The 144,179-nt window shown below is 34.0% G+C and overlaps 7 protein-coding genes across 14 annotated transcripts in view; 3 read left to right on the top strand and 4 right to left on the bottom strand.

Annotated features, from left to right (window-relative positions):
- The window catches only part of LOC123680555 (RNA polymerase I-specific transcription initiation factor RRN3), a 13,151-nt gene extending 9,184 nt beyond the window's left edge, over positions 1-3,967 (bottom strand). The window contains exons 1-3 of the mRNA XM_045618508.1: positions 3,360-3,967; positions 3,166-3,271; positions 2,955-3,107 (exon numbers count right to left, since the gene is read on the bottom strand). Coding sequence (XP_045474464.1) covers positions 2,955-3,107; positions 3,166-3,271; positions 3,360-3,798 — 698 coding nt within the window. The 5' untranslated portion in view covers positions 3,799-3,967. The remainder of the gene's footprint in view (positions 1-2,954; positions 3,108-3,165; positions 3,272-3,359) is intronic.
- A 15,832-nt stretch (positions 3,968-19,799) lies between these two features.
- On the bottom strand, positions 19,800-48,036 carry LOC123680551 (protein phosphatase 1 regulatory subunit 14B). Of its 2 annotated transcripts, none has more exons than XM_045618503.1 (5): positions 47,814-48,036; positions 32,417-32,698; positions 26,508-26,600; positions 24,171-24,212; positions 19,800-20,663 (listed from the first exon to the last, which is right to left on the bottom strand). In XM_045618503.1, the coding sequence occupies exons 2-5, from the start codon at positions 32,675-32,677 to the stop codon at positions 20,622-20,624; spliced, it is 438 nt and encodes a 145-aa protein (XP_045474459.1). In that variant the 5' UTR covers positions 32,678-32,698; positions 47,814-48,036; the 3' UTR covers positions 19,800-20,621. The 2 variants fall into 2 exon arrangements, with proteins under 2 accessions (XP_045474459.1, XP_045474458.1); XM_045618502.1 differs by having other exon boundaries at positions 26,508-26,603; positions 47,814-48,033.
- Positions 48,037-59,494: 11,458 nt separating this feature from the next.
- Positions 59,495-114,983, top strand: LOC123680547. 4 transcript variants are annotated; one of them, XM_045618498.1, is made up of 10 exons: positions 59,495-59,836; positions 62,206-62,375; positions 68,266-68,390; positions 74,766-74,977; positions 101,996-102,260; positions 102,319-102,382; positions 105,967-106,067; positions 106,125-106,202; positions 111,758-111,973; positions 113,444-114,983. In XM_045618498.1, the coding sequence occupies exons 1-10, from the start codon at positions 59,528-59,530 to the stop codon at positions 113,572-113,574; spliced, it is 1,671 nt and encodes a 556-aa protein (XP_045474454.1). In that variant the 5' UTR covers positions 59,495-59,527; the 3' UTR covers positions 113,575-114,983. The 4 variants fall into 4 exon arrangements, with proteins under 4 accessions (XP_045474454.1, XP_045474452.1, XP_045474453.1 ...); XM_045618496.1 differs by having other exon boundaries at positions 102,319-102,457; XM_045618497.1 differs by having other exon boundaries at positions 101,996-102,269.
- Positions 79,458-86,538, bottom strand: LOC123680549 (neuroglian-like). Its single transcript, XM_045618499.1, has 4 exons — positions 86,215-86,538; positions 83,449-83,745; positions 81,215-81,485; positions 79,458-79,941 (listed from the first exon to the last, which is right to left on the bottom strand). Exons 1-4 carry the CDS (start codon positions 86,282-86,284, stop codon positions 79,473-79,475), a joined length of 1,107 nt encoding a protein of 368 aa, XP_045474455.1. The 5' UTR covers positions 86,285-86,538; the 3' UTR covers positions 79,458-79,472.
- Positions 91,185-91,888, top strand: LOC123680550. The gene is made up of 2 exons (XM_045618501.1): positions 91,185-91,357; positions 91,453-91,888. The coding sequence occupies exons 1-2, from the start codon at positions 91,336-91,338 to the stop codon at positions 91,803-91,805; spliced, it is 375 nt and encodes a 124-aa protein (XP_045474457.1). The 5' UTR covers positions 91,185-91,335; the 3' UTR covers positions 91,806-91,888.
- Positions 114,984-119,155: 4,172 nt separating the features above from the next.
- On the top strand, positions 119,156-142,224 carry LOC123680544 (ninein). Its single transcript, XM_045618489.1, has 5 exons — positions 119,156-119,368; positions 119,645-121,545; positions 126,105-126,340; positions 139,558-140,764; positions 140,988-142,224. The coding sequence occupies exons 2-5, from the start codon at positions 119,655-119,657 to the stop codon at positions 141,209-141,211; spliced, it is 3,558 nt and encodes a 1,185-aa protein (XP_045474445.1). The 5' UTR covers positions 119,156-119,368; positions 119,645-119,654; the 3' UTR covers positions 141,212-142,224.
- Positions 142,225-143,336: 1,112 nt separating this feature from the next.
- The window catches only part of LOC123680545 (general transcription factor 3C polypeptide 5), a 2,101-nt gene continuing 1,258 nt past the window's right edge, over positions 143,337-144,179 (bottom strand). For all 4 annotated transcript variants that reach the window (XM_045618493.1, XM_045618492.1, XM_045618490.1 and 1 more), the window contains one exon: positions 143,337-144,179. This exon is cut by the window's right edge. In XM_045618493.1, coding sequence (XP_045474449.1) covers positions 143,358-144,179 — 822 coding nt within the window. In that variant the 3' untranslated portion in view covers positions 143,337-143,357.

Raw genomic sequence — 144,179 nt, 5'->3', positions numbered from 1 at the left:
ACAGAACTGGACTACTGATTTTAAATGTGGAAAGCTGTAATTTTCAATAATACTGAATAATAAATAAAATGTTTCAAAACATAATTTTTGAGAAAGAAATATTTTCATCAATTAGTTTTACCTACTAAGTCCTTGCCTTTAAACCCAAGACTATTTTTCTGAAGAACCTCCCTTAATGTCATTAAATGCTTTCTTTATTTTAGTTCATATTCAACATGGTCATCATTTGATTAATTTTCATTCGATACAATGATACTGGAAAAATCATCTTCACCTGAAATCTCAAAGTTTGTGCATTTTGAAGTGAAATAAAATATGCAGCACACTTTTTAAGACGTTACTATGAGATCATTTAAGTGTTGTGCATATAGATCAACGCATTATTCAGAGATTAATTACAATTAAATTAAGTATATTCGATAACTAATGTGACATAAAATGTGGCATTGTCAATAATTAATTGAGTACTTAATGCAGTAGGTAAGAGTAAAATTGTTTTTGAAAAAATTAATGTACAGTGCATCCCATTTTGGGTGAGACACCCAGGTTTCTCGCTTGTTATTTAAGTTAGAGCCTTGCGGTTTTCACGTTCCTGTCCTACTTTTTTGTGAAACTCAAGTTGGTCTAATCAGATTTTGCATAACTGTTTCCGTTCAAGAGATACAGGGCGATTTAGTTAATTGATACTTTTGTGACCCCTCCTTTATCTCCGAAGTTATTAGAAATAATGCTGAGCTGAAAATTACGTCTGAATCAGAATTCTGCGTAGAATCCAGTGGCGTACTCAATTTTCTTTTCGGGGTATGGTATTGAAGTTTCAACACAAACTTATATTTTTTTCAATGGAACACCCTATATATCATTACTTCGTTGAATTCGTTATTTTTTCCCTTCAAAATGATGTATGATACTATGTAGGTAGGATGTTCAGAAATGTTAAAATATCACTAAAACATCAAATAATGATGATTTTTTGTCAATTATGTATTAGGGAAAATGGACAGCAATTTGAACAGTTTAATCTGTAAGATATTATGCAATGTTTAAGAATTTTCTTATTATATATTTGTTGTTATTAGATAGGTACCTACGTTTTGTTTTTCATGTTAGTGATGAGTGTTTCTTGTGTTCTTTGTTTGCTTACTCTACTATAAATAAAAATCACATATGAAAATTATCCAATTGATTCTCTTTATATATGGGAAATGCATTGTCCATTAACAAAAAATCATCATTATTTGATGTTTTAGTGTTTTTTCAACATTTCTGAACGTCCTACCTACATAGTATCATACAACATTTTGAAGGAAAAAAAATAACGAATTCAATGAAGAATGATATATAGGGTGTTCCATTAAAAAAAATATAGGTTTGTGTTGAAACTTCAAAACCATACCCCGAAAAAAAAAATGAGTACGCCACTGGATTCTACGCAGAATTCTGATTCAGACGTAGTTTTCAACTCAGCATTATTTCTAATAACTTCGGAGATAAAGGAGGGGTCCGAAAAGTATCAATTTCCAAAATCGCCCTGTATCTCTTGAACGGAAACAGTTATGCAAAATCTGATCAGACCAACTTGAGTTTCACGAAAAAGTAGGACAGGAACGTGAAAACCGCAAGGCTCTAACTTAAATAACAAGCGAGAAACCTGGGTGTCTCACCCAAAATGGGATGCACTGTACAGGGTAGTTTATCTGATATAACATAAAAATATAATGAATATTAACTAGAACTGAATACTGTTCATTTTTTCAATTCTTAAAAAATATATGAATGCATTCAAGAATTAAAATACATAAAACATCGAGTATCTCATAACCTAATTTATTTTGGGACATGTTTCAATCTGGTTAGACAATCCAAACTGCCCTGCGTTTGCAATGAAAGCATATACAACAATTCATGAAACACCATGTATATTTTGTTTGAAAATCAATTTCAACATCCCTATTGGAATCCATAAAACAAATAAGGTCTTTCAACACCCTCCACCAAATACTGAATTTACGCACAAAACAAAATAATGTCAAGAACCAATGAAACTACAAGGATATCCAATACAAAAGAAACAAAGTTAAGTACATGTTAATCCACAGAACATTTAGAATAGTCAACAAAATGACCCAAAAAAAGAAGATTGCAGGAATAAATGAAGATAAAACATTTTTTCTATACAGGGACACATTTTCAGAACTACATATCTAATTCTGAAGAGACTGTGAAACTTTCTGTGACAGATGTTTTTTTACATTTTAATTGTAATTTTATGTTATTCCTGTACTTCACTATCTTTCTCTAGAGCTTTGATTCCGATTGAAATTACACTTCTGATTTCGATTCAGACACTTTTGAATTGGTGGTCAAGAATGTCAAGATACTGAATTTAGATCGACTGGCAAAGCACGAGAGTCCTTGGCCTAGCTACATCCTTTTGAAGAGATTATCCGGAATCTGATCAGCAGTACCTGCATTTCATCAGTAATTCCGTTAATATAAACACTGAAGTTAACATTGCAAATACAAAAAAAAACCAAACCAGACACAAATGAAAGATTTGAACTCTAATGACAAGTTCCCATGACCAACTGAATTAAAGATTTGGAGACATCACTTTAAACATGTTATTTGCAATAGCAGATGATCTATCTATCTGGAACTTCAGTATAAAACAAAATTTTTCACAGAAGATATTGGATATGTTAAAAACAAATTGATCACTGTACTTAAATAATTCTGCAAATCAGGCTGACAATATTCACGCTCCTACAGCAAAACAGCCAAGGTGGCTTCACCAGTAGGTGGTCAGTCTAACAATATCAATAACAGTGTCCAAACAATTTTATCAGATATATTGTTGAATAGCGACAATGAAGATGATAATACCACATCAGAGGAACATCCGATTCATACAAAGTTCTCATATTAAAAGGAATATTAGATGAAATACTTACTTTGAAAATATAAAATCTAAAATGTCATATTTGAGATTTGGTGCATATTTTACTACCTCAAGTAAATTATATAAATAACAATCATTCATATGAACTCCTCTCTTGAAGTAAGGGTAATAACGGTATAATGCCTCTATAAAAATATCCTTGCTCCTAAAGAAATATTTCAAATGTTATACTCAAATATAGTTACAGTAAAGCATCTACTCACAATGGTAGTCTTTCTAATATAGTTTCCAATACTTGATGTACATTAGAGAACCTCTTGCTGTCTTCTTCAGTAGGATTTCCATTCTCCCATATTAGATCAGTAGGATCTAAAAAAAATCAATGCTAGAATAAAACTATTACTTACGGAGAGAGAGTTAAGAATATTATGTAGATAGGGTAAGTTATTACACTTACAAGGAAGAAACAGAGTAACCAAATTATTTATCACTACACTGGCATGAAAACTATGCCCTGCCAATAAGTTAAGCAAAAACATCTGGTATTCCTTAACTAAATCCTTATTTCGATTGGCCCATTGTATTTTGAGTAGCACTTCAGTAAAAAGTCTTAAATCATTGTTCAACAGAGAAATACAATTATTGGCTTCTTTCAATAAGGAACACAAATCATCATCTGTTAGTTCCGAATCACGAATTAAGCATATTAAGTGTTGATAGTCCTTAGTGTTGTTGTGTTTCACAAAATCTTGCAATATTTTACGAACATTTTGTGAATGAGGTAAAGAAAATCGAACTTTACTAGCACTTTTAGGAGTTGCTTTTATTCTTTCCTGAATAGTAGAAGACGTCTTCAGTATCGATGGGGTATATGAACGTCCACTGTACAAAGACATTGTTCTAGATTTTTCTGAATGATAATTTCGTTTTTGTTCACTATTATGGATTCACAATTCAAAATAAATTCCACCGATCGAACCCGCCACTCAGATATCACTACACTCTACACAGATATGTCTACACTCTACATCGAAACGTATTTAAAAAGCATGTGGTGTTACGAGTAAAAAAATTTATAGGTTAAATCCACAGATTTGTTATCCGTAATCTGTAGTTAAATCTAGGGATGGGAATACCGGTTACTCACCAGTCGCGTTACATTCGCGACCGCTCCAGAAAAATACCGCTCCAAAATACCCCGATTTTGTAACTGTGGTTACAGGTAACAAAACCGTAGGCGATTGCAACAAAGTTGCGTACCAGCAACGGAGGAACGAAGGAAACGAGACCGTTGGGATACCTAGACTATTTGTGGACTGTCCTGTTGAATGATAATTCAATATTCATTGAGTTTCTACGTAATTCTAGAAGAACGTATGCAAGCATAACAAAATCATAAAACCTTAAAAAATGTTTTGTGGCTCAGAATAACAACAAGGGTTAGACTCTTCGAAGGGCACCTCATTAAAAACAGATGGTGTAAACTCCAGTGGAAATATACCATCATCGGGTAATATAGATATTACGTGAAAGGAATTATATCTATGTATGTGTATTTGGAATTTCATTGGCAAATTGACTGAATATTACAAATTGTTAGATACTCATTTCACATAGGTAATATCTAGAATCGATTTTTTGTTTACCGTTATTTTACAGAGAATTTTTAAATATATTTGCATTTCTGATTGATTCAATTGAGAATAAGGTTCAATTGTTGAAAGTAATCTCGGACTAACTAATTTAAATTTGCTGCAGCCAATTTTTATCGAAGAAATAATCAAAAAAGATTAAAAAAAAAAATATTTAAAATCATGAATCGAATTGTTTAGTTCTAATTCTGAAAGATACTATAGAAATCAAATATATTCCATTAGGCACTAAAAACACAATGGCAGAAACGATTTTTACGAAGTAACAGGTAAAGGAATTTCTCCTCATTGAACATGGTGCAAATGAATGTAAAAAAATATAAAAGCACTGACAGCAGGAGTTTTTGAGCGATCATAAATGAATTTGGTTTTGTAAAAGGCACTGGCGTTCTATTTTTTTTTTCACAAATATGAAAGTCAATGCCAGTACGCACAACACTGTAGTTGCTGAAGACGTAGTATTCAACGTGAAACCTTAATGTGATATACATATTTACCAAACCTCGTTCAAATATCCCAAACCGTTTCGATGTTATTATTCGAAGTCCGGTGCCGGTACGCCGTAACTATCGTTACTTTGGAACCGGTTACTTTACGTTTGTGGAACGCGCGACTTCGTTACTCAAAAATACCGCTCCAAAATCGCGGTATTGAAATACCGTCCCATCCCTAGTTAAATCTGTGAAGGTGAGAATAAGCGCGTTCAACAATAGCATCCGAGAGCGGACGGATTTTTTAGTCACGTGACCACAGATGTGTCGGATTTTTCAGATTTATCTGTAATAAACGAACGGTACAGAGCTTCCTGACTTAGAACATTAATAAGAGGAATGGAAATCGCCTTGTAACTGAAGCATTTGTTTTGATGCCAACATTCTTAGCTCCTTGTCTGACCGGCGTCTATGGCAGTGGCGTCACATATTTTAATTTATTTCGAAATAATCAATTGGTGCTCAAAAATAGTTTAGAGTGTGATTTATTTATGAAAATACTTTCGTAATTAGAAAAGGTCAATGTTTTTCTCAGTTTTATGATTTAGCCATTGTGAAGTTAGGAAAAAAATATTTCTGATAATTATTAAACATAAATAAGGATAAAATCTTTTTAGCTGTAAGAATTTCAATTTAACACTCAAATTATTATTTCCCATTTCTTAAGATGTGAAGGGCAGTCGGAATTCGCAGGAAATCTTTTTTTCTGTTGCATTTTCTCATATAAAATATTTTCTGTAAATTTCTCAAGAATCTGATTTCACGATTTATTCAACAATGAATGGCAGAATAGGCTGGTAGATTTTAATTGAATTTATTCAACTTTTTCAAAACATAATAAACTAGTGAAAACTATTTTTCATGAACAATGATTTACTGAAAATTTGAGTTGAATTGTCTTAAGCCCCATTTTGTATTTTCAGAAAAAAATATTCGATTAAGCACTAGATTTACTACTGAAATAATAAAAGAAAAATAATAAGGGCAGCCCCTCACAGAGAAGGGAAATAATATTTTAACTGTTGAGAATTTGTGGAACAGGGGCCAACGCATTTATGTGTAGCGATAACTTTATATGATTAATATATTTTATTTGGTTGCATGAAACATGACAAAATTATATAGTACTGCTACTTTCATAAAATAAATAAAATTACTGACAAAATCCAATCTTTCTTTAAAACATAAAAATAATTATTTGCAATTTCATATCTTCTTTTCTGCTTTTATGGGTACAATAATATTCTCAGCAAATATATATATAATATATACTGAAATTACTAATGCGTCCAGAAGACTTCCTAGATTTGATATAAGGAAAATAATACTGTAAGACATTAGAAAAAACAACAGAATATATTTATCACAGAAATACAGAATATAAATATAAAATATTGGTTTACAAATATTATTAGAAAAATCTATTGGTTCAATAAAACAACAGGATATATTTATCACAGAAATGCAGTGTAAATAAAATTATTGGTTTTAAATATTATTAGAAAAATCTATTGATTTTCAAATATAGTTTTTGTGAATCTACTTCTCTCTCTTGTAATATAATACATTCCAAATGTCATTCAAAATTCAAGCTGTATTCTTCCATAAATTATTCATAAAGGCATAAAGATTTCATTAGGATCAATCCAGAAATTGAATGGATGTTTTTCTAGATTTGGCTGCTGCAAATTCTTTTATATTATCAATCAATCAATTTTATCGAGTATCTCTTGCTCTATATCTAAGATTGCCAATCCAGAAAATCTTTCTTATGACAAGGTAGCCTTCAAATAGTTTTTAATTATTTTTAATTTAGTGAATGATCTCTCACTAGAAGCAACAGACACAGGTAAAGTGAGAAAGATTCTTGAGGCAATACTAAGATTCGGTAGAGAAGAAGTTAGATTATTTTCAAAAATATATTGTAGAATTTCAAAAGGATTTTCGCTTCAGATAATGAAATAAATCTTAGGGCTTTTATCTCGTTGAATAAATCATTTTCTTTCACGTCAGCCTCTTTTTTTTCCTGATCAGTTAGCTTTTGTTGAAAAGCATGACAGCATTTTAATAGATATTTGTCATTTAATTTAAGAATATCACAAATAAAACAAAAAACGTTATCGTAATCAGATATCATATCAAACCTACTATTTAAGGAACTTAGTGTTTGATCAATTTTTTTCAAAAAGAAATTTATTTTTAAAGCGATTTTTGGATCTTGAGGTGCCTCATCCGTCTGTTCATAATCGAACAATTTTGGTTTATACTTTCGTGTTACAGCATATAATGGAGAAAACCTTGATCTATCTCAAGCGCAGCCGCTAGTTTTCCAGCTTCCGCAAGTTTTTCCTCGAGAACATTATCATCCCTGTAATTTTTGAAATGATCAACTAAATTCTTCAAATAGTTTTGGCACACTTTGATGTCAATCGCTACACTTCGCATCATTTTGCTAACAATATTAATCTGGAATGAAACATCATAAGAAATTATTATACTTCAAATAAATTTAAAAGAATAAATATTTAATAAAAGAGAACTTGCTTTATGTCTAGTTTCCATGTTGAAAGTATCATTTTCTGCTATTTCTAAAAGGCTATCACATATTTGAATAAAATGAAACTTTAGCATCAATTCTACTTGACCCAGGCGCGGATCCAGGGGGGGGGGGAACTGGGGGAACGTTCCCCCCCCAAATGGCCCGGGGACCTCTTAAATTTTGCCGGCCCTCCTAGAATTTGACATACTAAGGCTCAAATAATTACAAGATCAGCAAAAATTTTACCTTCAATACATTTTGTGGAAACCCATATTAATGAACGGCAAAAAAATGACAACCCAAAATGGCGTAAGTGTCTGGCTTCCACATTTTCAGTATTTTGAGAATCTAAAAGTTCCCCCCCCCAAAAGTGGGGCCTGGATCCGCGCCTGACTTGACCATCTAGTATCACTTAGGGGTTTTAGATGTAACTGAGTATCATGCTTTTTTATAACATTCCAATCTCCTTGTGGATGGAGAGAAATATATATAAAATTCTTGTACAATATCAAAAGAGTCCACTGTTTCATTTGAAACCTTAGCAGCATCATTTTCAGTTAAATTCAAGCTGTGCGCAGCACATGGCGCAAAAAATGCCAAAGGATTAGCATCGAGTACCTATGCGTTTTTGTAAATCTGGCTATTTCGTACCTAATGCGACGTTCGGAAACTTGTATAAATTGCAAGAAAGAAGTTTGGAAAAAAAATTGTTGATAAAATTTGAAAGAATATTTTTCGAAACCCTTTGGTCTATAAGAGATTTTGGCGCCCGCGTGCGGTGCACGCGTTGCACGCGCGGTTGCGGGGGCCCTGCACACGATTGTTATTCGTCATTTTTCGAAGTCTTCCATCCTTGCATAACTTTCAATATCACTAGACTGAACTGAAACAAATGATGATACCTACCGCCTTTATCTAAAATGAAAATATTATATATACAGTTACACACTTGTTCACTATAGAAGTCTGAAAAGTTTTTATATTTATTGTAAGATCAAATTTAAATAGCAAATGCACACACAACTAATACAACAAAACACTCCAATGTCAACATTTATAGTTCTACGTCTGCTAACCTTGGCGCTGCATTCTTATTTTCAGATGCCTATAGCATATTGTCTTGGAACTTCTTTCTCTTTTGCAGTTGACTATTAGCCTTTTAGTGCTCCATCTATTTTGATCTGCTCCAGCAGGTGGCAATATGCTACTCAGAAAGTTTGTCTAATTATTACACAAACTCTGTGCCAGTAGAAGTTTGGCTTTAACACACACTCTTCACGCTCAGGTCTTTTAGATGGTCGTCTAGGAATGGTATTTGCAGGTCTTCAAGTATCCGTATGTTGCTGAAAAACCATGGTCCATTTACGGCTCGTCTCAGGATCGTATTCTGCACGACTTGAAGTCTCTACAGATGGATCTTTGCGGCATATCCCCAAGCCGGGCATTCGTGAGACATGATCGTTCGAATGGTGGACTTGTGGCGGCTTCTCATAAAGCTCCACATAGCAACAATATATACACAGCATTCGGTAGCCTAGACGTTAAGAGGTAGACTCACGCACCGAGATACGACAAAGGTCCCGGGTTCGAATCCCGGCGGCTCCCGTTAATAATAAATTCCCCAAGCGTCTGTGACACGGCACACACAATTATACCAAAGTCACACTGATGAGTCCGGTGTGTGTGCCAGGGACGAAACGCATAAGTAGGTATACGTGAAATCCTACATTGGTGACCCCGACGTGATGGCGGAAAACTGCGGCGTTGGAGCGCAGAGGCGACTCACTGCCCCGCTCAACGTTACGGCTACTGGGGTGTCCATCGGACACTAGAGCCGATGGCACGCCGAGCCTCGTGTTTCCGTCGTCACAGCATGCGAGCTCGACGTGATGGGAATGGCCATCTTAACGATGTGTCCTGGAAAGCAGAAGGTCGATGCATAGCTCCCATTTATCTGCAATTTCCAACGAAACTCTAGACGCCCATTCCCATGACGTGCAATACGTGCTCCTTGGTCTGCCGCGGTATGCCGGACGTGAATAGGCGGCATTCCCCGTCCGTACGATGCCGCGAGGTGCAGCTCTGATTAGGCGGCAATCACCCGGCTGCACCGATGACCTCGTAACACGCATAAGTTTCGTTCCTCCGTCACTGGGGAGGGAGTCATGTGGCGGCTTCTCATAAAGCTCCACATAGCAACAATATATACACAGCATTCGGTAGCCTAGACGTTAAGAGGTAGACTCACGCACCGAGATACGACAAAGGTCCCGGGTTCGAATCCCGGCGGCTCCCGTTAATAATAAATTCCCCAAGCGTCTGTGACACGGCACACACAATTATACCAAAGTCACACTGATGAGTCCGGTGTGTGTGCCAGGGACGAAACGCATAAGTAGGTATACGTGAAATCCTACAGACTTATATAGAAGAAGCTTATTGGAAAGAGACATTTTGCTGCTTTTGCAAAAATCGGTTCCAATGCTGCCGCTGCTGTCTTTCCCTTCGTCAAGTATCACTTCCAGATACTTGGCCTCGTTTTCCATTCGATCCTCCTATTGAACATTACGACGTGTCCTAGGGAATCTTTTTTCTTTCGGCTGAAAAGAACCGCTTCGCTCTTCTCAGGGTTAACTTCAATTTTCAATCTAGCAAACCAAGATTGAAGTCTGTAGATGGCTTCTTGTAGGTACTTCGTTGCCATTTTGGGACACCACAAACTGGCAAGAATGGCGGTATCGTCAGCGTACAGTGCCATGTAGGTTTTTTCCGTTTTTGGCAAGAAGAGATCCTTTCGGAACTCCATCTGAAAAAGACCTCTCTGAAGACAATACTCTGTCAACTCTGACTCTAAAATTGCGAGTGTGCAGGTAAGAAGCTGAAAGTTGGACCATGGAGAGTGGGAAACCGGCCGCAAGCAGTTTGTATAGCAATCTTTTGTGCCATACTTTATCCAAAGATTTGGACACATCCAAGAACACAGACCCTGTGACTTGTTATATCCATCCGTGATGTGTTCCATTACTCGGAGCACTTGTTGCACAGTGGAGTGTTGGCTTTGAAAACCAAACTGTTCCAACCGTATCTTTTCTTCCGTTATTGTCCTCAATCTGTTCAGCTTCCGCTTCCGTAATCCTATGCACGAAAGAAGACTGATCGGACGGTAGTTCTGCGGAAATTTAGCATATTTTTCGGCCTTGTAAATTGAAACCAAGTTGACTTTCTTCCATTCCTTCGGAAAGTACTTTAGTTGTAGTGTAGCATTGACTATATTCGTCAGTGCTTTTCGAGGGAGGTTTCGCAACGTCAAGTTAGTGATGCCATACGTTCCTGGTGCTGTTTTCACATTACTCGACATAATAGTGTTCTGTATTTCCTGAACGATTGCGAAACCAATAGCTTCCATTGATTCCTTTTTCGAGTCTCTTCTCACTTTGCGCTTGACGTCCTCGATTTGGTCCAAATCTACGTAGTTGTAATTAGGGCTGCATTGGCTTTCGAGGTTATCTGCGTTTTGGCTTCTCACCACACTCTTGTGCGGGCCCGATGGGTTTATGAGGGCCAACGCGTTGCAGCAGAGTTACTCATCCACGATGGAGTGGGAAGGTGTCTTAGGCAGATATTGCTAGATTGCCTAACTGAAGAGTCCACTAGCGATCTCGGGGCGAAACACTACCATCCCTAGAGAGAGGGCACACATACGCGAGTCTTTCTAGAGAGAAAGACTCGCTTAAGTGTTGATCCCGACGTGAGGCGAAAGCCTGCGACGTTGGAGCGGCGCTGAGGACAACATCACTGAATACTAAATATATAAGAATTGCTAAGTAAGTAAGTAAGTAATTTATTTCGTGCCTTTTATACTTTACAGGTATATTACACACGTCAAAATAAAATAGGGAAATAACATATGACAAAAAGTGATTGAAAACTACAACAACATAATTATACGACAAACATACAAAAAATATATATATATACATATGTCATGTGTTAGATAAAAGTTCAAATTCATAGCTCAATAGTGGCAGAAAGAAATGATGCAACGCTATAAAAGGCTTTCTCAATCAAGAATTCTCTGATAGTTCTCAGAAACATCTTTTCAGGTAGATTTCGAGTTGACGACGATAATTTATTGAAGAGTTTATGGCCTAAGAAAGCTGGGCTGACGTGCGACTTCTTCAGTCTCACATAATCGGATCTTATATCATTAGCTCTTCTAGTATTGTGATCATGAAAATCTATATTGCAGTTGAAGGTCTTTTTGTTTACATGAACATACTTAAGGCACTCATAAATGAAAAGTGAAGGAAATGTCAGAATCCTCAAACTCCTAAAGGCTGCCTCACAATCATCCCTGTATCCAAGATTCGCCATCAGCCTCACAGCTTTTCTTTGTAGCCTGAAAATGCGTTCCCTACCTGAACTGTGTCCCCATAATATTACACAGTATCTCATGTGGGATTCACACAGGGCACTGGATGCACCTCTGAGCACAGGCAATGATACACTTCCCACTAGTCTCCTCAGCACGAATATATTTTTACTAATCTTCGTGCTTATATTCTCAATATGCACGTTCCACGTCAGTTTAGAATCCATATGAACTCCCAGGAACCTCGATGATCCCATCAGCGACTCATCAGCGATCCTTCTCAAAGTAAAAAGCAGGTACTCTGTCTTGTCATCATTACAACATAAACCATTGGTGTTAAACCATTTCTTGGCTCTCAGTTCAGCAATCTGAACGTCCTCACAGACAGCAGACATATCACGTCCTCCCACCATAATACTCGAATCATCCGCCCATAGAAGATGATCAAAATCAGACATATAGTCAGAAAAATCATTGACAAATATAAGAAACATCAATGGTCCCAAAATGGAGTCCTGAGGAACTCCCACATTCACCGACTCCCACTGTGACCACATACCTTGACTGAACACCCGCTGACGTCTGTTGGCGAAGTATGACCTCATAAGGTCCAAGCTTTCTAATTCAAAACCATACCGTTTCATTTTCTCCAATAGTACTGACTGTCCAACACAATCAAAGGCCTTACTCAGGTCTAAGAATAGGGACAGTGAGTGATAACCTTTCTCGAAACATTCCAGTGTAACAGTCAGAAACTGATAAACTGCATCCAAAGTTTTTTTTATGTTTCCTGAATCCGAATTGTTTATTTGAGAATAACATATTTGATTCGAAATATTCCATTATTTGGAAATATAAAACTTTTTCTACAACCTTGGAAAATACAGGCAATATGGATATCGGGCGATAGTTTTCTACAATATTTTTTCCTCCTCTTTTGTAGACTGGAATTATCTTGGCAAGTTTTAGACAGTCGGGAAATATTCTTTCATTTATGCACTTGTTGATTAATTTTGTAAGTGGAGAAACTAGCGTGTTAATGTTCTTCTTGATTAGGGCCACTGATAATCCAGAATAGTCCGTGGTTTTGCTATATTTGAGACCATCTATTATATCTCGTACTTCTATCAGACTTACTTCTCTGAATTTAAATTTCAAGTTCATATTAATTTTGTTAGGCATTAAATGTAGGGGATTAGAGTTGGTGGGTGGCAGAGACTCGAGTATTTTTCTCGGTATTGAGGAAAAAAAGTTACTGTAGCTATTGGCAGAAATACTATTTGACTCTTTACACTTATTTTCTCTCTTCGCGTTAATCAATTTCCACATATTACGAACCGGATTATCTGATTTGAAAATGAACTTATCATTAGCTTTAGTCTTAGCCTGTCTTAATGAGGATTTATATTCTTTTGATAGTAAACTTCTAGCCCGCTTTAGATCTTCGGTTTTGAACTTCAGGTACATTTCATTTATTAATCTTAGTTTTTCTCGCATCAGTCTTAAACCTCCGTTGAACCACTTAACTCCAGCATCATTACTTTTTCCCTTCATAGTTCTCTCAGGAAAAGACATCTCAAAAATATTGACAAATATCGAACTGAAAATCTTGAAGCACATATTCGCATTCAATGAGTCATCCGACAGAAATGACACATCAATTCCTCCAAGGTTAGTGTGAAACACTGAAAACCCCTCCATTGTAAGGGGCCTACATTTAAGAGATGTAAAAGATCTTTTTAGGTTCGGGTTTACAACATGAAATTTACATTGAGTAGCCTTATGGTCAGAAAATTCTACCGGGTTCACACCAATCTCAACTTGATTCTCAGAAAAGTTAGTGAAAGTGTTATCTATACAATTGCTCGCTCTGGTTCCTGAAAAAACATTCTGCACAAATCCATGAGTACTGAGCAACTCAACGAGGGACAAAGCATTCGCATCAGCACTTGATTCATCAGTTTGAAAAAGACAATTAAAATCACCAGTTACTACTACATCAGATTTCACAAGGCACAAAGCTCTGTCAATAATGGTTAAAAAATCATCAAAATTACCCTTTGGAGGTCGATACACATTGAGCACAGTTATGTTCCCTCTCTTCAAAGCGGATATCTCGCAAATGCACTCGGTAGAGAGATCATTCACCTCCTGAACAACCTCATACTCCTGGTCCTTGCATAAAATCAGGGAACCACCACGAATTTTATTGGACCGAGCAAAAAACGACGCCACATGCCATGCGTTGTGCCGAAATGATTCACACTCATCAGCCGACAGCCAATGTTCTGACAGACATAACAGATCATAGGATAAATGTTCATCCAAAAACAGCTCAAAATCCAGGAATTTTCTCCGCGTGAGTCCCTGAACATTAAGCTGCATAAGCTGGAAAACATTACTCGTATCATTCAGATTCATTTTGTGACCCCCTTCTGAGAAAAAACCTCCGCACACATACTCCTCTGGGCCATATAGTTGGGGACATTAGTTTATTTCTATCTTCCTCATAAATAGTCATCTTGTAGGAGGAATAAAAATCGCTATTTCTTGATTTTAATTTTTCACATTTAAGTACATTCGCCCACTGTTTTAGATGGTCAATAATATCTTGTGCTTCAGTTGATGGATCGAGTCTATATACATGAAGGTAATACAACTTGGGAGCGGATTTTATTTTATCATCTTCTGAAGAGTCTACTCGCCCAACAGAAACAACATTTTTTACTGATCTACGTTTCGAGAATCCAGAATCTGATTGACCCAACTTTCCATCTTCACTCTGCTGTATAGATTGTTTAGTATTCCTCCGGTTGTTACCATGCATAAACTTTTTGAGAACCTCTGGTCTGTCGGAGATAACCGGATTATCAATTGGGGATTCCGTCATATTATGCGTGTTTATATTTCTTTCATTTTCATATGTAGTGATAGTGGGATTTTCACCCACATGACATCTCACTCCATCACATTGTGGTATCAATGAATTCAACTCACCTTCCAAATTCGCGGTTGTATCGATTTTTGATTCTTTTCCAGGTCGTTTATTGTCCTTAATTATTTTTATGATTCTAATAATTTCATTTAGATCCAAAATTCTTGATTCCAAGTGGCTATTAAGCTTCTGTAGATGCTTAATTTCATTTTTCGTGGAACTAATAATTATTTCGTGCATTTTGCAATCCATCTTATCTTCCGTTTTCACATCTTCTGATACGGAATTTTTGCGATCGATTCCGAGAAGATCCACAAGAAAGCCCGTCACTACTTCACTCGTTATATCTTTAGGAATCACTTTCGAAACTAAAATGTCAATTAGACACTTTTTATTTACTTTATTTAGCTCACTTACTAGGAGCTCGCGTGTGTACGTGTGTTCGCTTCCTGCCATATCAATCTAAAACACGGCTAACGGCTAACGCCGTGTTAAATCAAGGCAACAATATGGCCGATATTTTGTCCGCCATCACTAAGTGTTTTACATGGCGGGAAAATTTGAATATGAAGGCATGGCAATTCATTGAAATTGTTGGAATATTTTTTGAATTTATTTTAGGTTATGCTGTTATAATCTCGAATTAAAACAAAAAACATAATTTAAAAGTTTTATTTATCAAAGTCAATTTACATATTTGCTTAATAGAGTAATTATTTATAAAAATCAATACAAAATATACATTATATTGGGAGATTTACACTATACCTGACTGAAAAAAATACCTATTTATACCTACTTTATAAAATTATATCTGATGAACAACTGAATTGCTACATTTCTGAAGCAATATTCAAATTTCTACACATACATGAAAGATAAAAATCTTCAGTTGGTTTAATCTATCTTCCTGCGTTACAGTGCTCATTTCGTAATTCACTTTAATTATCACAGGTCTTCTTTGGTACTTCATTTTCAGCTCATTTGGAGGTTGTAGGTGGATATGAAAAAAAAAAGATTATAAATAGCGATCAATTAGTAGGTAATTCATTTTAATTTGATATGATAATTCTGGATCATGTAGATGGTTATTGTAAGAATCATTAATATTTTCCATACAAGAAACATTTGGGGAAGTTCTACAATCATAGAGCTGATGATTATAAATTTGATACTTCAGTAAATGCCGTGGAACAGAATTTAACTTTAATATAGTTGGTTTTGAAGGATTATTATAATCACAAGTAAGGATCTCAGATATATTAGAACATTGAAATACAATCTGAGGAAAAACCCGGTCTTATTTTGTTCTAAATTTATTTTCTCATAGATTACCTGACCTTACCTCACCTGAAACCTAAAACGGAACTTGTAATAAATAAGTGACAATAAAAACTACTTTATCTGTTCATTGCTACCATACAAGAATTACAAATACAAACACAATTTATTGTTGGTTAATAAATCATATTGAAAAACTCGAACGCTGATTGGCTTATTATGAGAATAAAATTTTTACACCGTGATATGTATGCATGATGTATACCGTGTATGCTGAGTGTTTGTGAGGTCACATCTGTTGCCAATTCTAGCACTAGCGGTTTCACCCATCCCCCTGCTCAACATCACGGGTCCATCGGACACAAGCGCCGATAGCACACTGAACCTTACTTTTTCGCCCTCACAGCTCGCTTGCGCTCTCTCTCTCTCTCTCTCTCCCCCCGAGTATACATTCGCACCTCCTCCTCAAGTGTGTCATCGGTACTGGCCGGGAAGCGTGTTGTGACTCTGCATGTCCGAGAGGTGGCGTTACTGGCTTAACGTCGTACTCTAGCACGGCACCGATGGATTCATAAGACTCACTGCACTAGGTCAGCAGAGTTTATTAAATATAGAAAACAAAAAACTGATTTATACTGCACTGATCCGCCCAATTATTACATACGCAGCACCTACTTGGTGTCATTCAAAAGCTACACCATTAAGCCCACTATAAAAATTCCAAAATCAAATACTGAGAATGGTTTTGAAGAAAAATAGGTATACAGGGTGACAACACTCCATGACGCCTCAGGAATTGAAACTCTGAAGGAACACATAGATGGCATAGCCTCCAAATTTTATGAAAAAGCCTGTTATGTGAGCGATTCGGTTAGTTTGATAACAAAAGTCCCATTCTGTGATAAGAATCGAAATCTTCTTCCCAATGAACACCTACCAATTTTCTACGAAGAATATAAACAGTATTCTAAAAAATAGTTATAAAACCCTGGTAAAACTTAAAACCCCACATCAATAATATATATTGAACAAACTAAAGCAGGTTTTTTCTTTTATTTCCCTGTAAAAACAACGAAAACTTAGATTTATAAAAGAATACTCGATTTGAATAAAATTTCAATTATTGTAAGGTAATATAATAACCACAAAAAAAAAAATAGGTAAACATCTTATGTAGAAACTATTATTGTATAATAAAATATGAAAACAATTATGTATATTGTATATATTTTAATGTTTGATAAATCTTTTCTGATTCTGTGGCAATATATCAGACCTTTTCGAAGATTTTTTATTCATCCATTATATGTATTTTGTTGTTGTATTTTTTGTTTATAATTTGAGTAATATATTTGCGTTAGAGTTTTAAAATAATAGACAATATTATACAGGGTATATATGAATAGTTGCGAAAATAATTCAGGAAGCGATTCCTTGTCAAAATATTGGTTTATTATTATTTTTTTGAGCCTCCTAATGGCGCCCGCAAAGTACTTTTTAATTTGTGAAAAGTTTATAATTGTTTTTTTTAGATTTATTTTATATTTGTACCAGTTCTCAATATAAATATTGTGTTGACATCTTCCTATTGAATGAATTTTAGGTAGAAAATAATTCCAACCTCCCCAATCTGTTGATTTTTTCTTTCAAAAACCGTGAATTTTAGCAAAAAATTACAATAGACATTATTCATTAAGAATGGATCAGTCTATCCAAAATTAATATTGCAAAATATGAATAAAGAAAAAGTCATTGCGAAACAAGTTTGGCTTTTTCTACTCCTTGGAATCATAGAGGAACACTACCAACAATTTCTTTAAATGTCATTTGTTTTCAAGAAAAAAATTAAAAACTTCTTTTTGTGCGACATCTTTGGGGAGTTATAATTAGCGGAAAGGGGCTGAAAAAAATGTATATGAAAGACCTACCCTTTTTGCACCACAAGCACGTCTATGTCCGAGGTTTATTATTTTGCTTTATTTATCCACTTTGTCGGCGTCGCTCCTATCTGTCATCTGTGATTTTTGCATTCGTCCTCGTTTTACACTTACCCGTTGTTTTCGGTTCTGTATCACCTGATGCTCCAATATTTTTTTCTTTTTATACGGATACGGAACTGTAGGTCCGAGTGACCCCTTCACGATGGAGTGGTAAGGTGTTTTGGGCAGGAATCGCTGGATTGTCCAACATATGAAACCACCAGCGATCTCTGGATGAAACACCGCAACCACCAGAGAGTATCTACCTAATTTAGCTCCAGAAATACTCGCTAAAGAATGTAGGTAATAGAAGGATGTGTTCACTTAAATTTATGAATAATCATCCATTATAAAAAAACAAATATTTTAGGAGAAGCGGTTTTGAATGCCGGTCATATTATTATGTGTGGGAATTTGTGAAAAAGTAAGCGCTGATTACAAGTGGGGCACTGCCTCATCTACCTCATAGAACAAGCCGCCACTGATCACGACACAATTACGAAACGTCCAAAACCTTTACACCTGACAAAGTATCTGAAAAAGTATCTTCAGATAGTTATTTGAATTTTTTTTTTTAACTATCTTAAGATAACTTTGCAAAAAAGTATCTTATTTTGTATCTAGATACTCTTACAATGTAAGTTTGACGGCATTGTCAACTTTATTTTAAAATATATTTTATTTATTATTTATAAAATTTGAAATAATCAAGTTATTAAACTCAAAAAAATCACGGTGAATGTAAATGTGGATGTCGAAGAGAAATCCTAAAGTTTAACTATTCCAAGTTTTCATCAAATTGTCAAGTATTGAAAATATGGATTTCACTGCCTATTTCATATTTCAGGTTTTTCCATATTCAATCGCATGTTGGATGGTCTTGAGTCTAGTTTACCGTACGACGATTCAACCGTACATATTTCCCAGTACAGAAAAAAAAATGAATGAAAAATGAAACATTATAAAGCTTACTTTCTTTTATCTAATTTGAAGTCCTTATATCCAAAGGCAAATCGAAAAATTCAGAATATGAGAATACCGACTTTGATCATAAAACACGATCAAAAAATATTATAATATAATGGATTGAGGTATGAAATAAAAAAACTTGTTATATTTCTTAAGATGGATAAGTGTGGAAATGGTGAAACGGAATCGTTTCTCGGATATTTTGCATTCTATTCTGAGCAACCAACATTCTGATTGGAGAATTGAAAAGAAAAATAATCCAGAAATCGCCCCAAATAGGCAATAAAACTCGGCAACGTTTAGCAAAGCGGACATCGACAAGGATCATGAGTGCATCTGTTTTTTTTAGCGTCTACAACTTGTAAGAGCAGTATGAGGGAATTACGCGAAATCTGGATATTTATGAGTATAATGCATACTGCGGCAGCCTCGATGTTAATTAAATTTGTTTGTATTCCTCTTCCTGTTGACCGAATTAAATTTCATTCGGTACTTTGAATTTCTACACACGTGATTTTTGTTGATCAACCTTGAAATGCCGCCCTTGACTTTTGGCGCTGTACCCTACTTCCCCTCCAACAATGGGATCTATGAACCTAACAGTCCGAACTACCGGGGTCAATGGCCTAATCTTCATTACCAACAATTCTATATAGATATGATGAGAAATAATCTAGGATAAATTTTCTACTATTTATTTTTAAAATGGACAACTTATTGCTATTTCTATACAATCTATGATAGACATGTCAAAAATAAGAAGGCTGAGATCACAACAGGGTCGCTTAATTATTTCTGATTAACATTTCAAATTATATATTCGGTGTAGAATACATGATATTTGTTCTTTTTTGTTGAGAATAGCTTCCATAATAGCTTCAACATTCTTTGAGTGTAAATATTTTTTTTATAAAATAGCACAAAACAAGGGACTACATTTGGTATTTCTACTTCAATTACAAAAGAATTTATCATAGTATTTTGATATGGAATACTTCAAATCACAAAATTCAATTATCAAAATCTTTCTTGAAAAATCACTAGCAGAAATTTTTTTATTACATAGACTAGTACTAGTAATATTGATATTGTAGCAAATATTTAGGACTGCATATAAAAATTAGAAAATCGTCATGAACATTGTCATTGACCACATTCACGAAAAAAGCGCCGAGAAGAAAAACACCTTCATCACAGAGAAATTTCGTAAATTCAATTGGAATCAATAAATTCTACCATATCGTTCACTGTTTGACACCTTTGGTAATTCTGAAAAGTCTGAGGATTCAATCCTAAGCTATCATAGCTATTGGTTCGAATCAACTGTGATGTTTTGTCTCATCGAAACTGCTATTCTTCTTCTTTGTTACAGCGTCGACAGGGACGAACTTCGATTTTGTCCAATGGTAAAAGAACATTGATGCAGTACTTATAACGGTAGTTTGTGCTGGCTCCGTGGGGCCAAAGTTGTTGAACCCTTTTAGCACATTCAACTTGGAATTTACAGCGTCTTCGCTTTATCTAATAAATCGTTGATGAATTTCTGGAAAAAAAAATTGGTTTGAAGTTGCATAAAGATAAATACATATTTATAGATTTAAAATAGGAGATCGACAGAAAAATAACCCTGACTGATATGCTCACACTGTATGTACATATAGCAGGATAGTTTCGATAATATAACTCTAATAAATTTCCAAGAATCAATGAGATAATTTTATACAAATGGCCTCCCGGAACCAGAGGCGTTTATGGTCTTACATACGAAAATTTATGTTTAATCTTTTCATAGATACCCCACCCTCGAAGTCTCGATGACACATCAAATGTAATATTACTAGATTGTAAATATTCATTATCTGAAAAATTAGTTTATCATTAAATAAGTATTCAAGAGGGAACACCACCACGTGATATTCTCAATGAGCGCTTTCAGTAAAAAGATCGGTAGCGTAAGTAGCTCCGTTACTGATAGGTATCAGTTTGGTAATGTTAGTATTCTCTGACGGGTTGCTCCTTGGCAGTCTCTGCTGGACGGGTTGCTCCTTTCCTCAACAGTATATGTGGGTCCTTCTTGCAGGTTAAGTTATGATGAGAGACAATTCTATACTATCGATTTTAATTTCCAAGTTTCCGGTATTATTATTGCTTTATTTCAACTGAACTCTCACCTAATTTGGATTTTGGATCAAATAGAGCAGTTATTCCAAGAAATGAAAATTTTTATGAATATACAATTCCTTAGTACATGAGAATTTTACAAAGTAACATTTTAGAATGTTATTAAACGTATATGTTTCAGTTTCCACTTTCCATCATTGCTATATTTGAAATTTAAATTGCGTCCGAAAACCACTGTCACTTGTCAGTTAATAAACTCAACATATTACCAAAAAGTAGCATTAGATTAATTTGCTATCAAAGGTGACCGCTTCGTAGCGGAAACCAATAGAATAGAGTTCAGCAAAAAGTTTGTAGAATATTAACAATCTTCAACTGTTTAATGAACTGTTGTGTCCGCTGAACGCAGCCAATAAATCCAACTTTTTTTCGTCGAAAGGAAGTACTCTTCAAATCTTTTCATAAAAAATCCCAAATAATAAATATAAAAAAAATAATGTGAAGAATTTAACATAATAATGCAATTAAAATTATTCCGAATTTGATTCACTCTCCTCTTCGGTGTCAGTTTCATAAACACATTCTCAAAAAAAAAAAATCGTAAATTTACAGAGGTAGCGATCTCAATAAGTGAAGCCATAGATAACTTTCTTACTCCTCTGTGAAATGGATGAACAAATCAATCATTGATATTCACATTCCGTTGAGAGTACGATCCTGTCTGTTCGGGACGAACAGCGATCCATGCCATTTGCTTAGTTTATATTGCTCCGTCTTATATTTGAACGGACTATAGAGGTTCAGTGATACACCTAGCGAAAGCGCACGTGTCAAGTTGAGGTCATATAGATAACACTTTTTTTGACATCCGATGCTTTAAGCAACATCGATTTATCCAATTCGTTTTAAATTTGTTGATTCATTCTACGTTCAGATGTATAGAGAAAGGTTGTCTTCAACCGTTTTCAGGTGATTTAGTAGACGCGCAGCGGTTATTATAAACGATTTGGAGTCATGTCATATTATTTGTTTGACGCTGGGTTTGAATACTGTAGAGCGGATTATTATTATTATTGCTCCCGAGTTGACTGAAGATAGAGTTTTGTGATTACATCTGAGATGGAAAAATCTTTGGATTCCGATCTCAAAATTTTCGGTTGCAGAATGAATCTCTTTTACAATTCTATTTTTATTTAGATAAAATTTCATATTCGAATACATAAATCAGTTTTTTTTTTATAGTTAATCTGTAACGTTCCTCTTCAACATCAAAATACAAATATCTAATGAAAAACTTTGGTGGTAACAAAAACTTCGTATTTTATCAGTTCAAAGTGAACTTATCAATTAACAGGTATTACCACCACGTGGCTTTCCGCGTATCAGTCAAACATTAGGCATCCATTCATTTACCCTCTGGAGATCCTACGATGACCAAACTTTGTACGGTCTACGAATTTGTATATTATCTCCTTTCTCTTTACAAAGGATATAAGTAGAGGGCAGCACTGTACGACGGTCCATTATTCTTTCACCAAATTAAAGTTTAACAATTTTTGAAATGGTATTTTGTAGTTTTTTTCTCACGAATATTTCAAAAATATATCAGTACTTTGTATGTTTAAGTTATTATCAATCCTTTCGCGAAAAATGAAAAGTTACCAACATTTTTCTCTTCATTTGTAAATTAAAAATATTGTCATTCTAATGTAGAATATTATTGAACGAAACTATGTGAATACCCCATTAAAATCAGAGATTTGTAAGAAGAAATATCTCTGATTTCGTTTTGAACTAAGCAGTCACGTGGTGGTATTACTATTCCCTTTTAAGTTAAGAGCTCTGTTAGAAGGTTGAATTGAAAGCAAAAGATCAGAATGTTAACGTAATAAAACCTTGGATCCAGTCAGTTATGAAATATGATATAATCATAAAATAGCCTTTAAGTGAAAAACACAAGTGGTTAGACACAAGGGATATATAAATGCAAGCTTTCAAAAAGAGCAATACATGGATTGAATCTACATATATGTTTCGAAGAAATAATGAAGATGAAAGTTTGGTCATCGCAGGATGGCCAGAGGGGAAATGAATGGTATCAAAGTTTGACTGATACGCGAAAAACACGTGGTGGTAATCCCTCTCAAGAAAAAATTGTTTTTACCATTTGTTTACATTCGCGTTTGAGAGTTAATACTTAGGATCATTCTTATAGATATATCAATTTTCTGTAAACTACAGAGTAAAAAACTGGAAAATATGAAAAAATATAAATTGTCTTCATGTTCCAACATATTTTCCATGAATAGAATGAATAACAGTTTCAACATTAAATTTCAATTATGGATTTAGCCATGAGGAAATGTGCTGTTCAACTACTTCCTTGCCGTTCGACGTAAATAATAATACTACAGCCAGGACTGAGATCTATTAATAGGCTAAGGGGCTAAGCGGACAACTTGCCAAGTAGCGTACGAATAAAAAGAGAGCATTGAATTGAAGAGGAACGATTTTCACATTATTCATAATTTATCAATGAAAGTTTTCTTGAGTGTTACATCTTGAAAGCCAATTATTTTCAATTCAAAGTACATTTTTTAAACGTAGCCCGTAGAGGAGAATGAGGAAATACCACATCATAATCTTAACATTTTTTAGTTCTATATCTCTACCATGTGCCCTATTTTACACTATAACATCATTCGCACTCGTCCCAACATATTTCATAACCCAAAACAAATACTACTTCCACATTTATATTATATCACAATCTCTGATGTTTTTTATTTGAAATTCCTTTAAAAACTCTATATCATATTTGTAATCAATTCTTATAGGATTTTACATCCTTTAAATTTATTGTATCTACTAATTCAACGACTACCTTATAAGAAGTTCTATCTATGAAGATGAAGAATTCAATACTTACTTTAACATCGTTTTGTGAGCCTTTTGCATTTATAAGAAGGGCCTGCAAAAAACAAGTGTTCATAAGTTCCTTATATTGAAAACATTATGTCATAGAAACAGCAAACAATATGAAATTAATGAAAATCCGGCAAGAATTGACTGGCTTTCGTTCAAAGTAATCGAAAACAATAGATATCATCATGTTGGAATAGGTGAAACATGAGGACTTCATAATTTCTACATACAGGATGTCTCAACGGAAATTTAACCCCTCCAGAACTCAGAAACGAAGAATTTTCGTAAATTTCAGAAAACAGATCAACTTCTGTTTTCAGGGGTGCGAATTTCCATCATGAGCTTGTTCCGAAAAAACCTCTCCCATGAAGGTGGGATCAACCCCCAACATTTTTGAATGATTGAGTGTTTGTTAGTTTGAAAGTTATTTATGTTCAGTAGACAACCCAGTTAAAATTCTCAAAATCGGTTCATTATTCACGAAATGAGGTACTTTTGAACTTACCGTCAAAAGGTGATGTTGAATCGACAGTTGAACCGCCCGAACTCAAGCCCTAAGGCCGGTATTATGAAGGATAACCGGCGGTTCAACCGTTGCCCCAATTACCAGATTCCTTACTAGAAATACGTAATTTGGTAGTTGACGCACGGTTCAACCGACGGTTATCCTTATGGATGGTATTATAATACCAGCCCTAAGAAAATCTAAGAATAATTTTCAAGTTTTGAATTAGGAAAGAATAGGAAGAATTCCTATGACGACATTGTTCCGAAAAAACCTGAGGGTGGTACGAACCCTTCTGCTAATGTTCAATAACAAATTGCTTAAAAAAATCACCGAATTTGAACATTTCAACTAGGATCTTTATGGAACAGAAAAAGCTTTTTAACTAAAACAACACATCCGCCTTCTCTTTTTCAAAAAAAAACCACCCTCATGTGGTTTTTTCGGAACAATGTCGTCATAGGAATTCTTTCAAAACTTGAAAATTATTTTTGGATTCCTCAAAACTCTCAGGTTTTTGAGTTTGGGCGGTTTAATTGTCTGTTCAACCGTAGTATCTTCTTTATACTAAAAATGTTGATGTTTGATGCCACCTTTATTGGAGTTTTTTTCGGAACAAACTCATGATTGAAATTCGCATCCACCAAAACAGAAGTTGACATGTTTTTTTTAATTTTCTAAAATTCTTCGTTTCTGAGTTCTGGGGAAGGGCGTCAAATTTTCGTAGGAATGAATGATATGATTAAGGACGGAGCTGTTATGACCCTAGTTATTATCCGACTGACTTCATCTTATCACCGTGACCGTAAGGGATATGGATGTGAAACTGGCAACATAACGCTTTTAACGAGCTACGGCGTGCACCATAACTCGAAATCTCAGTGTGAAAAAGTCTGATTGAAGTATTCGGTTCTGAATAGAATAAAAACCAGCACTAGATCTGCTTCTTTGATGTTAACATGATGTTTGACATTTCGACCGAAATAATAGAAAGATTGAAGTGAAGTCAGGTGCTTCTGTTCATTCATGCACAAATTGCACTCATAGAAACAACATACATAAAGTAAGTAGCGTATATAGAGGAGAAACTGAGGTACTCTTAAAACGTAATTAAGTGGCGGCATCTAGGGGGCTCTCGAATCGCTGATTTTCTGTTTGCTTGTAGGGATATTTTCTTAACCTCGTTATTTTGTGTGTACCTCGATTCGGTCCGAAATGTAATATTTCGCAACCTATTTTAAAATCCAACAGTTATTGTGTTTCTAAATGTGAAGAGAGATATAGTAAACGCCATCGTTTTCCGATAGCAGAGAAGCAGCTAACCATTGTCAAACTTTGGCTCGAAAATGTGAACAATCTATCGTTCAGAGGTGAAACTCCTGAACAAAATTTCAAAATCTGTTATTGAAATATTTTAAATATGAAGCATTTCAAATTTACGCCCTTATTAATAGTTCCGAAACGCCCGTAGGAGGTCGCTGGAAGCATTGATCATTAAATTTTATCATGAGAGTTTCCTTACATACATATACCACAAAATAGTTCTGTGGTATTGTTCAAATGGTGCTGAAAAGCTCCTGACTTCACGTAAAACCTTTCTTGATTTTTCTTTGTCAATATTTTGCTTGAATGCCCAACGTAGAGCTGCTGGTTAACTTGTTCAATATGTTGACATGAGAAACTTAGCAGTAGGGATCTCAAGAAGTCTTGGATGATGAATGATATGTCTAAAAATATACATCCATATACAACTTTCTGTATTATACGTTATTTCATTTCAATCATAAAATACATATTTTTCATTATCATGTCAAAATAATTAGAATTAATCATCACCTGTAAATGCCTCCTTCTAAGTTCTTCAGATTCCAAATCTAGAAGTTCATCTATGTCCACTTCTACTTCATCGTTACTTAAATCATCCACTTTCTTCTGAAACAATATAAGAATCGTGAAAATTTTAGGAAATACTAAAGATTTTTTGTTTTGGAATCTATTTTTCAATTCAAAATCCCTAGCACTAGGCAATGATTAAATTCGAAATTCATCTAATGGTTCATCTTATAAGTTACAAAGCTACTCACTCCCATTAAAAAAAAAACGAAAAAGCGCTGTGATAGGTCAGCATATGCTTTTGCGTATCAAATATTTATCAAGTAGGTATGTGGAGGGTTTTTCCATAAGAGGTTTAATTTTGATATAAAGGGTGCAATATAAGTGGTTTGCCATAGGCCATAGCCTTGTGGTGAATGCAGGTCATCCAGGCCTTTCAGAAAAGTAGCTTGTTGTGTAGCCTAAGAATGTTAGTTTCGGAGATATAGGGTGATTCATGAACATTAGCCTAAATTTATGATATCCATAACTTGGATTTTGTGGGTTTATCCAGCTCATACAACCCTTCAAAACGTTCAATGTAATCAGGACAGTTCTTACGATTAATGTAGGTAGCAGAATAGTTATTTATAATACAAGTGCAGAAGGCATTGATATTCTTCCACGAGTTCAAAATTCAAAAACGAGCCACGAAGTGGCGAGTTTTGGAATGAACGAGTGGTAGAATGAGCCTTCTGTACGAGTATTATACATTATTTTCTCTAATTCATTGCATTTCTATTGAAATTAATGAAATATTTCCCTAAATATCATTTAGTGATTTTTGCATTGAAAAATGTTGGTTGGCAGAACTGATTTCTTTAAGGCAAATTGATGAATTGACAGATAAAGCCGTGGCGGAAAGTTCGGAGTACCAACATATAATAATGAAATATAACTATGAAAACTGTGCGTTTCTGATATATTCTCGCACGATTTTGTTCTACAAGATGTGGAAGAATGAACGGAATAACCACAGAATTAGAGAAAATCCATACTGAATAATAAAGTGTATTTCAAACCATAAGATTGTGTTTTTTTCTTTCATCGAACCGCAAAACTTATTTAACAACCTAGAACATTGTGAGTTTATTCAATCTATGATGGTATAAAAATGTATTTTTTCTCCTTACAAGTGAATAAACGTTATTATTATTATTATTATATTGAAATAGAAATTTGATCGATATTCTTAGGTGCATCACTAGACTCCGCCTATTCTCACATTTTCGAGGTTATTTTTTTCCTTTGTAAAATTATTTGTATTGATCTTGTATTGTGGGAATAAAGTCAATTATTATTATTATTATGAAAGTGTGTTTTATTTAAATTTAATTTCGAATCCACAAAATGGATAACCCTTTAAACCATTTTATTACAGTAACTTCATCATTTAAGAGGGATTACCACAACGTGGTTTTTCGCTTATCAGTCAAACTTTGGTACCCGTTCATATCCCCTCTGGCGCTCCTGCGATGACCAAACTTTCTAGGGTGTACATTCACTTCATCTTCTTTCTTTTTTCGAAGCAAATAAGTAGAGGGCAGTAGTAGTTCTGTACGAACATATAGTTTCACCTCTCTGTAATGATTTATTTCAACGGATATTTTAAAAAAATACTAGTGTTTTGTTCAAAGTACCGGGATTTTCACCATAATTGGACCCCCCCTTCAAATTTGTTACTAAAAGAGGTACAAAAAATTTTTTTCATAAAAGTTTCACGAAATCGACTAATGTTTTTTAAAATGATTTCACAAAACGAAATATATACAGAGTGAGCAAAATATTGATTGCAACTTCATTTTTTCAAATGGAAAACCCTGTATATTTTTCTATATTTGACTAGCTCTTTTTCCCCTGATTTCGAATATATAACATATGTTTGGTCTATCTCTCATATTCATGGTACCACAGAGTTTCAAATTTTAAGAACCACCTGGCATGCCTAGTAATCAGTTTTCAAGTGGTAGGCTGCGATAACTCAAAATGCCCTTTTTTGAGTTATCTCATTGGCAACTATATATGATATACGTTTGTCATTGAATGGAACTATTCATCGCATATGCACTACACAGAAGCGGAAAAATTTGAAATATTTTCACTTTATGTGGAGAACAATAAAAATAAGAAAGCTACAAGGAGAGAATATATGGAGTTGCATCCAATCCCAATTTATAGTGAAAAACGTATGTCATATCGTTGTCAACTCAAGAAAGGGCATTTTGAGTTATCGCAGCCTACCAATTGACAACAGATTACTGAGCATGCCAGGTGATTCTTGAAATTTGAAACTCTGTGGTACTCAGAATAAGAGAGATAGAGCGAACATATGTTATATTTTCCAAATCAGGGAAAAAAGAGCTAGTCAAATATAGAAAAATATACAGAGTGTTCCATTTGAAAAAATTGAGTTGCAATCGATATGTTGCCCACTCTGTATATATTTCATTTTGTGAAATCATTTTGAAAAACACTAGTCGATTTCGTAAAACTAAACTTTTGTAGAAAACGTTTTTTTTGTACCTCTTTCAGTAATAAAGTTGAAGGGGGGGGTCAAATTATGGTGAAAAACCCGGTACATATCAATTTTTTGCGAAAAACGAAAAGTTAGCAAATTTTTTTCATTCGCAAATTAAAAATATTCACTTTCTTCCATGTAGATTATTGTTCAAGGAAATTATCTGAAAGCCCCATAAAACTCGGTGATTTGTAAGAAGAAATATCTCTAATTTCGTTTTGAACTGAACAGCCACGTAGTGGTATTCCCGCTTAATGTATGAAGACACATTTTTTTTGCTTTATTTAACCCTTTCGATACTGGTGTCCATAATTATGGATAATTTTTTTTCAGAAATGAAATAGGTCTGGTAGCTGAAGGGTTAATGTATAGATCATTATTTTGCTGGATGCGATCCTGGCATACGCCCAGCTCATTTTTCTCGGCATTAAGCATCGTGTAATCTCACCCGGAACACAATAAGTTGAAGACTCAATTTCAAACCATTCACGGTTCTCAAAGGTCGTTGTAATCGCTATAAAATGATCTCATATGACTAAGAGTACCTATACTCATGCGAAAGGAATTTGATCAAGTAGACGGTTGAGACCTGCTACCTACTTGAATATCTTCTTTCACAAATTGTATGTTACTACCTGCTCCATAGGCACTTCCACCATGTATTGTTCTGGGAGCTGGGAGAAATTAAATATCAAACAAAGTTAAACAATGAAAGTTCCCACAGATTCGAAATTAAGTTATTCCATCCTCCTCTAGTCATTGCATATTCATTTTGGATTTAATTCATACACTTCCTCTGTTATTTTTTTTTCAGTCTAGAGGTACTGAATCACCACAAAAGAAAATAAATATTTCCAATCTTCACACATCGAACTTTCAACGAACGGTATTTTTTGAATGAATCACCTGTTGAGATTCCGACGTTGACTCATTGGTAGAGATGAATGTCTTGAGTTTACAAGGAATCTCATTTGATTTCGAATGAAGATTGCAGTTTTATTTTAATTAGAGTAGTTTGGGCATGAGTTTGGTATTATTGGAATCCTGTATGGAATGAAACTTGTTAAACGTTATACAGGGTGTCCCAATTATATTTCACATAATATAATAAATAGCGGAATTTACATGAATACGTTCAGTGATGATCGTGGGGGACACATGTTAATGGATGGATGTTTGAAAATGCAACCCCCATATGAGGGGGAGCTACAACCTCAAGAATTTGAAATGGGAACTGGTGTCGAATGATACCTCATGTCAAAGGGCTTGTCCTAGTCAATAATTTCAGAGCAGTGGTTTAGCCAAAAAAGACAATGTAGAGAACAATTATAGCTATATGTATATCATTTCGCGAACAAGTCCAATTTGTATGATGCAAAAATTGCACAATAATATTTTTTTAATTTTGAAATATAAAGAGATAGTTTTCAGAACTCATTGTCGTTTTGAAACGTTTTACTTTTCATAACTAGTGAAGATAAGTAAAATATTTCGCAAGTGTTATTGGAAAGTGAAGAGTTTTCCAATCAGAGGTTTCATTTTGAATAGCCCGCTATCTGGACAGCTATCACTTCTGAGGGTATCATATTTTGACATTCGACAATTAAAAATACGCTATTACAAAAAATTGAGCGATACACGCGTCAACAGAGAATTAAATTGTTAAAATTCGCTACAAAAATGATGGCGTTTTTTCAGTCACAGTTCGCGAAATTATAGCAATTTAGGGTTGTTGTGAAGCAGCGAAACTGGTGAAAAAATTTGAGATGTTGGGACAAGTTAGTGATGTGAAACACTGAAAAATCGAAACCATGGTGCGTCGCTCAAGAACAATTGAAAATATTGATGCTGTAGCCCATATTGTTGACGAAAAGCCAGGCTTGTCGATCTTGGGAATATATTGCGCTACCGAGCTATGATTAATAATTTTTTATGGTCGGAATTGAAAGATATTGATGCGGATGACGTTTGTTTTCAACAAAACGGCGCTATGTGCCACACCAAGCAATGAAACAATTGCAATTTTGCAAGAAAAGTTTCGCGTTGTTTTTCTCGTAGAGATGATCACAATTGGCCACCGAGATCTTGTGATTTAGCATCTTTAGACTTTTTTGTTAGGAGCCACATTCCGTCCTTTTCACAATGAAATAAACATCCACATTCAATGATTTGTTCCAAAATATACTAGTTTTTTTTTAATAAAATTGAAACCTCTCATTGGAAAACCCTATTATTTCGCCAGTAATTGCGAAAAATACGAAATACTTGTAGGACTATGTTGCACAAAATTTTAGTCAAATATTATATAATATATAACATGGTTAGATGACGTCGGATTCTGATATATTTTCAAATCCACAATTTGACTATATCATTACGAATGTAAATTATATTGAATGCATTATATTTATTTGAGTGATTCCCGATTGAATATGCAAATTCGAATATTTAGAATTCGATATTTTCCCTAATTGTAGAATTGATAGTGAGCAGAATATTTATTATTTTCTGTTTCTACCAGCTGATATCCTTACATTTGCAACTATTGCGCTACTAATGTCATCGGTTGTTTCACGTTGTTTGGCGAGCTGGAATTTTGTTTTCTGATATATTTAGGTTTCCATCTCAATATATTTTGAGTTGATATGAAACTTTGATTCACTATGGGACAAAAGAAGTGTTTTCTCTTTGGGGAAATCCGCGAATTGAGTGAAATATCGCATCACTGATATGTGTTTTTATCCCTCCTTATGTCAAATTTGATAGTTCATGCCAACATGTGAATTTTGTCCCCAAGGACAAAATCTCACACCATCGTGGAGAGGTGACCCTGTTCTCTGTTGTGTTGCAACGACCGCTTTAAATCCGCCGGGGCCGAAGTAGTGTGACGCGAAACCCATAGCGCCATCTGTGAGCAGACAGAGTCACTACAAAGAGATTCCCGAATGGAATTTTCCTACACCCCTCAATTCTTTCAAATTTGATGAAACTTTATCAACCGCTATCTGTCTAAGCCACTACTATGATCTTAATTTTATAATGGTCATTTCTACTTGGCCATTAGTGGACATTGCGAACAAAAACTTTCAATTAGATTATATTCTCTATTGTGAATAAAATAATAGAATGCATTCTATTGTAAATTGTTAGTCATTAAGTAATAGATTTGAATTTTTTAGTCTGATAATTTCTAATCTAATATTAGATTATTGAACCCTGGCATAATTTGAACACACTTCTGAGAAATTAGTTGTTGTTAATTTATAATTAGGTAGGTATGTAATTTAGGAATCATTGATTAGATGTTCACTTCGCAGTAAGAAATTAGTAAATCTGATAAAATGATGGAACTTACCGAAGTTTCATACAATTTTTTCAGTTCTTCGTACAGCCACATCTCAACTGCGAGTCGTTTTCTTATAAGGCTCATTTGGTGATGTCCATATTTGGCAGTGAGAAATTTTTCTCGTCTTTCTTTGATTTCTCCCTTGTCTTTGAAATTGACGTGGAGTCCTGTCTTAGCGGGAGATCTTTCCGATCTTACATCTGCTAGAATACCACCTCCAGCACCTGCACTGGAACCATTGGTGTAGCCCCCCGTAACTCCACACTCCATACTGTTTATATCTGGAGGTGCCTGAAAATCAATTAATTTGAATTAAGATATGTTTTTTCTCTTAATTTTTGTATGATAAAGTAATTGTTTTTTGTCAATATCGAATAATTTGATTAGTGATGTTTACGACATCTGTACATTTGATAATTGCCATAGAATAACAAAACAAAAAATGGAAACTTTTGAAATAATCCCAAAAGCTCTGAACTTCCTTAACTTTTGTGGAGCAGTATATGTCTATGGAACTGAGTGAAATATTCTGTCATTTTCGAGCCCCTTATGTCAAATTTGATAGTTCATGTTGGAGATTTCTTCTTCTTCTTCTCAAATCACTTATTGGTGATTTAATGGGTTCGCATTTAGCATGTACCCAGATTGGTAGCTTACTCTGTGTTTGATTGATTTCTTATTTTCTCTGACTTTCCCACCCTCAAAAATCCAAAGAGAATAAAGGATAAGGTTGGGTTATTTTCATATGAGGAATCAAACATCCAATGTTAGTAGGTATCTACTGTATAAACAAGATTCTTTTATATCTTTCATTAATCTGTTGAATCCATTTTAAATTTCTATTTTACCTATTTTACAAATATTGCTTATATTTTAATATCTGAACATTCCAAAAATTCATTCAATATTTGAACTATATCAATGCTATCTGTAAAGATTACTTCATAAATATTAATGGGCCTTTGTTGGAGATAAAATTTGCTTACTGAAAATGAAATATGCTCCCTCTATCTATGTTTTAATAAACATAGAGGGAACATATGTCATATGCTCCCTAAATCTATGTTTTAATAAACATAGATAGAGGGAGCATATGTTATTTTCAGTTAGATGAGATTGCGTTCCATTAAGTTTTCAAAACTCGTTCAAGTGAAACCGACACTAGCAATACGAATGAATTTAAAGGTAGATGACACATGCTGTTCCATTTTGGATATTTAGCAAATGGAACATTCCGGAAACCAATAATTTTAGCACCTATGTATATTTTTGCAATTTGATGTTTCCATGTGTCTAAGTAAAAGAACGTGTTCTTAATCAAAAATTTAAGTTTATTTAAAAATATTTTTCCATGAATTTTTTTTTGTGATTTCCTCTGTATACATTACTATGAATCGAGTTTGGTACCTAATTTCATGCAAACAGTACTTTAAGTTCCCGAGAAAACCATTGAAGGTCGGACGGAAGAATTTGTTTATTCGATATTTAAATTCAACATATTCCAAAACGTAAAAATTTCAGGGGCGTTATTATTTTTAGGTTCATAATTGAAAAAAATTTATTGAAACAGTAATAAAGTGAGTGATAAGGTCTCATTTTTTTGGAGATTGATTTTGACTTTTACAAACATTCTACCTGATGTGCTGAGCTATCCACACTATAATCAGTTTGTAAATTCGAAAATTCATGAGAAATTGTGGGTGGAACAGCGAAAGGATAATTTGAAATTCGACAAACAAGGTGAAATTCAATTCACCTTGAATTAGTAAATTGAAGATTCATGAGTCCGGGCCTGGTATGCCTAAACAATTAATATCTCGCTCTCTTCCTCTCAACATGTGTCAACAACCTTCTATTTTAGATATTAGTGTGACTTTAACTATTGTTGAAGAATTTACATCACTTGTAAAAATCACCATGTAGATTTGTGGAGAAAGCCAGAAATTAATTTTTCACATATGATTGTGGTTACATTTGGTAATCATACTCGCCTGATGAAGGCAACATAAAGTTTATGAAACAGGTGTCGTGTTAAATAAATTTTTACATTCTTTCATTCAATATTTGGTTACATTTATTGTATAGAGAAATTCTAGCGACTGTTTACTCCCAAATTTAAAAAATATTATTCGTCTAATAACTTCCTCTTACATTTCTTCGAAATGATATACATATTGGTTATTTATATTTTCAAGTAAGTTTCCGAAATAGTTGTTATAATTAGATTCTTGTATAACCTTCGAAGCGGTCAGCGTATTTTCCAGTATGGTTTCTATTGATTCGAATAACTGTTCACGGAACAGGAATCATATACATATGCCAAAAACGTTATTAGAGATGCGACATTCGTCAGATTTTCGAAAAATATTGTCAGTGCATCATTTTTATGTTTTTCTATCCCGACTCTCATCATATGGTGTTGTCGTGATGAATTTTTGTTGGTCATATGGTAATGGTAATTGTCAAACAAGATGCATAAGCATTAGCATTTTCTAAACCAGTGCTTACAACAGTCAAGTAGATAACTATTTCAATATTATACTATTTCACTATGCAGGGCCCCCGCAAGGGTCATCAACGCCCGCGTGCCGAAAATATTTTGGCGCCCCAAAAAGGGGGGAAGTGGAGAAAAACATCGTAGGATAATCGGCAAAAAATGTTTCAGTTATTTTTAGGAATTTATTTGTAGAAGGGTTAAAAAAACTATCAGCAACCTTTATTGAATGCCTTAAGAACTTTATGCTGTCAGTTGTTGCATAATACATTTTTTAAATGTTTCATTACCTATTTTATTCAAGCATTCGATCAAAACCGCATTTTATTTTAATTTTGTAATGAAACTACAGAGTTTTCAAAACCTGAGCTTTATTCTTCTTTAAATTATTCATAATATTATATTAAAATATTAATATTATTATTAATAATCATTAAATATTATTCCATACTCCCAGCCATCTTCTGCCTTTGTTGAAGTCTAGCTTTTTTTTGCTCTCGAAATTTTGCACCAGAAAGTCGTTTTCTCTGGTATGGCTCCTAGAATTTAAGAAAAACTTGATCCAAAATTGGTAAGGACATTACCCATGATTTACTTTGCGCCATTCCTTTGAGAATAACCCGTATGTTTTCATTTTTATGAATTTAAACCTTAAATCCGAGCCTTTAAACCTAAACGGAGTTAATATTAATAATAAGTTAAGACCGATCTGAAGCACATACCCTGTTCCTGTTATAATAATTAATTTTTGGCAAAGGTGAAATATAATTTTTTTAGAATGTCAAACGGCTACGAACATCAAATAAATAATACAGATCTAGGGTGCATATTAAAAAAAAATTAAGTATATTATGATGGTGGCCCCAGGTAACAAATTCAAAATATCAAAGTCGATTCAATTTTTTCACGATTACAAACAATACTTCCCTATTTGAAGCAAATAAAAATATTAATATAGTATATAGGTATGGGCTAATTTAGGATGTGCACCATTTTAAACAGAAAAAAAAAATCGAATTTTATAGACTAATAGAAATGCTAATACTGTATGTGGATAGGTACTTACCATTTCATAAAATTTAATTTAATCACAACAAGAAACAGTAAAACAAACCACAATTACACAAAATACAAATATTTCCAATTATCTGAGTATTTTAATTTTTTGCGTCTTGACTTCAACCCCTAAACGTTTCGAAAAAAAATAACTATTCTTTGGATAGGTTTCTGCTATTATAGCATAGCAAGCAGATATCGGTAGTTTCAGAAATTCTCTGTAACATGTAGTATTTTTCCTACAGATGGTGGCGAAAGTTTCAGTAATTCCCCTGGCTAAAAGCTATCGCTTCGGTATTTATGATTGTTTATGGGTACCATATGCCTTTTAGTGATGATCGAAGAAATGGTGCCCGCCGTCCGGTGCAAGGTGGTCCATAAAGAAATCCCGTACCGACAAAGGGATGATTATTTATGATTTGTTTACTCGAAAAGAATCGTATAATTGCAATCTGTGGCCTAGGTTATTTTATAGGGATTGTGACGTTCGGGAACTTGTTTGGATGTGTAAAAGATGTCTTTGAACGTTTAAAATTGTTGAAAAAATAAAAAATTTTTTTTTCAAAAACCTTTGGTCTTTCGGATTTTCATGCGGTCTATAAGAGATTTTGGCGCCCCTTAAGAGTGGCGCCCGCGTGCGGTGCACGCGTTGAACGCGCGGTTGCGGGGGCCCTGTCACTATGTAAACAGTGGTGTCTTAGAATAGAGTCAACAAAATCATAATACTGCGAAAATTCCTCTGTAATTCGGAATGAATTGAAATTAAATTACTTCCTGAAAATAAATTTAATGTTTAAATCAATTAACATCTACATTTTGTTTATTGAAGTATCAGTGTCAATGGGATAGGGACCGCTCACAACACAATTGAGGTTCAATTTAGATGTTTAAAATACTGTGCCCACTTAATCTTGAAAAACCTCAAGACTGAATTGGCGACTTTTGGAGGGTGCTGGGTTCTGCCTGCTATGATTTTAATGGTATTGGTTCCTTTTCACTTGATTTCCGCATCACTTCTTATGGCGCTCACGTCGTCTTTTTGTCAATGTCGTGTTTTGAGGTTAAATCAACAATAATAACAAAATCATTTTTTTTGACAGAACAAAAATTAAAATTTTAAAATGATGATGGGGCAATTCATTGTATAGCGCCACCTTGAAGAGGAAGACGGAAAAGGTACCCATGCCGAACCGAGTCGCTAAAATTATCTTAAACAAAATCTTATCAGTGAACACACCAGTATTTTAGATATCTTAGGTGTAATCTACAGCACACATATCATAACCTCTTTTCTAACCATTCACAGATTCATGAAGAACTGAAGAAAATAAAGAATATAAATACAAGGAACGGAAAGGTAACATTTGTGATCGATCCCGAATACAAGAAAGATGGAAGTTTATGGTCACCAATCACAATCGAGCTAGCCGATTGTGTGTGCACGTCATAGGCCTGGAGAATCCTGATTTGATTGTTGAATGCTTTATCAGGAATCCTTTTCTCATAACTTCACAATAGCTAAATCATTAAACTGAGAAAAACATTGTGTCTTTTGAAACATGAAAGAATTTTTATGAATAAATCAAATTGTAAACTATTTTTGAGCATGAATTGATAATTTCGAAATTAATCAAATTATGTTACGCTACTGCTATAGTGTCCCGTCAGACAAGGAGTGACGAATATTGGCATCAAAACAAATGCATCAGTTAAAAGGCGATTTTCGTTCCTCTTATTAATATTATTAGTGTTAAGATGAAGAAAAACAGAATAGAGTATAGCAAATGTAAGAAGCCCAAGATATACAAACTGGAATATACTATTCCAAGATCATCATCACAATTCCGTCCTGTAATGGAAAAGTGACAAAAAGGGAAAATTCAGAGAATTGAAACATAGCTACAGTCGAAACTGTCGTCACTGAAATAAAAGTTTTTTTCTTAGAATATTCTGCTTGAATTTCCTACGTACTGACGTACAGGAAATGGTCATTTTATAATATACACTCAAACTTTCAATCCACTTGGATCTTCAATCAATAATTAAATATTCTTCTGGAATTTTTTATTGTTTTCATGATGTGATCAGCTTGAAATTTTGCATGAAATTTTTATTTCACATCAACACCGAAAATCTCTACCTCGTCGGTTTTGTGGTCACGGAAATATCAGGTAATTTTTCTCGGACATCGGAATTTTCTATGGTTCTGGTTGAGCGATCCAAGTGAAATTATGCACCATCAGGCATAAAATTATTATTCTACATACAAATGCAAATTTTCATCTCTGTCGAATGAAGTTGATAACCGTGAATACGGACGAACATTCTTGAATTTCACCAGGAATTTGTCATCAGCTAATGGAACCTTATTGTTTGAGGCCAATCCCGGCTCAAAAGTTAAATATTTAGTAATTTTTATAAAGTTTGAATTTGCATACATACTCTTAAGATAATTTTTCCAGTTAAGTTTACTGATTAAATAACTAAAGTTTATACATCTAACGACAGTTGCGAGTATACAGATTTTATCACTGAAATAACACGAATACATTGAACAATATCTCACGTTCCACTGTTCTGATAAAATTTGATATAAAAATTCGAGGTGAGTCATGATAAAACCAGTGTGAAGTTATCGACACCCACAAGCACTGTCCAAGGCAAAAAATTGATGCCAGCAAAAACTGATATATTGATGCTTTTTATCATGGAAGTTTCGTGTAATTCATTATTCAAATCCTGCAGATAAATAATATAGTTCTTCTCTATATGAAATTATTAGAAAATGTTTCAGAGTGGTTATAGGGTTAGTTTCTAGATGGAATGGAATCGTTTTCTACTTTTAGTATAGTTTGTACATCGGTGAAATACTTAACATTTTGGAATGAAAAAGAACCGTTCTCTGATTTTAGTATATGTTGTATGAAGAAGAATGCCATTGAATAAAATACCGCCTATTTTTTGTCAGGCTTTGAGTTGGTAATTACAGCCGTTTACAGTTAGTTTTCAGTAAAACAAATCAAAACTTTTGTAAATCTTGTAGTAACGCTTATTGTTTTCAAAACTTGTATTGTGCAGAGGGAAAAAACGAATGATATATCTTAGAATGGAGAAAATGTAATGTCTAAGAAATAAATTATACCTATTCTATGACAAAAACTAATGTACATGAACTCAGCAAAATTGTATAACTTCTTTGTAATGCTCTAAAGAACGAATGTAAAGTGTAAATTTAGCACTTAAAACCAGTAAATTCGGTTTTGTTGAGTCTCAAGAGGGTGGTAATATGAGTCGTAGGACGTTGCTATAGTAGAAAACGTATAAACTTCTTTCAGATTTGAGTATGATGTAAATAAAGGAAAAATGAATCAAATGATATACTTTATCAGATCTCGAGAGAGTGGTTCTAATTAAAAATTCATAGCTTTTTTGAACGAAGGAGTATCTAAATCTTATGCTTTTGATTTTTTCAGTTCATACTAGATAATTGTTATATTTTAGGTTTGAGAGGTATACCCCTAGATTGGCTTAGTAAATTTCTCATGTATGCAAAAATTGATGGTGCCACTTCACGAGCCACAAGATGGGCCTTGGGGTCCCCCAGAACTCCGTCCTGGGACCATTGTTGTTTTTGTGATTTATTAATGATCTCCCGATTCATTTCAACACCATTTGCAGATGATAGTTCGGTGATGGTGTTTGACCGGAGTTTTGAGGAGCTCCATGGTACTTGTTTAGTTCTTGATGAGGAATTCGTGAAGTAGAATCGGTCAAATGGATTGATGATAAATCGAGTGGTAAATGAAAATAGGACAATTTGAATTTATTACGACCTCGGAAACTACGAGAACGGTTCTCGAACAATTCGATATCTGAATATTATAACCACATCCGAGTTTACCAAATTCCTAGTAATTCATAAGGACAGAGTGTTGAGCTGGACCATACATGTTGATGTCTTTGTAAAAAATTATCTAATTCACTGAATGTCATCAGTAGAGTTACAAATTCGCTGTTCTCAGCTTCTAGACTCATACTGATGAATGTTTACTATAGGCTTGTGTTCAGTCACTTATTTAGTGCATAAACTTCTTTTATGGGGTAACTCATGATGTTTACAAAACTTTCCTCGCGCAAAACATGATTATACGTCTAATATTTAACTTGGGCCCACGCACACATTGTCAGCCAGTTTTCATCCAGAATAGAATTTTATCGCTTCCTTGTATTTATATTTTCCAGTGTATGATGTATGCCAAAGAAAATTATACAGCTACCATGACTATAGAACTAGAAACTTATTGTTTACCAATTATAATGAACCTTCAGAAGTATGCGTTGTCCAATTGGAAAACGAATATCTAACACACCAAGGCAAGCTTAAGTACCTACTAACCAAATTCCAATTAGGAGGAGATCCTATAAGTATTTTATGATTCTGCTTGGGGTGTCAGCCGCAAAGCAAGATTGAGCGTACAACACTTCCAAGAAATAAAGAAATCAACGTCCTATTGATAAACTGTTGTTGAACTAAAGAAATATTTAATGACAAATTAAAAACAAACGAAAACATTTCAAAGACCAAGCAAGTATATCAATGTTTGGAGCAGAATGAATCAACACCTTTACAACTATGTATAATAAAAACATATTTCATACGATCACCAGATGTGGAAAAGAAGCTTCCACTTGGAAGACAATCTAACGCGAAGATCCAAGATCATGTTGATATTACAGCGTCCAAATATTGGCTCACATCAGATGGAATGTAGTCCGAAACGGAATGCTTCTTTCTATGCCATCTAAGATCAAATGATATCAACGAGAAAATACTGCAAACATTATAAATGATTCAATGAAAATGATATCCAACGAAAGAAATAATTCAACATATAACGTATCGATTTCAAATTAATAATTATACAGGATGTTCCTAAATGAGAAGTACAAATAAAAAAGAGAGATTGCCCAGATAATTTTAAGTAGAAGTTCTGTATACATGGCCCGCTTTGTTTTCGAGATACAGAGTGTTAAAGTTTGTTTTCTTAAAGATTCATTCTCGTAGCATCTGTAAAACAAAAGATATTCAACTGAAATTTGAATACAGGAAGTAATATTTTTATAAGAAAGACATTTTTTTTATAGAATTAAAAAAAAATAAAACCTGAAATTGTTATCTTCTGTTCACTTCCAGAATCTCAACATAGTTAGATCTTTTGTCACTGAAATTTTAGTTTTTTCTACATTCCTCCCAAATTTTTATGGTTTTGATTGAGCGATCAACATGAAATTTTACGCGAAGCTTGAATAAATTGTATAAATTGAATAAATATACACGCAAAATGTCATCCTCAATTCCTCAAGACCAAATTTATGAAGAGGAAACCAAATTACCACTGTTTTCAATCAACAGAAGACAAATCGTTCATAGTAGTTGACGGGGTAGTTGATTCCTAAATATGCATTCAAGAAATTATATTAATAGTTTGATTAGCTAAGTGTGTCATTTCAGAAGCGGCCTACTTAAGACAAGATACGTCAAATTTGGATTGATAATGCGTATTTTGTTTCATTGTCACAGCAGGTAATAAAAATAATAATCCTTTATTTGATCCTCCACAACATACAAATATAACAATAAATTTGTGGAGCATATACCACGTAGGTGTAGATAATGTCAAGATAATACCAATACTTTTATATTATGTTGTTATGCGGATATGATAATGTAGAATACTTTATTTCAAAAGCGTGTTGGTTTTTTTTCGACAAATAAGAATTTTCCAAGATTTTCGAACTGAAACGAACTCACTAATTCATTCGGTAATTAAATCTTAATAATCTTAATATTTTCATTATTTTTTTTTCATTTTCAAAGAAACACAGAGATAGTATCACAATGTAGAACTTATAGGGAACAACATAAAATTGAAAATAATGCTGTTATACAGATATTCAAGCAGGATAGGTAGATGAGCTGACTTACGATTACATCGATCTACTAAATAGGTAGATCTACGACGGGTAACTGGAGTATTTACTGGTACCATAACTTATTGTTCTAAATCTAGAAATACAATATTTCAGCGAGATTGTTTTTTTTTTCAAACTTTCGGAATAGATTTGGACCATTCGGAGAATGTCGTGTCCTTTTTGTTTTCGAATGTTGAAGAAAGTATTGATCAGCCAAGTCGACGCATACCGACATCCTACAGATTCATGACATACTTGAATTGTGTCCAAATTCCAGGAATTACGTGGGTAGTCTAGACGACCTATTATTTTTACTCGATATTTTCAGGAACATCCGGGTTTTACCGTTGAAAATAACGATGAAATGCGCAATCTGTTAGCATGTTATTCGAGAACTTTTTATGTAGATTGCACATGGAGATTATCAGATGCACTTTACACTACGTCAACTGATATGCGGATCAATACATCCCATGATTCAAATCATTTTTCATGCGTTAATGATATGATAAATTAGTTTCAATTGGATAGCCTCTGCTAGTTTGATTTCTATTTCGCTGTAGCAGTGTAGCACCTCTTAAACTCCTCCATAATCTGTTTCCTTTTTGCTATTTCCCGTGCTTAAATAATGATGATCGCGCTTATTTCCGTTTCAGGTTTGAATCTGCCACATAGATTATCCAAGGGACTTCGTTTTCAAAGTATTGCTCTTGATGAAAACATTCATGTAATCTATTTTAGGGTTCGAATCAGCTTCTGTTATTTCGATATTTTGTGTACAGCTGTTTCAATTCAACATTAAATTGATCGTTCGTCATTTCCTTGTATGAGTTGTTGTTCTTACTAATTACTTCGAGTGTTCTTGGAGTGAACCAAGAAAATAGAATAATTGCGAATTGGGATGTCTATCACAAAACAAACACAGGAATAACTTGAAAATTAGTGTGTTGAGGTGTTCTTTGATTTGTTTTATGATAGAGATCACAATTTGCATTAAATCTTTCATATGGATCATGAAGAATATGAAAACATCGCAGTAAAATGCAATTATCCTGTAATCAACTAGGTTTTTCTATTTCTGCAGTCTGCAGACAGACACCAAAACTTCTTCAACCAGAAGCTGTGAATTCCATGAGGGTCTGGGGATTTCCAATTGTGAGAGCCCTTCTATATTTCCTATAGTTCTTTAGACGTTACCATATTATGCGGTATATTTTCCATCGTCGCACATGATTTCTCTTCCCTTCTTATCCAATTCGCTTGGAGATTATAAGGGGTCGGTATTAACAGTTGATCGGTCCAAAAATTATCTGTATCTCGGCGATTGGCGAACTTCCTGATTTTGATGACGTTTGTTCATTCAGCATTCTAATATTTCTTTTCGGAGTTTTCAAAGATCATGTCGTTTACCTATATAGCTCTTGTAGTATCTTCTCAGACGTTCAGAGTACACACTCAAGTTTTGTTTGTGTCTAAAATTTTTTGAGCACTTTCATTGTGGGGATCATAGTTTACTATTATTATCATCTGTTTACTATAGGGACCGGATGAGTAGGTGCGAAGTTAACTATTTCCTGTCCAGGTACAGTTCAGTCTGGTTCTTGAGTTGATCTACAGAAAATTCTTCACCAATCACAATTAACATTTTTCATGGATTTATGTACAAAAGAGCATTGGACCTCTCTATAACACAACCTGGTCGATCAGAATTACCAAGTTCCAATGCAGAAACCATTATTTTATTCTTTGAGGGCTTCCATTTAATTCTTTGAATTTCGTTTTTTATCTTGGATATTATTTCCTCAAAAGTTTTTGAACAAGCCTTCGTGATGGCACCCAACAGTCTGATCTCATACCTCACCTTTTTGAGTTCTTTCTGAGGAGTTTTAACTTGTTGGGCAAATTCACTCTTCGAAAACTGCCATTCTTTTCTTTCCATATCCGGATGTGTATAGATATGTTCGCAAAATCAACAGAATATGCTGGTTTGATGAATGAGTTAGGAACGATTAAACAAGTGCATAACACGAAAAAGAAATTATTTTCTTGGGGAATACCTTCCAAAATATAAATTACACTAAGTTATTCGTCTGTGGGATCTTTAACAATATCGTGAATTAATTTCTCAGCTTATAATTGAAAAGCTAAGGGGAAAAACAGGAGAACTCTAATCTCTCAAATATATGGCTACGGCACATTCAAGAATGTGGAATAAAGCAGAGTTGACGAACTAATCCTCAAATAATAAAGAAAGACTGAACAACTAAGTTCATGATGAGAAACAGAAAAATTCTCAAAATAAACCACAACATACATATATGGTTTTCCTCATCTGCAGAATAGACCAAGTTTGAATGGATGAATAAATAGAGTAGACCAAGGCCAAGCAAACAGGGAACTCCCTAGCTTAAAGAAGAAGAAGAAGAAGATACATATATGCTTGTTCAATCCTAATGTAGCGAGTAATGTACTCTTTCATTATAGCTTCATGTATACATCCCATATACATATATAAATAACATGCAGCGCAAAATAAAGCTTTGATGAAAAAATCAAAACAGCTGCCATCCAAAAAGCAGCATTGACACAATTCCCAAAAAATAAAGAAGGCAGTATGCAGAACATCAACACATAAACTAAAAGACTTTTTATGAGACCAAGAAATCAAACGAAACAACAACAAAAAGTTTATTTCTGTCATAATTAATTTAATGCGATGTTTAGGTAACCACATAAGAAAATAAAATCAACATTCAATAACAGGATTCTAAACAATAAACATTCTTCCAAAGAACAGATCAATGTATTCAGAACAAGGTATATTTGAACACAGAATCTTGTTTCACCAACCGTAACCATAATACTGCAAACAATACAATAGACTGTCCATTTTTCACCAATGCTTCGAGACACTGAGCACTTAACATTTTTTTTCCTCTACAACTACAAGTTCATCTCTATTATACCAAAAAGGACACTTTGTGAAACATTATTCATGATAGAACTCAATCTTTGAATGAAGAGCGATGATTCGAATAATGTGATACCATTTTTGAAAAAATTGTTGAAAAAAATTCAGTAAATTATCTCCAGATTGAGCAGACTCGCAGACTCGTAGGCACTTTAGGCATTTAGTTCTTCCCATCGAACTTGCAAGGGTCTACCTACATACTTGAAAGTGAAAATCGCGTAAACTCAAGACACTGAATGCTGATGATTTCCAGTTGCCTTGCACCCAGATGATACTGATGAACTTCGCGAATATAACTTCTTATGGTCACTGAAACTCCCACTCATCAGGTGTGTTGACCTCTTCGATTCTTGAGTATGTTTAATTCGAGGTTTAATTATTGATCCTTTATTCGGATTTCCCTTGGAAAGAGGTGATCAAGGCGTAGATCTTTTTTTTCTTGGAGAAGGGTTAATCGAAAATAAATTGCCTCATGTACACTCAATTTATTTCATTAAAAATATATATTTACAAAACGTATATACACAAGAAGGAAGGTTTTGAAACCGATAAGCGATAAATTTAATAAATTTATGATCATAAATATAACATGCCTACAAATAAAAGACTCGAAAACAATTACTCTTATTATAGTTTGTTCCTCGATTTGTCCTTTCTGTTTTTTATAGTACCAATTCGAAGAATCTCCTCTTCATATTCGCACCATAGAATCGATATCGAGATCAAATTCCCTATGGATGTTTAATAAGGCCAAACCTGCCAATCTTTTCTGAACAATAGTTGATCTGAGCTAAGTTTTCAATTTCTTCAATGATGAGAAACTTCTCTCAGAACTCGCCACATTACAGGCATTACAGAGATCAAATATAGTACCAAGATAACATTCGGGTATATTGACTCATCGCAAAATTTTAGTGCAGTCAATGCTGTATCTGCCAGATTTCCAGTCTCACTACAGTGCATTTTTCATATTACAACTCGTATTCTGTTTTAATATGAATTATGTTGAATTCTGCCTAAAAACAAAATCATATTTCCTTTCTAGTTCTAATTTGAAAGAAACATTGTGTCATTCGCATCGAAAAATTGTCTGGTATGTTGTATGTAGGTACAACATACCAGACAATTTTTCGATGCGAATGACACAATTCAGTGCCCTTTGAAATAAGGAAGTCTTTGGCCATTATTTGTAGTTTAATGTTTCAATATTAATTATGCTCACTCTGTATAGTACAGAGTTGACATTTTTTTCTACATAGAAGTAGCCAATATGTCTACTCAAAAAATCGTTGTTTGTATCGGCAGCGTAACTGGTTTCATCATTAATTGCCAATTGAAAAACTAGATATTTTCAATTTTTCGCCATTTTCTCGTAAATGGTGCTTCTAAGGTTAAAGTGATCTGGAGAAACTTATCATTATTTGAGCTTGCAATTCCGTTTTAGAATTCATATTTTTGATATTTTTCTTTACTTTCGAACACTGAAATAATTTTAAATTGTGCTTCTAACTACGCTATACACTCGCCTATATAAATCACAAAAAAAGATTATCAAAATATCTTCATTTACTTCATCAAAATGAGATCCGCGTAGGTATATGAGGTGGTCCATCTGGTATACATAACAATAACAATTCTGGATATCGAAAATAAAAGTTCTACATCAATTATTTACTATGAACCGGTTGATTCATGTTCAACCTTTTTCCTATTTGAAATTTGATGTTCGATATCGAAATAAGCGACGTTCACTTGAAAATATTGTGGAAGTTTATCACTATTAATATTATTTTCATTGAAGATTATTTAAAAGAGAACAATCGAAACAATTTTCCTAAAGAAACGGTAAATCAAATCCGTGGATGAACAATTGTCCAAGATGGTTTTAAACGAAAGTTAGTCATTATGATCGGTCAGTCAAGCGTTAAAAAATAAATTTGAGCATGAATTCTTCATCAGTGACTTTGAAATGAGGCAATTTCCGTCACAAAATCCGCAATAACATACGTTTGGCGCAATCATCGATCCGCAAGGGGTCCCCAATTATAGAAAATATGATCCATGAATTTAAGTAAAAAACTGATTGTTCTCATTAAAAATAATACATATTCCGATGAATATTAGAGCCCATACTATATCGAAGATTTGCTAATAGAGATAGGTACGTTTAAGCTTCTATTCTAAGAACCGAAGACGGATTTAGAAATCAAGTAAGCAGGATTTTATCGAACCTGAGAGCACTCGTCTTCAAGAACAGAATTTATAATGAGTCAGTGCCCCCAGATAAAAAATACCAAAGGTCTGAAAGAAATTACTGATCAATCTGAACGAAAATTGACGTTGTGACGAGATTATGTCAAATTTTAAATCGGAAAATAGGTATGATGTTCTGGAAGATCACAAAAACTGAGTCTTTATCGACAAGCAGCCTGGGTATAAATGATAAAATAAATTGAAAGGAATCTTCTTAATTCACAGCATTAACCTCTACATTTATGACGAGCGTAGAAAACATTTCTAATGATAACAATGTAGGGAGAACTATAGTCAAATATTTCACTCTTTCATTTACTATATTACTTTTCGTACATAACCCAATGGATGAATATATTTAAACCCAATATTTTATTCAATAGGTGTGGGTATTCATTGGAACTACATAATTTCGAATGACCTATGCATAATGCCACAAATAATTATTATCATATTCATTTTAACATATTCGATGTGGTAATATCTTCGATGTTAATCTGAACTTGAATGAAGATCTTTTGGGTTGAACGATCATTTCCTGCTTCTTGAACCGCAAACGAAATCATTCCGGAACAAAAAGGTATTAAGATTCATTTGCTCCAAATATTAAATTGAACAGAATATATTCCTATGAAAATAAAAAGAAAATCGTGATATACCTATCTATTATTGTGGAAATTCTATTGTAGACAGTTGATCTGTTGAAAACAAACCACACTTTCACTGATAACACTATAGTTTACGTCCTTATCTACGAGGGTTCGATAAAAATACAATGCGCAGACCGGGAGAGCAACACGCCCAACTCTGCGTATTCACTTTCACGGACTACAGAGAACGAATCGGTGGAAGGAATACTAACCGGTGAATCTTCTCTGTCTGTGCTCAATGTGCGATACCGGGATTCGGTAAATCCCGGTGAGAAACGACCAGGACCGATGATAGAATCGTGTGACGATGTAGACAGGCTGATGTTATCTGGAAAAGGTGGAATTTAGTTCTTTCTTTCTATCAATTATTGCGCTCTGCTGAACGATTCCTATACGATATTATGGCGCATTCGAGGTAGTACAGAATTTCGCGGAATTGAATGAAATCGTAAGGAAAACCAGATGAATCCCGGCAATAGTTTTTCTGCTTCTAGAAACCGATCCATCCACACGTTGACTGGTATTGACGGCTATTTTCAGAATTCCGGGTCTCAGAAGCCAATTTCATATGATTATATTGTAGAAGGCTGCCCTTCCGCCAGACATTTTGGCGCCCCGGCAAAAAATTTCGACGCCCTGCTTTACCTGATTTATCTGGCTCAATAACAGGCCAATTGAGAAGTCTCCGGTCTACCATAGTAAAACACATTTTTTTGGCAAAATTCGATTTTATTATTCAACATAGTTGCCTTCGAGGGGGATACAGCGATTATAGCTGTAACTTTTCGATACTATTTTTGTAATACGATTTGTCTTTCGCTTCAAAATAGGCCTCAGTTTCGGCGATTACTTCTTCATTGGCGATAAGTTTCTCTCCAGCAAGCATTCTTTTGATGTCTGAGAACAGGAAAAGGTCTCTGGGGGCCAGATCCGGTGAATACGGTGTATGCAGAAAAAATTCGAAGCCCAATTCATGCAATTTTGCCATGCTGTCATATTCTCGAGTGCCTCCTGTATGTCCATAAACATAAGAACACCCTTTTGAAGCACTCCGCTGTACATGACCACCAAACAAGAACCAGAGACAAAATTGTTATCCCCATGCATCGACTGAAGAGGACGCAGAATAACTACATTTTCCACGGAGTGAAAATGTATAATAAACTTTCAGAAGGGGTCACCTCACTTCGAGATGAAGCTTTCAAGAGGATGGTCAAGTCGCTGCTTGCCAGGAATGTCTTTTATTCGATAGATGAGTTTATGTCTCATCGGTTCTAGTCGGTCAGACTGTATGTCTCTATATGTTATATGTCGAATTGTTTTATACATGTATATTTTTGTAAGTTATTTTTACTCTTGTATGCTATACAATTATTTTGACATGCCCTGTAAGGTTTTTTGAGGGAAATAAATAAACTATGAACTATTGTTTTCATTGTGACACGGCACTTTGTCTTGATAAAACAGCACCTTTTTTTCTTCAAATGGAGTTGGTTTTTAACGATTTCATCCTTTCATCCAATAAGGCTATTTAATGATCGCTGTTGATGGTCTGGCCCTTTTGAAGGTAATCAATGAATATTATACCTTGCACATCCCAGAATACTGATGCCATAACCTTGCCAGCTGATTGTCGATTGGACTCCGGAGTGGAATGATGGAGCCATGTTTCATCCATTGGTACATATCGACGCAAAAATTCAGGTTTATTGCACTTAAACAGCTTCAAACACTGCTCAGAATCATTAACACGTTGTTGCTTTCGATCGATTGTGAGCTCGCGCAGCACCCATTTTGCACACAGCTTTGTCATGTACAAATATTTATGAATGATATGATGTACACGTTCAGAGGATACCTTCACGAAGTCTGCTATCTCGATCAACTCAACTTTACAGTTGTTCAAAATTATTTTGTGAACTTTTTTGATTTTTTCGTCAGTGACAGCCTCTTTTGGGCGTCCACTGCGTTTGCCATCTTCGGTGCTCATTTCAACACGTTTGAACTTAGCATACCATTCAATCATGGTTGATTTTCCTGGTACAGACCCCGAAAGCTCCTCATCAAGATTTTGCTTCAATTGTATCTTTTCCCTTCAAAAAGCAATATTTTATCAGCGCACGAAATTCTTTTTTTTCCATCTTTTTTCAAATTACAAAAGTGGCTAGACTCACAACGCAATATCTCACAAACTAATGGTCGGACTGCTGTCAAATTTTGACACGTATCGTTTGAAGGTTGGTAATAACTAAAAATCATATGGATTCAATTCTAGCACCGCCATCTGTGCATCGGACCGGGGACTTTTCTATTGGCCTAATACATAGTTAACATAAAAAAAAATTTTAAATGAATCAAAAAAGGTCTTATGCATTATCTCGTACTTGACTAATTGGCTTATTCAACAGAATCTCGTCGTGGAAGCCAACGTGTTAATTGGTACACACGTGTTAATTCGTACAGACACGCGTAGACCTGTCTCCTCCAAAGTTGAATCAGAGATATGCGTCCATATTCGTCAGCAGTACCTCAGATATTGTCGATTGCATCACGCTTACTTCTTTCTTGATTGTTTTATAATTATTGTTGTAATTAATTCATCACGAACCCAATATTATGTATAAGAAAAGACCACTGACTCAAAATGAACTTGATTAGGTACCTATGTACTACGCAAATCTGAGTGATTCAGAATTTGATGATATTTTTGGCGAGGATGATAACGACAGTAGCGATTATGAGAATTCTTATCACTTGAATTCTTACAATCGTTGTGACGATGAAATTGTCCCCGAACCAGAAGATGAAGTTGTTCCCGAACCTGTTGATAATTCCCAAGCACAACATCAAATGCGAATGAAAATTTGTGGAGAAAAATTCAAAAAATCCTGAATTATTTTCCAAGAAAATGTTGGTGTGAAATTAGATACGTCAAATTTTATAGTGAAACTGTGGTGGACTTATGCAAATTGCAAAAAAATAAGCAATAAAAAATCAAACAGGGTATCAATGTGAACAGACATCAGTGCTGCAGAGATGAAAGTGTTTATTCGACTTTTGTTACAAATGGGGCCTTGTTCTTTACAATCAATTAATCATTACTGAAGGACAAACAATCTCTTTAATGTAATGTAATGGCCGATTGCAATTTTTCCCTGTTTATCTAAAATTTACGATACAATAATAAACAACAAAATGTTAAATTGGATGGAAAAGAACATGTCAACATGGTTGTAACTATTATAAATTGATGTGTCCGTAAAGTATGGAACAAATTCATTTTTAGCTAAACAGACCATTTTAAGTAATAATCCTGAAACACGTCGATTTTTCATTTTAATTTACCGTATTTTAAAATAATAATCTAATATACAGGGTGAATTACTTTCGCGTTATGAGTTCACCGTCTTTTTTTATTTGTTTGTGTTTCGAAGGACCATAAGATTTTCCACAATTTTTATTGAAGTAAGTCTATATATACAATTACACAATTTTACCATTTACAAAATTCACTAAAATAGTTAATGAAAACTATCGATCAGTTTCACGCACTATCCAACAATTTACCGACTTGGGTATTTTCGATGATTTTGGTGACTAAGACCGATGACCGACTGTAGGGTCTCTACTAATCACGTGGCGACAAGGCCAATATTTTACTGAACTTGAAATTTGCAAGGTAAACACTCAAGCGACGAGTGCAAAAAACAAATTATAATTCTACTGAATGTTGAATGTCTTACCCATTCTGGTCCCCCTCCACTTCGTGATCGAACCATAGAGAAAAGTTAAGGACATAAATGTGCCACAGATAAAACGAACATAGGTAGACCATAGCACTCTCATAAAGTGCGCGAAATTATCGGTAACTAGTTTCAGGGGTGAATCTTTGAAAAATGGCGGCGCTCAGGCTATAAGGGCTCTGATCAAAACTTAAAGATGGATGAATAAAAGGTAGGAGTACTACTTCTGCAATCATGGAGGTGTCAACTGAACTTATAGAGGTTATGGTCGGTGGCGAATTTGCAAAGATGCATAACTCTCACCTAAGCAAAGCATTCGATAGTCTTACTCAAGAACTTTGTAAAAATTACACACCTATGGTTTTAGAGGATACGTGCTCACATTGCTACAGTCGTATTTGAGCAGATGAAAACATATTGTCAAGTGGAATGGTATGTTTTCAACAGAGTACGGAGTTGAATATGGGTTACCTCAAGGATCCGTACTAGGGCACATTATGTTCCTTATTCCCATTAATGACCTGATCATTTCAGTCTGTACCTTCTTAATGCTTGTTATGTGATGATTCATCTATCATTGTGCATTCAAGGTGCAAAAAAGAATTAATTGAGGGGCTCAAACTAGTTGTCTAAATCGTCTAAATCTGAACATTTTATTGAATTACTTATCAGATGGTTTTTGTCAAATTCACTAAAGCCAGGGCCGTCGTTACGGGGGGTAGGCAGGGAAGGAAGTCGCCTAGGGCGGCAAAATTCAAGGGCGGCATTTCAAGCTTGATCAACAAATATTACATGTGTAAAAATTCAAAGTACCAAATGAGATTTAATTCAGTAAGCAACAACAGGCAGGAATACCGACAAATTTATATAACATCAAAAACCATCAAAGGTGCCTCATTATACATTATACTCATAAATATCCAGATGCGGCGTGATCCCTTTATAGTGCTGTTTACGAATTATTGACTCTAAAAAAACACATTAACTCATTAGGCTTGTCGGCGTTCGCTTTACGTTGCCGAATTTTATTGCCACTTGGGGTTCTGGATTATTTTCTTTTTAATTATATTATCAGAATGTTGATTCCTCAGAATGGAATGCAAAATATAAGAAAACAATTCCATTTCATCACTTCCAACGGATCCTTCTTAAAAAATATAATTATTATTATTATTATTTCATACCACATTCCATTATTATATAATATTCTTCATTTTTTATATCAAATTATCTAGTGTTGGACGTAGGCGCATTCGAATTAAATAATGGTTCATCCGATCATTTTATAACTTGAAGTTGGTTGGGAGAAGGTTTAAATAACTGAAACCACTATAAACTTTTACTCGATAATTTTAAACAAAAAAAAACAAATTTTTTAAGCTTTGTCTAAAATCGAAACTGAGCAAAAAACCCGAAACAATTGTTTGAGAACCTCTGAAGAAGGTAAAATTTACCGAAAAGCGTTATGTTTCTAACTATAATAAAAATTCTCTGTCAATGTGTATGGCACTATCTTTCCTTGTCTTCCGATCCTAAAAAGTCAGCACTCCACACGAAGAGATGTATTTTTGGATCACGAGTATTTAAAGTTTGCGCATGAGCAATTCGTATAGTAAAACTATCCGAAATAACTGAATTTGTTCACGAAACTACTCGCTATCCGATTTGAACATCCATTTAATCGAATTCGGCCAAAAAGAACATGAGATATGATATGGAAATAAGGGGAATTTCAAGGTTGCGCATTCTCAAAGCCCACCTTATCTGGAAAAGCTAAATATTGTATGGGACCATCTATGGCCAAAACTGAATGTCCATATCAAATTTCATTGAAATAGAATTAGAATTTTAGAAGTTAAGATTGTTACAAAGATGTGCGGATAAAAAAAGAATTTTACAATATCTACACCTATTCCAATTGTAATTCATAAAGCGTATAATGAAATTAGGAAAGCAAATTGAATTTCGGAAGATCGAAATTCAATTTCAGAATTCGAAGTTGTTATTCAGAATGGGAAATTTGAAATTCAGAAAAGGAACTTGATGTTCAGAAACGGTAATTTGTATTTCAGAATATCAATTTGTAATTAAAAAAATATAAATTGGATTTGGAATTTTCTAATTTAGATTTCATTAATATGATTTTATAATTCAGAGTTGGTTACTTACATGTATTCCAGAATTGAGAAAAATAAACGGTAATTTGTAATTCCAAAAAAGGAGAAATTTATTTCAAAAAATATGAATTGGAATTGGAATTTTCTAATTTAGATTTCATTAATATGATTTTATTATTCAGAGTTGGTTACCTAAATGTACTCCAGAATTGAGAAAAATAAACGGTAATTTGTATTTCATAGAATCAATTTGTAATTCAAAAAAAGGAGAAATTTATTTCAAAAAATATGAATTGGAATTGGAATTTTCTAATTTAGATTTCATTAATATGATTTTATAATTCAGAGTTGGTTACATGTACTCCAGAATTGATAAAAATAAATAGCCATATCTTCTTGTGTCGCATGGCGAATCTAAAAATGAACACCTTTTAAAAAGTTATAAAACTCGAAATATGACATTTTAGGGCCAATCCAAACACAATTTGGAAGTTGGTACCTACTGATAAAATCGAAAGTGGCTCATGCGCTTCTATTTTATCGATTTTTCTTCGGCGGTCTCCTGAGGGAAGCACTAGAGAGTTCATGACCTTAAGCTAATCCTGGGTTGTCGACTGCAATCGTCGAACAAGTGTAGACGACTTCATCTGCTTATTTTCCTAATCAACCAGTAGATTGGGATGCGCTGTACGTAAATAAAATTGCTGAATGAATTTCCGAGTGTTTTTATGAATGGATATATAGTTCGTGTTTAGAAGAAGTGTTGGGAAATGCTGCGTTTTTTAATGAAGGGGAATTTCAATAAATGGTTTTCTGCCTCAGGATCGCACTTTTTATGGTTTCAATGGAATTGAAAATGAGATTAATGTTATCGGATGGAATCTCTTGTTTCCTCCAACAAAAACTGAATTAAAACTGCTAAAATCAAGACTTTTACTTAATCTACAATGTGAATTACAAAACATGTTCAGAAATCTTTGATCAACCGATCAATTTGTTGATCTTAGTTTTTAATTATGTTGGATCGAAAATTAATTGAAATTGAACACAGAAAAGAGTTGATATCACATTAGGCGATAATTTTTGTAACCAACTATCAATCTATAAAATATAACGAACTAATGAACTATCCTCAGAGCATAAGAAAAAGTTGCCTTCTTAATGATACGTGAGAAAAGTATCTGACTAGGGATAATTGCATGAGACATAATTCTAAAAAAAAAAATAAATAAAGAAAAACACTCACTTGGCATCAAGAGCTTTTCAGCGTTAATTAATATGCCAATTGTAATGTTGGATTGGCAACCACAGAACTGTATAAAGGAATACATCGGGTGTCCCAAACTCGATGGCCTATTAGACGTTTCTGAAAAACTAATCATAATTTTGAGCTGAAAATTTGCATATTGAGGTTTGAGACAATGATCTTCCTCCCTAAAATATTTTCGGATCCCTACAATTTTCCGGTTATACCGGAAACAGGCTACTACTTCCTTATTTCAAATGGCACACCCAGTATATTATTGCATCATTAGATAGCTTTTTTGATGGTAATTTCGGCAATATGCCATACCTTGGGTAAAAATTCAACGGTTCATGAGTTATTGGGATTCTTATGAAAAAAAAGGTGGCGATGAGGACTCACATTTTTTTGAATATTTCAGCAGAAAAAGGCCTTTTTCGAAAAAAATTTGTTTTGTTTCGATTACGCAAATACGTAGTATTATAAGAATGTTTTCGGCTCGGACCAAAAATGTACAGGGTGTTTATAAGAGGATCATGAACTTGGACAACTCAAATCCATCAAAACTCAAGATTTTCAAATTATAACCTATATTTTTTATCATTTCAGTCGATTCTACGTACAAACAATAGTGGGGGTTACTTCAGCAAACCCTATACCTAAAATGAATACTTCAAGAGTATCGGGGAAGAACTTCAAATGAGGAAAAACCGCTATTTATAACTGTGGGAATAAATGTCTGTTACTTCCGTAAAACACAGAAATAAAATAAAATTCGATGTTTGGATAACTAAATTTTACATTTCCTGAATTTTGATTAATTTTTCGTTGGTATTGTTGAGAAATCCATAAACCAATACAACTTTCAATTACGAATAATTCATTACAATTCTTGATATGTCAAATTTAGTTATGAAAACATCGAATTTTATTTTCTTTCTGTGTTTAACGGAAGTAACAGACAGTTATTTCCACAGTTATAAATAGCGGTTTTTCCTCATTTGAAGTTCTTCCCCGATAACTCTTGAAGTATTCATTTTAGGTATAGAGTTTGCTGAAGTAACCCCCACTATTTTTGTACGTAGAATCGACTGAAATAATAAAAAATATAGGTTCTAATTTGAAAATCTTGAGTTTTGATGAATTTGAGTTGTCCAAGTTCATGATCCTCTTATAAACACCCTGTACATTTTTGGTCCAAGCCGAAAACATTATTATAATACTACGTATTTGCGTAATCGAAACAAAACAAATTTTTTTCGAAAAAGGCTTTTTCTGCTGAAATATTAAAAAAAAATGTGAGTCCTCATCGCCACCTTTTTTTTCATAAGAATCCCAATAACTTATGAACCGTTGAATTTTTACCCAAGGTATGGCATATTGACGAAATTGCCATAAAAAAAGCTATCTAATGATGCAATAATATACTGGGTGTGCCATTTGAAATAAGGAAGTAGTATTCTGTTTCCGGTATAACCGGAAGTTGTAGAGATCTGAAAATATTTTAGGGGGAAAAATCATTGTGTCAAACCCCGATATACAAATTTTCAGCTCAAAATTATGATTAGTTTTCCAGAAACGTCTAATAGGCCATCGAGTTTGGGACATCCGGTATAAGATGTAATTTATTATTATTTCATTTTTGATAGTTGAATTATCTAAACAAGGGGTTCTTATGACAAGATCCTTCAGAAATTTGTCATGAACAGCTGAGTGATTATTTGACATAAACAAACTAAATTTCAAGCTCACCGGATTTGTTCCCTGGGCTGTCGCTAGCCATACCGCCACCCAAGGTAGAGACCGAATTTTCCGCCCTATGAGAAGCCACCTGAGCAGAAGGCAAAAAATTAATATTGTATAATCGGGGTCCAGAGCCTGCTCTAGGTTTCTGCACCCTTGCAGGTTTTGTACTATAAACAAAAGAGCGAGGGAGGGTGTTTCAGATTCTTCTGCTGAATTTCGACTTCATAGAACGCTCGAAAATTTCGTTTTTCTTCAATATTAATAAAAAAAACAACCGGATAATTTGAAAAGAAAAATAATCCAGAAGCCGCCCCAAGTGGCAATAAAACTCGGCTACGTTTAGCAAAGAGAATGCCGACAAGCCTGATGAGTGCATCTGTTTTTTTAGGCATCAATAACTCGTAATCAGCACTATGAGGGAATTACGCTACATCTGGATATTTATGAGTTTATGAGTATAATACATAATGTGGCACCTTTGATGGTTTTTGATCTTATTTGATTTTGTCGGTATTCCTTCTTGTTGTTGCTGAAAGAATTTTATCTTATTCTGGAACTTTGAATTTCTATACATGTTGATCCAGCTTGAAATGCCGCCCTTGAATTTTAGCGCCTTAGGCGACCGCCTTCCTTGCCTCCCCCCCTAGCGACGTCCCTGTTTGTTCCAAATAAACTATTGGGTCTCTTTTTATATTCATCTACTTGAATTTTCTATGCTTTTGATGACGCGATTAACATGCAATTTCGTATTGAGTTTGAAATTGTTTTCACATATACAACTACAAGTTCTGATTAAGGCTCAGTGGCTGGAGCTTTGACACAAATTATCTGGGTACGAATAAACAGTGCCCCATTTTTTCAAAAATTTTCTTGCCCTCTTTTTTGATAGATAATTTGGGATATTTCATTGAAAAAAATATAAATAATTGAAAGAAATCGTCTCAGGTATTTGCATAATTTTCATTCGTTATTTCCAGTTAATAATAATAATAATAACATAAACATTTTATTCTCCAAAAATCATTACATCCCAATACAATAAAATTGGGAAACGTCAATAGAAAAACCAAAATACGAACGAAATTAATAAATTCAATCCTTGAGGACACGCAAGGCATATAAAACTTCATTTAGCGATTTGCAAAGTTGTTGAATATGTTCAAACCAGTTGAGGTGGTAGTCCACTGTAACTCCCAAAAATTTGATACAATATTTTAGTTGTATCTCTTCCTCCAAAAATTGTAAGCCCTCATGTACCTCAGTTTTACGCAGCTTATGTGAGAAAAGTATAAACTCGGTTTTCTCAGTATTCAATTTCAAATTGTGTGACTCATCCCAAAGGTTCATTGATGTAGCAGCTGTATCAAGAATGTTCTGAAGGTTCCTCTGACCTTTCGCACGAAGAAGGATGTTAGTATCATCGGCGTAATTGAAGTTCATCATATTATTGATGTTTCGGTCACAAATCGAACCTTTATCAAGGTCAAATTTGAAATAATATAAAATACATGACGTTACGCTACAGTCCACTAGAGCAGCTAGCAGGGGAGCGGCACCCTCAAAGAAGCTCAAAGCCCCTCCAAAAACTACCAACAATTCAAAGAAAGTTTGTGAATGGAAAGATCATTATGTCTCTAATGGATTTTCGTTTATTATTAAAACCCAGCTTCATTTATTCGATCGAAAAACAATGCGATAAAATTGGGAAACCCTAAAATTCGAATTTTATTGTCACAGCTTATAGTTCAGTAGTTGAACACCATGATACAAAGAAATATTATTATTATTTTGTATTGAGTATCATGGTAGAACACGTCCTGGAACAAAAATTTTAAAGCCGACGAAGTTGCAAAACAGATACTATGATTGCTCTGTTAAAAAAATATGCAATTGGAATATTTCTGCAGAACGTGTTCAACCATAATACTAGATACACAATAATAATAATACGGTTATACGTATACGAACTGAAAGGATAGCGAATCAAAAGCACAGAAAAGGTCAAAAAATAAAACAGCAATAAGCAAGTTCCAATAAATGCAGTCATAGACAGACTATTCCTCTCAGAAATCTTTTTTAATTTTATTATTCTCTACGTGTGGTATTTTCACTTAGGAAACATCTTATAACGTAAAGTTTGTCTTGTTTTATTAGCTGACTTTGCGCCCCTACAATTTGGCGCCCCGGCAAAATGTCCGGTTTGCCGGTTCTGACGGTGGCTCTGGCTTCGAGCACTAAGCATTTGAAAAATGGGCTTTGAGCACTAAGCACTAATATCCACGAAGGACTCGCAAATACTAAGCACTTCATAGAAATTATTCGTTATTTCGAGCACTAAGCACTTCATCAGTAACTGTAGAGAGTGTGTTTTTTAATCGCAATGAATATTGTACCAATTCAACATATGCAAGATTATCGACGGGTAAGAAAAGAAGTACAGCAGTACTTTATTGAAGCGAACTGATTCAAAATTATTCAATTTTCTAAATAAAAACAATTGGGAGTTTGAAGAAATGATCTTAATACCGTAGCGGTCTTAGAAATACAATATTTAATTTTCTTAACAGGGGTTGGTGGACAGGGAATACACAACATTTAAATAAGAATTGATAATACGCAATTTATTATTGTTTCAATAAAGAATATTTCAAAGGTCACTATAATGCCACAATCATTTATGGAGATTGAAAAAAAAAAGTTATCTGAATCAAAGCATTTTTGATATTCGCATCGTGTTACTCCAATGTAATAGCGGCAACGTCTAACCTTCCGGCCTGTTAAATATAACAGACCGGAAGACGGCATTGCGCAAGATCCAATATATTGAATTTTAAACTCGTGTCTTCCAGTCTTACGTCTCCGTAATGTCAAATAATGAAATCTAATAAACAAATCTCTATTAAAATAAAAATGCTTAATATATGGCTATTGTTGCTTTTCATAAACTTAGCATCTTCGCGAAGTACAAGTGGATATTCTTTCAACAGAGTGAAAAGGACTGATATTGACTTGTCAACATGCATAGACAATTTTGATATCCATAAAGATAATATTATAAGGACACAAGATTCTCAAAAAATGGGCGCTATATACTTAAATGCAATCGATCTAGGCTCTAGACAAGAGTGTTTGAGGCTCTGTTGTGAAACAGAGAAATGTGATGTTTTTGTTTATGAAGATAAGGTGAGCATTTGCTTTCGTGATAGTTGCTTTAAATATTTTTCTTATATTACCTAATTTGATTGATAGTTAGGTATATCATTTTATTCTTCCTTTGAGACAGAATACACTGTATAGGAAACGTCAAAAAAATATACAGGCTGTTACATAATATATGCGCATGACTTCAGGATGTGATAGCTCTTCCAAAAATATGAAAAAAGTTTCTATTAACATACCCTCTCAAATACACTATTTTAGAGATACAGGGTTTTGAAATTGAAAAAAAATCATTTTGCGAATATTTCCGAAACCTTTTATCAAACAGAAAACAGCTTTCGCAAGCATTGTTCAGTTGTAAAGAAAATAATTGTAAATTGTTAACTTTTCTCGAAAACGGTCGACTTTGTGTAGAAAATATTGGCGGTTCAGAAGGGAGTCTCGAAAACCGTACTTTTTCATTAGCTTATAAGAGTTGGGGGGGAGAAATACCCACTATCCCTTGAAACTTATCACCAATTAAGACTCAAAAAAAAAATTCCGCACAAAACATAGCTTATTATGATTAGAAAATGCTTACGAGAGCTGTTTTCTGTATGTGGAATGAGAAAGACATTCAAATTTTTGATTATTTTCAAGTTTCAGTCTTTACAGTTTACATATTGGAATTAAAAGAACTCAAAAATCGCATGAACATAACTGCATCACTCCTCCAAAACTTTTTACAGAAACAGAAGGAGGAACTCCCTGTATACACAAGCACCAGGGCTGGTAGGAGTACTTTTGGCGCCTGAAGTAAAAAATTTTTTAGCGCACCTGCTGAAAAATCATCAATAACAACATGACCCCTTCGTGACCAAAAAAAAAAGCGGCTTAGTGAAGACGGTTTGTAGATTTTTATTGCAGAGAATGTTGACAAACGCAGCGGAGCGGACCAACCTTATGTTGTTTTTGAGAATCAAGAATGAAATATGAAAGGGCGGCCGGCAAGCTGGACCGAATTGCTGCCCCCTCAAATAGAAGCGCTTGAAACGGTCGCTTCACTGTTTCACCCCTAACGCCAGCCCTGACAAGCACTTCTACTAGATCTGTTGTTACTGAAATATTTTTTGTTCAATATTTTGTCGGACAAAATGATCGTTCGAAATTTTATTTTCCTGATAATTTCAAAACTACTCATTCTATCGGAATAAAATACATATTGCTATTGGATATGATAAGTATTTCAAGCTCTATACGAAATTTTCTGTTGGTCGCGTAAGCAAAACCAGAGGAAATTCAAGAAAACCGAAATAAAATTACCTAATCTTCTTGTTGCCACAAAACATGATGAAGTTGAGATTTCGAATGTAGATATCAAATAAGATAAGATTCGTTCATAATTTCAAGTTCATTATATGAGCAGAACCAAAGAAAATTCTAGAAGAATATTTCTCTAATTCTGTGGTTATTCCGTTCATTCTTCCACATCTTGTAGAACAAAATCGTGCGAGAATATATCAGAAACGCAATGTTTTCATGGTTATATTTTATTATTATATGTTGGTACTCCGAACTTTCCGCCACGGCTTTATCTGTCAATTCATCAATTTGCCTTAAAGAAATCAGTTCTGCCAACCAACATTTTTCAATGCAAAAGTCACTTAATGATATTTATGGAAATATTTCTGGTTGGATTGAGATTCTGCCTGTATATTTAGAGTAACAATTCAAACTTCGTGCGAAATTTTGTTTTGATAGCTCCGAAGGTACCATAGAAAATTCGAGCAGAATATAAAAACAATGTTATATTTCAGCTGATCAACCGACTCAATACTTTGCGTGAATATACAACGACGATTTCAAGCTCCGCACAAAACTTCGTATTGATGTCCTCGTCAAAACTGTTAAAATTCGTGCTGAATATTTAAAATAAAAGAGGAAGGCATTCGAAAGTTTTTGGCGCTTGTTCATTCATGCGCTAATTGAGCCCTTTGAGATTCATAAGTAGATGATAGTCGGAGATTTGTGAATATCATTTTTATTTTTCTAAATAGGTATTTTGATAAATATGAAAAAAATTTATATTGAAAAATTTTTTTCGCTTGGATAAACCTTTTATAATACTGGTTCAGCTTACAGAAGAAAAAAAAACTTGATAAAAATTTTTTAGTACTCTTTTGTCATCCGAAAAAATGGTCTGGTAATATGGAATATGGAATATATAGATATGTATAGGAGGTAATATTCTATGTTATGAAAAATATTGACGGATAATTAATTAATTAGGTATCTCCGAATAAGTGAAAATGAAGAGAACCTTTGTTTCTTTCAGAGAAACATGAAAAATCTGATATCGTTTTTAATTGCAAATAAGAAATTATTCACTATTCTAATATAGAGTTTCTTTTCAGAATTCCGGTAGTTGTTACCTTTTCCACTGTGGCCCACCTGAGGATTTCAAATGCAAATTCACCCATCACGTTAATTACTCAAGTGCTGTTTTGGCGATAAATAGACATATACCAGATCTAGAGAGCCAGATTAAGCTTACGAAGCATGAACAAGATTTAACTAAATTAAGGTCAGTGAACGATTGCATGTGTTCATTTGAAAATCTTTAGTTATACTAAGTGATAGCCTAATGGTCATGTTGAATTACTAGTCCCTCAAAATGATCTCAATCTGCAAATTATTCCTGTCGAACTTCTCCCACAAAATTATTTTGTCTCATATCTGCGATATTCACTACACCACCTTCGATCCTAAAATTGAATTCAGTAATAATAATTGTATGCCAAAGAACGATACGTTGAAAGTATAATTATTCGAATAAGTCTAGTTTATTTTATTGAAATAAAAAGAATTATAATAATCATATAATCTATGAACATAATCGATGGATCAAATGATTGATGGAGCCGATAATAAAATAGTTTGTCAAAAAAAACACATATTTTTGGTAGAAGAAAATACAAAGTATGAAACTACTTGTTTTAATCATGATTAACTACCTATAACCGCGAGTGTTGTCTTTTATATGTGAAACTGAAAGTTTTTGATGCTTTTTATAGTTTGACTAGTACGCCCATAGATCTACCTTGTAGGTAGATCAATATATCCTGTAGATCTACCTAATAGGTAGATCAATGTTGTCCATAGATCTACCTTGTAGGTAGATCAATGTTGCCCACAGATCTACCTTGTAGGTAGATCAATGTTGTCCATAGATCTACCTTGTAGGTAGATCATCATAGCCCATAGATCTACCTTTTAGGTTGATCAATATAGCCCATAGATCCATATTTTAATTCATTCATAAATACTTCCATATCTCCTGTAAAATCGATATCGCACTGTATAAAAAATATTCATCGCACGTATATCTTCGCAAATTATGCAAGAGAAAACAAATCTAAAGCTCTTATTCCAATTTCCAGATTTCATAAGGTCTCGATTTTCCAGAAATGTATAATTGGCGCTTGAAAATTGTACACCCTGTATATAATCGTCAATCCCCACCTGTATACCTTCAAGAATTATGCAATTGAATGATAACCTATAGAGCTAACATGACAACTATAAGAAAAGTTTTCAGTTCTCCAGAGACATTTCGGAAATTGTACACTCTGTATAAACGTTATTCATCGCACGTATATCTTCGCAAATTATGTGAGAGAAATCTAACTTGAAATTTCAATTTTCAGATTTCATAAGTTTTCAATTTCACAGAAAAGCATAATTGGCGCTCGAAAATTGTACACCCTGTATAATATGGTCAATTTATCGAAAAACCTCCAATAGGCAACTTGAAAAAAAACAATGTATAATCGTTATTCTTATATGTACTTTGAAAATCGGAAAAACATAATTATATGTGTAAACTACGAAATCATTCACACAATAGACTAAACAAAAAATTGATCCATTTCAATAATCCGAAGCATTCACCGCCAAATAATATAAAAATTAATAACTGGCGAAAAATTAAGAAAAAAAAAATTATCACCTGCTGCAAGATTTGAACTCGCATCCCAAAAGAGACCTCAGATTGTACGACCGCATCCCTAACGACCCGGCCACAATGCCTTTGCATAATTATGTGCATTTGTGCTCCTTATAGGAATAATGTCAAAATAACTGGTGACAGAGATTCTATAAATTGATGAATTTTCATGAATTTCGTTTGAAAAATCGTTAAATATAAGGGAAATCGAATTAAAATATCTCTACCTACCAGTTTTTTTCGCCTCAAATGCTGATATCTTTCCAAAATGATATATTTACCTTAACAATTCACATGAAACGGAATGCTTCAAGATTTGACCAATTTCCATGAAAATATCAACAAAACGCAAAAATACCATCATAAAAGGGCGGTACATACAGGTGTAGTCTATTATTTCCTCAAATTTCTCGTTAAAAACTTTTCAAATAACCAAATGACTCCTGTAGAGGCTTCTGGCAGACCAAGCTTTCCACTGACACAAAACGATTCCGCTTGAAAATATCATAAAATATACATGGAAAAAGGGATATAAATCGCATCTGATTCATCTTTTCTTGCATATTTCCTCTCGATTCGTCCAAATTTCAACATTTCCATTAAAATATCATCTGACGTTTTCCATTTTCATTCTGTATTTCGACGATTTCATGAATGAGCACAGAATTGGTGAAAACGTCAGAATATTTTGAATAGATTATTAGATTGATCCTTGATTTTATTAAACAGTTATTCATATTTCAAATAGTTCTATTCATCAAGAGCCCTCTAATGGACACAGTAAAAATAATATAAAACCTAAATATTCTAGAAACGTCAATTGCCGCGGACGTTGCTAGGCCCGTTGCTACCCAAGGACATCGTAGTATTTTCCTATTGGTCGTTCACGTCGACGTGAATCTGGAAATTCGTCGGGAAATTTTCCAAACTTTATCCGTTCATTCCCAGGTAATCCCGAAAAATCGGGAAACGGGAATATCTGCGGGAGTTAATTCGACATTTTCTCTTTCTTTCCGTACTTTTAGTTTCTCTCGTATCTCTCCCAGAGCCGAGAACACTCGACCGCAAAATCGGTCCAAAATCGTTCGATTTTCGGTGGGAGGAGCGCTTACGAGTTTAATATAGTATACTAGTACGCCCATAGATCTACCTTGTAGGTAGATCAATATATCCTGTAGATCTACCTAATAGGTAGATCAATGTTGTCCATAGATCTACCTTGTAGGTAGATCAATGTTGCCCATAGATCTACCTTGTAGGTAGATCATCATAGCCCATAGATCTACCTTTTAGGTTGATCAATATAGCCCATAGATCCATATTTTAATTCATTCATAAATACTTCCATATCTCCTGTAAAATCGATATCGCACTGAGATAAAGCGAGATACTAAGGATTCATGAATATACGTGTGAGTAACCCGCATCTTGTATGTGATTTGAGGATGGGAATAATATCGAATAATTCCTATCAAGTGACAATCAACTCGACCCTTTATAAACTGTATATTTACATGAAACATCCTGTATATAAATGAAAAAAAAACCTGAAGCTTATAATCCGATGGTTCAATATTTCACATTTCTGCATAAAAATCTAATTGGTACTCGAAAATAATACACCCTGTATATGATCGTCAGTCGCTTACTGTATATCTTCAACAATTATGCAAAAAAAAAATATCCTGGATCTAAGACCTCAACTATCAGATTTCAACAGGTTTCAGTTCTCCAGAGTCGTCCAATTGGAGGTCGAAAATTGTGAACTCTGTATAAAAAATATTCATCGCACGTATATCTTCGCAAATTATGCAAGAGAAAACAAATCTAAAGCTCTTATTCCAATTTTCAGATTTCATAAGGTCTCGATTTTCCAGAAATGTATAATTGGCGCTTGAAAATTGTACACCCTGTATAAGATGGGAAGGAGGGAATCCCTATTATTTTAAAAAGACCACTGAATTCCTCACCCTGTAAAAATTTTAAATATATGGGTACTGCATATCTTCACGAATTATCTAAAAGTCGACTAACACGAAACTATTAATCTAGTTTTCAGATTTTATTGAGTCTAATTTTTCACAAATATCGAATTGGTATGCCGAATTTTTACTCCCTGTATAATTGTTAATCAATTATTAAATATTTCCTCAATGATTTCCTCCATGAGAAAGAATACCTGAACTTCTAATTGCCACTCGAAAATAATACACCCTGTATATAATCGTCAATCCCTACCTGTATACCTTCAAGAATTATGCAATGAAATGATAACCTATAGAGCTAACATGTCAACTATAAGAAAAGTTTTCAGTTCTCCAGAGACATCTCGGAAATTGGTACTCGGAAATAGTACACTCTGTATAAACGTTAATCTAGCACGTATAACGGAAAAATACCATCATAAAAGGGCGGTACATACAGTTCCAGTCTATTATTCTCTTGAATATCTCGTTTAAAACTCCTCAAATATCCAAATGACTCCTGTACCTAGCGACTTCTGTCAAACCAAGCTTTCCACTGACACAAAACGATTCCTCTTGAAAATATCATCAAATATTCATGGAAAAAAGGATAGAAATCGTATCTGAATTATCTTTTCTTGAATATTTCCTCTCGATTCGTCCAAATTTCAACATTTCCATTAAAATATCATCTGACGTTTCATTAATGATTTCGACGATTTTATGAATAAGCACAGAATTGGTTGAAACGTCAGAATATTTCGAATAGATTATTAAATAGAAATCATTCACACAGTTGACTAAAAAAACTTTGATCCATTTCATTATTCCAAAGCATTCACCGCCAAAAATAAAAGAATTAATAACTGGAAGAAAAATAAAAAAAATATATCGACTGGCTGAGATTTGAACTTCCAGCGCATAGATACCACTCCACGACGGTCCGTATCCCTAACCACCCGGCCAAAACGCCATTGCTTAATTAGGTGCATTTGTGCTTCTTATAGGAATAATGTCAAAATAACTGGTGACAGAGATTCTATAAGTTGATGAATTTTCATGAATTTCGTTTAAAAAATTGTTAAATATAAAGGAAATCGAATTAAAATATCTCTACCTACCGATTTCCTTGCCTCAAAATGCTGATATTTGTTCAAAATGATATATTTACGTATGTCCTTGACAATTCACATGAAACGGAATGCTTCAAAATTTGACGAATTTCCATGAAAATCTCAACAAAACGTGAAAATACCATCATAAAAGGGCGGTACATACAGTTGTAGTCTATTATTTCCTCAAATTTCTCGTTAAAAACTTCTCAAATAACCAACTGACTCCTGGTAGAGGCTTCTGGCAAACCAAGCTTCCCACGGACTAAAAACGATTTCTTTCGAAAATATCATCAAATATACATGGAAAAAGGGATATAAATCGTATCTGAACATCTTTTCTTGCATATTTCCTCTCGATGCGTCCAAATTTCAACATTTCACGGCATGAATAAATTTTGACATTTGTCGTCTTCTGTCCAAGTATTGACTTATTGCAGCTTCTAAAATTCGAAAAGCATCCATCGGGGCATATTTAGTATCGATATTTTAGTCAAATATGGAATTTCTGTAATTGAATCGATATAATTAACTGAATTGATCATTATTTCCGGTTCGATCGACAATTAGAAATATTCTAGAAACGTCAATTGCCGCGGACGTTGCTAGGCCCGTTGCTACCCAAGGACATCGTAGTATTTTCCTATTGGTCGTTCACGTCGACGTGAATCTGGAAATTCGTCGGGAAATTTCCCAAACTTTATCCGTTCATTCCCAGGTAATCCCGAAAAATCGGGAAACGGGAATATCCGCGTTAGTTAATTCGACATTTTCTCTTTCTTTCCGTACTTTTAGTTTTTCTCGTATCTCTCCCAGAGCCGAGAACACTCGACCGCAAAATCGGTCCAAAATCGTTCGATTTTCGGTGGGAGGAGCGCTTACGAGTTTAATATAGTATAGATAAGAAATTTATACCTATATGTATATGGGTATCATGCCATATATCTTTGAAAAATAAAAACTTGATATTATTCGTTATAGAAATTATTATGATTTGCATTTATAAGAGAACGAAAGTTTGATTATAACTTTTTTGTTGTAACAAAATTAATTGTGATGAAGAATAAATGATTATACCAATGTTTCCTTTTGAAAATGTGCTTGTTACACGATTATAGCACCAGTAATAAAGAAGTTATGAGAACTTTTCATTTCACGTCATTTTCCAATTTTCTCTTATAGCTTGAAAACAAGTCGAATTTATGGGTTAGCGGTTTTCACCGAATTAATTCACTCAAAAAGGGAGCCCGAAATTGTGTCATTCATTTTTTTCTATCCGAAAGATATTCAGAGATCCCCTCAATAGACAATGAATTCTGAACACCAGATACATGTATTTTGTATAGAATTTTCTGAAATATCTAAAATTTATTTGAACGATAATTATTTTAGGCGTACTGATAATGATCCGGAATCAGCACCTCATATCTCAGAAGACAAAGCTCCTGTTTCCATCACTTCGAGTACAACAATGAAGACTAATGAAAATCCACCAGATCGGAAAGAAGTGGTTAAAGGTGAGAAAAGTTTCTCTAATTCTGTTGCTAATCCGTTCATTCCGCGTAGAACAAAATCGTGCGAGATTATCTCAGATTCACACAGATTTCATTGTTATATTTTATTATGATATTATGTTGGTACTCGCTACTATTCTGCCACAGATTTATGTATTATCTGCAAACCACATTTTTCAACAGAAAAATAGCATACTCGACAAACAGAAACTCGTGCAAGGCCACCGCCAGACATTTAGGCGCCCCGGCAAAATAAAATTAAGCCGCCCTGCTTTGCCAAATTTATCTGAATTTTCTTTGAAGAAGTGCCAGTTATTTTCTCCAGGCATCTTTTCAATTCAATTTGAAATTGTATTTTTTAACTCAAAATCTTGTCAAATTTATCGAAGAACGTTTAGTCGATTTCATGAAAAAACGTTTTGAATTGTTCAATAGTACGACGCTCTATAAGTCTATAGCAAAAAGAAGACGTAGTTGTTAGAATTGCATTTCAGTACCTACCTATTTGTATTTTCATAACTATAGTTGAAACGCCTATACGATTTTAAAAAAAATTGGCTTTTGGTAGTTTTATTATTTCACTACGAAAAGGTGGTCTTTTCACTAAGAAAATTTTACTGTTTTATTAACTGACTGCGCCCCTAAAATTTGGCGCCCCAGCAAAATGTCCGGTTTGCCGGTAGTGGCGGCGACCCAGACTCGTGAAAGAGAAAATAAATTATAGCATAAAGGATCTCATTGATGATGATTTTTTTCAAAAGTTGATGCCTATGTCTAGATCGACCCACGAGCTAATAGAATTAAAAAGGGTCATCAACTTTACGAATTTATAGTTCCTTCGACAACTAGTCGAATTGAAGAGTTGTGTCCATTAAAACTGCATCAGTTCAAAAAGTGGAACGGACATCAACCATCAACTAGCTGTAACTACGCTCTTTGAGGCATGCGATTAAACGTAGGTACATCGGAAGACTAAACCGAATCTTCATGTTTCAACAGGTGGACTAAATGTAAATTCAAACACATCATAAAATGATTCTGTGAATATCACTAAATCGTAGTTATATTTGAATTTAAAGAAAATTCAATTTGCAAGAACTTTGTGATTGTGAAGTGATTCCATCAAGAGAACCTGCTGATCATTTTCAATCGGAATTAGAATAACCGAATGGTATGTACCTACAGGGCCCGCTCTAAAAGCCGGCAAAGCATAATTTATCCGGGGCGGCAAATATTTAATTTCCAAAAATGACAAAAAAAGCCTACACTTTATCTCATTTTTTCTATTTTAATTGAGATTCATACACTATCGATTAGAAAGAGAAATTTGACAAATTTTATTAAAATAGAACAACACGAACGTGAAATATTGTGGTCCCAGAAATTTTTCGTTTGTAAATATGTATTCCTTCTCAACCACTTATGAACTACAACAAATTTCACCGAAGTTAAATTGTAGAAAATGAAGTTGCAACAAGAAGTTTCTGACAAACAGACAGATACAAAACCAAACTTGTCAAAAATAGTTTGAAATACATTTTGAGGGCGGAAATGTTGAAATCGGAGGCCAAACCTTACTTTCATTCTAAAAATGACCACAAAACTTCCTCTATCTTCGGAATACTGGGGAATAATCAAATATGTATTAGTTCGGCCTGCCTTTGACTATGACAATACTGATCTGAAGTATTTGAATCCAATCATTGTTGAAAATTGAAGAATAATGCAAAGTAAGCAAATATATCATTTCTGTAGTACCTAACATTTACTGAAATCAGTTTGGCAAATGCACCGGATGAATCTGATAATTGGCGCATCATGAAGATTGAAATTTTGATTAGATTGTGGCTATTTATAATATAAATATCACAAAAAATATATCTTTTTGATGTATAGTTCTTTGTTTATAAGAAGTGATAAAAGTGATTAAATATCAAAACCAACCAAAATAAGAAAAAATCATCCAAAACTCAACCAATTACGAAAACGACTAATGAATTGAAGAACTAAACTAACATAAAGACAAACGTACGTTCCAGAGTTTTGGTATTTTCAATTCTCAAAAAATTCACTGCTTTTACAAAAGTAAAACTTGTTTATTCATTTCACAAATTTGCACTTTAGGAACCGTAGGCTAACTGAAATATACTGTTTGTATGGTACGGATTTACAGAGATAACAATTTCAAAAGGTAGTCATAGGAAGGTAAAAGAGAAGTTTATCTTCCTGTGAAATGAGTATGTATACAAATCAACATATTCAATTGAAATTATAATTTTGAAGAGAAATTTCTATCTGGTTGATGTTGATTGTAATCATTAAATAATTTCTTTGAATTATGAAGGTTAGATACTCATATAAGTTTACTTGATGAAAGCAATTTAATATAAAATTATGACATCATTGTGCCAAAACCTTCACTGAATTTTTTGTCTAGAAATACGATTCCAAAGAGATGAAAATATTTAAATCAACAAAAAATAATAAATGATCCAAACTGTACAAATGGGGTTAACGGATAATAAATTGAATAATTAAACTAACATAAAGACATACGTACGTTTCGAAATTTTTGATTTTTTCATTACAATTCCTCTTCTTCAGTGTCTTATAGTTCAAAAAACTCACTAAATTTACAAATTCAAAAATTGTGTATTCATTTCACAACTTTGCATGCTTTAGGAACCGTAGGCTAACTGAAAGGAACTGTTTTTATTATACGGATTTACAGAAATATCATTCTCAAAAGGTTTTTTCTTACTCTTCTGTGAAATAAGTATACAAATCAACATATATAATTGACAATTTCAATAACAATTTTAGAGAGTTAAATAATATCTTTTGGCTGAAGTTGACTCTTATCAATAAATGATTACTTCAAAGTTGAATGAGTTTATTTGAATATTGATATTTGAAATATTCAATATTAATATTCAATTTAGTATCAAATTCATAACATACCTTTTTGTGCCAATACCTTCACTATTTGACATATCTCCTTGATATATACTTTTTTGTCTAGGAATACAATTCCAAACTAACCAAATATTGCAACGAGCCGAAGGAAAAATGAAATATTCTGAACTGTACAAATTGAGTAAATGGTTACGGTTAATAAATTGAATAACTAAATTTGCATAAAGACAAATGTACGTTTCTGAATTTTTGTATTTTTAATTTAATTATTCCTCATCAATGTCTTATAACTCAAATGAATTCACAACTCAAAACTGGTATATTCATTTCACAATGTTGCATTTCAAGAACTGTAGGCTAGAGCCAGCTGAAAGAAACTCAACACTTTACATAGAGTACCCATAGACAGCAATCTGTATAATTTATGATACTGGTAATAGGTATCATAAATTTGTATTGAGATGAATTTTTTTGAAACAATTGAAGATCAAATATTTCAATACTCAATGGTTTGTATTCCAAGTAGTATTGAAGAGAGTTGAAATGTACTCAAATATTGGGACAAATATCGGAACTCGCCATAATTTTGAAGATAGGAAAGTCTTATGTACAACACATGAAATACTCTCAATAAAAATTGTCTTGCAATATAATCTGTAGTTTCACTTTTGAACAAACAATGAAATTCCGTGAAGGTAGAGATCTAGCACAACAATTTTAATGAAGTTCCTTATCTCATTAATACTGAGACACTTCTTTGTAGTACAATGATGTGTGAAACATGATCAACTTACCGTTTCATCTCCATTTTAATTAGCGGGTACGATTTTATGCAATAGTTAACACAACTCATTATGTCGGAAAATATTTTTTTAACAAACTATGAGAAATATGTCTTTTTCGCCTCTCATTGATCTGTCAGAATCTTTCAGTTAATTAGTAGACTCATTAATAACCAGTTTATTTATTGCAAGGGAAAATGCAAAATGGAACAATTAGATAGTCAAAATAATTATATAGGGGGGTCACGATCGATAGTTCACTAGACTTAGACACCGCTCTATCGATCTAAAATATTTTAATCCTAGGTTAGGTTAGGTTCACTAGGTTGATCAATGCGGGAATGTCAAAGACTAAGAAAAAGAAGAATATTAGTAAGAATTATTGTAATGTACACCTTGTGGAAGCTGTGAGAAAGAGTACATAGGTAAACGTAGCGATGAATTGAACCAAGAATTCCGTCCTACACAAATGAGTGAGAAGAGTTCGACACACTTGTGCATTAGCTACTGATGCAAATCACAATGATCACATAATTAATTATTCCGATATCTATCTGGATTGTCTTTAGAGAACGTTGTTATAATAAAAGACTGTTCCTTCCGATAATCTCCAAAGTAAGGAACGGAAAACAAGACTCACACATATGTGTGACAATGAAAAAAAATGTCATTTTGATAGTTGCAAGTATTTGCCAAAAGTTATCAAAGTAGTCATGGTAGGAGAGCTAGCGATTCTTTGTTTGATTAACCCATCTCCCACAAAGCTAGAAAATTTGTAAATTTTCTTTATTATTGGACGTTTGATAAAATATTGTCCTGACGGTCACAATTTCAAACGTTTAAACTTTGAAAATGTTAAAAAAATCCTTTATTTCTCTTTTGCCAGGTACGATGGAGTTTGAAATACATCAACATAAATGAAAGTTTAACGATGCTCCCAAAAACATATTTGGCTACAAAAACATTTTTGTTGTCCAAATTCGTCAACTGCGCCGCTAATACCATGTCGTATCCCTTTTGTGCTTGGATAACCAATGAGTTGGATTTTCAATTTCTCATTCATTTATTGAACCCCCCTAAATTAATTGATTTCTATCGAATCAGTTTCTATCTACAGGATTTTCCAATAAAAGGTTCAATTTTGAATAGTCTTCAAAATGACCAGCTGTCATCTTCGATATTTGACAAGTATATACTACGTTATTGCTAAAAATTAAATGATACACGCTTAAACAACGCATGAAATTCTTAAAATTCATTAAAAAACTGATGAAAATTTCGTAGTCACAATTCGCATAACTTAAGCACCTTATAGGCCAGCAATAGTGAAAGGGGTGGAGAAATTTGAGCTTGAGCAAGTTAGTGATGTGAAGAATCGAAACCTTGTGTGTAACTCAAGGGAATATAGCTGATGTAGCCACTAGTGTTTACGAAAACACAGGTTTGTCGATTCCTCGTTAATTATAGGCATTCTACAAACGACATTACACATGATTGCCTCAAGACTTATGTCTTAAGGCTTTTAAATTTCAGCTTACACAAGAACTCATTCCAGTCGATCAACAGCAACGTCGTATCTTCCCTGGTTGCGTCCTTGAAATGCATCCACGTTATTAATGGTCAGTTGCACCATTTGCCTAAACATTGATTAAAAATTTGAACATCGATTAATTTCTGATTTCTCTCAAGAAATCACAGAGTAATCTATGTTTAAATTTTTAATCAATGTTTAGGCAAATGGTGCAACTTGCCCTGAGACCTGAGACTTTTATAAAGTTAAGTGAAATCAAGAAGTGCATTAGAAAAGTTTGAGGGTCTTAAATATTGCACTATCTATATGAATCGTTTCAATTGATTTGAAAAGAAAAAACTTTGTGCAACTGGATTTTTATAATTTTACGGATTTTTATAAGGTTCGGATTTATCCTAAGTGAAGGTCTGTAGGTCTTAATTGATCGAAATCAGAAAAAAACTTGTGCAATGGGATCACAAAATATTTTTCGATATGGTCTATATGTCTCTTTCAATTGAATTCAACAAAGAACTCAATCAGCTGTATTTTTTATACTTTGAGGACTTTGATTAACATCAATTGGACATTGATATCAACTACCACACCCGATATCCCCGAATTATTTAATTAACATCGTTAGTTCATTCCTAACTGGATGAAAATTGCTCAAAAAAAAACTTTCAAGCAGCACTAAAGCGAAACTTTTTTGCCGCAAGAATAGTATTTTGAAAATATCACGTTATTTAATAATATTGAATCGTAGTTTTCTCAAATTTTTCTCCATCAGGTATATTCATCATAGTAAAGAAAACTTATCTAAGTAAACTCAATATATCACAATGAAGACATATTTCTGGTTGCGTGACCTGAAAAACTAGTATTTCTCTAATATTTTTCCTTTTCTGTTGGATAAATGAGAATTGACCCAGAATTAACTAAACCTAATGTTCTTTGTTTTGAAAATCTGATCCATTGCGAACATAAGTCATGGTAATTCGATCAACACTGGCAAAAGTAGTGAAAAACACAACTTATGGTTAATCAAATAATTTTCGGTGAAATTACTAAAAAGTTTACTAGATATTGTGAGCATGTAGCATGAAGATATATTTCTTCTTGAAATAAATAAAACTTTTATTGATTTCAAATTCGTTTTTATTTCAACAGAAAACAAATGCAGCAGATACCAGTTTGAATGTCGTTCATCGAAGGAATGTATTGCCATTTACAATGCTTGCGATGGCATCCCTCAGTGTTCAGATGGAAGTGATGAGGCTCCTGAGTTGGGTTGCCCTGAGCTGTCCACGCCCACATCATTACAGCCTCAAAGAACTGGGGTCAATAGGATTATCCCAGTACAGAAAAATTATGATAAAAACGTAAGTAATGCGTAATCAGAAGAGAAATGTTCATATACCAAATTACGAATTTCATCAAAATATTCATGTATTTTTATAACAATTTACACAGAAATATATGCCTACCTTTTTTTTGATAAAGCAGAGAGAAACCTCATGTATGAACTACCTCATAGAAAACGAATAGTGTTTGTTGAACATGAGCTACCGCACTAAACTTAACCTGCTGTTCTTAAGATTCCAGGCATCTACTAGGCTTTTAACAACTTGACTCTTTTTGTTTGAAACTCTATCACGATCTCTATCGTGAGGTTTTGTTGTTAACCCATTGTCTTTTATAGAAGAGCCTTTTCTTTTTGATATTTGATATTAAGTTTTACTTGACTTCTGCTTTTTCCTAGTTGATCTCTGATTCTTTCGTGATAGGTTGGTAATAACATCTTCAACAGGGTTGTAGTCTATACTAGTTTTTTCAGCTCGTCATTTTTTTAGCCTTCCTTTTGACGAAATCTGTGACATGTTTCTAAAGTCTGCTCATGTATTTGATATGTAAGTTTATTATGTGTTACCAACATCTCAATATTCGACTTAATTTTCATTTAACTCTTCTCCATCTCCTTTTTTTCTTAGCTTTGAGTTGATATCTATTCTCCCTTTCGGTGGATAGCCTGGCCTATTTGAATTGTTCATTTAATGAACCATATATCTTCTAGTGTTTCTTGCAGTCTTTAGTAAATGAAGTCTATCTATGTCTGAATTCTATTGCCATATTATCTGCATATAATAATAATAATAATAACAGTGATATTGGGTTTATTGCATCATCTACTTTGACGTAGATATTCCTGTCTCTGAAGTAATCTTTTATTATTCTGCATGTTTTGGAAGAATAGCCTGCTATCCTCAGCCTCACCTTGTAGGCTAGCCCTTCATGCCACACTCGGTCGAAGGCTCTCTCAGCATCTAATAGCAATAGTCCTGTGACTTGTTTGTTCTAAGATCCTTAAGTACCATATTCAGTAGTTGCAGTTCTATGGAAGGAAATCTTCTGAATCTGAATTATTTGATCTTGATTGTTGTACTCCTGCCTATTATAAGCCTGGTAAAATACTCAGTGGTTACAGTTCTATGGAAAGTAATCTTCTGAATCTGAATTGGTTGTGGTAATCGAAAAAAAATTTTTACGACATTACTTACTCATATCTATAATGTGAGAAAAAGAGGTTTGATAACGAAGTCTGAACCAAACTACTCGAAATGATTTTTTTTATTACCAGCTCGGTTGTTTTCATCTTATACTGGGTGTTCCTGAATTAGAGTTACGAAGGAAAATGAGAGATTCCTTGGATAATTTTAAAAATTAAATGGCTAATAAACATAAGCCTGCAAACGCTTTGTTTTAGAGATACAGGGTATTTCTTGTAGTATCACTTTTTTGTGATGCTTATAACCAGTTTATCGAATCTTTATTAATCTTCGCTACAGAGTTGGTGAATAGGTACCAAAACTTATAATTAGTTCATTCATCACAGCTGGATCTTTAAAATCATTTGGATATTCGTGAGAATAACTATAGAGAGCTGTTTGAAATTTTTTCTTGAAATCGTTTTCAGATAGGACAAAACTACAACTAACCAAAAAGTGTAGTACTGAACCAGAGTTTTTTTTTTAATTTTTCTGAACTACCAGTGGTTCACAAAAAGTAGTTCTAGGGGAAAGAAGCGGCCACCCTTCCAGAAAAAAATTCACCCTGTAGATTTACATTCAAAATCAGGATATCCCATGATGAAAACTTCAAATTGGAATATCTATGCCAATTAGCCAATTCAAGTTAAAGATCTTGTGAAGGAAGGTGCTATGTTAGAAAACCTTGAACTCGACACCTGTATCTCAAAAACAAAGCGTTTGCAGATTCATGTTATTGGACTTCTTTCCTGAAATGATCCGTCGAGAAATCTGTCATTTTCACTTGTACCTCCAATTTAAGAACATCCTGTAGATATATCATAGTTAATTAAATTGCAATTTGAATGAAACACAATAAATTGTACTACACGGCCCAGACAATTTTTCGTTGCGCATTACTCAGTTCAGTGCTTTGATAACTACATATTGAAATTTTGTGACGACAATGATACAAAAAACCAAAAACAACGGGTAAGTGTATACCGATGGTGAATGCAAAAATCACAGATGGCGAATAAGGGGCGATGCAGAGAAAGCGGATAGATGAAGGAACATAATAAACCTCGGACAAAGACGAGCTCGTAGTGCAATAAAAGTACTCATCTTGAAAGCGATAATAAACTCTTAAACCGTAAAGGGGTCCGATATTTCACTGACGTGTCAATTTCAAAGGAAAGTAAAATGATCATTATTGGTTAATTTTATGGAGAAATTTTCTTCATTTTTGCGAGATTTCTGAAATTTTATATTTTGAAAATCTTGGGGGGTATTCACCCCCAGTACCCCCTCATTTCTAAGCCCTTGGCTCTTGCGCGAATATGACCTCAATATTTCGCGTTCTAATAACTCAATTTGAATGAGAAGTTGAATAAATATTTCGGTTCGGTAATGAATTTATCGATAGGAATTTTAACTGAATGGATCTGCTAATTCTTGTAAAATGATGATTTACTACTATTGTTTTTCACTATAATCTCCCTTAACAATCTAAACTTAAGTTGCGTTTACATTAGCGCAATTTTACTCGCGACATTATTTTTCGAGGGAATTGCGCCTAGTGTATATACACTGCTCAACAATTGATAGGGATCACTTACTTGTTCTAAATTTATTTATGAAATATTCGCTCCAAGATTATAAATTTAGTCAGATATCAGAGTATTTTCAGTTGATAATATGGTTCACTTAAGAAAAGAATGAAAAAATGGAAAGTTGGAGAGAAAAAAGACTTTATTAGGAACACTCAAAATTCTGTGTTTGAATAACATAAAAATTTTATGATGAAACCACAAGAAGGCTGAAGTTTCGGTTAAGCTAGTACCTAGTTGGTCCCCCACGAGCTCGTCTCAAGCATTCTACCCTACGAGGCATACTTTCGATCAAACGATTTATAAAATTTTGGGGCAAATTCGTCCAAATATCCCGTAAAGCGTTAGAAAGGTCCTCTAGGTTATTAATCGGTTGTTCTAAGGTTGACAATTGTCTAGATATCTCAGACCAGACATGTTCGATGCAATTCATGTCTGGAGAGCGAGCTGGCCAGTCCATCCTATCAATAGCATGAGTTTCTAGCGCTTCATTAACCAGACGACTACGGTGTGGACAGGCATTATCGCCAATTAAAATGAAATTCTCGCCCACGGCAGCCGCAAACGGAACAATTATGGGTTCAATAATCATATCGTGATATCTCTGGCTGGTCATGGTGGTGTTCTGCAGAACAACCAACTCTGTGCGCTGGTTCAAACAAATGCCTCCCCATACACATATAGAACCTCCGCCAAAAGCTGTTGTGGGTACCATAAACTGTTCTGCATACCTTCGACCTCTTTCCCTCCAAGCAAGAATACGTCCATCGGAGTTGACCAAACAAAATCTAGACTCGTCCGTAAATAAACATCGGCTCCAATCTTCAAGTGTCCAATTGCGGTGCTCCTCAGCCCATTGCCGTCGATGAACCCGGTGTTGCCTATTCAAACGGGGATGTTGTACCCACCTACGTGCTCTCAAACCACGAACATGTAGTCGTCGTCTTACAGTCTGGTTCGAAATTAGAACTCCTGTTGCAATTCTCAGTGATCTATTGAGCCGCAACGCCGGGTAAGTGGGATTTCTCCTAGCATTGAGGATCAAAAGACGATCTTGGGCAGCTGTTGTACTGCGCTGCCGACCTCCCCCATGAACGTAAGCTACTGAGTCGTTTTGGATGAACCTATTCCAAGCCCGACTCACGACACTTTGCGAAACATTCAACCGCCGGGACACTTCTCGCTGGGACAAACCTTCCTGTATCCACCGTATGATTTGGTCCAGTTGCACAGGAGCCAAACGTCTTCTCGACATGACTGATAAGCTGATATTGTTCTCATTTCTTCAATTATTGTCACTTTATGTGTTTGAACGAGAGAAAAAAACAGATTTAATAACAAATACCACATTGCTTTTCACTCCACCTGTAACAGCCTACAGATAATAATCGATTTTGTGAACAAGAGCCGATGAAGTGAGGAAGACTTTGATATAATCAACTCAAAACATCTTACTTTTTCCTTAGAGAACATATAATGTACAGATATTCACGAGATAACTTGAAAAAAATACAAATGAAGAGAACTTCATAAGTGATCCCTAGCAATTGTTGATCAGTGTACTTCCTTATCCCTTTCATGTAACTTTCGCGAGGGAGTTTCGCTGATGTAAACGCAAGACGGTCGAAATTCTAATCATCATCATCATCTAATCATTATTTTCAAGTAGGAATAACAAGGCGAAAGTTTATCAAAAGATCAATTTATGCATGCAAGAAATCTAACAATTTGATTAAAAATTTTTATTTATTCATCTTTGGTGGAAAACTTGTTACAGGAGTCTCGAGTTTTTTACTCTCAGTTTCGAATTCATCATCTACCGAAACAACAATAATATCATAATTCTGGCAGGCGTCGAAATTTTTCAATAGCATAAAGTCGTTGTTGAATTCGTGATCTGTCACAAAGTATTCAGAGGCTCCTTTCATTCTGTATTTTACGTAGAAGTGAGATCCTGGATTCTTGCCCACATCGGGTATCCATGTAATCCTTGTTGTTACATAGCAAGGATTTTCTTTTTTCGATGATTTGGAAGAATAGTCAGTCTGCATTTTGGTCATATAGAATTCGTCGTCTTCCTTCTCGAAATGATTCACTGGTTCTATACATATCTCGTCAGTGTCTATCTCCTCATAGTTGATATTGTATTTGAAATCTGGCACCGATGGTTGTGAAGGATAATGGGGGTAGATTTGAACATCTAGGTAATTTCTGAAATGAATATTTGATATCAGTAACACATAAATCATGCAAAAGGTAACAAATTAACATATTAGCCCAAAAATTGAGGTCAAACTCAATCACATTTTGAGCAGAAAATATGAAGAATAATTCAATAAATAGTAATAAATAACATATTCACCCCCTTTCCCAGATATTGTACCTAATCATGCTCACAGGTTACTTTGAGACATTTATGAAAAAATATAAGATTATCATTACCTAGTGTTTTTTGCTTTGAGGTTTGTGTTGTTATATTGTGCAATGTTATTTAACTTTTCACCCTAGGAATGTTGCGATTAAATGCTTGAGCGACAAGAACTCATTCGCCTTCTGCTCACTATGGTATCCGACATACAAAAAAAATTCATGATATTTTTCAAAATCATAGTGTCTTTTGGATCACCTCTATAGTTATATACGTGAATTTGCAGAAAACTTTTCAGAATTTCAATACAAAAAATCATACAATTGTTTCGAATGGTTTTCGATATATGATCTTTAATTCATACGTCAAAAAGTAGCATAAATAAATGATGACAAGTGGGGTATTTCCATATCAGAATTACATGGAGATTATGAGTATGATATGAAAATCGGTCATTCTCATCTGAAAAAAACAGGGTGGTATAATGTTTCACTACATTCGGACCAGCCTGTAGAATGTAATAATTTAAGCTTATGAACTGAGTGTTGTCGTTTCCGTCAAAATTTGTATAGTCCAAAATTTCCAAGGGTTATCGACTGAACAATATTGACTCATGAATCCTAAAAATGTTGACAATGAATCATGGAACACATTGGTTTTCCGGAACATTTTTGAATATACATATATTTATATAAGTACAAAATGGCCCTGAGGAACATTTACATTTCATGAAGAGTCATGGGTTGGTGGAGCGCGTTCATTCGACTTCCAAAGAAGGGCCATTTTGGTTTTCAGTCACAATGGAGCAGTGGTCGGTAGATTAACACATAGGTAGAATAATAGTAGAGTATCACTAAGGAGATACTGGAACGAGTGCGGAGGAGTTTCTTGGAAAAAATAGAAAATTGCCTGAGGGAAGAAGGACGTCACCTTCTTGACTTCATTTTCTCTTCGTAAAGTACATCGCGTATACCCACAACTATATAACATAAGTTAACATAAATATCATCTTGAAAAATTATTATTATTTCATTATTTCTAAAATCTAAATGTTTCTCGAAGTCACCCAGAATATTATATTTTTATTATATATCAAATGAAGTATCAAAAACTCACGTCAAACTTTCTCCCACACAATTGATCGCTGCAACACCAATTTTGTAAGTAGCTCCTGGTCTTAAGTCAGATAGTTTGGTCTGGAATTTTAGGGGATCCAGAACAATAAAAGAAAAAGAGGTTGCATCGTTGACGTAAGTCGAATTGACTTCAGTACAGTAAATTTTGTAACCAAGCAAAATACCATTCGGCTGAGTTGGCATGTTCCACTGTAGTAAGAGAGAGCTGTTTCCTATTTGGTGAGCCTCGAAGAGTGTTGGATAGTTAGGAGCTTGAAAAAAAAAGGAGTTTCATCATCATTCAAATTTCCGTTAGTACACCCTGTATAGGTACAGGCTGGAGGTATGAATGAAACCCGAAGATTCCTCGGATAATTTTAAGAAAAGGAATCCTATAAACAGGGCTGGCAAATGCTCTGTTTTCTAGAAACAGGATGTTGAAGATTGAATTTTTACAGAGTTTTCCTCATATCATTTGCACTTCAACTGAAATTTGGCATATATATTCCAGTTCAGAGGTATCAGTTTTATGCCAATTTTGATCAGCTTATACAGGATGTCCCGTAAAGACCACGTCAAACCGAGGGAGAATGTAGATCAAAGGATAACCCACCTGCTATGACAAAATTCCCATTATAAAAGTCTTACCGTTTTCGAGATATGTTTTTCTTGAAAATAATGAATTTTTGCCCCTTTCAATAGTTTTGTCCTTACGGTTGGTACAATTTTACATCTTTTTGGTTAATTTTTTCAGTAAAATATTGCTGAAGAATGATTTTAACATTTACATTGAAAACATCCTCCGAACATTTTAAAGGGGGGCTATGAGAAATATTTTTATTGGAAATTTTGGTAGTGGATTATTTTGTTCATGAAGTTTAGCCCAACGTAGTGGAAAAAAAATGTACCGAGCTACTGCTGCACATTACACCAATAAATTGTCTATTTTATAGTGATTTCAAAGAGGTATCACACAAGTCATTTGTTATTCAAAGAAAAAAGATATGGCTGTTTTTATCCAAATGGGTACGTTTCTGACAAAATCAAATTTGTCAATTCTGTTAAGAAATCTTCGATATTGCATTACTTAGTGAACAATGGCAATTGTTTACGTGCGAAAATATTACTTGCATAATTATTCACCTCAACGAAATTCAATTTTGCCGGCAAATTTTGCGAAAACATCACGCAGATTCAGATTTTTTTAATAAGATCATTAGGAGCGATGATAATTATGCGAGTAATATTTTCGCACGTAAACAATTGCCATTGTTCACTAAGTAATGCAATATCGAAGATTTCTTAACAGAATTGACAAATTTGATTTTGTCAGAAACGTACCCATTTGGATAAAAACAGCCATATCTTTTTTCTTTGAATAACAAATGACTTGTGTGATACCTCTTTGAAATCACTATAAAATAGACAATTTATTGGTGTAATGTGCAGCAGTAGCTCGGTACATTTTTTTCCACTACGTTGGGCTAAACTTCATGAACAAAATAATCCACTACCAAAATTTCCAATAAAAATATTTATCATAGCCGCCCTTTAAAATGTTCGGAGGATGTTTTTAATGTAAATGTTAAAATCATTCTTCAGCAATATTTTACTTAAAAAATTAACCAAAAAGATGTAAAATTGTACCAACCGTAAGGACAAAACTATTGGAAGGGGCAAAAATTCATTATTTTCAACAAAAAAAAATATCTCGAAAACGGTAAGACTTTTATAATGGGAATTTTGTCATAGCAGGTGGGTTATCCTTTGATCTACATTCTCCCTCGGTTTGACGTGGTCTTTACGGGACACCCTGTATATTCTTCTAACAACAGCTCTGATATAGATATTTAACTTAGTTTGCCATCTTAAATCAGACTGGCAAAGTTCTAGATCAATAGATAAACAGAAGAAAACGTGCTAACATCGGAGGTATGTAGGTAGCGATAGAACGGTTTCGCTCTTTCTTAGAGCTCATCAGTACCGCACAACCCAACCAACGATGACAAACAAATGGGATAGCATCTGATCTAGACTTTTGCCAGTCCAATTTTTGGTTTGTTTATCTTCGGTCGTTTACCGTTAGAGCCTTAGTTTTCCATTAGAATTAGACAGAACAGTGTAATTAGAACAAAATACAAAAAATAAAAATAAGTACACAACACAGTTTCATATAAGACTTGAATTGAGAGGAGCATTTTAAGAGCTATAATAATGCAAACGTGCAAAACTCACCTCCTTGGGGAGCATCGAAACTTATAGCATCACTTGGAGGTCCTATGAATTTATTATTTCTCGCAGAAACGGTGAGAAAATTCCTCGAATAGGGAAAGAATTCAATGCTAGCTCTATTAACTTCTGGTGGTATGGCGTAAACTTGACTTGAAGCATGGTTCCATATTCGAACTAAATAACCTCTGAAAGTTCCTCTTACTGAATCTGTGGAAACTGGGTCCCATTCCACTTGTAGGTACTTTCCGTGTATATCAATAATGGACAAGTTCTGAGGGGCTTCTTTAGGTACAAGATCCCCTGGTAACAAAACATTTTCATGAGAAAAATATTAGAGACAAGTACCGACTTGGCTCCATTGGATCACCGCTCTCAAATCAACCTTTTAGATTATATAGGGTGCTAAAAATAACTTTTATGAAATTTCAAATGATCATTGTGGAGAATCTATTTGAAAAATTTTAAACCAAATCAAATCAGCATCAAGAGTTCCACAACATATTGAAAATTTGAGCAAATTAATCGAAAACCAACTGCCTTTGATGCGGTGCGTGATCCTTTGCTGATAAAATTTTAGTTTGGCGCTTATATCAATTGGTGAGAATTCCAGGGACCGTATTCTCGACAAGTGATCTTTCAAAACGTATACGCACATTCAGTGTTCAGAGCTCTGAAAGTGCGTATACGTTTTGAAAGATCACTTGTCGAGAATAGGGTCCCAGGCCTTTCGTGGGACAAGTTAGAGGCAAAGCTGTGGACAGTTAAAGTTTCATTCACAACTGCTTAACAAAATTCGTTAATTTCATACACAAGAATCTTGTTCAAGATAATATTATTCAAGGGCGTAGAAATAGGGGGTATTGGGGGTAATTACACCCCTCCCCCCAAGATTTCCAGAACATAAAATTTCAGAAATCTCTCAAAGACGAAGAACGAAAATTTCTCCATAAAATGAACCAATAATAATCATTTTACTTTCCTTTGAAATCGACACGTCAGTGAAATATCGGACCCCTTTACGGTTTAAGAGTTTATTATCGCTTTCAAGATGAGTACTTTTTTTTTTGCACTACGAGCTCGTCTTTGTCCGAGGTTATTTTCCTTTATTTATCCGCTTTCTCTGCATCGCCCCTTATTTGCCATCTGTGATTTTTGCATTCGTCATCGGTATACACTTACCCGTTGTTTTCGTTTTTTGTATAATTCTTGTTACAAAATTTCAATATGTAGTTATCAAAGAACTGAATTGAGTATTTCGCATCGAAAAATTGTCTGGGATGTGTTGTACCATTTATTGTGTTTGATTCAAATTGCAATTTATTTGTGAAGACATCAGTTTTGAATTGAGTAAATCTAAGGGTCTTAAATTGGAGGTATAAATGAAAATGAGTCCTATAACATGAGTCCGCAAACGCTTTGTTTTTGAGATATAGGTGTTGAAGTTCAAGTTTTTCTCTCATAGCACCTTCCCTTCATAAGATATTTAACTTGAAATGGCATAAATATTCCAATTCAAAGTTTTCATCATGTGATATCCTAATTTCAAATCTACAAGGCGAATTTTTTCTGGAAGGGTGACTCCTTCAGAATTATTTTTTTGTGAACCACAGGAAATTTATAAAAATTTCAAAATAAACTCTGGTTAAGTACTACACTTTTTGGTTTGTTGTAGTTTTGTCGTATCTGCAATCGATTTCGAGAAAAAAATTCTAACAGCTCTCTATAGTAATTCTCAGGAAAATCAAAATTATTATAAAGATCCAGTTAGGTAGCTGTGATAAATAAATTAATTATAAGTTTTGGTACTTATTTACCAACCCTGTAGTGAAGATTAATAAAGATTCAATAAACTGGTTAAGCATCACAAAAAAGTAGAATCACTCTGTATCTCGAAAACAAAGCGTTTGCGTTCTCATGTCTATGGGCCATGTTATTCAAATATTTCAGAAATCTCCCATTTTCCTTCGTAACTCCAATTCAGGAACACCCAGTAATAGATAAGAACAATCGAATTGGTAATAAAAAAATATTTCGAGTAATTTGGTTCAAACTTCGTTATCAAACCTCTTTTTCTCACATATGAGTAAACAATGTCTTCAAAAAAATTTTTTTTGGATATCCCTCCCAAGAAAAAAAAAGATCTACGTCCTTGCCTTTATGTACGTGACACTCAAAATTGGTTGAATGCTCTCAACATCCCTTTTGTGTAGAAAAACAGCAATCCGAAAAACAATAATTCTCCAAATTTTCCGTAGGATCCAGCCAATTGAATATTTTTGGGCTATTTTGTCTTTGAAGGTATAATGGAGACTGAAAAGCTGTAAACAAGCTACAATTAAGACGACGGATTCTAAGTTAAATCGAGAGTCAATGTTGGAACGCTCCAAGTCTTAGGGGCTGGTATACCCAGAAGACTGCGCATTGTTGTCAACCATGGACTTTTACATTTAATTCAAAATGAAAATATTGTTGTTCATAAAACTTGTTCTTTCTTGAAAGTGTATAAGTGTATGAAGGAATTTGGGTCGAAACTTTTATTTTTATGAATCTACTTGAAATTTACTATTGACTTTGAACAATTGAGTTTTCCTGATTGAGATTATCAGTTGGGCAGAAGGAATGGCTATTGCTTAAGCTGTATATGTATAGTGAAAGTAAAGAATCTCTTAGGTTTATGTATATCTCCACGAGAAGAATTATTGTCTCTTCAGAGATCACCATGGAACCGGGAACGAGGGTAGCTGACGAATATTTAAAATCTTTACTTACGAATTATATTATTACTTTCACCTAAAATGGGATAAACCATTAGACACACTACCACCCCGATAAGCAACATCTCTCACAAACAATTAGAAAAATGTGAATACTGAAGTCCGATATAAACCTTTGGGAAATGACACAAAACACAAAGGCGTTAAATAACTTGATAAATGAGACGTTCTCCTTCCATTTTGAAGACTGTAAATTATTCCTAAGAAGCTTATTGTATACCCCCACATAACAGACATTTCCTGTAAATTAACACATTACGAATAAACAGGAGATTCTTCATATGAGGGAATATGAGTAAGATTCTGATTGGATGATGTAACTTTTCCTGAATATAAAGAACATTATCACTTAGTTGAAACAAGACAGAACTGATTGGTGTCGCTACAATTGTTCTTCTTATTTGCATTCATAAATTGCATACGCAAGATATTCTTAATAAATAATTGACCTTCAACACTTCAACAGACCAGCACGCCAGATGTTAAAACATTGATTGATAGCTCATATCATAACTATACAATTGGGAGTCTATTCTTGGGTCCATTGGCTCCTAATCTGAATTTTTTCCAGCCGCGAATGAGTTTACAGCGCGATTATAAAAACTCACCGAATGCCAAATTTTGAAATTATAAGAACTGCAAAAAAATGCATTAGAACATAATTTAGATTCTTCGTAATTTCTAACAATTTCCTCTAGTATTATTTTTTCTTATTTCTTTATTTTTCCTTGATAAGTAGGTATCCTTATAATCCAGTAGATATATACATTTTACCTGGAAAAAATTCCGAACTTAATTAAATTTCTACAGGTTATTTGGGGATGCTGTGGGATGATTTTGTCAAGTTATTCCACACGAACACCCTGTACTAAATAGAGGAGGGGTTGAAGAACCTAAACATTTTCGGACTTTATTCGGTTTTTGGCTCATAACTTTTAACTTAATTAGTTTTCGACCATAACGTTCATTTTCAAAGTTGTAGATTATTCAATTCCTTATAATTTTGTATCCAGAAACTTTTTTCTAAACCTTATATCAACCAAGATACAGCCAATCAAAATTAGGGGAATTTTCTCAAAATGTCAAAAATTGGCAAAAAACAAAGGTTTTGACCCTCTAACTAACAATTACCAGGTGTTCTATGGTAATTATGGTAATTACTCATCAATATCCACATATTGAAACATAGGGAGGTGGAGGGGAAAGGTAGCTTTGACTAAAAGCCTATTTTTATGTGAAGAGTAGATATTTCAATGTTATCGTGGCATGTTACCACCTTACTGTAAATTACTATCAGCCTATAATTATTTTGAACCTTAAAAATCAGATCAACTGGGTAAAATCAATAAATAATAACCAAGAATTAATCGAAAATAATGATTGTATATAACCGAAAAAACTCCAAAAATGTTGGAGTTCTTCGGCCCTCCTCAAGTTAGCACAGGGTCCTCGTGTTGAATAACTCGACAGTCATCCCACAAAACTCCCGAGCAATCTGTAGAAGTTTCATTAAGTTCAGATTTTTTTCCAGAAGACCCCACTTTTTTGCTTTGTCTACTGGACTATAATTTTGATCGACTGTATCTCAATTGATATTAGGTTAGCGAAAAGTTTGTGAATACAAAATTGTAGAAAATTTAATGTTCTACAACTTTAAACTTGAACGTTCTGGTCGAAAACTATTTGGGTTAGAGATTATGAGCAAAAAAAATGAAAAAAGTCCGGAAATGTTGAGGTTCTTCGGCCGCCCTCAAGTAAGCACAGGGTCCTCGTGTTGGATAACTCGACAGAGTCTTCCCACAACACCCCCGAACAATCTGTAGAAGTTTCATCAAGTTCGGAATTTTTTCCAGCAGGCTCTTTTTGTAATTGTCTACTGGACTATTAATATAGTTCTAGCTTTCATGAACCGTCTGAATATGCTTATTAGTTTGTAGATAGGAGATTTTAACCATTCTAAGCACAAAACACTTCATTTCAACGCAAAAAAAAAACGGAAGTGACGAAAATTTTTCTAATTCTTCACAAAAAATGAGATTCTGTGAAGAAAAATGTATATTCTTTTTTCGAAAAATCTACTTGATCTCGAAATCAAACTCCAAGGTCACATTGAATCTCCAACTTTCAGTTAGAACATCTTTATATCCAGACTTTTCCTGAGGAGTTTAGGTGCTTCCGCCGTTTTGCAATAGATGGCTATAGTGGCAAGTGGTAGTCGAAATAAATAGATCGTAGATGTCATACAAAAAGCTTAGGTATTTGTAAACAAAACGCCATCGAAATATTGGTCGATTTGTGTCTACATCATAAACTTATTCTCGATTAAACATGTCAACTTACGATCCGAATTCTCGTCATCAGCGGGAGGTTTTATTTATTGCTTTAATATCAAGAAATCTGCGGCTAAGGCTCATCGAATGCTCTCAAATACCTATATAGAGGCCGTTATTATTGAAAAAACGTGCCGAGAGTAGTTTCAACGCTTCAAGAACGGTGATTTTGACGTCGAAGGCCAGCATGGCGGTGGAAGAGAGAAGGTTTTCGAAGATGCAGAAATGGAGGCATTACTTGATCAATCAAATCAAATTTAATCACCAAGTAATGGAAATAATAATTAAATGCACATTAAAGTTTCAATATCCTAAACATAGTAGCAATATCATATATCACTTGGAAAAAAGCAGTTCAACATGGCGCCACGCTCAAATACCGGTATAGAAGTTGTTTGTAACAAATGTGCCAAGGAAGTAAAACTCTTCGTAACTTGTGCCAAGTGTTTTAAGACATACCATCCCAGTTGTGTGTTGAAAATTTTTGGATTATACGTGGGAGGTTGTGGCAGGGCCGTAGCCAGGGGGGGGCATTATGGGGCAATGCCCTACCTTTAATTTTCAATGCCCTACCTTAAAAAATAGTAACAATTTAAATAATATTCAAAGGAAATTTCATTATGTGACGTGAGGAAAAAATTATCACTCGCAAATCAATTCTGAATTAATCACGAGTTGTTAGAGATTGCGAACTACATCAATAGAGTGCACCGTGGTCATTGTATATATACAGCACGCTGTATTTTCAGAAGCACCTCATGTGCTTATTTTCTTGATTCCGCACATAGATGGCATTTGAAGTATGTATGGGACCTGTACTGGAATATACGCCCCTTGGTAGGGGGATCCCCATATAACCCAAAATAGAGTTTAGCGAAATAATTGTTTGTTTATTGAAGTGAAGTGAAGTGTTGATTGACTCATTTAGCGATGGATATAAGGACTTTCTTTACCAAAAAACGAAGAGTTGAAGAGGGAATTCATCACGATGAACCCCATTGCTCAAAACCCACTCCTAGTTCTATGGAAACTAGTTTGGCAAAACAGGTTGGTAGAAATAGAATTAACTATGGTATTCCTTCGGATATTGCACGAATCGGAGAACCGATAAAACAAATTATTTTAAATATATATCCCAAAGAAAATAATAGGGCCTTTGTTGCGGATTGGTTTAAGCGATATAAATGGTTGCAGTATTCGGTCGAGAGAGATGCTGCTTTTTGCTATCCTTGTCAACAATTTTTACCCCATGGAAGCAAACAAAGTTCTTATACTTCCACAGGATTCAGAAACTGGAAAAATGCCAGTGATACAAGAACTGGGTTTCCAAAACATGAGAAATCAATTCCTCATACACAAGCCATGGCGATGTGGCAAGACAAACTACGCAGAATATCTACAGGTAGCAGTGTCGAAACTTTGATAAATCATGAAGTTTTAGAAAAAAACCGGTATTACATGAAATCAATTGTTGAAGTTATACAATTTTTAGTTGTCAACGAGTTAGCTTTGCGAGGAAATTATGTTTTGGAGGAAAAAAAAGAACAAGGATTATTTCAGAATTTATTTGAATACACGTGCATGAAAGATCCGAATTTGAAGGAGGCTTTCAGCCATATACCACAAAATGCGACATATCATTCACCGGAAATTCAAAACCAAATAATTCAAGCAATGGTTCAAGTAGTACAGAACTCCATTGTCAAAGATATCAAGGAATCTGACGTGAATTGGTTCACTCTAATGGAAGATGGAACGAGGGATAAGAATAATCGTGAAAATATTGCTATAGCAATACGTTACGTTAAGGATGGAATCGTCAATGAGTCGTTGCTGACAGTTACAACAACTGAACATCTTGATGCAGCAACATTTACCGAATTAACTTTAAACACTCTTACGAAAAATGGCATTGATCTCTCCCGTATGCTAAGCCAATGCTATGATGGAGCAAGTGTTATGAGCGGAAAAGTTTCAGGAGTTGCGACTAGAATAGAGAATCAATTGGGCCGAAAAATTCCTTATGTCCACTGTTATAACCACCGCTTACATTTAATAGTTATCAGGACTATCTCTGAAATGACTTTCATCCGTTTATTTTTTGATCAATGCATCATGTTACATGAGTTCTTTCATCATGGAAAAATAGCTGCAATGTATGGTGGAAAAATAATTGGCAGATTACTCGAACAACGTTGGTCAGGACACTTGGCGGTTACAAAAGTTGTAAACGATAATTATTCAGAGATTTTGCTAACTTTAGATAAAATGAAAAATGACAGATTCAATGGTGACGACGTTGCCAAGAGTGTCGGCATCAAAAAAATTATGCTTAATTTGGAATTCCGAATGGCTATGGTTGTGGCCAAAAAAATACTATCCATGCTTCAGCCTGCAGATGCAAGTTTACAAGCCCGAAGCGCAGGATTGAAAGACGCCCTAATAATCATAAATTGCGTCCAAAATGAAATCACAAAATTGAGAACAGATGAAATGTATCATCAAATTTTGGAAGAAGCTAAATCTATGACAAGCATTGATTCTGAAAATAGGACTCACACCCAAAAAAGGCAAGTCAGAAGATCTAATCGCATGGATGACTACTTGATGTTTGACTCTTCCTGTCCACCTGTTCCTCAACGAAACAAAATGAAGAAGATCAACCATTTAAATCTGAGTATTTCGAAACATTGGACATACTAGTTGCTGAATTACAGAGAAGGTTTTCAGACAACGATGATCTGTTAAATTCTGTAGCGAGTCTCGATGAGTTGGATGTGAACAAAATGGAACCTTTGAAAAATTTAGGTGAGTGTAAGGCAATTAACAAAATGATGTTGCTGCTTCTAAAATATTACGCTTGTTTATTCATATTCAATTCACAATTTAAATTAACTTTTCAGGTATAACAATTCCATCAAATGAAGAGGCTACAGTGGTTAAAGCTTATTTGAGTCGTCGTGAGGATAAAACAGAAGACATAGTGCAAGTTTTGTACAGACAGCGAGAGGCTTTCAAAGATACATATGAACTCTTTGCATCTGTGGCGACCATAGGATGTAGCACTGCTGTTTGTGAATCTACTTTTTCAACCTTAACTGCAATCAATAGACCTCAGAGGCTGTCAATGAGTCACGAAAGAATGGCAGGCATGGTATTTCTGGCCTTTGAAAAGAGAAGGACTCAGTCTGTTGATCTGAATGAAGTCCTTCGCATATTTAATAATATGACAAATCGAAGGATTCAGCTGTTTTGAGGAAGTTTTTTATCATCATTATATTAATCACAACATGTTGAAAGAAATAATATAAACTGAAGAAATAAATATTTTTATATATACATACTACCATACACTCAAAAGTAGGTACGATGAAAATTGATTCATCAGATCACATCGAGTACAATTTTTTACTTCTGCCCTACCTGTAACCTTCATTGCCCTACCTTAAATTCATTTCTAGCTACGGCCCTGGGTTGTGGAGAAATAATTTGCTGTGACAACATAACCTCTAAACGTACTAAAGATTGCTTGTGCAAAGAGAAGGATAAAGAAATACATAAACTGAAAGGTCGTATTACGGAATTAAACGAATTCTGTTTTGAGGAACCGATCAGTAAACAGCAAATATCCATACAGTCTGGAAACTGCTCCCTAGGTGATGAGTTGGCCATTATACCAGAGGCTTCATTAGATGGAAATGTAGAGGATGTAACCGTGAAATATCTAAGAATGATTATAGAGGAAAAGACAAAGCTTATCGAAGAAATGCAAGATAAAATTAAAGTGATGAAAAAGTATACATCACTACTCGAAAAAATCGAAGAAGAACGCGAGGCGCCATCTATTGATTCAATATCGTCAGAATGTTATAGAAAACTTGATCAACAAACTAAAACAGATTATCCTGTCATCGCAGAGAAATCTGCAATACCGACCTCAATAAATAATAAATTTGAAACCATCAAGAAGAAAACTGCAGATAGAGAAGAAGTTGACACGAATATAGAGGGTATAGAAAGGAGAAAATGGAAAAGTGATAACTCCGATAAAACAAAGTCAAAAGATAGTAAGACCGGAAACAAAAATTTCGCTGTGAGGAGAAGAGAAACTGGCGTGACTGGAACCGGAGACAATTTGGCCCCATTTTCAGGAGCCCCTAAGCTCGCATGGATCTATGTGGGACGAGTAAGCAGGAGTGTGGAAAAGGATCAAATTGAGAGCCATCTGAAGAATCACTTCCCAAATGAAAATTTTATAATCGAAAAACTCCCTTCACGAGATGATTCAAGAAGCTCATCATTCAGAGTTGGCGCTAACATGGCGCTTGTGGAGAACCTTTATAGCCCAGAGAATTGGCCTATAGGAGTAGTTGTGAGAAGATTCAGGTTTTTTCTTGGAGGAAGAAAATCGGGAAAACAGGAACATCAAAGAGATACCACAAAAATCTAAAACGCGAACGAGTCAGAAGAATGAATCGATGTTGAATGCCAATCTTCAATGTCTGAGGAATAAGTTAGACACAATAGATTTTGTACTGAACACAGAAAATTATAAATTAGCATGTATAACGGAGCATTGGATGACTGACGACCAGCTGAGGTGTGTAAATGTTCCAAATTATAGGTTGGCGACGTTTTTCGCCCGCGAGAAGTTTAAGCATGGTGGTAGCCTGATACTTATCAGAGATGATTGTGAATGTGATCCAGTAATGGCAGTAAACGAAATGTCTGTTGAAAAACATATAGAAATGTGTGCTTTGTTTGAGAGGTCCACTGATACCCACTATTTATGCATTTATAGACCCCCAAAGGGAGACTTCAACTTGTTCGTGGAGCGACTGTGCGAGGCTTTGAATCTCATCTTCGGTCAGCCCCATCATAGTGTTGTAGTTTCAGGCGACTTCAATGTATGTTTCGACGTTGTAAACTCCGAGAAAATGAGGCTTCAGGAAATGCTGACAACATTCGGTCTACACATCGTATTCAGCGAGCCAACCCGTCAAACACTGACGTCGAATAACTGCATTGACAACATATTTACAAATATAAACCCCGATGTTTATTGTGCATCTACGGTGAATCATCACTTATCAGACCATCTGTCTCAAAGATTAGATATTCAGCGGGTGAACATTCCTAAAAAACATGAATTCAGAATTACACATATCATAAGTGAAAATAATATATCTCTCTTCCGAAAACGGTTGGAAAGCACCGACTGGGGGTTCATAAAAATGGACTCGCTGGCTGCGTCGTACAAAAGATTTCATGAGACAACAACCGGCCTGTTCAACCAATGTTTTCCAAAGGGGAAATTTCGAGTTTCACGAAAGAAATTTTGGGATAGTCCTGGGGTTGTCGAGTTGAAGAGGAAAGTAGATGCGGCCCATACTATATTTATGGTCAAAAGAAATGATAACTCGAAAAGATTGTACATGAGATTGAAACAAGAGCTAAAGCAGCTTATTTCTGTGACAGTAAAGAATAGAAATATACAGATAGTGAATGAATCTGAGAATAAAAATCGCGCAATATGGAAGATCATCAATTCTAAGATAAAAAGCAGAAAAGAAAATATCAACCAAACGAGATTGTCAGCGGAAAACTTCAACGAATATTTCTCAACGATAGTGAACAAATTAAATATACAGCCCAGTCACCCAGAAGCGAGCGGAAATTTGTTGGGGAACAGAAGAATAAAAAATTATGGTTCATTCTTTCTGGCGCCGACAACACCTGAAGAAATCATGAAAGCTGTAGCCGATATGAAAATGAAAATGTCCCAGGACATATATGGTCTCTCTGTGAAATTGCTGAAGAGGAGCATCCTTTGCCTGGCTAATCCACTTTCGGTCCTCGTAAACCGCTGCTTCGAGGAGGCCTACTTTCCCGACGAGTTAAAACTTGCAAAAATCATACCTGTTTATAAAAAAGGCGACAAAGAAGATCACAACAATTACAGGCCAATAGCAATACTTCCAACAATTTCTAAAATTTTTGAGTCTCTCGTCAGAACGAGGATTGTTTCGTTCCTGGAAAAAAAATAGCCTGTTGAGTGACAAACAACATGGATTTAGGAAGAACAGGTCCACCACTTCCGCACTGGTCCAAATGATGGAGTTTTTCGTTGAGGCATTGGACAACTCTGAAGAGGCCGTACTAACCTGTATGGACCTCAGCAAAGCTTTCGACTGTGTCAGTCATAGCAAACTGCTCTCAAAGTTAGAGTACATTGGCATTAGAGGTACAGCATTAGAATTTTTGAAATCTTATTTGGAAAACCGGAGACAGATTGTGGATCTAAATGGGAGTATGTCATCTGTGAGGGGGATCACGTCGGGGGTGCCCCAGGGATCTATGCTCGGACCAATCTTGTTTCTGATTTATATCGACGACCTAGTGGATGGCGTGACGGCGGATGAAGAGGTGCTTTTTGCCGATGACGTCTCATTCCTGAATAGAGCAAAGGATAGAAAGTTACTCCTAAATAAGTCAGCTAATTCTATGGAAGGGGCTGTTCAATGGTTTAACAACAATGAGTTGAAAGTTAATACGGACAAAACACAGGAATTAGTAATAACTACAAAATTCCACAACATTGAAAATATTAATCTACTGGGAGTAACAATTGGAGGGAATTTGACTTGGACACAACATATAAATGAGTTATGTAAGAAGCTTTCGACTGCTATATTCTCCATAAGACAGATCAGGAACTTACTGACTGAGAAAGAAGCGCTTCTCACCTATTTCACGCAATTCCATGGAAGAATGACCTACGGTATAATCCTGTGGGGGTCGTCTCCCGATGCTGATAGGATCTTCATAAAGCAGAAATATGCCCTAAGAGTGATGTTTGGGGTTGATCGGATGACCAGCTGCAGGCCGTATTTCAAGAGATATGGCATACTCACTGCTCCATGCTGTTATATTCTCGAGTGCCTCCTGTATGTCCATAAACATAAGAACACCCTTTTGAAGCACTCCGCTGTACATGACCACCAAACAAGAACCAGAGACAAAATTGTTATCCCCATGCATCGACTGAAGAGGACACAGAATAACTACATTTTCCACGGAGTGAAAATGTATAATAAACTTCCAGAAGGGGTCACCTCACTTCGAAATGAAGCTTTCAAGAGGATGGTCAAGTCGCTGCTTGCCAGGAATGTCTTTTATTCGATAGATGAGTTTATGTCTCATCGGTTCTAGTCGGTCAGACTGTATGTCTCTATATGTTATATGTCGAATTGTTTTATACATGTATATATATATATATGTATATTTTGTAAGTTATTTTTACTCTTGTATGCTATACAATTATTTTGACATGCCCTGTAAGGTTTTTTGAGGGAAATAAATAAACTATGAACTATGAACTAATAATATCAAACAATAATTGTACCACTGGCCAATGGTTTCACACTAAACGTGGACGAATCCAAGTCTGTATCGTGAAACATCTACCACACAGGCCAACACACATTTTGGTGCCTGCGATTTTTTAACTGTTCCTGAGTAATTTTTGGATGTAGAATGTAAAAAAGTTCTCAGATTTTGTCTATCAGATCTAGTTTTTGAGATTTTTTAAAAAATTGTGTAAATAATTTACGTTATAACTGTTATAATATATAATATTACTATTGACAGTTAAAAAAACAAAGACACATGGATTTAAGTATTTATTGCAAAAACTTAATTAACATAATTACATTAGTCACTAATCACATAAAAATTTTCTTTTATACGATTTTCTAGAATGGAGTTTACTAGGGCAGTCTCGCTGAAGGCTCCAGCAGTAGTCCGCCATCATGTGACTATCCCATCGTCCTTGATAACGATCTTCCATAGTTTTAATATCCTGATGGAATCTTTCCCCCTGTTCTTCACTACAATCACCTAAGTTTTCTGGAAAACGATATAGGTGGCTGTGGAGGTAGTGAACTTTTATACTCATGTTACAGCCGAGAATATTAAAATTTGAAAGCAAAGTTTCCACTAATTCTACGTAATTCTCTGCTTTATGATTGCCAAGAAAATTTTGTACTACTTGAACAAATGAACTCCAAGCGTAAGATTCAGTCTCGTTCATTGATGTGGTGAATTGTGGATCTTTAACAAGTTGCCTTATTTGAGGACCATCAAATATACCAGCTTTTAGTTTTTCCGTGCTAATGCCGGGAAATTTACGTGACAAATACCCAAAACAATTTCCATCTCGATTTAAGGCCTTCACAAATTGCTTCATTAGGCCTAGCTTGATATGCAAGTAAGATTTTTTCTCTTGAAACCAAAGGTTCGTTGATCACGTTTTGTATTCCTTGAATCATGACATCTCTTGAAGGCCAATTTTTGTTAACCCAGTGCTCATTTTTAGCTCTGCTGTCCCAAAGGCACAAAAAACAAGGATATTTTGTATAACCACTCTGCTGTCCAAGGAGGAAGTTAACCATTTTTAAATCAACACAAAATGACCACTGATGTTCTTCGTATTTAATTTTTCTCAAAACTAATGCTATTGTTTCATATTTTTCCTTCATGGTAGTAAAATGACCAATAGGAATTGAGCCATATTTGTTACCGTTATATAAAAGAAAACATTTTAAACTACGTTTTGAACTGTCAATAAAAAGGCGCCAATCATCTGGAGTGTATTCAGGCAAACCCATTTTTTCTAAGAGCCCTTTTATATTGTTACAGAATACCAAGTCATTTTCCTGAGTGAAAAAAGGCAGCAGATCCTTATCTCTTTTACGATAAAATGTAATATTAGTACCTCGACAAAGTAGATTTTTTTCTTTTAATCTGGATGCAAGTAATTCAGCGGATTCCTTTGAGAGAGTCAGGTCTCTTATAAGATCGTTTAGTTCTTCTTGATTGAAACACTGCGGAGTTGCTAAATCTGCTTCAAAATCGCTGTCGTTTTCTGATTGAATTCTTTTAACTTCGTCAGACGTTGATGTTTCTGTATCATCTTCTGTCAGTTCGGGTAGACTGCTGAATGATGGAACGGGTATTTCTTCCGAATGCACTACAGGCCTTCTTGCAGAATCTAGCTCAGGATATGTCCATTTGTGTCTATTGTTTCTATTTATGCCTTTAATATTAACGAGACGAAAGTAGCAGTCGTCATGATGGTTCCGCGATTCTCTCCAAACCATTGGTACACCAAACTTTAGGCACTTCCTCTTTCCAGTTGTCCACTGTCGCAAATGTTCAACACATGTTTTACATATGAAATGTGGGTCCCAAGATTTATCTTGATCTCCTAAATGAACGCCAAAATAGGCAAAATGAGCTCTTTTCACAAAGTCAGAAATCGTTTTTCTGCTCTCTTTCAAAGTGTACTCACCACACACATAACAAAAAACATCGGGATGATTTACACAGGTACGTCTGCTTGTGGATGCCATTGTTTCAGTTTAGTGTCTTGATACTACAAAACGACCAAAATTTACACAAAATGATAGCACAACTTTACTTGGGAAAACTCAGTAATATACTAAATCAAGTACAGCCAAGCAGGTATAGAAGGATCGGGTCATAGGCAATTACAGGTATAAAAGTAATTAAGAGCGCATTGTATTGAGTAGTTCCTAGTATAGGAACATTGGGTCAGAGACAATTCCAGGTATCCATTTGGCTAATTAGATTCTGGGAAATTTCTATTTTGACGATTAAGTACATATTTATCTCTTTATTTGTTGTCCTTTATCAGAAAAAAAAATATCATTTAACCTGTAACTTGTATCTCAAAAACTAGAGCTGATAGAAAAAATCTGGTGGCATTTTTGGAATCAGCACATTAAAAATATCTAAAATCGGATGTTAGATTTCTGGCACCAAATTTTTTTTTTTTTTCATTTTGTTGGCCTGTGCCATCTATACATATGTATCTGTGTATGCGTGATGAGAATGGATGGAGCAAGAGATGAGGAGCCCGGAAACTGCCCACCAGAAAGCCAGGCGAAGACGGCTCGCAGGAAATCAACCGCAAACTGAATTATACAGATTATTTTGTATAATATAATCCTTAATGTTTTTTAGTTTTACAAACTCTATTGTATCATAGCCAAAAGTATTGAGCACTTTTTCGAATTCCCGCATCTGCCTGGTGCCGTTCATAAAGGAAATACTGATTTTAGACACTGCAAACATTCACAATAAATTACAATTCAGTTCATATCGAATTTTCACTCAAATGAATGGAATATAATGACAGACCATAGAATATAAAATATTATTGTTCTATACTCAAAGTTCACGACAAGAGCGTAGAAATAGGGGGATACTGGGGGTAATTACACGGTGCTCCTAAATTGGAAATACAAATGAAAATGACAGATTTTCGGATCATTTTAAGAAAAAAAGTCCTATAACACGAGTCCCAAACATTTTGTTTTGATATACATGTGTTGAAGTTCAAGTTATTTTCTCGTATAACCTTCCCTTCACAAGATATTTAATATGAATTGGCCATAGATATTCCAGTTTAAAGTTTTCACTATGTGATATGCTAATTTTGAATGCAAATCTACAGGGTGATATATTCTCTGGAAGGATGCCTGCTTCCTTCCTCCAAAACTATATTTTGGTGAATGGCTGTTAGTTTAGAAAAATGTAGAAAAAAAAATCTGGTCCAGTACTACACTTTTTGGTTTGTTATAGTTTTGTCGTATCTGCTATCGATTTCGAGAAAAATCTCTAGTAATCCTCAGGAAAATCCAAATTAGTATAAAGATCCAGCTAGTAAGCTCTAATGAATGCATTAATTATAAGTTTTGGTATTTATTTACCTAATCTGTAGCGAAGATTAATGAATATTTGATAAACTGTACGACACACTAGAAACAACCTGTATATTGAAAGCAAAGCCTTTGTGGGCTCATATTCATGAAACTTTTTTTTCTCAAAATTATCCAAGTAATTTCTCATTTTCCTTCGTAACTCTTATTTGAGAACAAGGTAAGAACAACCGAATTAGTAACAACAAAAATTATTTCGAGTAATTTGGTTCAAACTTCGTTATCAAACTTCTTTTTCTAACATTACAGATATGAATAAAAGTTGTCATCAAAAATTTTTTTTTCGATTATCCCTCCCCAAGAAAAAAAAGATCTACGCCCTTGGTTCACAAGAGTCGAGAATTGAGAGAAATGTCAAATGTAAACGATGTATGCGCCATCTGAAAAGCCCGCGATCCCTCGAAATCAAGTAGGTATAAATCCGAAAAATCTCCCGTTTTGTCTGAAAGTTTTACAGGTATAAGTAGACACACCAGGTATTCTATGCATCTTAGTGCGAAAGTGACAGTGACAGTGCTCTGTGTATGCGGTTTTTTGTATAAACAAGTTCTTAATGCGTTCGATCTTATAATGTAAAACGTCTGTGCGCCCAGCAATAGATGTTTAATACAAGCGTATACAACCAATGCCCGGAGTGGCAGCACATCAGCCTCTCGATACAATCTTTTCGTTGAATATATCCGATTTTTTTGTATATTATTTTCAATATAAAGTTCTGAGTAACAAATGCATTCTGCAGAGCATTATTGAATCCTCCCCCCAAATAATCAAACAATATCTAAAAATTTATTCGACCAGCGAGGTGTAAAGTGTTTTAAGTAGTCTTCGGTTTAATATATCTCTGAGCTGATAGAACCTATAAAGTAACTTTCTTATTTTTTTATTTATGTAATTACAATCAATGTTCAGTTCACCGAAGATGCTGATCCACCATTATTCCCAAGTATTTTATATTCTTTACTCTCTCAAGCCGTTCGCACTGACAATTCACATCCGAACAATTTTCACCGTGAACTTTTAAGTTCAAGTTTAGCGGTCTGTCAGCATCCGAGACTGAAAACGCGATATACAGGGTGACCATTTGAAAACGAAACAGACGAGATTACAGACGAAATAAAGTTTTTCGATAGAAATGCTCGGACAGGTCGATTTCTGTTTCGAGGGGGACAACTTAAGATATAGGTTACGGACGCATAGCGCTTCAACCCTTGCTACTACAATCCTCACCCTCAAATTTTGAATAGGGAAGATGGGGTGAGTAATACCTCATTTGAAAGGTATTTTTATACTGATATCAGCACAGTAATTGTTTTTTCATTTTATGCATTAGTTCTCGAAATATTCTTAACTAAGTATTTGAAAATGAAGTGGTGTTTTCATGGCACTTGTAGTGTTTTGTGAAAAATCGACATTTTGAGCTTCAAAACAACCATGACTATGGCTTCCTTCCTAACTAACTAAAGCATGAATATTTCGAGAACTAATGCATAAAATGAAAAAACAATAACTGTGCTGAAATCAGTATAAAAATACCTTTAAATTGAGGTATCACTCACCCCATCTTCCCTATTCAAAAATTGGGGGTGGGGGTTGTAGCAGCAAGGGTTGAAGCGCTATGCGTCCGTAACCTACATCTTAAGTTGTCCCCCTCGAAACAGAAATCGACCTGTCCGAGCATTTCTATCGAAAAACTTTATTTCGTCTGTAATCTCGTCTGTTTCGTTTTCAAATGGCCACCCTGTATTTTGTTTTTCGGATGTTTATGCTCAAAAGGTTAGGTTAGGTTAGGTTCAGTCATCCGAGACTGAAAACGCGATATATTTTGTTTTTCGGATGTTTATGCTCAAAAGGTTATAGTTGAGCCAGCTGTATAGCTTTCTGATTCCTTGTTCTGTCCCATGAAATACTTCCTTCCAGCTAGACCCACTGAACGAGAGGACTGTGTCGTCAGCGTATGATGTAACCTTAGCATCTACAATTGTCAATGGTCCTGTCGATTATTTTTGCGTTTGACACGAGGTTTCAAACGCAATAATAATTGGCAGGTTCATTGGGAGTGACACAACAAGCCATTTCAAAACGCCTGTAAGTAATGAAAATGATTCAAAAACAAGGAAATTGGGTGCCGTATGAGTTAAAGCCGCGAGATGTTGAACGGTGTTTGTTTGCTTGTGAACAGCTGCTTGCAAGGCAAAGACGGAAAGGAAACCTGCATCGCATTGTAACTGGAGACGAAAAATGGGTTCATTACGATAATCACAAGCGCAGAAATCATGGGGATATTCCGGCCATGCTTCCACGTCGGCGGCCTGACCGAATATTTAGGGTTTCAAGGTCATGCTCAGTATTTTGGTGGGGCTCAGTAATTGGTATTCGTACGCTGCCCGAAAGATGGAAGAAAATAGTGGCTAGCGATGGACAATACTTAGAATCATAAATGTATAATCAGTTTTTTACAATTAAGCCTCGAGTTTCGGGAAAAAACGACTGAAGCAAAGTTGTACGCTTATGTATTTCAGTGGATCTTTAATATGGGTCACCCAGTATATGTATTTTTCAAGTTAAATAATTCGAAATATTAGAAATTTATGAATTCTCTTTTTGCATGAATGAAGAACAATTATTTTTGATCTTTACTTAGGTTGTACCAATGAAAAATCAAGATCTACCTCCTCAACTAGAAATGTATCATCCACCACCCCCAAGAGCAGAAATAATTCCAGATGAACAAGTAGCTCCCGCCAACAACCCTGATTTTTTGAGGCCTCTTTCCCAGGATCAACAATCCTCTCAAAGATCGCCTCCCTATCTAGGATCACAAGGATACAGCCCTCAAGTCCCCCAAATTGGCTGGAACTCCCATCAGACAAATCAAATACCATATCCAATACAACCAGCTTATCCTGGTAAACAAGGTGCTTTTCAAATATTTTTAATTCAATTCTTACTGAAATTCATTTGCAGGTAAGATCAGCCATATATTCAATCACAAGGAGAACGGCCTACAGGTCCCAGAAGCTGAAATCAGGTATAATAGATACAAAGGGGCGATGCATTACTTACAGCATACTTTGGGGAATCAGAAAGAGATAGAAACTAAAGGGTGAGGTAGTTTGAAGAATTTAGTAGACGGAAACATAGCAGCACCAATGCACTGACTGAACCAAACACGATAGAAAAAAATGTCCAAATGTTAGCTTACTCACAACCAACCTGATTACGTACAAAGCATTTCTTGAATCTCTCCCTCTTCAATACATTAAGGTTTAATCTAAAAATTAATGATTCAGAATTCAACCCTCGTATCAGAAATTGTAACTATGGTTAACCTATTCACTTCTTGTTGAAGCAAATCTTTGTGAATGATTTTTTACTACCATCAGTTTATTTTGACCCTATATTGATAGGGTCTTTCAATAAGAGGTTTCATTTGGATATTGCAAAAAGACCAATTCGCACATTTGGGTCTGTGTGTCCACGATAACCTCAAAAATTCCATCTTTACGATCTTGAATCCATTGTGGAGTATTGGCATAGACCTCATATTCCCCGTGACCCCAAAGAAAAAAAAATTTAAGGTGTTAAATCATAGGATCTCGGTGGCGAATTGTGATAACCTCTTCAAGAAATAACACGGCGGGGAAATTATTCTTGCAAAATTTTGATTGTTCCGTTGAGTGTGGGACACGAAGCATCATCTTATGGAAATAAACGTTGCCCACGTCAATAGCTTCCAATTCCGGCCTCAAAAAATCATGAATCATAGCTCGATATCGCAATCCAGTCAGTGTGAGTCTCGTTTCACACTTAAACGGTTCGATTCGGTTAGGTGCGTATTCGATTCGTTTTCGGTAGCGCCTAAAACGAATGAAAACTCTTCACACACACTCGGTTAGTAGTTTGATTTCACGTCCGAATCATCGAATACGCAGCCACTCACTTTCCCCACAATGCTCACTATGGAGAAAAGACAAATTGCTGCCATGTTATTTCTCTATAGAAGAATCAAAAAACGAAAAAGGAATAATCGACTTCACTGGGTACACCCTATCCTCATCAAACGGGTGGAATTTGCTGCATTTTATACCCTTTTTCCGAAATTAAGGGAACACGAAGACAAATTTTCAAATTACTTCAGGATGTCTACGACATCATTTGATGAATTACATTTGAAGTTAAAGGACTGTATTCAACGCCAAGATACATTTATGCGCGAATGTATTCAACCAGTTCAGATGTTAGGTTAGGTGAATCAGACATTGCCAAATGTAAATTACAAAATTTAAAATGAGAAAATGAAAATAAAATAATATTTTCACTTGCCGAAAACGTGATCGAACCGAAACTAAACCGTATGTGTGTACGACCAATTGCTTTTGTGAACTCTGGACCCGAATGGAAACCGAACGAAACCGATTCGTGTCGAGGGGGCTTTCGGTTCTATCAGTTATCTATTAGGTACCGAACACACACCGTATCACCGTTTCACACTTTTCCGGCGGCTACCGAAAACGAATCTAATACGCACCGAACCGAATCGAACCGTATAAGTGTGAAACGAGTCTAACAGTTGCACCAGCCTAATTTTCCAATAAGTGCTAGAGTCCTAAATGCGACAATTTCACTTATTAACTTAGCCTCCAAGGTAAAACTGGGCCTTATCTATGAAGATGATTTTTCAATAAAAATCTTGATGCATTTCAAGGTCCCAATCCGTGAAGATACGACGTTGCTGGTGATCGGCTGGTTCAAGCTCTGAACTTTAAAGACCTTATGACTTAAGTATTCAAGCAAAATACAGTGTACTGTCGCTTCTGGAATGCCTAATTCCCAAGATCGACGAGGAATCGATAAACCTGGGTTTTCGTCAAAACTACGGTCTACATCAGTAATATCTTTAGTTGTTTCGATTAGTAGCACCAGACTGAGAATTGGTCATAAAAATTCAAAGTCTATGCTCCGAGTAATGAATCAGCCATTCAATTCCAACAAAATACTCACTGTTAAATATTTTCTTTACGACTGTCCTCATTTTCTAGAATTTAGTAATGAACAGGGCCCCTACAATAACGTACAGGACAGGACGTTGAATATGAAAGAAAATTTTTTTAATCGAATACGATTATTAAAAAAAAATAAAAACTTACCCCCATAAATGACTGTGTACATTGTGTACATATACTGTTTCGTGACCTTCATGTTGTTTTGTTTCTTAAGTTCATTTATTTATTCATTTTTTTAAGTATTTTTGTTACTTCCCTCTATTTACATTGTTTCATTACTATTTGTTACAATTTTATCCATACATTTTAAAGATTTATCGATATTCCTACAATTTCATGTATATGTATTGGTATTATTTCCTTTATTTTTTGTATTTTCATCTATATCTATATCTTTTCTGTATTTTTTACATTTCGCTTGTATATAGCACTAAACGGCTAAGGACGTTAGCAGTAGATTACCCAAAAGCTTCTGACACCAAATCAGTGCTATTCTGGAATTTTCATTTTTGTATACCGATAACCAGATTATTTATTGCAAATCGAATGTTGCCAAAAAAAATGTGTTTTACTATGGTAGACCGGGGACTTTTCAATTGGCCTGTTATTTAAGTTAATAGTAAACAAAGTATTCGAATGAATTTTTAGAGTAAGCAGTCATCTTCAGAAACTAAAAGTCAGGTACCTACCTACCTATAGGTTCCAAGATATTAAAAATTGTAATTATCGACTAAATAAATTTTTTGAAATTGTATTTCGGTTTATATTGAGCGGCAAAGTTTATTTCACCTAAATAAATTTAATATTCATAAAATTGTATGCTTAGAATACCTGCTAGCAACCCCCCTTTCAACTTGTTTCCATTTTCTGTATTCTCTGTATCAGTCTAGCGGAATGAGAACACCTTTGTCCTAGATACTTAGAGCATGAGCTAGACAATAGTTTTTTATTTGATATATTCTCAGAGAACTCTGTCACCTGACACCTGCTAGAAAGGAATATTTCAAAATATTGATTTGAACCATTAATCTCTTTTCTGAGGTAGGTTGTGAATGAACTGAAGCTCGAAAAAATAGCAACGAAAAAGCAAAGCATTGTCAAAAAATTCCATTTCGTTTAGTCAAGTTTTTATCTTTATTTAACACCCAAAATTCAGAATATTTATTTTCCTATCACCTTCTAGTTACCAAACTGTCACTGAGAGTACGCCAAAGGACATAATATGCCATCAAATTAGAGAATAAAAATTTGTTCTCAATGAAATATTATCAGCTGCAGATGTCTAGTAACTATATACGAAGCTGTAGTTCCTCAGGTAGTGAAAGTAAAAAAACACATCATAAGATATCAAGGAAATAAAAATTATAACAGCTATAATCGAAATTATATCAGTAATTAACTCAATTTCTTGCGAGTATAACAAAATAACTAAAATAAAGGAAGAACAAATTGAGAATTTCAAAAATACATCGATAGACAAGGTTTGAGGTAAACATAGATTATATTCACTGATTTTCACCAAATATTCGTTACATTATTTTTGAGCTTCAATTGAATCATATGATTTATATATTTTTTCTAATCTAAGTTCCTCTTTGTAAATTTGCAGTGCATATCCAGACAATGCGAATTACCCAAAAGTCTTGAATTATTTTGGTGATACTTATGGACCCCCAATGGACTCGTCCAATTGGGTCAACGCTCATCAAGGTTCATAAATAATAAAAAAAATTTCGAGAAATAATTAACATACATACTACTTTTCAGGAGATTTGAGATACCCAGCGAACTATAATCAAGATACTGCTTTTCTGAAAAACAATAGGCCAATTTCGAATCAGCAAGGTGAGTATCTTACTTTTATTCATTCAAATACTTTTCATTTTGAAGTGAGTTGAGACTGCAAACTCAAATTAACATTAAGTTAATATCCTTCAGTACTTAGCACAACGATATCACTTATGTAAATATCAAATATATCGAAATATCGATAGAGTTAGGAATAAGAAGAGGTGTTCCACAGGGATGTGTCTTGATGCCCCTCTTATTTAACCTGTACTCTGAGGCGGTGTGAACACCAGTACCGACATAAAGATAAATAACCTCCGCTATGCTGATGACGTTGTTATAATCGGTAGCCTGTCAGAGCTACAGTTTCTCGTGGATCTAATTTTAGATTATAATGATCGTTATTCGTTATGGTCTGAAGATGAACTCATTCAAGACCAAATTAGTAATGTTCATGAAGGTACAAGTGGACGCTGTTTTGAAGTTTTGAAGTAATAGAAAGGGTATCTTCCTCAAGATATTTGGACGCACTCGTGAATGTAAAGTTTGATCCAAAGGTTGAAATCAAGGAGAGAATTGAGTAGACGAGAAAGAATCTTAACAACATAGAGACATTTCTGGCGATTCGTGATCTCAGTCTTGAGCTTAGAACTAGGTTGCTCCGGTGTTATATTTTTCCTGTTCTTTTATACGAATGCTGGACCCTGAATGCGGACACACTTACAAGCGAATACTTCGTGTGCAGAACACAGAACCAACATAGATGTTCTGCAACAAATGGAAAGAAATAAAGAACTTGTCCTTACTATCAAGGAAAGGAAATGACAGTATTTACGAAATATCAAGAGAGGCAAGAAATACGAAATTCTCCGCCTGATAATCGAAGGAAAAATAGTCGAAGGCAGAACACGTGGTTGAGGGATCTGGCTCGAGCGCACATCGATGGAAATTTTTAGAGCCGCGGTTTACTTACAACGATAGTCATTTGTATCACCAACCTCTGTAGGAAGACAGTGTCCTAAGAGGAAAAAGAAATACGTAAGGGTATATTCCTTCACGTATTTTTTGCTCAAATCAAAGTCAAACTGGGAATGCTGAGGTAACTTTGTAGATTTTATGGTCTTTTTCGTGAACCTGATGGGAGAATAGCTGAAACCTGCTGTTTTACTCAGTACATGGATGGAAAAAACCAACATGAGAAATAAACTAAATAAAATAAAACCTTTCCGAAGTTGGTAGCAGTTGAATTGAAACGCGATTCAGTTCTGAGAGGAACTATTTTACCGACAGTTGTCAGATACCTCACACTCTCAGCCTCTCAATATTCCCAACGATCGCGATCCCCGTCCAAGTCTAGATACGTAAGGGGTTGTCCATTAATCACGTGAGGCTTGAAAGGGGGGGGAGGGGTTTGATAAAAATCACGAAAATATCACAAGGGGGAGGGGGGCTGTAGTAAGATATCACGTGTATTTATTTTTTCGTCAAACGCGCGATTTTTGAACAAATATTAAGCGTCACGGCGCGGCGTGTAGTGACCTTGACTACATTAAATATATTCATGTACTAGTACAATACATGTTTTTCCTATGATTACACTCTTCGTTTATCATTATTGTTATGGCAATCAAAAAAAACTTGCAACCTGGTGTAGACATTTTTATTATGGTCCTTAATTTCTGAATAAAATAAGATTATAGTTTATACCTGTATTTAAATTAAGATAATATTCAGAAAATTTCAAGATTCGTTGTAGGTACTAAAAATACACGTGATGTTGAGAAGGGGGAGGGGGGTGGTCTTAAACCTCACTACGTATCACCAATGGGGGAGGGGGGGTTAAAAAATGCTAAAAAAAGATCACGTGATTAATGGACAACCCCTAATGAGAATACACTGACCAGCGGTCAAGCCACGCCCACTTCATTCGTAGTTATAGACATTAGTAATGTCTACATTATCTCTCAAAGTATGCCTCGAAATGAAAAACTTTATGAGACAAAGTTCATCATCATGAAATATACTTTACGATAATGTATATTTTATTAGTAAGGATTCAAAAACTTGCCTCATAATGATGGTCGAAAATTACCTTTTAATTTTCTATATTTTTTTCATACAAAATGCCAAATTGTGACTTATTTATGGAAGATAGACATATTAGATCTACTCAAAACAATCATTTTTGTAGAACATTGTACTTATGTATAATCAACCAAAACTCCAGCGCACACGTGAAAAGAATTTCGGTAGCACTTTTTTCACCGACACATTCCAGTTAAACTCACGTAAGTCCCGATTCGGTGGGAATATCGGCCTATGTTTCGACAGATGAAAAAATTTTCGAAATTTATTCAGTAGTTATTGAGCTTATTCACAACACATATACAAACAAAAGTTTTACCTCTTTAAAATATTAATATAAGTTAAGATTTCCAAGAAGTACTTGTAGAAAAACAGATCATTCAGAATTAGTTCAACGATTTGGACTCTGATATGATTTTGATTGTTTTGTGGCTTGAATGGTTAGAAGTTAAAACTAAAATTTCCAAAATGAACTTTTGAAATCATTATAGAAAAGGCCAGTAAAGTATATTCTATTGTCCGTATATTTGGATGAAATTTCCATTGAAGACAAACATGAGAATTATTAATATAAATAAAGTAAAATTCTTGAGATTATATTTTATTTATGGTTGTATCTTTATTCATTTCCCAAGATCTAACTCAGGAGTCGGCAATCTACAGTACCATGCCAGACTTAGCACGCCTGGCAGTTTGAAATGGTATGCATAACTTGAAGTTTAAAATCAAGCAATAAAATAAAGATTCAATTTTAATGGCCAGTTGCACCATTTGCCTAAACATTGATTAAAAATTTAAATATTGATTACTTTCTGATATCTTAAGAGAAATCGGGAAGTAATCAATGTTTAAATTTTAATCAATGTTATTTAGGCAAATGGTGCAACTGGCCATAAGGATACTTATTTGATCAAAATAAAATACGGAATTGTACACAAGCTGGCACCGTAGCTTGACCGAGCTACGTTGCAAACCTAGTTTTCTTGAGAAATACAAGGATAAGGGTTGCACTGAAAACGTTTCAGTTTCATAGAAACTTATATTTCGTTTAACAGTAAAATTTGTGCTGTTTCTTTCTTGATTAAAATTTTTAGGAATATTGTTGATTGTTTTTTATTTTATTATTTATCTTCCTTATTACTTTTAACAATTTTATACATTATTCATTCGTATAAAAATATATAGTTTTTAATAGTGACACTTTGGCTTTGTTCAAATTTGCACTCGGGAACCTCTTTGTCAGAAGGTTGCCGACCCCTGATCTAACTAGTCATTTGAAAAATATTATTTCAGAACAATAGAAATGAAACCTCATAAATAAGGTTATTCCGCCCATGTTATGTCTTCTTAGAAAAATTCAAAACTCTGATCTTATAGGCTGATTTGCATATCTCCCAAAAATTCCAAAATCTGAAGATATCCTGATGCAAATAATAATAAGTGTAAACATCATCAAACTAGTCATAACACTCTTTCTGGCAAGTTCCTCCTCTGAAAGTTCTTCGGGTTCAGGTTCAGGTTCCTCTGAGTCTGCCATATGGTAATCATCGCATTATTTCCATAATACTGAAATTTAATAACTATTGGTGACTTCTGTCAAAGGCTTTTTATTAATTGTTCATAGAATAACATATCCTTTTTCCTGAAAATACCATCGAGAATAAAATACACGAATCAAATAAAATATGACGGAGCAATATAAACAAGCTACAGGATGGCTGATATCACAAAAAAATTGCGTTTTTTAGCCATTAGTGTGTGGGAGTAAACAGATCTCCAATGGTTTCCGAGGTATCTCGAAACAAGTGAAAATCGAGATTTTCTTTTTTCTGTATAACTCATTTGTTTTTGGAGATAACTTCAGGAAACTAGGTTTGTAGTCATTATTCAATATAAAGATTCTAACGGTTTCGTCAGATTTTTCTATTTTCCATTGTTTCAGAGACGCGATAGTCAATTTTTTTCTTATGAACGCCATATTGGTTTTGCTTGTGAGGTGATGAAGAAAAAAATACGAATTCAATAATGTATCACACTCTACAAAAATATCGAGTCTAGGTAAGCAAATTTGAAGAGTTGTTATGTGAAATCATCACTTGACTATCGCGTCTCTTAAACAATGAAAACAAAAAAATCTGACTACTACATTAAAATCTCTATATTGGATAATGGCTACAAACCAAATTTCGCGAATTTATCTCCAAAAACCAATGAGTTATACAGAAAAAAAATCTCGATGTTCAGTTTTTTCGAGATATTTCGGGAACCAATGGAGATATTTCGGATCTGTTCACACCAATACACTCCTCCCTAAATGAGGCAACTTTTTTTCAATTTAAGCCCCGGTGCACACATCCGACATTTTCAGTTGCGACACCGTTGCGATGTCGTACGCTAGTGTGCATGCTCCCATTTGATTCTTTGTACCACAGCCCGCATGATGGCAGTTACGACGTCGGAACGGCACGGCGGGTAGTGTGCATGCTCCCATTTGATTCTCTGTACCACAGGCCGCAAGTACGACACAGCAACGGTGTCGTAACTGCAAAAGTCGTATGTGTGCACCGGGGCTAAGCCACCCTGTCTTTCTAACGGTTTTCGATATCCCTGTAGTGGCCCTCTAAATAGTTCTAACCCTGTATATTTATGTATCATTTATGTATCAGTATGTAAATATAAACATGATGAAATATGTAATGTCAAAAATCTAACATGACATGGACGAAATGAAAAAATAGAAAGAGGTATTCTATATTGAAAAAATATCACAAAATCCAAAACATTAGAAATAAAATTAAATATACAATTTTATTTATGATGTTTTGGATTTTCGAAGAATCTATTCCGATTTTGATCCTCTCGGTTTTCGGAGTCAGTTTCATCAAGATTCACAACCGCATTCTCAAATGAAGAAATTCAACAAGTGAAGTCATGCATTTCCTTTCTTACTCTTCTGTGAAATGAATATACAAATCACCAATTTACAATTGATATCCAGTTTGCTACAAACTTTTCGGTTTTTCCGGAAACATCCGGTCAAAAGAATATAAGATGACGTGTTTTGAATCAGTATATAGTCATCAGTCGTCCTTATACAAATAAATATAAACTAGAAAACTATGATTTTCTTCAGTCAACGCTTATAAACTAGATGTCATACTTAGTGCCAACCAAGGCAGCCACCAGACATTTCACCGCCCCGGCAAAATAAAATTTTACTGCCCTACTTTGAATAATTTATATGAATTTTCTCTGGAAGAGACTCTGCTATTCATCTCAGGCAATTTCATATGAAATCGTAGGTGCAAAAAGTCTTGTTTTATTAACTGACTTTACGCCCCTAACAATTTGGCGCCCCGGAGAAATGTCCGGTATACCGCTCCTGGCAGCTGCCCTGGTTCCAACTCAAAAGGAGTTGAATATAAATATCTCGCGTACTCAGTATTTTACAGGATTCTGTATCTCACTAGAGGTAGAAATGATTTGTTTCGTCTTCAGAATATCTTCATAAATGTTTTTTTTTTCAGAGAACTCAGAGCACGTCCAGATGGAAATGGCACATGAGCTGAAGCATTCCAAAGATGTGCATGCGCAAGAGTCGCAAAAAGATATTAAAATCAAAATTGTGGAAAAAACGACAACTTCCAAAAAGGATGATTATCCTGACGTAGTAGCTTATAAAATGGATGGAAATGACGGAATTTCTCAAACTCCAGGTGGAGCAGTTTTATCCCTCACACTAGGTAAGATTCAAAAGATTTCATTTCATTCGACCCAACATAGAAAGTTGTATGTATCAAATGCAATATTTCAAAATAGCTGAACAAAACGTTTTTGTAGGCTTGTACAAATCATCCATCGTTTCAATACAATGTCTATTTCTAATCTTCAATTTTTTAACGATTTATGTTAATCTTCGAAAAAACAGTCCTAGATCTTTTGATCTGATTTCGTGCATCAGTTACGTTATACAGAATTGAGGATTGTTCTATTAGCAGATTAAAAAAATCTTCAAAATATTTGTTATCTATCTCAAAAAGCTATTCACCTCATTCTATCAGATTGTCTTATCAACAAATGAGGCATCGAAGAAATTCACCTTCATACAGGGTTTTTCATTAAGAGGGATTACCACCACATGGCTTTCCGCGTTTCAGTCAAACATTGGGTAGCATATAAGTAGAAGACAGCACTGTACAACGTCAGTAATTTTTTTCACGAAATTATAGTTTTACAGATTCTGTAGTATTCACGTCCTTGTACCAAAAATATAGCACTCTGTCACAGGAATTCGGACAATAAATGATTAATCACTCATGGTTTTGCCGACGTTCCGGAACTATTTGTTCCTTTTTCAAGGCTCATCATACAACTAATAGAATATATATTTAAAATAGTCCAATTTTCAAAAAAACAAATAGTTTTTGATGTGTGCACATATTTATGGTCGTTTTATACCCATGAATGAAATTCGACTGAAAATTTGAAGTTTTTAACAGTTTTCGTTCCATAATTAGATATCATGTTTACGGCTGGACTTACTCGAAGTTGACCACAGATTCGTCAAGAATGATTCGAACCTTATTCTTTCATACCATTTTCGGCTCAAAATTTGAAAATTATAGACATTGTGACGAAATGAACTCTTAGATGGTGATTGCTCAGAAAAGTATCTTTACCTGAATTATGTCTAGCTTCATAATCCACTCATTTCGTTAGATATTCGCCTTCAAAGGGAGCTCCGGTTTCATAAACATAATCCGTCTTTTATAGAAAGGTTCATTCATACGTTTCTAGGGTTTCCTGATGTATTGCTTGCATCTGGTAATATTTCATAAAAACTGAAATTTTTCTGAGAAAAAGAAGGAAAACGGTAAGGTATTCTGTGTTGAAAATGAAATAATCAAAGATATTTGTAAATATGATAACTTTAATAAGAACATACGCGAATAAAAAGGATCTTTTTTCTTGCTGTAAAGGGCCACTATCCGGACTTTATGACGAAGGCACTTAGAAGCTTTCTTTCACCTTAAAATTTGTTCATGGAACACTTTTCATTTGTAAAGGAGACTTTACTTATGGGACTTGCCCTTAGTTTTGTAGGTCGGCATATCATGGGATACTTACGCCTTGTTGGCCATAAACGTTTAAATTCGATCATTCACTTGAACATAGGATGGAAATCTGACTCATCTAATTTCCTATATTTTTAGGCCTCATGATAACCTGCATAATGGCTGTGATGATCGTTTGCCGAGTAAGGATTGTAAAAAGAAGAACCAGAAAAAGTGGAAAAGGATACGCCCACGACGCTGACTACTTGGTGAACGGGATGTACTTGTAAATCATATGTAATTATTGAAAATTGTTAAGGATTGGCATGATAGTGACATTTGCCTATGGTAAATGATTTTATACAGAAATTTTGTAAAAATAATTCTACAAATTTCTTATACTCAGTGCAGATTGATTGTCACTTTGGAAACGAGTATATTCTTGAAAGAATGTTACCGACCTACATAACTCTCTTTAGTCCAAACTTGTTTATCTTAGTCCAAATATGTCAGCATGGTTCCATTTGGACAAGTGAATACCAACTTGTTTTGGATTTCACTCACTGATTTCACGAATTTAATTTGAACTACACATGAATTACTGCCATTGAGTAGGTAGGTACATCTTCAACTGAATTTTTTACAGCCGGATGTTCTACAATCAAGACGGCTATTGAAATGGCCTAATTAAATTGTCTACAACTTTATTCAGCCAATTCTTCTCAAAGTTGTTATCAGAAACTTCTAGTATTCATATCTATTTGTCTTTGACAATAAAACAAATGTTAAATGTGAGGCAAAACTTATTTTAATCTCAAAAAAGCACGTAGGTACACATGGTTTAATTAATTAAATAAAAATCAAATAATCTTGTGCCTAATATTAATTTCCTTAATGAATTCCGTTTTAAAGTTGGTTAATATTTTCGATGGCTTTACTTTTGAAAGTGAACGTACCATAAAACAAGTACATATAATAAAGTAATTTGTTATTGAAACGTTGCCCTAAGATGAACCAGTTTGGCACTAAGACATGTAATCTCTTTTAATTTACTACTTTTATTTATTAATTTGTGAGTAAATAATGAGCTTCTATTATTCAGAACAATATTACCTTAAGATACATTTTTGTATTATTAACTATTCGGTCAGTGTTCGTTATCTGTCATAAAAATATTTGATTAATCTGTAGAAAATATGAATAAAAAATGTTTTTTTCACTCAGTTGTACATCCAAATAATTACCTAGCAATTTGGATGTACAACTTGGTAAAAAAAATTGTTTCCCTGTATGATTAGTTTTATGAAATTAAACCATAATTATAATATGTTATAAGCAGCATTTTCATTTTATCATTTCTTCGCGGAAATTTATTACAGAATTGATGTTATGTACAATTATTCAGTAGAAAGAAACAGATAGGTTATCGCCACATCACTCAGGCCTATGGCAATGGCACTGTACGAATCAGATTGTTCTCTGTTTTCCTATTTTTGATATTCAGTGTTGTAATTCAAATGTTTGAGTTTTAACTCGAGTGTGCAGCCGTTGAAAATGTTCGAGTATCGCATTCGCGGAAAGATAATTGAGCATTGTAGATGTAGAGAATCAAGACTATAAATTCACACCAAAATGTACGTTGGGAAAAATGATGTACCTATAATTCAATTTTTTCCACAAAACATCGAAATAAAGTATACAAATATGAAACTTTTTTCATTAGGTTTGTCCATCATTGGAACCTCGTTCATTCGTTTGTGCCTACTCTATTGTTTTCATCAGGATTAGGTAGGTATACAGGTTGAAAAAATCTTATAAACATAATACATCAGTGGTGGCTAACATTTGAGAGCTGCAGTTCTGAAAATGATTATTATTATTATTTGAACTGGGGTAGTTTAGGTTCGGTAAGCCTTTCGGGAACTGCGACCATGCGGATCTTTTGTTCTCTACCCTACTCATTCATAGAAACCTAAGGAGGTCGTCAATGACGTTAATAAAACTGACAACCTCCTTAGGGGCCTTGGCCGTTACCTCTCTGGTATCCAGAACCGGCTTACCCATGTGAATGGTTCTTAGGCCAGCCAGCTCCGGACACTTGCATACCAAGTGTTAAGCTGTTTCTGCTTCCGTTCCACAGAGCCTGCAAATCTCGTCTGCTGACTTTCCCATACGGTACAAATGATGTTTGTACCGACAGTGCCCCGTCAGCAGTCCCACCATCACCCGAAGCTCTTCTCGTGACAGCTTCAGGAGCTTTTTGGTGTAGGTAGGTGAAATCGTCACGAATTTCTTTGCCTGAACAAGTCTAGGAGTGTTAGTCCAGTGGATTATCCTGTTGTTCAACTCCTATAGCTGGACAGCAGCTTTATATTGGTCTTTTCCTAGCCCACAGAAAGGCTCAGGTCCAGCAGGTGTTAACCTTGATGTAATTTTTGCAAGTTCATCATCTTTTTCATTTCCTTCAACCCCACAATGCCTTGGTACCCATAGTAGAGTCACCTTATTTCCTCTGGCCAGTTGCTTTATGGTGTTACGGCACTCCCAAGTCAGCAGAGACCCCTGGCAACACGATTCCAGTGATCTAAGCGTGGTTTGGCTGTCCGTGGTGATATAGATATGCGCCCCTTTGAGGTTTATTTTGAGACACTCCTGAGCGCATACATAAACAGCTATTATCTCGATCTGTAGAATCGAGGGCTCACTTTCCAGGGCTTTAGAGATCCTCAGATTAGGTCCATATATCCCAATGCCGGTGCCCTTTTCTGGTTTTGATCCATCTGTGAACCATATTGTTTTTTTTCGATAGAAGTGATTTGTTAATTTAGATTTGTTATATGAGTTGAAGCCTTGGTACCAGTACACCTGTACTGATTTAAGGTCAGAAACTAAAGATATATTATTATTATTATATGGATGACTTTTTGTTCAGACGATTTACGAGACTTATTGCACTATCGAAATAAAGTATTCAAATATGAACCTATTTTTCATTGGGTTTGTCCATCATTGGAACCTTGTTCATTCATTCGTGTCCACTCTATTGTTTTCATCAGGATTAAGTAGGTATACAAGTTGAGAAAATCTTATAAACATAATACATCAGTGGTGGCTAACATTTAATAGCTGCAGTTCTGAAAATGATAAACACACTAGAATATATTAAATATTTTTATTGACAGTCAAGATTCGTCAAATGCAATAAAAATGTTTTTAATCAAAAAGACCAAAGCCCATATCTTCGTCTTCTTTTTCAGATTCCTCCTTTTTCTCTTCTTTCTTTGCCTCTGGAGCAGCATTTGCACACATGAATATATGTATCAAAAATAAGCAAAGTAGGGCATGTAGACGCACCAATCAGAATTTTAGAATTCTAATCCACCTCAGATGATTTTCAAATCACAAAATAATTCATGAAAACAAAGACCTCCACCTTCAAGAAATGCATCGCGTAAATTTAGGTAAGTACCAATGTCTTAAAGGTGGAGAATACGTCCAAAGTTAAAGTTAAAAGTCTGCTTTCGCAGACGACTTTAAGCTCTACTTTAGAATCCGTGATGTGACTGATTTGCTGTTTCTCCAGTCGTGCTTGGAATATGTTCATGGTTGGTGCTATGTAACAGGCTTGTGTTAAGTATGGACAAATGTTTCAAGGTCATATACACTAGAAAATGAACTCCTCTATCGTATCGCTATCATATTGCTGATAGATTTCTCAGCAATAAAGATGAAATATGTCACCTCGGAGTTTTATTTGACTCCTCATTCAGCTATATCCCGCATATAGATTAGCTTTGTGCATCAGCTAGTCGAGCTTTAGGCTTTGTTTTTAGATGCAGCAATGAGTTCGGGGATTGGTCGATATTGAGGAATCTCTATTTCGCGCTGGTTGTCAGTAAGTTGGAGTACGCTCACTTGGTGTGGTTACCTATTTATGACTGTCATCTGTCGCGATTGGAGCGTATTTATAGGAGATTTTTTAATACGTGTTTTTCAATAGAACAGGGCGGTATCCTGAGCGTGGTGCAGACCTTTCTGATGTTATGGAGGAGTTGAGGATATCCTCGTCACTTGATACACATAAAGAACAATGTGCCATTTTCGCCCGTGGATTGTTAGCCAATAGGATATATTCACCATATCTTCTGTCCAAGATGTCTTTCAATGTACCGAGACTAGTAGCGAGGTCGACACCAGTTTTCTATTTGCCTACGGCTCGGACTAATATTTCTGAACGATCTCCAGTTAACCGTATTTGTAAAAGTACTGATAAACTAAGAATTAATGTTTTTTCTTGAGTTTCGGGAAGTGAATTTTCAGGTGGGTATTACATCATTTTGATGTGTTGAAATATTTTTGTGTATTCTGCACTTTATTGTATATTATTTTTAACCTGTAATTGGGATATTCCTGTTGGGTAATAAAGAATATTATTATATATAAATGAATAATTATTATGCATTTAGAATAAGTATTTTAAATGTAATGAACTACCTAGAGCCAATGACGGTACCTCATGTTATCACACTGTGGTCATCATGTGGTCACGCATCATATCACGTGACCAAAAAATCTGAGCTCTCACATTTTGGCTAGAAGTGATGTCCCTCCCAACAGTTCCATAGTATCCGTGAACCCTCTGAAACGAATCTTGAAAATTGAGAATAAAAAACAAAACTACAGTTCTATGTGCTCATTTTGAAAACCTTTACCTACAGATACAACCCTTTACCAAAGATTCATTTTTGATCTAACCTTATTAGAAGTCGTAAACAGTTTTTAATAGGTAGTCTTTTCGATGTGAAATTTCAAGGAAATTTTCGAATATGCAGAATTTGGCTCCTTCCAAAAAACCATCACAAAAGGTTCCCATCTCCAAAGGTCCCAAACGTAAAAAAGATGTCATTAACTCTAGTTAACTTTTGTTCTCTACTCTACTCATTCATGGAAACCCAATGAGGTCGTCAATGACGTTAATAAAACTGATGACCTTCTTAGGGGCCTTGGCCATTACCTCTTGTGTATCCTGGACCGGCTTCCCCATATGAATGGTTCTTAGGCCAGCCAGATCTGGACACTTGTATACCATGTGTTCGGCTGTTTCTGTAGATCAGAAGCAGAAACAGGCGAACATATGGTATTTGCGCGTATTGCCTATACCTGGCAGTGAAGATTCTGATAAGCATCAGAGATAAAAGGCATTTAATACTTTTTGATCACCTTATTGTCTGTTTTTGCATCGTCTTCGAACAAAAGATCATCACGGTTTAATCGCTGCATACAATGTAATGGTGAGAAATTTTAGATTTGTGGTAAATTTTTACTAATACTGTTTCTTAAAAATATTTTTCTTTCAATAGAATTTATACGATCAATTAGCATAAATCTGTTTCATTTAGCTTTATCGGTACCATAATTCCATAAAAAACATCCTGTAAAATTTGTGCTACAAAAATTCTCACTTTCCCTATTCGAATTCCTGATGGAGTTGCAACCCTCTCCAGGAGGTTGCTAGTAGAAACAAGCTTTGTATCCCAGATCATATCCCCCTGTCATAAAAAATCGACCTGTCTGAGTGTTTTCACAAATTCTGATTCGTTGTGGAGTTATTGAGGGTGGACACTTTCAAATAAGACACCCTGTATATGATACATTACAGATCGTAGAAATTAATTACCGTAAGAGATTTAGAGCAATCTTAACTGGTGAATAATGGTAGATTCAAGTGTAAAAATGTTTTTTTCTTTGTTGACCACTTTTTTCTATTTAATATTCACATGAAGAGCAGCTGACTTTACCCATTCACTATTTTGTGTATTTACGGATGCCTACCTTTGAATCGTGGATCGATCTGATTAGATTATTCTATGATGTATGTATTCCGTATTGGCAACATTGGGTTGAACTGACAGACGAGACAGATGAAATTCAACGTGACGTTTAATGTTTGGTTCCTTGGTCCCAATTTTGCTTTATGATATTTAATTAGGTGACCTAACGTTTTCGTGCTTATTGAAGAGGTTCGACACTATTTATTATTGTTTTTCCAAGAAATGTGAGGATCTAATCTCAGTGGGGCACTAGGTATGTTTTGTAGCAATATTGAATGTAGAATATGACAAATATTATGTTCATTTGTGACTTGTTTTGATTCATTATTTCTACTATGAATTAATTATTTTGAATATTTATTCATTTCGATCAACTTGAACGACGAAAATATTGGGTAAAGAAGACTTACTTTTCAATCCTAAAGTGAATTACCCATATCAATTAAGTTATATATACAGCCCAAATTCATACTATTAATGAAGACCCCAAGATAATATCTATGAATACTTCTACTTGTATTTTTTTCAGATTTATCAATATGATGAACCCATTACCATTAGATCCCTATGAACAACAGCTTCTTGCAGTATTCAATAGATATGATTATAACCAAGTTGGAAGCTTGGATGAGCAGGGATTGAAGGAGCTGTGTCAAACACTGCAATTACAAGAGCAGGGTATAGAGCTTATAAGTAATCTACTGAATGAACCATCCAAATCTCGTGTAAAATTTATGGAATTCAAAGATGCATTATTGACACTTTTAGACAACATGCAAAATAACCACAGTACTAGCGAGCAATTCAATGAAAATGAAACCAAAAGTTCTCCTGAAAGAGAAGTTTCGCCTAAATATATCTATGGATCCAAAAAATATGGAAGGAGATCTCGTCCTAAAGCGGACCTCAACTTAGATGAACAAAATGATTTAAATTTTTTAAATATCGCTGTCAAAGTGAATAAGGACAGCACAGTACAAAGATCAAATTCAGAAGTATCTCATTCAAAAAAAAGAAAAACAAACTTTAAACTTAAGAGATGTATCTCTTTACCATCTTCTGAAGGCTTCAATCCATTTCAAAGAGATTTTTCAAATCCTAATTCATTGTCGGGTGAAAGTGATCCAATTTATACTGAGGAAATGTTAAGAAAAGCATGGAATAGTTTAGGAGTAGGAAAAGATGGTTATTTGAATCAATCTGAGTTGATTTTAGTGTGTGATGCAATAGGTCTCCACAATTTGGCTAGTGCTGTTATAAGACAGTTGTCTCATGAGTCAAATTTGGAGTATAATCAAAAAATCAGTTTTCAAGAGTTACTAGAGGTTCTAAAGCATGATGAAACTTGGGCTGATGTTCTCGACAACTCGGAATCTACAATTCGCAATCACCAATCTATTATTTCAGTTACTAGTTCATTCCCTGATTCTCAAACTTTCCAATATATTTCCCTAGGTCCAGATGGTAATGGAATAATAAATTCTGACACAATAATAGATATGTGGGAATCGGTTGGCATTACTGCACCAAAAGAATTGTTACATGATTTGGGTTTCAATTCGAGGCATATTAACATAGTTGAACTAGCATCTGTTTTAGATACTGGATTAAAAACAATCCATGAATCTAACGAAAGAAATTATAATAATCCACATATCTCTTTGCTTCAGGCGAATCTTACCTTGTACCAGTCAGAAATAAAGTGCTTGAAACAAATAATGGATCAGTTAAATGAAGAAAAAGACAAGCTCAAAAATGATATTGTTGAAGCTAACAATAGAGCTACCTTACTGGCCCAAGATGTCGATGATCATCATATGAAAATACAAGAAAATACTAGAGCTCAAGTGAAACTTTTGGAGCAAAGACACAGCGAAATTTTAAAGAATTTATCAAAAAAATTTTCTGAAGAAAAAGAAGAAATGAGAGAATTTAACTATTCACTTGAGCAGAAAATTTCTACTCTTGAGCAAGAGTCCTCTAAATTAAAAAATGATCTTTCAACTGCTAAAAAATATTTATCTACAGTGGAAAGTGAAAATAGTCAATTGAGTTGTAAGATTGCAGATTTGCATGAAGCAAAGGAAATGCTTCAAGAGCAAGTTATTATTTTGGAAAATGAATGTCGGAGATATAATGAACTAGATCATGAAAATATCAAGCCTTTGTTGGAAAAGTTGAATCAATTAGAAATTGAAAATGGACAATTAAGAGATCAGAGTGATGAAATGGGTGCTGAAATAGAAGCTTTGAATTCAGAAATTTCTTTGTTGAGAACTACCGAAAAAAGTGAAGCTAGTAATGTTGCTTGCAGTACTTTAGATGAATCAATGGAAAATGCGGAGAATAATTTGTCAGTGTTATGTGGTTCTGGTGCAAAAAGAAGAAATGATGAGTTTCCATCTGAAGATTTCAGCTTATATACTTCTGGTAAGTAGATTTTTAATATATTTATTTAAGTTTTTTCTTTTTTTTACATGAGTTATTTGATCATTAGAGACGATAATTAGTGTTCTCATTCGGTTTGGGACTGAAAGCCCAGGATAAAAGATATTTTCTAACTCAATTAAAAGTGTATGTGGTAGTGGAAAACCATAACAATAACCTTGATTATGTTTATCTACTTCACACAATAGTTCTAAAAGAAAAAATAAAAGAAATAACTTGTTATAATCTTCTTCATGTTAAGCTAATTAATAGCATTTAGAGATACCATCAGCGATAACAAAACAGTTGAATTCCATCCACACTCCTCCCAGCGAGAGGTTTGTTGGCATATACAATGTGTGACATTAAATTTTCTGGGTTTGTTCACCTCATACGACCCTTTTAAACATTTCATGTAATTTTTATATTTTCGAGGCAGTACTCAAATTATTGAATTTTTTCCTTTAGACTTCGAAATCTATATTTTTTACACATTTTGGAGGAATGTCGTAATTGCAAGTCTAATTTTTACCTTTTTTCAAAAGAGAAGCAAACGAAAGCATTCATATTTTTTATAACTTTTTTAAAATACCGTCTTGTTTTTATTTCTTTCGTGACAATATTTGATGTTATCATCTGAGATTTTGAATTTTAATGCTTTCTATTCAACTGTTCTTCTTTCTAAAACCGTCAGCACTTACTGAGTGTTGTAACATGCAAAAATTAGTATCAAAAATTAACTTTTTGAGAAAATTCAAACCTTTTTATTTCGAAATTGATTCCACGCATATCTCTTCGTGAAACATACTTTCAATATTAATAAAAGAAAATAAATAAAAACACTTGACTATACTATTTATTTTTGCTGCTTTTGATAGGGGGCGCTAAGTCAGAAGTTCATTGTTTTGTTCATTTTACTCCGAAATTTCAAATGTAATGATAGGATTTTCTTAACAGAAACAGAATTCAGTTTTTCAGTGCGTCAGTTGAAGAATATCTTTTTTCGGCCATAACTTCAGAACGCCTGAAGCTATCGTTTTGCGACCTGCAGGTTTTTTTATGCAAATTTGATGGAACTTCTGATTCTGTTAAGAAAATCCTATCATTACATTTGAAATTTCGGAGTAAAATGAACAAAACAATGAACTTCTGACTTAGCGCCCCCTATCGAAAGCAACAAAAACAAATTTATCATGAGTATATTTTGTCCTCAATCAACAAGATATTATCTCTTAGACGAGATCTAATTTGCTCAAAAATGTTGAGCCAAACTGAAGTTTCAGGCATTTCAATCAGTCAGATTTCTCCCTTTCCCCTACTCTTATTTGATGTTGTAAATTCGAAAATGACAAATCAAAAAGATATAGAATTTTCCAAGGATTACATTGATGATTTTTTCCTTCAACATTATATGAAACATTTTCGAGTAAAATTCATTTTTCTACTCGGCGATAGCTATTACGCCCCCTAGCGGTAGAGGTATGAACTTCAAAACAATTTCCAATGTGTTCTCTTGTGGTAAAAATTTTTGCCGCAAGTCTTTACGATGAGTGGATCTTAGATTTAGCCGCTTACCACTCTTATTTGCCCATCCTGTACAAAGCACTGATATATTTTTCTCTATTTCAGTATCGTAATGAGTTCATTACAGTTCTAAAAACAGTGCTGTAATGAACTCATTACAGCATCGTTTTCAGATATATTTTTCGTTTTCTGGTTGTCTATACTGACTGACAATCCTATAAAATTTCAACAAACGTCAAAAATTGTCAATATAATATAATTTGGATATAATCTCGGATATAATGAAATGATGTGCAATATTATTCGCAAATTCTCTTCTTTCTGGTGGTGTTAAATCGATTTCGTCAGACATAATTCACGAATTTAATGCGTAATTGTAAATCATTTCAAAATTCGAAACGTACGATTCATATTCAAATTCCGTAATCTTGCAATTTTCGTAACACCAACTGCCAAGATACAATACAAAAGTCACTAGGATAAATAATCTGAATTATTCATTGAATTTCGACAATATTTCACTTTACTGAAATAGAGAAAATATCGTCTAATACTCGTTGCAGAAGGAATTCCAACACTCTTGCGTTCGAAAACTCGCTCCTTCGTCGCTCCTTTTCGAATTTCGCATTCGTGTTGGAATAGGAGCCCATTCTACAACTTGTGTTGGAATAAACTATTGAAATATTCCTGAAAAAAACTACCAAAAATCATAACAAAAGAGGTAAAATTATTATTTCGTGAAAGTCGTCGTACAGTGCTGCTTCTACTTATTTGCTTCGAAAAAAGAACGAAGATGAAGTGAATGTACAACTTCGTACACCGTACAAAGTTTGGTCATCGCAGGAGCGCCAGAGGGGAAATGAATGAGTACCTAATGTTTGACTGATACGCGGAAAACCACGTGGTGGTAATCCCTCTTGAAGGAAAACCCTTTATGAAGCTGAATTTCTTCGATGCCTCACATGTTGATAAGAAATCAAGGGCGTGGAATACAAAGCCTTGAATTGTGCATTTTCCGTGATTTCATGTTTTTCCGAGTACACAAGAAACAACCGAAAATAAAGACACGAGGAAAACTTAATCTGTTAGCAATAAAGAAAGGTCTACATAAATCCCATTGTTATAGTTATGAACCATTTTCTTGGATGAAAATGATACAGAATACTGCGTTTATTTTAACAAATGTACATTGTGAATGAAAACTTTTCAGCAAAAAAAGTTTAAAAAAGTGACATAAACAAAAAAAAGGTCTTTTAATATCAAAACGATAAAAAGCCAACTTGACATTAATACATAATATCAATATCAGTAATCTTTTGTGTGTGTTTGTTCAGAATTGTTGTTTTATTTTTTATTGAAATTGGATTATTGTATTCCATATGCATTTCATCGTGTTCGAATTACATATAAGGTTTTTTCTGCTTTGGGGGATTTTTCACTATCTTCGATGAGGCCAACTGGATTTCCACTCATGTTTCCATTTAGAGGTTCTTCTACCCTTCTCTATGAGGCCGGAAGGTTCATTAACGACATATATTTCTTAAGATATATAGACAGCATCCTGTATCCCTTTCAGCCGACAAAATGGTTTATTTTTAACTGGAAGGTCTACCACATTTCAGTCTTATAACCCATTCTGTGGCTCTAGAATCTTCGGAAATTGTCTCCCAGATTTTCGCTGGTAAAATCTCGCCTGTGAATAGTTCTCTGTATAATTTTGGGTGAGATTAAGAAAGAATGATTCTGTGTAGTACCAAATATCAAAAGTCTCACAACTTTTTTACCTGTATTTGTTATTGTTTTACGCTTTTCATGTTTTCAAAATGATGTTGTGTTGACGTATCATGTTATTCTTGTTTTCATATTTCATATGCTTAAAACTTACTGTTTTGAGATATTTAGATTGTTCATAAATTAGAAGGCCTTTGGAAAAACTTGAAGATCGAAATTAATTAATTTTTTTAAATGAGATTTTGAAAGTGAATATCAGGAGAACGAAGGCAAGTACTGACTCTTTGATAATCATTATGGGAACTACAGGGTGTTCGTAATGAGACAGTTCATTCAGTTGATATCCGGTTTATTCCAAGTAGCATATGCTGTATTTAATTTTTTTAATAGGTAGCAAATTGTAATATCTTCGAAAAATGATTGAGGTTTTTCCTGCCTAATTCGATCAAATTTCATTATTTTATATACATTTTCCATTTGGAATAAGCCAAATAATAACGTTTGAATAAGTTATCAATGAATTTAATTTAACACCCAGTAGAGTTCTCAGTGATTATCAAAACGTACTTCCATTGTTCTACTATTTACTTTCAAAATCTCGTTTAATTGAATATATATTCATATATGTCCAAGTTACTAGGTTTTTCCAAAGACCCACCAATTTATGAAAACTCGTAATTTCTCAGAAAGCATATGAAACTTCGAACAGACTTAGGTTCATTTATTCCATGCAATCTGAAAATTCAATATAAAACAGGGCCTTCGATAAGGCGCTGTCAGAGCCATAAGAATATTCAAGCAAAATATATAGGTGGAATTTGGATCTTTCGAGCGCTGGCTCATTGATGCGCCAATTGCATCCTACAGTTCTCTGGTCTCCAAAGAAATTGGGGCTTGATGGAATGAGCAGTCAGAACTCTTACACCTTAGACTCTCTTGCGATTCATTCAACCTCAAAACTTTATCTTTATTCAGCTCGAGATGAAGCACATAATTTATCACTTTTTTATAGTCGCTTAGCACAATCCAATCATGAAATTGAAAATGTGTCTTCCTAGGATGACTTCAAATATAATCTAATTTACCCGAAAATCCTCTTACAGTTTCGGATTTTTGAAATTTTTATTCTGGATTCGGAAAGTATGACCCCGTTTTCAAATCACGCCACTGGGTATTCATTAAAATTTTTATTTCTTCAAATAATTTGCGTTGAAAGGGAAAGTAATAAACCTTATTGTAAAATACTTAGGGTTTTTCATTTGGAACTCACTTCATTCTCATAATAATAATTTATTTTTTCATTCCAGATCTCGGCTTGAGCAGTCCTAGACTGGGTAAAATACGCAAACTACCTTGTACATCAGAAGAAAGGCCTACCTCTAGTGAGAGTGGATTCAGCACAGAACACGAATCTTCAGATAACTCTTCCTACTGTTCACCTACATCGAATAAAAATGAAGTGAAGTGGTTGCAGGCTAAGATCATCCTGTTGGAACAAATTTTACAACATAACGACATAGCACTTCCCAGAGATGATGATTTGGTAAGTTTAACTTTTTAAATAATTTATATTAGTTATGGTTTCAGCATGATGAGTAGCTGGTTGGGCTTGTATTCGACAATATTTATTTATTTATAGTTACAGTTTTATTTTTTTAGTATTTTTTGGTGTTTTTAGATCTCGACTAGATTGTGATTTTTTTTATTGCTTGGTAGTCTATATTTTTTATTTGTATTTGTTCTTTAGAATTGCATTGGAGAAGCTATGGAATGATTTGTTATTGATGTACAAAACCAGTTCGCTCAGTGCAATTTTTCCTGTGATTCAATTCGATGAAAAAATACTTAATTTTTCTTGTTAGGTATAATTTTGTATTCTGAAGCTTCTCCATATTTATATTTTTTTGTACGAATGTTTATTTCTGAATAAATTTTTCATAATTTATTTTTGTTTTATTTATGGGGAAGCTTCTACATTGCAAAAATTAGTTTTTTTTCGTTTCAAATCAAGTGCTAGTTTCAAACATTTAAATAATTTTTTTTTTCATTCTTTTGGTCAATTCTCACTATTTATATATCAATTCTCCTCTGCTTCATAGAAAGTTAATTAAAACACTCAAATGTGAAAAAAATTCTTGAAAAATAGAATATAAAATTTCAATCAGATACTGGATTGGTGAAAAAAGCAGACCAAGCTTACCTAAAAAATTGGAAAGTTCCATCTGATTCAAATCTGACTTATTTCAAGATCCAGATTTTGCTTATGATGGTGCCAGTTTACAAAAGTACATAAAATCATTGCTAAATTTTCTTCAACCAGGATGATTGGTTTTGGTTTATTATTTTCAAACAAAACCTTGGAATCGTTCGAGAAAAAATTGAATTTTCCTAATTTACGTTTAGGAATGTATAAAATTCAAAAATCGAATAAAATTACTATATTGTTCATGTCGTATTTCAGGAGGATCGTATCATCAGAATCTTCCATCCAGATAAACTGAAAGAATATATATATATATATATATATAATAATATAATATTGAATCACAACTCGTATATACAGGCTCGTCCAGAATTAATAGAAAATCCTGAAATTCCTCAGAGAAAAGTTATTGGGCGCTCTGAAAAAATCTATAGCCTGCGGAATAATTTCTAGCTCACCACGTTTTATTTCTGTGTATCTAGATTACAAATGAAATTTGAAATTCAATTCACAGGGTTAGGACCTGTAAATTAAACTTCGTTTAAACATGTTTGATCAAGGGCATAAAAACATCTAATCTATTACAAATAAATCAAATTCATTAGTTTTCTCGTCGTAAAATATTCTTCATAGAACATACATGTAAAAATGCAGAAAACCGTATGAATAGATGTATCATTATTTATAAAAAAAAATCGCAACTTCAAAAATTCATCATAAAATATTTTATTTTATGAAAGTTTGAACATTCATAGAGGAAAAATGTGCGCCTTTCATGCAAATATCAAAATGGTTACAATGCACCTTCATAACTTATTTAAATACGGAGGTATACAGGGTGTGCCGCTTTCGATGGTGCCCAAGACTTTTACGACGAACGGAAGGTACGGTTTTATTGAAAATTTGGTTTTTTTGGGGGATACACTGCTGCGGTGTTTCTAATACAACAATTTTCAATAAAATCGAACCTTCCGTTTGTCGACCGTGGCTCATCCTTTATTGCAAATGGGCTGTCCAAGAAAAGTTCTGTTCAAAAATTCCTGAACTGGACCTGCTCATGAGCAGAACTTTCATCTTGCTGGAACCAAATTTCTTCGAAATCGTCATTCAAGTTCCGTACAGTTGGACGTCTTGTAGTATCTCCAAATATTTTGGCCCTTTTAAGCTACCATAAAATACAGAAGATCCTTCAACTTTAATTACTCCTCATTTAAGTTGCCATCAATGATCAAGTACAGAAGATCCTACAACATTATTTTCCCAAATTAATCAGTCTATACGTTTAATTTTTTAGGATATTGCGTCCATAATGATACGGTTGAATGTTTATTCTCGAATCAATATCTGTTTACTGAAGGATTGTGGCTGTCATGGAGGGAAAATGAGGAACTTTTTGACCAGGATAAACGGAAGTTAATCTCCCAAGTCCTTTATCTGTCCTGTCAGATTTCAAATATCAATTCTTACTATGAAAAAAGTTCTCAAGAAAGGCTAAGTAGAATCGAGTATGATTACAAGTTTCAACTGAAAATTTACAGAGCTAGCGGATATAAAGGGTATTCTACAGTGACTTAATAAAACACAGTTGCGACAATTCGTTCAAATTAAGCCTGAAAAAAAAATTGAGAATACAAAACAGAACTTTGTCAAAATTAAAATTATTGAGCCTGATAGTATTTGATTGTATATACATAGAACAAATTTATTCAATTGAAGACTACTACAGTGACTTCATAAAATGGGCCTTACATTTTGAATAAATACCAAAAATCAGGTAAACGAAGAATGTATTCAAAAAGCCGCCATATCAAGGTTTGACCAATTAAAAACGAGTCCACGCGTGTCGCCACTATGGTTCATCAAGTCACTGTAGGGTATTCCGATAAAAGTTTTCATTCTGATATTAAAAAAATACGAGCGTATTTTTAGAGAAATCAACAATGTTTATTTCAATGTTAAGAGGAAGGTGTGCCATTAACGATGGCCTGGTACAGGGTGGACAAAAATACAATAGTTTTGTGTGTCCTCATAAGGTAAAAGTAACGTAACATTCTTTATTAGTTGAAGTAACAATATTATCAAAAATACTTATTGTCTAGCGGCAATTGGTTTGAATGTAACACTCTGTAGTTTGTTACATTTTTAGATTAATAAAAATGAGCTGTTTCCAAACATGTGTACTTGTGATCTAGCAGATAGAATATGAAAGAAATTATTTATCAATTTAAAAAGAACATAGTCGTCTAGTTTTTTGTGAAATGTCATTATTTGTTTATTGCCGCGACAATAAGTATTTTTGATAAATAAAATTCAACAAATAATTTAATAATGTTGTTAGTTTAACCAATAAAGAATGTTACGCGTTACTTTATGAGCACACAAAACTATTGTATTTTTGTCCATCCTGTACCAATTGGAATCAACAAATGATACATTTTTGGAATCAGTTCAGCTAGAGTAATCGAAAAATTGAGACAAAATGGGGGTGTTCCATTTAAAAAAAAATTACGGTGACGTCATTACTCGAAAGTAATTCATCCTGTATATTAGATTATTATTATTTTAAAATACGGTAAATTAAAATAAAAAATCGACGTGTTTCAGGATTATTTCTTAAAATGGTCTGTTTAGCTAAAAATGAATTTGTTCCATACTTTACGGACACAGTGTATACCGACTATACTAATATTGAAATGTTCAAAATTAGCGAATCTCATAAATATAGTTGAACAACTCGTTACCGAATATCTTGAAGCGTGATATAAACGCTTTTTTCTAAATTCATTGATTTCCTTTGGAATTGAGTCACGTAACAACGTTCTCGTCACAAATGAAAGATTGGAACGCAACCGAGAGTTTTTGGACATAGTACCATGCAGTCCCGGCTTCCTTCCGCATATACATAATTCGCAGAAACTGAGTAGGTATCTAGAGAAATTAGCACGTTACGAATAATACTAGTATCGTAGTAGAAGTTGACCGTTAAATGTACCATTGATAGCGTAACATCTATGTGAGATCAGTAGTCATTATTTATTGGATTTCAATTTAATTGGAAATTACTTCTCAGTGTCTAGTTAACTTGTGTTTATTCTTCAAAGGTAAAAAATAATTAGATATTAATTAAGTAGTAGCCTGAGCTATTTCGACTGTCATTACTCGGAACTATATACACCGTCAAAAAAGTTTTTAGTTCATTTTCTCTTGAACCCTTTGACCGATTTTAGCAATTATATATATATATTTTTTTGTTATAGCTTGATTCCTCAGGAACATAACTGTTTTTATGTCGTCCACAGTTACTTTTTTTGTTAAATACGGGGGTGAACAAAAAAAATTAAAAGTGAGGTTAGGTTATACCTCGTGTAGTTATTCGTTGACAGACGAGGTCGTTTACGAAAACACAGATGTCGCCTCATATTTTCGGAACATTTCCTCTTTTTATTTATTGCGATATCTAATATGCTCTATTAGTGATGACGTCACACACCGCCATTTTAGTTCTCCTGTCAGTGTTCGGAATCCAAACAAACAAATTGTCATTCATTCTTTCAATTGATAGACGAAGGAACGATATCAATGTCAGTAAGTTCGAACTTGAAGTTCAACTAATAAACACGGCTTTTTACAAAATCTGGGGAATGATACAGGATTCAAACTTACTGGTATTAACCTCGTTCCTTCTGTTTATCAATTAATACTGAAATCGTTCCTCAAATACTCTTATTTATGAAAATAAGTCAATTCTTTCAACGACATCGTACTAATTTGAATGACAATTTATTTGTTTGGATTCCGAACACTGACAGGAGAACCAAAAATGGCGGTGTGTGTCGTCACACTAATAGAGCGTATAGAGATGTTGCCTTTATTTTGAAATTGCTTTTAATTTGTACATAAGTCCTATATAAAAACGAGAAAAAAAATTCTTGGAAAAATATAGAAAGTACCAATAAAAGTTACGTAAATAAAAAAAGTTTTCAAAATTCCCGCTGAAACGCTCCATTCTGTCACAGTATTATGGTGGCGTCACTGCATTATAGAGTCACCACCATAGACAAACAACTAGTTTATCTATGGTAACCACGTGCTAATGGTCTGTCAAACTGAACTGATATCTGCTGATATTAACAATCAAGTCGGTTTGATTATATCATCTGACGTTCTAAACCATAAAAAAATTAGTTCTATAAGATTAGTTTGTCCATGTTCTAAACGTTTTATGGCTATTTCGTCAAATTGCCGTGATTGGCGTTCGCAGTCACGTGCTAGTCGATAAGAATCAACACAATTTAAATCAATTCTAATTAAATTGAATTCGAGAAATAAGATGATGAAAATGCTATTTTAGTATTTCAAAAACGGCCTTTAATGTGAAAAATCTAAATTAATTTGATTTCATTATATGACGCAACATCCCTATTTTGAATTAATTCAGAACACTTCATATGGTACCGTTGTTTAATGAGAAATTGATGTGTTGAATGACAAAGATCCTCGAGTTAATTTCAATTAATACACTAAATCAAAAGTGTGAATAACCAGTATAAAAAAGGTGATTATATATGTTTTGATGAATTAATTTGTTATTTTTCATTTATACAATGAAAAGTCTTATTTTGGTTGATTATTAATTTTGTCATTTTTAGAATTGGAATTATATTCCAAGACATAAATAAACAAAATATATCTTCAAGATATATTATTGTGAAGGAATAGATACAAAGTTGTCAATTTTTTGATATTTTTATTGAATATCCTTCATCAAGTAGGCACTTAGAACATTAATATTCATCTATATTCTAAAAGTCGACTCATTAAACCTTCATAATTTGAAGTAATCATTTATTGATTAAGAGTGATTACCAACTAAAGGATAAATTTAAAATTTCTACTAAATTTGTTATTTCAATTGTAAATGTCGTTTTGTATATGTAGTTCTTAGAATAACAAGAAAGAAATCTATGACTACCTGAAGTACCTATCACTTTCTCTGTGAATCCTTACTAGAGAAACAGTATCGTTTAGTGTCCGATCTATTCTACTCTGTTATCTGTGGTTTAGTTAGTAAGAAGTTCCTCAATTGCAATTTTTGTGAAATAGATATAAAAATGGTGAGTTGGTAAATTCAGTAATTTTGTTGAACTATAAAGCACTGATGAGGACAAATTGTATTTGTAAATACAAAAATTCCGAAACGTACGTCTGTCTTTATGTTAATTTATATTCAATTTGTTAACCGTTTACTCAATTTATACAGTTTTAGTTGATTTGATTTTTTTTTGTTGATTATTAATTTTGCCATTTTTAGAATTGGAATTATATTTCAAGACAAAAATAAACCAAATATATCATCAAGATATTTTATTGCGTAGGAATAGACACAAAGTTGTCAAATTTTTTATATTTATAATGAAAAGTAGTTCATTATATTCATGATTTGATGTCATTGAATGAAGTAACAACTTCCGTTAAACCAATAAAAATTTTACCATTGCTGTCTTCGGTTCATTATTCTGTCGGTTGTATCAATAATGTGTTGATGTTAATTAAAATTGTCCAAAGTAGTTAATGTACAACTTAACACATCTAATGAACAAAGTTATTCTATCTAATTAATGAAGTTTCATTGTATCAATGACATCTAAATGATTATTGCTATTCTTCAATACAATTAACACATTTTTTCGGTGTACTGAAACCACTCAAAGTGCGGTAATTTCTCGCAAAATTAAGATACCCCAATTACTGAAAAGGGCAAATGTGCATCAACAATTCACTCCATAGGGTGTTCTATAAAACCTTAATTTTATTTTTTTGTTAACCTTCGTATACAGGTTGTCCCAGGAAGAATGCGACAAACGGATACCATGAATGAAGGTCATCATGGAGGATTCGTATTAAGAGGTTTCAATGGCCTGAGTTCCTTCGTTTGGAATATACAGGGTGATGATTATCTGATCAGTGAAATTACACAGTTCAATAACTCTTCAACTAATCGACCGAATATCAAATTTTGAAGTTTATGGTATCTGTTTGTCGCATTCTTCCCGGGACACCCTGTATAATAAAAAACAAAGTAACTGAGGACGGCATTTGAACATTTATGTTACCGAGAAATTAAGCTACAATTTAAATAAAATAATTGCTCAAATCGACGAAAGGGTTCAAGAGGAAATGAACTGAATACAAAATTCGTTGAGAAAACATGTAAGGCGTGATTCTGTGATGAAAATTAAGGGGGGTATTAGGTATAACAATTTTTGAAAAACCTCCCTCCGGAAAAGTTATACCCCTCCGAAGATTACAAAAAAAATTCAATAAATATTATAATTGTAGAGGTTTTTGTTCATTGTTTGTTCACTATTGTTTTAGCTGTAAAAGTCTTAGCCTAGTAGAATCATAATTTGGTTGGCTCTTGTTCAATAAAATGATATTTAACATGAGCTTGCAATAAATTTGTTTTTCTCGTAAATACTCAAGTTTTCGAAAAAACTTGTGGAGATGAAAATGTGAATGAATTGGGCTTTTCAGCCATGTTTTTATTTAAAAAAAAATTGTAACGAAATATGTTTTAGGTATTGATTATTTTAACCCCTTTAAGCATACTTCAGGGTTGAAAAAATTCCGAAATGTGTAGTTTCATTGACAAATAATATTTACCAAGTTTAGTGTCTTAGGCTCAATAAACATGGAAAATAAAAAAGAAAAACTTTTTTGGTGTAATTTTTCCGGGGGGCGGTTTTTCAAAAAAATTTATACCAAATACCTACCTTAATTTTTATCACAGAATCACCCCTTACTTTTTTTCGGTGTTATTCAGATACACCCTGTATATTGAGAGCCGAACCAATATTTGAAACTGTATGAGAAGTTCTTTGAGCACCGAGAACTAAACACTTTTTAAATGTGCTCTGGAATATCTAGCGCATTAAGTCCCTTTTCCATAAAGTGCTCGAGATCACTAAGCAAAATGTAAATGGTGTTGGCGAGTACTAAGTACCTCTCAAAAGATTGAAATAATAAGAAATCTCAAACGAGAAGATCACCTTTTTGTAAAATAATATCAATTTCTTTGAAATGGCTTGTACTAAAACATATCAAAAATTCAGCCAATTTGACAGGGGACCACTTACTCTAATAAAGTGTGCTCTATTATTGATGAAGATATTTAAAGTAACAAGGCGCTTATTTAGCCCTAACTAAATTGGAATTATTAGGTCTCACAGTATTGAGTAAAAAAGTACGCCACTGCCTTTTTTGTGATTTTAAAATTTTTAAGATCCAGCACCTAATACAACTTTTTGCTTTCTTGTGTTTTCTTCGTATCTGCTTCGTTTTAGAGGAAAAAATTTCTCTATTGCATTTAATGAACACTTTGGAGAACACTGAACAAGCACGAAAAAAGGATTTTTTCTCGGAAACGAAGCTTGATATGAAGAAAACACAGGAGACCGAAAGTTGTACTTGTTTAATCTGAAAAATAAAAACTACAATAAAACTATTTACGATAATTTATAAATTATGTTTTTCACCATAATTTGATCCCTCCTTTAACTTTGTTACTAAAAGAGGTACAAAAAAATGTTTTCTACAAAAGTAGAAAACGAAATAAATATATACAGAGTGGGCAACATATTGATCACAACTTCATTTTTTCAAATGTATATTTTTCCATATTTGACTAGCTCTTTTGCCCCTGATTTCGAATATATAACATATGTTTGGCTTATCTCTCTTATTCTGAGTACCACAGCGTTTCAAATTTTAAGAACCACCTGGAATGCTCAGTAATCAGTTTTCAAATAGAAGGCTTTTTTGAGTTATCTCGTTGGCAACGATATATGAAATACGTTTGTCATTGAATGAAACTATTCATCGAATATGCACTATCTACACAGAAGCAGAAAAATTTGAAATATTTTCACTTTATGTGAAGAACAATAAAAATAATAAAGCTACAAGGAGAGAATATATGGAGTTGCATCCAAATCATCCAATTCCAATTTATAGTGGAAAACGTATTTCATATCGATGCCAACGAGATAACTCAAAAAAGGGCATTATGGAGTTATCCCAGCCTACCACTTGAAAACTGATTACTGAGCATTCCAGCTGGTTCTTAAAATTTGAAACTCTGTGGTACTCAGAAGAAGAGAGATAGACCAAACATATGTTATATATTCGAAGTCAGGGGAAAAAGATCTAGTCAAATATAGAAAAATATACAGAGTGTTCCATTTGAAAAAATGAAGTTGCAATCAATATGCTACCCACTGTGTATATATTTCGTTTTGTGAAATCATTTTAAAAAATACTAGTCGATTTCGTGGAACTTTTGTAGAAAACATTTTTTTGTACCTCTTATAGTGACAAAGTTAAAGGGGGGGTCGAATTATGGTGAAAAACCCGGTACCTACCGTTTTTTTTTAATTTCATCTCTTCAACTACCTACATCTGAAACGAAGCAACTGTTCGTAAGACCTTCCTTTCTCAATACTTGAAAAATCACTCTCTGAAGTTTCGTACCGTAGTTAGGAATCACCCTGTATTCCTTCGAAGGATCATTTTCTCTATAGCTTTCCTCAAATAATCCATTCTAACTTTGATATCACGCGTCTTTGAGAGGCTGAAACGCCTTGGCATAATCGCTCGACGTGTACCTAAAAAGGCAAAAGTTGTGGGTAGGTGTTCTTAATGAATATTTACCCGGCCTGATGGGAAAAGTTCGAAAGCAATGTTATTTCTGCTGGTACGCTATTCATTGCGGGCTTTGTCATTCGCGGAAATATCCATTGATGTTGGCGTTATATTTAGTGTGTTGCGTTTGCAGGAATGCCGATTCCGACGTGTTCTTTTTGAAGGTAAAGTCCGTCTGTCTAGTCGGCGTTTTGGCTATATGATTTGATAAGCTCAGTCCGTGATCTCGACGTCGAATTTGCGGAGATATTCGTATTTATACGTTTGTGTTTTGCAGTTGTTTTGTTGGTAACAATTTGTGTTGATTGATTTATACATTTTTCTGTCGACAATAGTGAGTGCACTTCAATTCGAAATAGAGAATGATTTGGCCTTTAAATATTCCAATTTGTTGGAACTAATATCAGTGCTATCAAATATTTTTCAAATTTTTGTTTGAAGGTATAAATTTTCAGTCGACAATAGTGAGTGCAGTTCCATTTGAAATAGAGAATGATTTGGCCTTGAATATTCCAATTTGTTGGAACTAATTTCAGTGCTCTCAAATATTTTACTTTCATATTTTTTGTTTGAAGTTATAAGTAAATTTTTCTGACGACAATAGGGACTGTTGTTTAATATTAAACAGAGTATGATTTGGCCTTGACTATTTAAATTTGTTGGAACTAATCTCAGTGCTCCCAAATATTTTACTTTCATATTTTTTGTTTAAAGTTATATGTAAATTTATCTGCCGACAGTAGTGAGTGCTGTTTAATTTTAAAGAGTATGATTTGTCCTTGACTATTTAAATTTGTTGGAACTAATCTCAGTGCTCCCAAATATTTTACTTTCATATTTTTTTTTTAAGTTATAAATTTTTCAGTCGACAATAGTGAGTGCTGCTCAATTCAAAAGAGCATGATTTGACTTTTAAGTATTCCATTTTGTTGGAACTAATACCAGTCCTCCCAAATATTTTTACATTCATATTTTTCGTTTGAAGTTATAGGTAAATTTTTCTGTCGCCAATAGTGAGTGTTGTTCAATTTTAAACAGAGAATGATTTGATCTTTAAATATCCCAATTTTTTGGAACGAATTTCGGTGCTCTCAAATATTTTACTTTCATATTTTTTGTTTGAAGTTATAGGTGAATTTTTCTGTCGACATTAGGGTGAGCTGTTCAATTTTAAATGGAGAATGATTTGATCTTTAAATATTCCAATTTGTTGGAACTAATATCAGTGCTCTCAAATATTTTACTTTCATATTTCTTGGTGTTTTCACGTCCTTGAGTAAACATGTTTGCAGTTTAATTTACAGGGTTAGGACTTTTGGAATTAGGCGACTAATTTGGAATGAGTCTACGTTTCGTCTATACAGGGTGTCCGGGAAAATGTGGAAATCTCTCTTATTCAGATAAATAAAAAAGATGACAAGTTCCCATCATTGTTTTCCTAGCGGCTATCCAAATTTATTTTTTCTACTCCTTATCATACATGGTGTTGAAAATGTATGCATTAAAATGTACAACCTAGTCCACCCCTGGTAAACTAAAAGAGCTAATTTAAATTTAAGGGTAGTATTTTAAGAGGTCCTTACTACTGTTCATCATATCAAATATTGTTTAAATTATGTTGAGTAGTTTGAAATATATCCCAGTAAATGGATTTCCAGTGACTTCCAGTCATTTAGGTTAGGAGGCCGTATCTCCGTAGGGAGGGCCGCTAGAAAAAGAATGATGGGAACTTGTCATCTTATTTTTTCAACTGAATTGGACACCCTGTATATTTAGACTTCAACATTTTTCAACAATAATTCTTGTACGAAGAATTATTGAGGAAAATCCTCGCACTCGTTGATTTTTTATTTCAAAAGTAATTTATCGTAAGCTTTTTTGAATTTGATATTTCTCACCCCTACGCCCCCATTCAGCGATTTGGCTGAAAGTAGAATTTGTTGTGCAGTTTTTCATTAAAAAATTAGGAAATCATTTACAATTTGTAATTAGAGAGTAACTGCAATCAGACCATTATTCTTTTACTGATTATTATTGAGGGAAATACATGAATCCATGGATTTTTAATGCATGCAGTTTTGAAGTTGGGGGTTATACTCTTAACCCTCAACAATTTTTTTCTTCTGGAAAAATTTTACTTGTGCTATATCGCATCAAAGGTCATTCAATGATCAATGAACGAAAATAAAATTTTACTTTAAAATTCTTGCAATAAAAATGTTACGTTGCAGTCAACAGTGTTCTCTTCGAACATTTAATACATTAAAATTATTTTCCAACCTTGAAAAGGAACCTCATTGATTTCAAAAAGCGAGTAACCATATCCAATTTATTATTTTGTAATATTTTAATAAGAAAACGGCGCAACCAATTTTCCTTTCATTCGCACCGTTGAGTAGGTAATCAAATTACCTTTCATTTGATGTATCACAATCCATATATATATTAGCATTAGCGCCCCCTGCGGGGCGCAAGGGGTGAGAAATATCAAATTCAAAAAAGCATTCGATAAATTGCTTTTTAAATTGAAAATCGAGGACTTTCCTCAATAATTCTTCGTACCAGAATTATTGCTTAGTCCAAATTGATCGCCTGATATTTTTTATACCAATGTAAATTGAACTGCAACATATTTAAAGTTATTCTTATAGAATTTTGAGTGAAAAAGTTAATGAACATACATTTCATGGTTTTAGCAATCTGACAAAAGGGGGTATCACTTATACAGGGTGCTTCACGAAAAACTGAACAGGCTTTCACTGCTTATGCAATACATTTTGGGGAGTCTAAATCAGTGTTCGTAATATTGTTCATTTGAGAGATACATGCTGTTTGAGTATTTTATCGGAAATTTTCAATCGGCATAACTCTTGAACAACCGTATGGGGATTTCCATGAAAATTTCAAGAAATCAATTTAGAATTAAGTTCAACATTCCTTTTTATTCCTTTTAGTGAATTGTGGATAACGCAGGTCCGGACTGATAATATTTTACATGAAATTTTCAAAAAGCGTATTTATCCTCTAAAAATTCATTGAAACCCTATCAAACAAGCCTATTGACAAAACTCCTCACTTCGTATATGTTTTATGTACCATTGAACATCGGGTATATTTCAATTCACAATAAACACGGCTTGTGAATATCCAAATAGTGCGTTGATCCATTAAACGCCTTTATGGATTTCCATGAAAATTTCCAGAAACTAGTATAGGATAAGGTCTAATATTTACAATTAGTGACTTCATCGATAGCACAGGTCGGAACTGAGAGAAATATTTTTTCTATGTTACCTACATCATGTATAACATCAATTTTTTTTAAAAGCGAAATCCTCCTTAAAACAGTAAATACCCTATCAAACAAGCCTGCTCTCACTCTTCTTATCAATTGTTTCCATGACATTGATATCTGGTGTATTTTCATTCATAACTCGGGATTGAAATGTCTTTTAAAGAAATTTCAAGCAAAAATTATTATGCCTTAAATATAAAACATGATATCTCAATTTGGAATTGTGTTATAGATTTTTGATTTTTAGTTTTTCTCTCAACATCTGGATTCGAATTCCATAACCACTCATCCAGGTTCAAGATATTGTTCAAAATGCATAAAATTTGCCATTTTTCCCAAATTACAAAAACGACAAGACCATTGTGTAAACTGTCAATCTTAAATTGCCATTCTGCTGTTATATTGATATCAAGTGTGGATAACTGCAACTGCCTTCGGTCAACGGAGCTTAGGGTATTGGCAACCAAGCAGTAAATACGATGGCCACTCTACATAGCCTTCAAAATTAATATTTGCAATTGTAAATTTAAAGTTGCGAAAATTCATATATATTTGTTTTCAGGAAACGGTTCGGGCAAATGTGAACAATGTTTCTGAGCTGAAGAACCGTGTGAAGTACCTAGAAAACAGCATCAGTGAAATAAGCAAAGAACTGCAGCTTATGACAAAGGACGTCGATTTCAATCAAATCATTGAAAAAATCAATAGGATGATATTGAAAGATAACTTTCTTGACAAAATTGAAGGAAAAAGAAATATAGTTGCTGATGCCAGTACGGCTACTGATGATGATGAAACAACGAAATTACAAACTGAAAACAAAAAACTGGAAGAGCACAACAAAGAACTTAGTAATAAATGTACGGAATTAGAGAATTGCATAGATTTACTAAGGAACGAATACGAAAAATGTGAAGATTATTGGGCAAACAAATTGGACGAAGAAAGACAAATTTTTGAGCAAGAACAAGCTCAAAATAACGAGAAATTCTCTGAACTATTCAAGAAAATGGGTGAATACGAAGAGCAATATGTCCTTCAAGATTCAAAATTACCAACGATTGTTGAAAGTTACAATTTAGAGCAACAATTCACAGATTTGGAAGAAGAGTATGAGAAGTATAAAGAAGAGATGGAAAATATAATTACAAGAAAAGATGAAAACATTGAGTACTTGCAGTTGAAGCTGGCTGAGCTAACTGTAGAAAAGGAAAATAAAAAGACTGTAGATGCAGAATTGCAAGTTGATAACTTGAATGAGTATACTATTACCGCTGACAAAATGATGCAATTATCTGCCGTTGTAGTGGAGCAAACAAGCTTTCTACCAGAAAACTGTATTCCTGATGAATTGAAGATTGCTGATCATATACTTAGGTTCAATCCAGTATCCAGTTGTCAACGACAAGATACTCCAGATAGTGGAAACAATTGTGACAGCGATAAGCAAACTATGAGTTGGCCAAACGTTTCAGATGAAATACAAACTTCTTTGTTTCCCTCCACTAGCTCGAGTCCGATAGAAAAAAGGAGCGCACCTTGCAGACCAAAAAGAACAAGAAAACACGAACGAGATGCTAATCAGTATAAAAAAAATCATGCATTAAGTTCGAAAGGCAATAGTCTTGATTCAAAAGACAATCATATACCCACATTATTGAATATGATTCAAAATTTGGCGGACAAGAAATTGTTTTTAGAGCAAAGATGTCGAAGTTTGATCTCTACTGTAAGAAAACAATGTGTCCTTCTGGAGACGAAAGCCAGGGGTGAGTTTTTTAACAATTGTCAAGTTAATATGTAAACAAATTATTGGAATCAGGTTAACTTATATTTTACTATTTGATATGTTGGCATGTATTATTCAATTATTTCATAAGATGCTTATTATTGGATAATCTTGATCATTTTTCTCATACCTATACTTTTGTTCATTCGATTTTCATGTTCATAAAAAAAGCTCTGCATAAATTTGATATATTTTTCTTCCAGATAGCAGATATGAACAACAAGAATTTCAGTTAATGCTCAAGCAATCACAAGAAGAAATGGAGCGTTACATGCGAATATGTAAGGAGCTATCTGAAAAACTCATGAAAACTGATTTACTAGTCAAAGAATTATATGTTGAAAATTCATATCTTATTGCGAATGTGCAAAGGCTTGAACAGCAAAACACTTTTTTTGCCCATTGCAGTACTAGTAATTCATTTTAGGCAAAGTAGTATGCTCAATGAATAACATATCTTAGCCACTCTAGTCTTTCTTCAATTACATATAATTATGTCAATACACCATGGATAATAATCTCTGTTTCTTGAAAAAAATAGAGATTCATTTATATGCTACAATTATTTTATTAATTTTGTTCGTTCTCTGCTTTCAAAATAGGTTCATACCTTTCAACTGATTTTGGCCCTTTTAATTTTATCAGTTATTGTTAACCATTTCTCATCAGTTTCTATGGAATCTCAATTCCAATTGAATAACTGGATTTGAAAATTATTTTAATTTTAAGGTGTGTGGTCTTGGAGGTATCCGTTTATAATATAAAAATCTTGGAAATTTCCATAACTGTATCTGATAATGAGAATTAAATTAATAATGTACTTACCAATGTTATAGATGTATATAGTTTGGATATCTTGAATATTCAATTCGATAATCATATTTAAAAAAAAGTTTCACTCTAATCTATGTTTCACTAGGTGAGTTGAACTTTTAGGAACAATTAAGTTGTGATAATAATCAAAAACTATATTTTTGAAAAAGCTACATCACTTTCACTTGAAAGTTTTGTATCAATAGGTTTTTTATTTCTTTAAATTCATATTATTCTCAATGTTTGTGCAATTAATTTCTTTTCAACTAGAATTGAACCTAAGACCTTTTTCAGAGTAAAGAAACGTTTGAAATGATTGCTTGTAGTTAATATTTAAATTTTTTCAAGTTTGAGATTTTCCTTTTTGGATCTGCACTTATATGTACTATAGAGTACTCATAAAATGCACTTTCATTTGTGTACAATTCATTCAGAATATGTTATTTAATTCGAGGTGTAAATGTTACTTGTTCATATTTTTTTAATTATATATTATTAAGTATTTATCTATCTATGCGGTTCCAAAGAATTACTTATATTAAGTGATTTTGTTAATTTGAATAATAACTTTTATTCTTCAAGAGAAGTGTCATATTATATATAAAATAAATATTTTACAGTTGAAAAGTTATTTTTTTTGTATATATTATGATTATCAAACATCTTAGTAATAAGCACTTGAAAAAGTTGAATGAAAATGTATTTAACTTTACTTCTTCGCCATAATTGTTTTTACATAGAAATTGATTGAAAGGAAACAAAAATGTTTTAACTTATGGCCAACATTTCTATATATTAATTATTGTTACTTGCCATGATAAGAAATGAAACATATGAAAACAATAATAAACTTCAAATATCAAGTCAATACCAATCTGAACATGGTCAAATCATCTGTGTTGTTACCTTTTTAATTTTTCAGCACCTACATCGACTACAGAAATTTCGAAAACTGTAAGTGTGCTTTACTTCAGTGGATAATTTTATACTGTTTTAGTACCTTTTTGTTGATATTCACATATAATTATAATCTTGATTTTGTAGGTTCGCCCTGATGATGTGAAATATATCGAAAAGTTGGCTTATAAATTAAACCGATTTTTCTTTTCTTCGACCGCTCCTTATCATTCAATTTCTATATAAATAAATTTCGCAATTAATCAATTTACATCTTCCATCAGATAAATGAAGATGATTTTTGTGCACATAAATTATTGAAAGCACCTCATAGAAAGGTTCAGACTGCTGTTTTATTTATCAATACTTTTTCAGTTTTGATGTAGATTCTATGAGATTGGTTGTTTGAACAACTGTTGAGAAAAGTACGAATATATAGGCGGGCTGTCTCTCGTTTTCAGTTTGAGAATCTCACTGAGTTTTTCTTTCCTGTAGAGATACTTCATATAATGATAAAGATTTTCAAGATTGTTCAACAGAGTTATTTTGACATTATTTTAATCCTCATCTAGACACATCTCATCTTATCAAACTCTACGCCAAAAACAAATTAAACAATCAAATCTGCATTCAATTTTAAATGAATATCTTGTGATTCTCCTTGATAAGTGGTAAATAATAATAATTTCAAGCTTTATAATGTATATTATTATTTTATATGTATATACATTTGTTGAAAATCACCTCACATGAGTCTGAAAATATAACAATATGTACAATATTTAAGTAATATATACAATAATTAAGTAAATCAAGGACAAGGAAGACAACAAAAAAATATATAAAATTCTCCCCTCCTTTATTCACATTTTGGTAATTGCATTCAATTCTGTGATCAACTGATCATCACTGTATGTCAAGGTATCATCTAATTCATCAACCAAATCGTAAAGATCATTTTCTTGATAAAATTTTTCACAACCTGTACTTTCATCACTATCAGAGTCATAAATAGTCAAAGCATCAAAATTCTCATCACATGTTGAAGGTCCAGCTTCATTTTCAACTTTAGTGTCAGGAAGAACCTTTTGATCTAAACATTTTTGTGTTGTATTGAATAATTCTTCAAGAGGATTAACAGGCAATGATTCTCTCTGTTTTCGAAGAACATTACCAGCTTGTCTATCAATGTATCTATTAACAATTTCTCGACACTGATCTACAAAACTAGATGGGAACCATCCATTTTTTGGATCACATTGAACATCAGCTGTTATGGGGGGTAGCCTAGCAAGCATGGCTTCAATTTCGGGGAGTAAAATATCACAATATTGATAAAACACTTGGCGAGCAGTAGGAAGAATATTTGGTCTTAATATGAAAGTATTTTCACTGTGAACAAGCTTTCTTGATTTCAATTCGCTTTTTTCTAATTTATCCAAACTAGTAGGTAAAATTTTTGCTGCTTGAACTCTTTTAGATCCTATTTTTATATTTGATCTAACTGAATAAGGAATTCTATAATCTAAGTTTTGATATTTCTTAGACTCGGGATCTTTTCGAGGATCATAGCCAAACCGTATCCATGTACACCTCCAGGGTCCTGATAGTTCATAATATGCTACAGCAGGTAAAAGAACTTTGAGAATATCTGCAGAAAAATGTGTTTTATATAATATACCATT

Source organism: Harmonia axyridis, chromosome 5 (genome assembly GCF_914767665.1).
Source record: "Harmonia axyridis chromosome 5, icHarAxyr1.1, whole genome shotgun sequence".
Taxonomy (NCBI): Eukaryota; Metazoa; Arthropoda; class Insecta; order Coleoptera; family Coccinellidae; genus Harmonia; species Harmonia axyridis.
The sequence above is the reverse complement of the archived record's forward strand: the minus strand, read 5'-3'. Positions and strand labels throughout refer to the sequence as shown.

Coding starts and splice junctions, on each gene's coding strand:
- LOC123680547 (XM_045618495.1), top strand. CDS start 59,528: ATGAAATCTAATAAACAAATCTCTATTAAAATAAAAATGCTTAATATA. Junction 62,376..68,265: donor CAAGATTTAACTAAATTAAG/GTCAGTGAACGA, acceptor TAATTATTTTAG/GCGTACTGATAATGATCCGG. Junction 106,203..111,757: donor GCCAATTTCGAATCAGCAAG/GTGAGTATCTTA, acceptor TTTTTTTTTCAG/AGAACTCAGAGCACGTCCAG.
- LOC123680551 (XM_045618502.1), bottom strand. CDS start 32,677: ATGGAGTGTGGAGTTACGGGGGGCTACACCAATGGTTCCAGTGCAGGT. Junction 26,604..32,416: donor AAAAATTGTATGAAACTTCG/GTAAGTTCCATC, acceptor ATATTGTTTCAG/AAGAAAGTGGATGATTTAAG. Junction 24,213..26,507: donor TTAGAAGGAGGCATTTACAG/GTGATGATTAAT, acceptor TGTTTTTTGCAG/GCCCTTCTTATAAATGCAAA.
- LOC123680550 (XM_045618501.1), top strand. CDS start 91,336: ATGGAACCTTTGAAAAATTTAG. Junction 91,358..91,452: donor GGAACCTTTGAAAAATTTAG/GTGAGTGTAAGG, acceptor TTAACTTTTCAG/GTATAACAATTCCATCAAAT.
- LOC123680544 (XM_045618489.1), top strand. CDS start 119,655: ATGATGAACCCATTACCATTAGATCCCTATGAACAACAGCTTCTTGCA. Junction 121,546..126,104: donor TTTCAGCTTATATACTTCTG/GTAAGTAGATTT, acceptor TTTTCATTCCAG/ATCTCGGCTTGAGCAGTCCT. Junction 126,341..139,557: donor TTCCCAGAGATGATGATTTG/GTAAGTTTAACT, acceptor ATTTGTTTTCAG/GAAACGGTTCGGGCAAATGT.
- LOC123680549 (XM_045618499.1), bottom strand. CDS start 86,284: ATGTTGCTTATCGGGGTGGTAGTGTGTCTAATGGTTTATCCCATTTTA. Junction 81,486..83,448: donor TTTCGATGCTCCCCAAGGAG/GTGAGTTTTGCA, acceptor TTTTTTTTCAAG/CTCCTAACTATCCAACACTC. Junction 79,942..81,214: donor TGTGTGGGAGAAAGTTTGAC/GTGAGTTTTTGA, acceptor TATTCATTTCAG/AAATTACCTAGATGTTCAAA.